The sequence below is a fragment of the Ptychodera flava genome, chromosome 10 (genome assembly GCF_041260155.1).
Source record: "Ptychodera flava strain L36383 chromosome 10, AS_Pfla_20210202, whole genome shotgun sequence".
Lineage (NCBI taxonomy): Eukaryota > Metazoa > Hemichordata > Enteropneusta > Ptychoderidae > Ptychodera > Ptychodera flava.
In genome coordinates, this window is record NC_091937.1 from 17,126,952 (window position 1) to 17,271,130 (window position 144,179).

Genomic DNA, 144,179 nt, shown 5'->3' on the forward strand with positions numbered 1-144,179 from the left:
AGTAATGCAGCGCTCACGATGTTGCCATTGCGAAGTTTAGTACGGGATTGTGCAATTGCAAATGACAGGCGAAGTGTATTAACGCATTCATGTGAAAACAACATATCAATACTATGTATTGTGCTAACACTTGGACAATGCAATGAAATGTAGCTTTCCATGTGAAATCGTCAAATACAACAGATTTTATACATGATAACTTTCATTCATATTGTACTGACCTCGTTTACGTTGATAGTTTCATCATTTTTATTCAATCTCTGAAAAAGGCAGTTTTGTATAACAAACTGAGAATATGTTAAATGTATAAAGAGGAACAATTATTTGTTTTTGGACATTTCCATAAATAATTATCGGATATATTTTCTGTCTTGAAGAGGCATTACTCCTGACCATGGAACTGTGTATGTATGTATGTATGTATGTATGTATGTATGTATGTATGTATGTATGTATGTATGTGTGTGTGTGTGTGTGTGTGTGTGTGTGTGTGTGTGTGTGTGTGTGTGTGTATGTATGTATGTATGTATGTATTTATGTACGTATGTACGTACGTATGTACGTATGTATGTATGCATTTATCTATGTATCTATTTATGGATGTATCTATGTATATATGTATTTTGATCACAGAGTTTCTCATCCCCTTCTATCACCACGTGCTGCTCCAAGCTTAGTTCTTATGGTGTCAAACTGAATATTTCAAATAGACCTACCACGTTTTTTCGTCTGTTTTGCTGTTAAATCTTATTTGAGCAGGTGCATTATGTGTACTTCATAATATCAAGGAATATCAATTCAACTACTTCGCCATTCTTCACCATAATATCTGAACGTAGTAATGTCTTACCATTTTCAATTCTGCTGCAATTAACATTGCCATTTGATTGACCTGGACGGGGTTATCGATTTTCTTTAGACCATCCATCAATTGTGTTGCACTCGCAATTGCAGAGTCCGACGGTAATACCTAAAATTTGTTTGATAAACGTATGACTGTTGAAACGATATTATTATGCAGTAGAGTGTGGTCTCCCACTAAAAGACAGCCACTCTTATTGGTCAATTAGGGCGAAGTGGCTGGCAATGAATATAGGACGTTTTGTTTTGAAGCCCATGAAATTCTAGTGATGAAACATATTATTTGCAAGGATGACCTAAAGCATCAGTTGAAGTTATGTGGGTCACATTAAATCGTGTTTTGTTATGAAAGTACCCCACCAGGTGAGCAGCAGAGATAAACCATAGTAACTCCATAATCGAGCTAACAATATCCACTTATTCCTTTTGCGTCTACAAGGGGGGATCTCCTGAGATGTTCTTGTATACTTTAGTGTTGCTTGTCCGTGTCTATAGCAAGCCAGTTTCTCGCATACAAAAAAGTTTAGAACAAATAAGAACTGAATTTTATGTTTATGAATTAACAATTTGATATTTATTGATCGACTCAAGAAAGAGGAAAGCCAAAGCATCGTGCTCGGCTCTATCTGGCGCTCCCGTTCATCTTGGCTTTTATCTTGCCCTTATTCTTGAATAAACGTAAATCGTCAGCGCATCGCATTTTATCCTTCATTATCATCGAAATTTAATCAATGTGCTAAAACTTTGCCCGTTCGACCACAATTGTCGGGATTCTAATAATAACATAAATACGAAGTGTTGATAGCATCAATGTGAACAGGATGAATCAGGTAGTTTAATAATACTCATTGTCTTCCACTGATCTAATTGACTACCATTTCCAGGCAATACTTTTTGTTTAAGTCGGGTATTAATGGAGTTTAAATTATGTTGTCGATAAGTCTGTTGATGTACCAACGTTTAGAAAATTGGCAGATTTCAAAGTTTTACTCTCAGTCTCCCGGTAGTGTGATTGTTCATAAATAGCTACATTTCCATATTCTTAGATACGCATTTTCAAAGTTTCCCCCCTAAAATTTTAATATAAAAATTCTGATTTGCATGTATATATTGGTATGCTGTCTTTGCCTTCTTGTACCCCATTAGAAAGCAAACTGTAATTGTCAATTACTTTACAAAACCAACCTTATCTACATAAATTCTACACCACACAGTCGAAGTCTTGATCTGATGTGTAAAAACAGTAAAATTATTTTCAAAATGTATAGAATGACGTAAACAACAAACTGATATCTAAACATTCCTCAAGGTCAGTATTGAATTTGTTCTGCGTATATCGTCATTCTACAAAACATTGCATTTGCTAAATTAAATTCATTATAGACAAAATGATAAAAATGTGCTTACCGTGACATTCAGTATCATTCTGCTGTATTCTTTGTACCTGTTTTGTATCAGCACATCTAGTTCCCAGACATAATATGTTGAAGCAGGTCCCTCTGGGAGTTTCATCGGTGGCGTCAGTGGGTCAGGTGCAAAGTAAAAGTCGCTTCCATATATATCCCCTCCACTTGTCAACTGTATGCGGAGTGAGAGCCCCTCTCGCATAGAGCTACTTGTATCTGAAGTATAATGTTCTTCACCAGTTTCCCAATCTTCACAAACCACGTAAAAGTCTGTTTTACTGGCGTATCCTGTTTGAAGGACAATATATATATATATATATATATATATATATATATATATATATATATATATATATATATATATATATATATATATATATATATATTTATATATGTATATGTATATATATAATGTGAGAAATGGAAAACATGACTGTTCATATTGCCCCCTGGCATGTTTGTCGTTACGTAGTAGTAGTAGTAGTAGTAGTAGTAGTAGTAGTAGTAGTAGTAGTAGTACTAGTAGTAGTAGTAGTACTAGTACTAGTACTAGTAGCAGCAGTAGTACTAGTACTAGTAGTTTTTAGTTTTTCAAAAATCTTTATCTTAAAGACGTCCCTATTTAAAAAAGATTTTTTACCATGTCAGGAACAATGAAAAATGTAAGTTAAACAAAAACTAAATTAAAATCACTACAAAATGATGGTCGGCATTAAACAGAAAACTTCATGAATAACATGGTAATAATAATCATAAACCGATCACTTGATAGTTCAAAAAGGTGCCACAAACTACCAGTGAACAAAAGCAGGGCAGTTTCCTATTTATGAAAATTGAGTTAACCATCATGAGTGTCACAAAGTATGCCATGAAAACCCAAATAATATTAAAATAATATTAAAAGCATGTCAACTTTCACTTTCAACTTTTCAACTTTTCACTTTCATTTTGCCAAGGTAAAACTAAACGAATCGTTTTAGTAGAAATAACATGTAGAAGCGGTTAATTGTTTGGACATTCAAGGAAAGTATGTAAAAGTGAATCATTATCATCAGAGCGAGAACAGTTGGCATCTGATAGAAAACCAGCACGGAACAAAAATGAACTAGTTTGATGGGCTCCGTGCCTAACTGTGCCGTTGTAAATCCCCCTCTTTGTTTACAGTGGTATCACAACGACATGCAGCAAAGTTTGAAATGATTGAATGCGAAATGTTCAACTGTCCCTCCACATTTGTGTCAAATCTGTCCGGTAAACATGTAAAATAATAAACCATTATCAAGTACTTGTAAATCGAACTTTTCTTTGTTTTGCACAGAAAAACATTATTTGCAGATGAAACAATAAATATTATCGCGCGCATTGTTTAGATGCTTTTTAAAAAATGGACAGGAACTAGCCTTGTACATATATAGTTAAGACAAATAAATAATACGCTGTATATGAATCACAACGTTATCACACGAATCTGAAGAAGTTAATAAACGATTGCCCACTGAATTGAAAAGGTCACATGGATTGGTAACTTACGCATTGACAAAGGCTGGTACAGAAAAAAGGAGACTTATGAATGGGATGCAAAATGAGTGGGTTTTCAAAGAAAGGCTCTTTTAAAATATCAAGAACACAAGGAGGGATTCCTTTACGAAGTTTGTCAACACTATTCCGACAAGAATTATGTAACAAATCAAGAAAAGCGGGAATAAAAGCATCAAGAAAGTCAATGAAAGTTGTTCGAAGTAACTGTTTGTCACAATGGTGACCACCAACTCTTCTTAAATAAAAATATGTGAAATGATACGACGGGTGATTAACATCATGATACAATTACCTTTGAATATAACTAAGATGTAAAGAAATGCGATGCTTGTTCGGATTGATAAGGCATTGACCACCTTCAATATCTCGTAATTACAGTGTTTCCGATGGAAGACAATGATGTTTTTGAAAAATCTGAGAAACAAGGTTTAAAGGTAAGAAATTATTTGTTCATCGGGAGTTGCACAAGTCAATCTGTCAAGTAATCATGATGCACTCAGCTGATTAATGACCAAAACACGACCTGTGCAAGACATACCAGGTGCAAATGCCGACCTATGCTTCACTTTGTTTTCAGTGATGTTCAATGATTCACACCAATTTTCTGAAGCTAATCATTCGCATTACCAACATACAACCAAGCAGTTTTAACCCTGTTGAGTTCCATTTGGTATTGAATGGAGTGGCGATACGATTTCGCCAACGACCAAAATCATCATATCTGGTAATGAAAACGTCAACATCATCCGCATACACAGAAAGGCAGGCACTACGACGAGGTACTTCTGGTGTGATGAATCCCCTTATGTTACTTTTATTCCTATTCTTATCTAGAAAGCATTTAAAATTCTGTCCTGTAAGAAATGCACATTACAAAAAAATGTTGCGATTTGGCCAATGTACATACATTATTTTGAAAGAACATTACGTAGACGAATTGAGACAGCTTTCATGACAATTTTCTAATCACTACATAACAAGCTAATGGGTCTTTAGTTCCAGACTAATGTGTTGTCTCCGGCATTCGGATGACGACTCAGCACTGCTCTCCGACAAGAAACAGCAAGCTGATCATTACGGTAACACTTATGAAAACTTTATGAAGGTCTTGACCAATAACAGACCAGAATGTTTTGTAGATTTATTAGGAAAACCATCCATTCCGGGAGACTGTCAGTTGAAAGTTGTTCAACAGCGAAGGTAAGTTCATCATGTTTCACCATCAAGATAATCACGGTGTTCCTGGTTTAATTGCACCAAATTGTCGAGAATTGCCGATTAGGCATCAATGTAAACAACTCCAGCAGAACAAAGATCCTTCTAGAGACTGTAAAAAACATATTGAATTTCATCAGGATTTCCCGTTATTGAGTCCTCAGCACGTTTCATATGAATAATGGGCATTTACTAACCCCTCTCTCCTTCAAGAGAAAAGATGAAACTTTGAAAGATCACTAAACGTAATTGATTGCAAGATCGTACATCTGCACCTCTACTTTCCAGGTCTACCAATTGAGCTAGAGAACATTTCTTTTGTTGGTATTTATCAAAGAGACGTTTATCTTCATGTAAACGTTTCTCAAGTTCTCGAATTTCCTTTTCTAAATGCCATTTATCCCATTTCAGGTTGTACTGGTTCGAAGCCCAATACTGCTGGGGTAAAGTCTGATTTTCCATTTTCCAATCTCCCACCATATCCATAAATCACAATATTCAATTTGTTGCTGTCTCGAGTTTAACCAAACATGCGTAATGATTTCTTTTTACAGATCATGCTTTAAGATGCTTGTCTTGAGACACCATATTGGGTTACGATGGTACTCTTAACTGTACCAATGAATGGTCAGAAAACGTGAGCGCAGAATGATGTATTGAAGCCAACGTGATGCGTGATTTCGTCCACTTGTTGATGTAAATCCTGTCAAGACGAGCCTTTTTGTCATATCTGTGCCACGTGTAATTACGACTGCCCCAACCCAACCCAGCAGAGATTGAGCCACGTTCTACAACGGACAGTATTGCGAATGACAATGCAACCCCTTGGTTACACTTGGAACCAAGAAAACCAAAATTTGTTATTATATATCACTGCATAAAAACAAAGAACTATGTGCGGGTGACCATTTGCCCGACGTAAGAAGCGAAGTACATAGTCCTTTGTTCGGGCTGTAATATTTTTGTAACATGCCGATCGTGTATTGTTTTATTTCGAAGGCTTTGGGTTAAAATGCCAAAAACTCAATATCTTAACTTCACTAAAATCAATTGCATTTTGCATCATTTTCATAAAATATTCATTTTGTTGTCTATGTATGTATGTATGTATGTATGTATGTATGTATGTATGTATGTATGTATGTATGTATGTATGTATGCATGCATGTATGTATGTATGTATTTATACGACTAGTTTTCAATCGGGTTCGAACCCACAACATACTGCATCAGTCGCCTAGCGGAGAGGCCACAGAAAGAACCGCTCTGCTAAATCTCCACTCCCAAAAAAGAGTGGTTCAATAGCCGGCAAAGTTGTTACATTTTTTTGACTGAGACCGCTCCACACGTTGTAGAGTTCGTGAAGCACTCATGCACGCATGCTTACTATCACACATGGCACATAGAAAACTTTATCGAAGCGAAGAAACGAATTCATCGCTTTAACTGGGTGAACGATAACCTTGGGGACAATTCTGTCCACCAGCAGAGCTACCAACCCAGGTTAGAAAATACGGCTAGTTTTCAATCGGGTTCGAACCCACAACATACGGCATCAGTCGCCTAGCGGAGAGGCCAAAGAGAGAACCGCTCGGCTAAATCTCCACTCCCCAAAAAGAGTGGTTCAATAGCAGGCTAAGTTGTTACATTTTTCTGACTGAGACCGCTCCACACGTTGTAAAGTTCGTGAAGCACTCACGCACGCATGCTCACTGTCATATGTATGTATGTATGTATGTATGTATGTATGTATGTATGTATGTATGTATGTATGTATGTATGTATGTATGTATGTATGTATGTATGTATGTATGTATGTATGTATGTATGTATGTATGTATGTATGTATGTATGTATGTATCTATCTATCTATCTATCTATCTATCTATCTATCTATCTGCTGACATACACTCCGAAATAAACGCAATATTGTGTATGAAGGCGCATCGTTCATTGTAGATGGCATCGTGATTGGTCATATCAGTCAAAAACTATGCAATTTTGCTCACAAAATGTAAAACTGGTAGAAAGTAAAACAACGTAAGATGCACTGGAGCAATTGCTTTCGTATTTAAAACACATATTCTTAACATTTCCTTATCTAACTTTGGTGTCCGACCGGGATTATGATGGTATTGTCGATCACTCTGTAGTGTGTCGGGGCCGACAAGGCTGGTATTCGGTGATAACGGGGTGTAAGGAAGACTAGGTAGCGAATACTATAAGTCCCAAATGCTACTTTATGCAACTAGACACTACACTACAGTAATAATGACTAGCTGAAGACTAGCTGAAAACCGAACATTTGCATATGTATGACTTTATATTAGGGACTGGACACAAATTACAGGGGGGGTGGGCCGGTGTTTTTTGGGGGTGGGTCGCCATTTTTCGCGCAAGCATTTTTGAAGGGTCATAAAATTTTGTGCAAGCCTATGGGGGAGGGTCACCTTTTTTCATGCATCAAAGCTGAAATTGCATGTGCACGTTATGGAATACTGAAAAAAGAAAAAATACCTCCTGGCACTTTCATTTTCTGCCATTACCATTTTCGGCGCGCCCTTCGGGTGCAACTTTCAGGTATAATAAACAATGTATTGATGATCCAAGCAGCCACATTGATTTAAGTTGTCATGATTTCTACTTATTCAACACTATTGTGCATAACTGTCCCCTATAATGACTCTTTCAATAACAATTTGGAGATTACTTATTTGACATCATTCTCTCATTGACAATACATTGGGTATAGGTCGGTGTCAAACGTTTATGTCACTGTATGTACATTTTTTTAATTTTTTGAGGACATTGACAGAATACAAACTGTTCAGAATAGTGCATAGTGTGATCAATAACAACTGGAAGCTTCAGGTCGAACAACTTTTGAATAACAATTTAGGATCAGATAACCTATGAGTTATTTGTAGTTTCCTCATAGCCTACAATGTATAGTGAATCAACATTCTGGTGAAATTCCAAAATCAAATTTCTTGCACAACCATTGACTTGAAACCACTCTAGTCTAATCATGAATATTAATACTAATAATTAGGTGTACATAAATGTACAGGTTTACCAAGTTTTGTATTGGAAAAAAAATTATTCATAGTTTCAACATAGACTGCCATGTATAGTGAATGGACATTTCAGTGAAATTCCAAAATCAAATTTCTTGCACACCCATTGACTTGAAACTACTCTAGTCTAATCATGAACATTAATACCAATAATCAAGTGTACATAAATGCACAGATTTTCCTATTTTTGTATTGGAAAAAAATTATTCATAGTTTCATCATAGACTGCCATGTATAGTAATCGACATTTAAGTGATATGCCAAATCAAATTTCTTGCACAACCATTGACTTGAAACCACTCTAGTCTAATCATGAATATTAATACTAATAATTAGGTGTACATAAATGCACAGGTTTACCAAGTTTTGTATTGGAAAAAAATTATTCATAGTTTCATCATAGACTGCCATGTATAGTGAATGGACATTTCAGTGAAATTCCAAAATCAAATTTCTTGCACACCCATTGTCTTGAAACTACTCTAGTCTAATCATGAACATTAATACCAATAATCAAGTGTACATAAATGCACAGATTTTCCTATTTTTGTATTAGAAAAAACTTATTCACAGTTTCATCATAGACTGCCATGTATAGTAAATCGACATTTAAGTGATATGCCAAAATCAAATTTCTTGCACAACCATTGACTTGAAACCACTCTAGTCTAATCATGAACATTAGTACCAATAATTGAGTGTACATAGATGCACAGATTTACCTATTTTTGCATTGGAAAAAAATTATTTATAGGGTTTCACCATAGACTGCCATGTATAGTGAATCCACATTTTGGTGAAATTCCAAAATCAAATTTCTTGCACACACATGGACTTGTAACCACTCTAGTCTAATCAAGAACATAAATATCAATAATCAAGCATACATAAATACACAGATTTGCCAAGTTTTGTATTTAAAAAAATTATTCATAGTTTCTTCATAGACTACAATGTATAATGGATCCACATTTCACTGAGCGAAATTCCAAAAACAAAGTTATTGTACACAGATGCATGTGTTACCACTCTCTTCTAATCAAGCAAATTATGTCAATTATTCAGGGTCATATATACACAAATAGTGCATATTTTTAATTCTGAAAATTTTTTTTTACAGTTTTGTCATAGACTCCCATGTATAGTGGATCAACATTTTATGCGAAATTCCAAAAACAAAGTTATTGTACACAGATGCACATTTTACCACCCTCTTCTAATCAAGTACAATTATGTCAATTATTCAGGGTCCATATATGCACAAATAGTGCAAATTTTTAATTCTTAAAATCTTTCGACAGTTTTGTCATAGACTCCCATGTATAGTTTTGTCATAGACTCCCATGTATAGTGAATCAACATTTTGACAGAAATTCCAAAATCAAATATCTTGTTCACATGTGCACTTGTAAACAACCCATGCTAATCAAGTATATCTATATCAGTTATTAAACATCTGTATATGAACAGATATAGCTAGTTTTATACTGGAAAATACACGTTCGTAGTTTTCTTGTAGTCGACTACATGTATAGTGAATCAACATTATCGATAAAATCTAAAAATTACATTTTTTGTACAGGCATGCACTTTTTACCTGCCACTTCAAGCAATTTAGTACATTTACATGAATAACACACATATGATTTGATATTTCTTGGACAACGCGTTATATCGGCCACATTTTGTCTTCCTTTCGGGAGGGCGACTTAAAAAGCATAGCAAGTCAGAAGGGGGTCTTTAACACATTGCGGGTTTTTTGGGGGGGTATTGAGTAACAGGGGAGGGTCACTTATTTTCATGCACGGATAAGGGGGAGGGTCACTAATTTTTGTGCATGAACTTTTGAAGGGTCACTATTTTTTACGCAGCGGTTTTTCGAAAAACACCGGCCCAACCCCCCCCCCCCCCTGTAATTTATGTCCAGTCCCTTATGTAGTCTATAATTTATAGTTGTACCTTGTTCTGGTATGATCTCACATGTACCACCATATGGGGAATGAGCTGTAATGAATCTGTGAGTGGCATTAAAATCTTCAGAAGAATTTTTGCCCCTCACGAATGCCTTTAGCTGATATGCCGACCCCTTTCTGAGTGAACCTCCTTTGATCACAAGTGATGTACCACGATTTCCTGTAGGGAATAATAGACTATTGATATCAAAACAAAGCCCAGATTCATGCTGTGTCATTCGTCATCACATCGAAGATCACAATCATTACAGGTTTAGAAAGCAGACAGCAGGTAAATGGTTTCACAGAAATGCACACAAACATGCAACATACAAGAACGCAGTTACGATTTGGAATGAATTATGGAAGGCCCTGATGGGTCTATTTAGATCAAGTGATCTCAGGATTTTGGCACAGCTATCCCTTTGCAAGTATGCCTCTTCGCATTTGCATCCTTAAATTTATCCGTTAATGTGTTGATGAAGTCGAGGAAGTAAAATGCGGCCTGAATTAACGACAAAAAGTATCGGCCAACAGTCATGTGAATGACGCAGGTTTCCAATTTTTCCCTTTTCCATGATTTTCAATTGATAATTTGCTGGACACTAAGTCATCAACATTTGACTTTGCACAATGGCTCTCGAATATAATCTACGTTTGTCTTTGTCGCAGTCTTACTGACAATCAAGTCCTTGAGAGACTTTGCACCTCCTTATTTGACCGAAAGGTTTTTTATCGAAATTGGGAATTTGATTTTCTAAACGATCAATAATTGCAGTCAATGTAATTTGTATCTTCGAGAAAGTTCAACACTGCCGAGGTCAAAGCCCCCTTTCTTTCTAGTTTACTGGTGTTTTGAATGAAATTCCCGCATCGATTAGAAAATGTTCAGATTTGCGTCTTTCAAAGTAAAATTATATGCTTATATTTTGGTGCAATGAACAAATGGTAGTTCAGATTTAGATTTATTCCATTATTTTGTGTTACGTAATCCAGATGTTAGTTTTAGTTTTCTTGTACTGACGCCCTTAAATTAGTTGTTTCTACGTACTTTGTCCCATTTCAAAGAGAACTCTTTGCAACTTAATTTACAACTCAGACCAACCTCTTTACACCACGTCTATGAATAATTAACAATGGCAATACATTTCTCAAGATTGGCCCGTTGGCAGCATTTACTGACAATGTATAATAGGTTTGTATATGACATATAAAACATTTGAGCGTCCAATGTCCCAGTGCCCGATAAAATTGATTTCAATCATAAATCCTGCAAAAATGCCGATAAATTGCTACGGCCCAAAGGCGCCCCATTTTGTACGGTATATAGCGTCCCGAATTTTCGCCACACATACGTGGAGTGTGCGTTCAGAGAGTCAATTTCACCTCCCGCGTCATGTTGAAAATTTCGCCGTATTTCCTTGCTGCACATCTAAATGTTAATGAAAGAGCAACAGGTCATATTTCCCGTATATGCTGCCCATAGAATTATAATGTTTTGGGAAGAATTTCACAAGGGAATTCCAAAAATACGTAAGCGATAAGAGACATGTGCAAAATCAAGTAAAAACACATTCAACAGCAAAACGATCTTTAACTCGTCATTTCATAAAAATAAGAGGAAAACTAAAAAACAAAACCATAGAGTTTTAGTTACCCTTCATGATATGTGTAATACCAAATATTATATGAAAATAACAGCGAAATGAAAAAGTTAAACCAACGGTTTTTTCAGATGTATTTTTCATTTTACGATGTGTCTAATCTGCTCGATTTCCCATAGAAAACAATGGCGTTTAATGTACTGAACAGACCGTACAACTTTCGCTCGTTCAAATTTCTCATTTCTGAACCAATTATAGTGAAAAGTGGCACGGTGTTTCCTTGATATATATACAAAATTGCTGTCGTTTTAGTTTTTTGAATTTCTCGACAAAACTTGTTTTAGTTGCATTTTATTTTTCCGATCGCTAAAGTTTTGCTCTTGCCCTCAATAAAATGGCGATCTTACGGCGTTTGCATATGCAGAATCAGGGTCTTATATTGACCCATTTTCAGCATTTTAATCGGTTAGCGTCTCATAAATTGTACAGACCAAATACCAGTCAGGTTGTTGTAATTTATACCAAATTTTGGCGAATATAAACTATGAAAATTCCAATAAACTGCAAAACTAACACAGAACAGAGGCGAACGGGCGTAGAGTCTCCACTGTAATCGTGCAGTGAACGTTATCGATCGATATCCTTTTGTCCGAAATTGATACATTGTTGTCTCGCTCACTCGCGTGTAGTCCCCCGTTCACAATGGCGCCAAACTAGGCCGAGGTGCGCCAAAATGTGCTGAAACGTACGTAAAAGTATCACCAAAACTGTAAAAATTGTCGTCGATTTAATTTCAGTACAGGAAACCAACGGATACCTTGATGTTAAAGTGTATAAGTCAATATATGGGTTATTGTGGAGATGTTTATGACGTGACCTCAACACACGAGCGCCCGGCACAAGCGGCGCCCAAGCAGATTTTCGATCGATAATTTATTGAAAATAAATTGATACAATGTTCGCCGTTGTCAATAGCGACCGGCTGAGAGCGCTGTTCGATAGTAATTATGCTTCGCGGAATACCGTACACTGAGGCAGCTGTGTTAGTTAATCGTCTATGTTGTGATGTTGTGATATTCCAAGCTCTTCTAAAACCGAACCGAGAAACCAAGCTGTTCTAAAGAGTCTGCAGTTGGCATTTAAAGATGCAAATTCGTGCTTTTTTAACTTGTAAGAATACCCTATCAAAGTAGACTTGATCGATGCTAATTGCACTGATTAACATATTCCTACATGGACAGCATATCACACTAAATTCCGCAGCACATGCATAAACTGTGCATTGATTTGTTCTTGTTTATGTGATTTGCTAAGAATTTCAAGTGCCTTCATCAATTATAACGCACATATCATGTAGAACAGTTAAGCACATCACACTATAAGAAACATGAAAAGAGTTTACCCAGAAATATGAAGTCTGAAAAGTTAGCAACGGGATGGTAACTTTCTGTGCTGATGTTCAATTCATCTAAACTCCAATCGTATGACACGTCCGTGTCTATTTCATCAAATGTTTCAGCTTCAGCTTCAACCTGCATAGATGTTGTGTAGGATGCACCTACTCTGGCACCACAATTGAGTACACACCTTTAAATTCAGCAAAATAACAAATGCATGTAAAATCAAATAAAAAAATTATACAACGTTACAAAATTTCAAACACAAGACGCATTGAACAAATGCTAAAGGAAGACAGAAATGCATTTTGATTTGCAACATGTCGTCAAAACAAAGTCACTAATCAAAACCATAAAAGTTAATGCGTGACCAGACCGTTTAGAATAATATATCAAAAATATATTTAAAATGGAATGTAGAACCATCTTGACCAACGACTTTGGTTAATTTTATATCCCAATGACTATATCTTAAATGATGCACCTTATAACGAAGGTGACACCACTTTTATGGAGGTACAGTGGGTAGAAAGAAAGTGTACTCGAAGACGTGTAATATTTTGCCATCGCTAGTGTACTTGCAATGCAAAAATGCATGCACAGCGTATCAACTATCTTTCTTTTAATCTAGTTCACGAACTTTCAGCAAATTCGTCCTCTTTTGGATCGAAATTTGGTAAAAATTTGTAAACCAGAATAAGGCAACACTGAAAAATATCCCAACTAATAGTCCAACAAATACATAAAAAATGCTTCAGCATCATGTTTCACGAAATATATAGAAACGTCTCTGAGATAGTATATATATATATATATATATATATATATATATATATATATATATATATATATATATATATATATATATATATATATATATATATATATATATGAACCAGCTGCCCCTGTAATCCCCCGTTAGTCATCATCTGCAGCAGGGAAATTTCCGAGAAAAAGCCAAAGAAAAACCCATGGGTTATCATGCACGATATTCTGGTTTACAAATTTTTACCAAATTCCGATCCAATAGGGGACGAATTTGCTGAAAGTTCGTGAACTAGGGGCAGCTGGTTCATAAAAAAAAAAAAAAAAAAATATATATATATATATATATATATATATATATATATATATATATATATATATATATATATATATATATATTCATTCTAATCAGGGAACCCAAATGTAACATTTCTTTAACAGAGTAACATTTCTGTCAATATCGAATCGATAGATATGAAATACATTTACTTCAATTAGATGGTTGCAGTAAGCCTCAAAATTAATGGCCCAGAATCGTCTTTTATGACTCCAATTCCTGTTCTCTTCTGTAACCACATTCTGTTTTTACAAATAAACCTGACATTATTCTTTGCCCTTTCTACTTTTTCCTAAAATTACCAGAGTAAAGAAAATGCGGTACCTTACTTTACAGCACCCTCATTTCATCGGTAAACAATTCACCAGGTGAAACAATCTCAACTCTAGACCTTTTGGAGTGAGTGCACCTACCTGTAAAGCCTTAACAACATGTTGTACTTCCCACGGTCTTGGTGGTTTTATCAGCATGAGAACTGAACTGTCACTATCCTTCGTTATTAATACAGACAAGTGAGATTTGCCATCCTTCGCCTCATTTCTTCGATTTCTATTGGGGTTTTCAGTACTATGAGTGCTATGTTTTGTGTCATGACAACAACATGCTTTTAAATATATCAGGAAAATTTATGCTGATTCCAAATTTCTATCTCAGAGTATTTTAGTGTTTGTTGAATTTTTCCTATGTTTGTTTACTTTTGCTTGACAGATTTTCAGCCAATTTTGGCTGAAGAATGATAGGATGAAAATGAATACTTTGAGTTCCCATGTTTGGCATCGCAAGTTCGCATGCAAAATCGATGTTAAAAATTGCGCGTCTCAGAGTAGACACTTTCCTGCTACTTATTTTGTTACATAAAGACCGTTTTCGTATACCGTGGACTGCGGATGAACGTGATGTCAAGGAAATTCTGTGGTTCATCAATATATTAAATTGGATTCAGCTGATGCCACTAGTAATTCTGTCTTGTATAAATAAATAATGCACGGCCGGGCTAGGTCTACCAGAGGGCATTCATCTACTCCCTCCCCCTCTGCTTGACAATAAAAACATTTACCTTATTTTGAATCCCAGCAATGACTTTGCCACGACATACACATTCTGTTCAAAAGTCCCACTTGTACCATCCTTCGCAAGGACTGTTACTTTGAAAGTGTATATCCCAGGCCTTAGGAAGTTGGAGTTTACGGTAACAATATTTCCTGTATAGGAACTGTTATACTCAGAAACCGGTATGTTACAGGGTGAAAGGGTAAATCCAGTACCAGTAGAATCAGGTTGACGACATGTCCAAGCAAACTTTAACATATCTTCGTCACATTCAGGGTCTCTTGATTTTGATGCATTGAGAGTTAAGTTTTCGGACATGTAATGTATCCTTGACGGACCTCCATTGATCACAGCTACAAGAGGTGCTCTACCTATTTCAACGTAGATGGAATCATTGCTAGACTCAAACTTTTCACCAATGCTAACTTCGAGTCCAATATGTACTAAACCGATCTGAAACGTCTTTGGCGGGAATGTGATAATACATCCACCAGACTGTTCAATATTCACTTCCTCTGATTTATCATTTTCATGTATCTTCTTGGCCCACCATTTGAAAACTGCCGCCGTTGCTACCTGACTTATATCGCATATTTGCGTTACCATTCCTGTAATTGTTATCGCATCTAATCTATATTCCTTTCGAGGCATGGATTTATACTTTCCAAATCCATTGATCCAAACACCGAGTTTTTGACAAACTGGATACACATAAAGGTCGTACAGCTGAGAAGACAGGCCAACCTCATTGACAGCGGTAAGTCTTAGAGTAGCGTTGCCCTCTTTACCATAGTAACGATTCCGATTTCCAGTAAAGTTTGAGAATGAGCCATTGTGGAGATAAATTTCTGAAGGAAACGTTATGTTTTCATTTTCAAAACTTAAAATTGAAATCACATCCCATTTGTTTTCAATAGCAAAGTTTATAGTGATATTAGATAATTGCTCAATTTCTAAGTATCTGCTCAGATGAATGTTCCCAACCGTAAGACTTCTGAAATCTGTTTTTTTGAACTTGGGAACTATGTGAAGATACACATCAGAAACATCGTCAGCCACATAATAATGGGTCACCATTGGAATAACAGCTTGTGGATAGTTGAACAATAACATGTACAAGAAGTGGAATCCTTTGCATTTGTAGGCCAGTGTGTAATTTCCATCAGTATAGTTAAGTTCAACTTCATGTTTTAAACTATCACTTGATAGAGAGTTTGTCATAAAAGATTTGAATTGAACTTCAGCAGCAGGCTGTACTCTCCATTGTAAAAGCGATGGCTGGTCATATAAAACACTGAAAGGGGAGATAGGGATATCAGTAACATTTTGCCGAACACATCGCTTGAATGGTAACTTGAAGACACCATAATCATTGCTGCACTCCAATGTACCATAGAAAAGACCTCGGCTGGTATAAACATGCTCGAACACTAGACCCTGGGGCTGATCTACAGACTTGGTACTTGGCTCCCCATCATCATACGTCATCACGCAAGTTGCATCGTTGTCCTCTGCAAACTTTGATGTAAATAGAGTTGGAATGCCGACTATTGCAAGCTGATCTACGCTTGAACATGAGCTCATCATTTTGACATCAACACTTCTTGAGCTATTTCGGTGTTCAGGTGCAGTTGAAGCTAACCCGGGGCGCCTTAGGTTTGATTGTACCTCGATGGAAAATTGAGTTTCAACTTCTAAGATAGGATTACTAATTCTGATTTTAACTTTTTGTGTACCACTGGAATTATATAAGACTGAGACTGTGTAATCTGCATTTGTCTGTAAGACATCATTCAGTCGATGTTCAGTGTTAAGAAAGTCGACTTGTACACGCAATTTCATATCAAAATTACCCGAGAAATTCACATATATGTTACAAATAATTAAATCAAATTGACGGAAGATCGAAGGTTTGCGTGTGAATAATTCAGTATTTGGATCCGAAAATGACTGACACAGGACTGTAATATCGTTATCAGTAATACCGGCGTTCTTCATTTCCTTCACAACGTTGCTAGAATCGAACCAACTGATCGCGTTTTCTGAAGTATTATATTCTTTCAACGAACCCTCGCTGGAATACCTAAGAAACACACGACAACATCCTGAGCGCTGGCTTGTGTCACTGAGGTCATTTCTGCAAAAACAATAACCTTTGTTTGAAAGCCCAGAAAGCACAAATCCTTTATCTGCACAAGTTGCCCTACAATCCCATGAGTTGTTGGTTGTCAATGGCGTCAAATGACTATCTTTGACATCTTCAGTACATCCAATATATGATGGGTCTGTGTTGCAGAAACAAAAACATGGGTGAATCGACTTCTCTAAAATAGCGTACAAAGCTCTGCGATATCTCCAATTGTATTATCAAAAGAACTTGCCCGTTTCGACTTTGACGTTAAGCCAACAGGTCGTATTGGCAAATTATCTCTATTCTCTATCTAATTGGCAACACAGACATTTAAGGTCCCAGTAAGAATATTTTTGAATTTTCCACTTTGTCTCTAAACTGTTATCCGATCCAATAGTAAATGTACGTGTCAATAGGTTATGTAAGCTGAACTTGAAATTAGCAAATTGACACGGTCAATTTAATGACATGATCGAATTTCCTATAAAAGCTTAAAACACACAGAAAGTACTTACCACTATACAACTGAATTTCGCTTATTTTCAAATAATCCATATCACGTTGATCATCAGGCTTCCTGACAATGGCGAAGCTACCCAAAATGCTTCTGCCGCAATGTTGTGTGAAAACACTGTGTGATTCAACATGAAAATGTTCACCACATGGTTTTTCTGTCTTGATGCTTGTACCGACAAATATCTCAAGTGATTGTGGTATCTCTGAAAGAAGAATATGCATGTTGACTTTGAGTAAAAGTTCGCCTTGTATCAAACTCTTCTAACAAACGTATCTAGAAATATTTGTCACATGAAAATGGCAAAACTACACTGTAAAAATAGCGGACGCCAGACGCGTCTTTACGCGTTCAAAATGTAGATGTCGGTGTTCAAACGGATAGTGTTCATATTGTTAACACTAGTGTTCATATTATTAACAATGATGTTCTAAACCTGAACACGTAGTGTTAACAACCATCTCCTTCAAGTGTTCAAAAACTCAGCATTACAGAAATTTTGCAATACTGTAAAACAATTAACAATCTTTAGTGGTTTTTACTTAACTATGGCTATATTAAATTTACTACCGCATCGCTGTTAGGCAAAAGTACACGGATTTTTATGTAACGAATTTCCCACTATGTGAAAAATATCTCCGGTCTAACATTACTGAAATCATGTTTTTTTCTAAAAAAGAAAGTATACAAAATAATTTTACACGTTTATTACGGGTTGAAATTTTGAAATTTGGAAAAGAAAATCAGAAAACCACCAACGTTTTAATTTTAACATAGGCGTGCAAGAGGCGTTCTTCTCCTTAGTGTCAAGTTTGGTGCCTCTTCTTATCGCGTCATGCATCAAAACGGAAGTTGCGACATTTTCTTGTAAGACCAGAAAGGGTAAGTTTTCTCTCCAAAATAGTAAAAGGTGTTGAATTTTGACGCATCTGTATTATTATCCTTCGAAATTATTTGTGTAGTACTTTGGAATAGCTAAAATACGTGAAGAAACCTTTTTTCTTTCAGTGGCTGGTATACCATACACTAGATGTGAATACGCAGCGGTGTTTTTGGCCATGGCGTATCGATCGCACTCGGGTCAAGGGTCATCACCGCAAAACTGTGGCGATGACCCTTGACCGGAGCGCGATCGATATGCCACGCACCGCTGCATAATCACAGCTAACACATGTCTTTTAGTAATCACAAAACATTAGTTAAACATCGCAGAGTGTACACTATATTGTTTCAGCATATGAGAGTTGGCCTTTCTTTTACTTTTCATCAGTTGATGACAAGAAGAAGCCAATACTTTGTAACAGTATCGAAAAGAGGCACTGTATACCAAAGTCACCCCCTTTCCTTAACCTAATAAGGCCACTTTGTCTTTCATTTAAAGTCTCATGTCGCCATATTACCTAATGTTGCATTATTTTCAGGATGTGAGAAGTTGGATTTACCTGGTAATCGAAGAGTTATTACAGAAACTGATGGGACAGAAATTGAAGAAGATGAGTGTACAAGTAGCTGCCTGGAAACAAGCTTGAAAACCTCAGTTCATCTCTAATGTAGATTTAAACGTCCGAGGGTCAGTAACTGAATTTTGATAAGTTTCTGTATTTTTGTTCTGAATTTATCTAAGCTTTGGTAGAACACTGTGGTCAACTAAATGTTACTGGAGAATAAGTTTTCAAATACATGTAGTCTTCCTTATCATATGCAATGGTGGAATGAAGAATTAGAGCAGAAAGCGACAGAAAATTCAGAGTGAAAATGTACACTCTGAATTTCTGAATTTTCTGAAATTTTCACTCTGAATTTTCTGTCGCTTTCTGCTTCAATTCTTCATTGCACCAGAGGTGACCCTTGCATCTGATGAAGGACACGTCACGTCTTTGAAGGCTTATGCTCCAGTAATATTTATTTGACCATAGTCTGCTACCAAATCTTAGATTATTTTGTATTGTAGATCAACACATCTTATGTTCTAGCTCGATTTTGTTACTGTTTTTAGCTTTGCTTTTAGCGACGCAGAGCTTATCTAATAGGTGAATGTGAGGCATCGTCCTCAAATTTTTACAACCCAAGCTTTTCAAGTTTTCTTCAAAACGGCTTGTACGATTCCTTTAATATTTGGAGTACAGGTTCCCAGAGATTATCCTAATCATATATGTTCAAGTTACGATGAAATACGCAAATTTGTATTTTTGAGGCGAATTTTGCTATGTTTTGGCAAAAATATTCTTCTCTCTTACTGGTCGTTCGACGTCTTCAATATCTGGTAAACATGTCCCTAAGAATGACCTTCGTAAAATTTGTGCTAGTTGTGATGAAATATTCAAATTTTTATTTTTCCTGGCAATTTTTTTCCTTTTTGGTCAAAAAATCTTTAAAAATCTTCTTCAAAACTACTTAATGAACAGCTTTGATATTTTTGACATGTCTCTGCGGATGGCTTTTTCAGATTGTTCAAATGATGCAGAAATATGCAAATTTGTATTTTTGAGACATAAAAGACATTTCAGACATTTTTAAGACAGGGAATTATCAGAATGTGATATATTCGAGTTATTATGAAATCTGCAAGTTTTTATTTTGGGGTCAATTTTTACCATTTTTGGTCAAAAAATTTGTATCTTGAAAATTACCCGTCTGATAGCTTTGATATTTGCTACACCTGTTTTTTGGGACGATCTCAATTTGATATGTCCAAATCATGGTGAAATCTTCAATTGTGTATTTTTTGCAGCCATTTTCCCATTCTTTGGTGAGGCCATCCCGAAGTGAGCTGTCAGAGATCCTTTACATAACACTGCGAGCTCATTCGACGTCTAAGTCGCTTGTTGTATTGCTATATTGGTGTTGAAAAAACCAACATTTCATACGAATACGTGTTTTCAACACAATAAGTAAGCCAAATTTTGAGCTTTTTCAAAACAGATATTTTTGTACGTTTTTACAAGTATGAACATATAACGTAATCCATAATATTGAAGTTAAACCTGTTTTGTCATTACTTTGTTCATATATTTTGAAAACGATCGACAGTGTTTATAAAGATTTTCTTTTGTTTATGTTTTGATAGGAAAGTGTTGACACCATTGGTGTTTTCCTCTGACAAACTTTACAAAGTGGCCGTGTTTATTTTCCCATTTTACACTAAATAATTGTATTTTACTCAACTATTTTTGTGTATTTTAGAATAAAATAATTTTACTGAATATCAGTGGTCCGTTATGTTATTTCCAGGCTTGAATACCCCCTGAACGCCAAAAGTTAATGTGTTCAACAAGTGCATATCATGTGTTCAATCCTTTAACACACCTATCGTTGAACGGCGTCCATGCGTTCAAAAAAGTGTTACAGCCCTTTGAACGCGTAAATGCGTTCAATTTTTTGAACACATTTAATGTGCAACGTGTGTTCAGATATGGAACACCATGTGTTCAATATAATGTCTAGATCTGATGAACACATAGTGTTCAAAATCTGCACACGTGTGTTCAAAACTTGAACGTTGGTTGAAAACGTAGTGTTAAATTTCTGAACGTCTAGACGCGTTCAAAAAGTGTTACGAAAAGGTGTTTAATTGGTGTTCTATCCTTGAACACTTAACTTTACAGTGTAGTACTGTCGGCCATTGTAACTTGGCACTTGGCTAACAATTGCTCTACATAATCAGTAGTACACTAACACCTGCAGTAACAGCACTGATGAAGGAAGCAGTAGTGACAACAGGGATGGACAGTAACATGTCGTCTTTAACCTTTTACAGCAACTAGCATACTGTTAACAAAACTTACATGCCAAGGTCAATGATATCATATTTGCAAAACCAATAATAGACGGTGCCACACTAAGCAACAAATGTGTACTGCTATATGCATGTACGTATCTTATTTAGCCAAAAACATAGCCCCTCCAAAGTTATGCGCTTCAAACACAAAACATTTAAAAGTAAGGAAACAGGCAAATACTGCCATTGAAGATATCCAGTGACATTTGCCGTAAAAGTATTTAACCAAGCCTCATACGAACCACTTAATTCTAGCATTCCGGGCTAGGGAATATAAAACCAAATTGCTAATTACACAGTATTCGAACACAGCAGTTATCAGCTACATATCAGATTGAAAAGGTGCATACATATACCAGTTCAAGCTTTTAAGAATTTTCTGCCAGGCCAGGCAGTACACTATTTCAATGATGCAATACAAACTTGGGTTGCTGCGATGATAAACTACAATGCAAGAGCGCCGACTATCGTAAAAATGAAAATGTCGACACTGTAGTAATCACATGGTTAAACCAAAACCGATTATTATGTAGAAGAGTACAAAGCATCATTTGGAAACCATGAACTCATTTCGCCTTTTGAAAAATAACCGAAAGAATAGGCAATCCGAAAAGCATTCAAAAGACAGTACTTAAATGAAACCATGGTCCAATGCAAAAAATATATGTCTGCTGTAAAATGCTTTGTGTTATTTTGCGACATGTTAGTTTAAAGTGTCCACAGAAGAGCCCTCACTTGTATATTTAAACATTTCATCTGTAGTACATGAGCAAACTAAAGAATATGGGACTACCCGTGGCCGGGATTCTTGCTAAGAAGGGTGTTCTAAAGCTAATGCATTACTACAAACAAAAGTGATACGTCTTCTGTCACGATTGGGGTCATTTGCAGTTTCGCTGTGGATGGCTTTACTTTCAACTTTTTAAAAGTGTCGACCATATAAAACTCAGTGTGAAAATGGATTTATGGCGACAACTGTGTGGTGTAAGTTACCTCACTTTTAGGATTAAATTTGATGAGTCATAACAGGAGGACAACTGATTTTTCCCAGAGAAATATCATTGATACCATTCTTCGGGCGCCCTTTTGTTCCAACAAAAAATCTCTTAATGTACATTGAACACTTTTCCAATCCTCCTTCCTCGTAGAATTAGCAAGGTCGAGAGGGAACAGCATCGTTTCGATCGAGGCAGATGAAATGCAAGCAAAGATGCTATGGAAGTAGCTACTTTCTGTGACGATACGTTACTTTTGTATGTCAGTCGTTATCAGAATGTGATGTGGCTCAAATGTGTACATGATGAAAATGATGATGATAACATCATTAACCTTTGTCTACATCAAAGAAATTGCCCGCAGTCACATTTTGGGAACCCTCTGGGAAAATCACATTTCCCAGATGTCTTCAAATATACATTGTAAGGTTTAATATTCTAACAGTTCAATGGCCGCAAAATGTACCGCATGTACGGCAAATTCAAAAATGTTAAAATAATGGAGTTTGTTTTGCCAAAAAGAAGCATATAACGATCAAGAGAATTCGCTTATTGCCAAAATACCGAAATGTTAATAAACATAAGTATTTAAACTAGATATATCTTTTGGCAAGGATTCAACTTGATCACAATTTAAATGCAATTAAAAAATTAAGATGAAGTGGTGAATTATTCGAAATTCAAAAATTACTTTTCTTGTCACTTTGACATTAGCTTAGTAACAATTCTAACAGTTACTGAATACATTACAGCTTCGCCGATGCTAACTAGCCATGTATGCAACCCCGAAATTTCGGGGTAAGTTAGTATGCTAAGCCGGTCGGAAGGTGTGAATCACGTACACATCGATAATACCAAAATCAAAACGACAGCATTTGCATACAAGGCAGTGTGTGGAAACCGCAACTATTTCTCCTGTAAAGTTTGATTGAATATTATTTTCGTCACAGTCCCTCTACAAGGGACTGTGGTTTCGTGGTATTTTCGAATTCTGACACCATGTGGCAATTGCGATGCATGCAACATCGGTACAAAAGAACGGAAAAGACGCTTCATTGTACCAACATCTAGCACAAAAGCTGAAAATGGTCGAACGACGTAAGCACGGTCACTCCACAAGCGAGTGGAATGACCGTGGCGTGCAGACTTCGCTCGACTTCTATAGCTTGTAAACTTGACTGCTACTAAAGTTCATATTTTACAAGTATAACTCCTACTTTCTTTCGGTCCGTACTTATGACGACATAGCGGCAGCTGTATACCTTACCTCATCCCACCTCACAAGAAAAAACAGAGACATTGTCTATGTATTCGACTCGAGTGCATTGCATCCTGATGTAGCCTCGCCAGTCACAATCGTATTATCAAACGTTTTGAATCAGACAAGGACTTCCGTCAGAAGAAAATCGTAATGAAAATTTGTACCATTCTTGAGGTTGCTAATTCAGCAAACAACACAGGCGATAATTGCGATTGTCTCACAGTCTTCAAACACTCCCAGCAGAACATTTACATCAAGCAGTGGAGAACGAATTCAATTTTTAAATAGCCAAGTGTAGGTAAAGCTACATCCGAATCAAAAAATATAAAAATACAAAATTGAGAGTCCCTTGATGACGCCGATTTTTTTATGCCAGTGATAATGAGGGGGCCGCGGGCCTCGAACGGAATGATGTTAAGAATTCAGTCGTAGATAAAGGTTTTCGGTTCGGACTTTGATTTACTTGTTTTTGTGGTGATTCGGACTCAGTATTTGCTGCATCAAAGGGTGTAAAGTGTAAGATGAACGCTCATGACTACGATATTTACGAGCTGGTCATTAAACCACGGTGACTTCACCATAATTTTGAATCCTATCTGCGGACGGCAGTGGATCACGTGGTCCATGCTGCTTATCTCTCGCCAAATGCCCTTGGCGAAAGGTTAGATCATGTTTTGTCTAAATAATGCATCAAAATATTGCAAAATTTGTTGAAACAACATTTGATAGACATTCATGATGGATTCGTGGAGCATGAAAAGGTGTCGAAATTATTCCTCTGGTAGTGATTCGCATGCTTTTTACAGAACTCGCTTTTACGTTGTTAGCCTTTTGTATTCAAATTAGATAAACATAATTATGCCAGCATAAACCGCATAAACGCTAGAAGCGAGGACTGCGTTCCTTTTTGAACAGAGCTATACAAACTGCAATTACCGGTGGTACATGTTATGTCTGAAAAGTCCCCTAAGATAAAAACACAGTGAGAGTGACAGTCACTGAAGGAAGACAATTTTCACGAAAACAAGGATATCTCTCACTGCGAGTTGTCGTTGAAAGGCAACCAACGCCAATATCATAATCCCCATCCTATGTTACTGCACTTTAAAATCTTATCATTTAATGGCCAAAACAGTGACCATGAAATTTAAATTTCCATTTCCACATAAATGTTGGTATTTTAGTCCTGTTTGTGTAGCGTAGCCTCCGTCGATTTTAAATTTCACTGAACGAACGCGGCGAACAATGATTGCTTCCTTTCTCCCTGTTTCTCTTCGTCTCTTTGTCCATCTACATGTATCTTCTCTGTCTTATCTTCATACACAGTCGCTGTCACAAAGAGAATCTATCTATCCACCCACATGATCTATCTATCTAGCTATTTGTCTGTCTGTTTTTTATTTATGCTGATGGAAAATACTGGTCGAGAAGTTTTATAGCTTGTTCCTTTGTGAAAAAACACTTCGAATGACAATCACTGGAAGAAACTGGATTGCGAAATGAATTGCCCGGTCAACTTCCGTTGTCGGACAAAGACGATCTCGTTTGTGTGAAACAGAGGACAAGGCGACATTTCACTTTTATATGATATCCGATATTTACGGCTACTAGACTATACAATATCGAAATTAGATTGGCTTAGCCAGATCTATAAAGGGCTGAAATCTCCGATATATATCGGATATTTACGCGCGATTTCACTGAATCTAGTAACGTCTAGTATCGAAGCTAGAGTCAGTCCTTGGAAGTCGGGTTTGACCAGAACTGTAAGGTGGTGAAATCTCCGATATATATCGGATATTTACTTGCGATTTGACTGAATCTAGTATCGTCTAGTATCGAAGCTAGAGTCAGTCCTTGGAAGTCGGGTTTGACCAGAACTCTGAGGTGGTGCAATCTCCGATATATATCGGATATTTACGCGCCATTTTACTGAATCTAGTATCGTCTAGTATCGAAGCTAGAGTCAGTCCTTGGAAGTCGGGTTTGGCCAGAACTGTGAGGTGGTGAAATCTCCGATATATCGGATATTTACGCGTGATTTGACTGAATCTAGTATCGTCTAGTATCGATATTAGAGTCCCGAAATCGCCGATAAATATCGTGTAAATATCGGAGATTTCACAGATCCGGCGTGCTAAGACACAAGGCAAGTAGTTCTAGTGTCTTCTAGTATCGATATTAGAGTCACCAAATCGCCGATAAATATCGGGTACATATCAGAGATTTCACAGATCCGGCGTGCCGAGGCACAAGGCAAGTCATTCTAGTATCGTCTGGTATCGATGTTAGAGTCCCCAAATCGCCGAGAAATATCGGGTAAATATCGGAGATTTCACAGATCCGGCGTGCCGAGGCACAAGGCAAGTCATGCAAGTATCATCTAGTATCGATATTAGAGTCCCCAAATCGCCGATAAATATCGGGTAAATATCGGAGATTTCACAGATCCAGCGTGCCGAGGCACAGGGCAAGTAATTCTAGTATCTTCTAGAATCGATATTAGAGTTCCCAAATCGGGTATCCTAAATATCGTCGATTTCACAGACGCGGCTTCCCATGAAACAACCGCAGTTCATTCTAGTATCGATACTTGTCCCGAAATCGTCAAACTTCGATACTAGATAGTAAATATCCGATATTTAAAAATTGTGCAAAGTCGCGCCTTCATGGTGAAACACTGCCGCTCTAAAGATACCCAACGTTTTATTCAGATCAGAAGGCATCCATGACCCACTGGGTTTAATCTCCGCTCCTGCTAAACAATAGCATCTCGTTGGCGTGTACACATGTTAAAAATAATCGATCTTTATTTCTAAGTTTCTCGAAAGAAGTTCAGCATTGTAATAAAGTGAAAGTTTGAATATGACACACTAAATTAATATCAAGAGATCGTTCGGAAAACGGGTAATGATTGGATGAGGTGATCATAGCCTGGTAGTTCCAGAAAATTATCTGATTACATCCACTCTCTCCCATGGAAATTTGAAAAATTGAAATAATCTGCCTCGTAGTCGTTTTCGGGGCAAGGATATGGTGAACAGTAGGACGCTCGTTAGCTTCATTGCTTGTCAACAAGCAGAGGGTATGCAGGATCAAAATGTAAGAAAATAAAATCTTCCGGGGATGTTACTTTACTACATTGCAAGTTATTGATGCTATGCTCGGACATAGACCCTCGAGGGTCTATGGCTCGGAGAAGTGTTTTAGCATTCACAGAAGGTCGATCGACACTCTTTAGCAACAGTAAAATTGCGCACATGCACACGTCACTGATATGAAAACCTAGCTTTAACTAATGTTTTACGGCTGAGAAGTGAGCCTTCACGATAAGTGCAGGTATAATGTGATTTCAAAAAAATGGAAAAAAGTCCATGGAAATTTGCGGTGTAAATTTTCTTCTGTAGTACTGTTTGATGCGGACCATCGCTGGTGCAGTCAGCCAAAAATAAAGTCGTAGTCTTACACCATGGAGCTAGAAACGGATCTGGCTCCATGCTTACACCGATACGTTGTACCGCTGTATAAACCACTGGTAATTTATACACGTCTAGGTACACACATGGAGGTAGTAGGAGCTACTACCTCCATGGTACACATAATCAGGTGCCAATGTACTCTTGCATTGCACGGCCAAAACCGGTATCGATTTATCAACGCGTGACAGTCCCTCCTCCAAGCAAGAGACGTCCTTTTCAAGCTCCCTGGGTCAACCCATGGAGGTAAGGGTCAGCCATAGTCCGTATCATGTTGAGGACTTGAGGGTGAGCATATCAAGGTCCGCATTGCCATAATGCTGGCCAGAAAATTCATCGTCAATAATCCCCTCATTAACTAATACTGTGAGCAAACTAACTTCATTTACACTTCGCCGCGAAATGCATACAGGTGGCGCTTTTCGCATCTGATTAACAGGCGTTAATAGGTGTCAAGTTAGCATCGGGGAAGTTGTAATGAACAGTTTGTTCAAATCAAGGTTATAGAATGTCTGATATCCAAATGAGCAAAAGTTATCAAAATTGCCAACTTAAAAGTGCTGGCCATGGGGCCTTAAATTTCGGAAAGTGTATTTTTATGTTGATGCAAATATAAATGTGTGCAAACAAAGTTTATAAAATTACCATTTTGCACATAAGCCAAGATAAATCTTTTAAAAAAGGTAAAACAATTATATCAAAATGTTTGATTCCTGTAACGCAAATGGAAGTGATCCTCTAGTGACGCTTTAATAGATGCATGTTTGTTCAATCAAATTGAATAAATGAGAGGTACTAAAAAAGCAAAAAAATATGCAAAATGGTTACAAATTCTCAACTCACATTTACTGGCCCTTGGAATTTGAAAGTTGGCAAATACATTATGTTGTAGTGCAAACATGTAGATCACGTATGTAGATCAAATTGATCAGATTAATAATATGCTAGGTAACAGCAAAGTAAATCATAGAAAGAGCCAAGTGGAAAAATTTTACACCAATACAGTACTCAATCCTTAAACTACCTATGGCGCCGGATATTTCCGGCGCCATATTGAATTACCATATACCTTGAGTGCCGGAAATATCCGGCACAGTTAAATAGGCGTATTTGCTTCGTTTTTGTCGCTAAAAATCCCGTAATTTCGGCACCGGCACGCAGCGCAACTTAGATTGATGTATTCCGATCTGGCCAGAATGTGATTGCGCCCCCGTACGTCCGAGTATGGCCAAAATCCGGAAGCAAATGTCGTGACCCATGACCTCGACCCTGAAAGGTCAGTCTGATCACTGAAGCGTTGCGCTGATTGTTTACAGTTTTCAGAAGTACAGACGATCGCGAAGATATTTATGGGGGTTTTTTTAATGATATGAAATGTTTATTTATTGAAAACAAATGATTTATATGTAAGTATGTTCTATTAACAGCAATATTTGTGAATGAAACTAGAGGAAATACTGTTTTTTACTATAAGCCAGTGAAATTTTATAGCAGCCATATTATCAATATGACTGGTCACATGACTGGTCATGTGTTAAGTCATGTGATATGTTGTTCCCTAAAATGTATTTTTAAATATTGTGAAATATTTTTTGATAAATCATAACCATTTTAGATGCATGTTTCTGCAAGGAAGACATAAAGCAGGTGCTTACAAATATAAAATGTGTTGATTTTCAAATACAGAATCATGTCAGATGCTGATGTTTGTGGTTCATTTACTCTGCCTTTTGTGAGAAAAATCTTAAATAGGAACATCTATAAATAAAGTAAAGGGTAGTTATTATTACATATATGTAAAGACAATGCCATGAAAATTGCAACTGTATTCAAATTTGCATTATTTATGGATTCAAAACACGTCCTGATGCTTCAAATATTCATATTCTTTGCCAACTCTGGTCACATGACGTGTCATGTGATCAGTCACGTGACCTGGAAATACAAAATTTATGTATGAAAAAGTGGGAAATTTCATGCTGATTCAGAAAATATACGGTTTATTGGTACTTACTTAATTTTTACTCTAAGCATGTTCATGCAATGACCACACCCCAGATTTTATCAATATTTACATAAGGGGCCTGGTATATAGGAATACATTGGCCTTGGTAGTCAAGGGGTGTACATTATTTGATTAAGATGTACGAACAATCTAAGTTTGTTTGAAAAATTGATAGGATGACTGATATAAAACATAAATTTATTAGTGGCCTTACTTCTATGCACGTCAGAATATTCTGACTGCAAAGCTTTGTAAGTTTTATAAAAAAAGTGATAACTGTGTAATATTTTCACACATTGTTCAATTGTAGGCACACTTCTGGTAATGACTGTAGTTCATTACATTTGTTTATTTTAACCTCAAAGCCAAACAGATCATCGATCACCTGGATTAAAAATCAAAAGTCATATTTAACCACGATGTTAAATCATACTTCCCTTAATTGATATTTACTAACTTAATAAGCACACATCGGAAAATTGACAAACACAGGAAATACTCACAGGGCAAAAGTCATGGTCAAATCCATGACAGGGATATGGACTTTCTATATTAAGAATTGATGTCAATAGTGTTTCGAAAATACCACGTACAATTTGGAAATAACTCCAAAAGATCTTTTTAGATATTATACCTGACTGCCAAAAAAGCCTGTCGATGTAATTTCTTTACTTAGAGGCGCAGGATGATCTATTTATGAAAACATTTACTGTGACAGAAATGTACCAAGGCAATCATTAACCATATGAAGTTAACCAAAGGTATCAAAACTGAACTCTATACAAGAAATTCAATAAGATATAAATGTTAAATACGTATGAAAAATATATTTACCTGCAGTGACGATAACAGCATGAGATACAGATCGGAGCTCTCCAAATTGTATCTCAAGTTTTTTGTTATAAGTTCGTATGTCAATAGTCACGTGTGTGTACAGCAAACCATCTACTGCATTATTTGTGGTCACACGTTCTTCTGCGATCAGAGTGTTGCCTTTAACAGTGGTATATTTTCCGAATCCAATATTGATTGGTTCTGAAAAATAAACGATGAAAGTGTAGCGATATTAGCAATTGGAAAGGAAACCTCAAATAGGGCTGTGAGAGGACATTTAAAACAATCAAAGGAAAACGTGGATGAGATATCGAATCAATGGCGAGATTAATCTTGGTGGTTGGAAAGGCTAGAGCGTCAGTTATAAATTTCAACAAAACTATTAAAATATAAAAGTAGTCAACATTCTCTGTGGAATAAAAAAACAAGACATTTGGGCACAAAGGCATTGCAGAGTTATAGCCTGTTAAAACTTCTGAAAAACTGACCAAATAAGAAGAAGTTGGAGAGTCCTTAGTGTATTAACTATGGTAGAGGTCCCCTAGCTTTTAATAAAATGTTTGAAAAGGGAAAGTCATTATTTGCTGTTTTTCAGGAAAGTTTGACAAGGCAGTGCTGGCATTCAGAGTGAGTGACTGCTATTGTAAACGCATTTCTAGATTCTTTGAGTGTCAAAGAGGTGTCAAAAGTGAGATTAACCAAAAAAACTGCTCTATGACTTCAAAAGAGGGGTGCAAATATGGCTTGTTTTCAACATTTTTGACAGAATAACAGTTTCCTACATAAATTGTATACCAATTTAATCCAACTTTGAAATGAGATATGGACATGGAATTTTTACAGCCTATTAACAAGATTACAGATAAGATTTGTATGGCACAATTTCCTGTATTTGAAGTACTTTTTGAAAAATCACATTTTGAAATTTGAAAGAATTTTTAATAATTTTTTGATATATAAACCCATGTAAAATCATAAAAACAAATTTTATTTACAAATCCTGCCGTTCAAATCTTACAATAAATAGTGTCAACATATTTATAACTAATTTGGTAATATTAATACTATCCAATTATTATTAAATTCAAATATGTAAAAAAAAATATGAAAAATTACATTTTAATATTTACTGGTGTCATATTTCAAAATCATGGCTGCAAATATACAATTTTTATATTCTTTGGAGAAAATATTAACTAAGGGAGTTATCCTGAAAATTTGAACTAAATATCTTGATTCTAACACTTGAAACTTGACATTAACTCTGAGAAAAGAATTGGTGCAAAAATAGCCTTTCAACCACCTTAATCTTGGAGAGTTTGTGATAAATACCTGTGATGAGTGATGTTTCTAGATTTCATCGACTATTTTGCATCATTTTTTTGCAAATTGGTACGTAAGTTGCAGTACGTTTGCACACGTACTTCGGACAATAATTGTTTGCTCTGAATACCATACAGTTCAAATTTGCTACCCTAACATATTTACAAATAAAGATCAGTCACAACATCTGCCCACTATTTTTGTTTTTCCTTGCCAACAGCCTAGCCGTGTCTAATTAGAGGATTTACTCTAATGGAGGTTAAACATTTCCTGTATAATAGCGAACATTATTTATTATTATAAGAACTACATTTGTAAGTTCTTGGTTTCTAAATAAGGAATAGTCACAACATCTGATCTCAAGATAAAAAATGACGCTAGTAATTTAAAGTTAAAGCCAATGATATAGTCACGTCTCGTTACAATAGCTGTAAAAACATAGGTGGATATTGTTTAAGAAATATTAATAACATGAAAGCAGTCTATGTAAATTGGACACTATCTCCGTGTTTTTGTTTTCATTTATACAGAGAGAGGATATTTTAAATGCGAGAGAACTAAAAATAAGCAATTATAAAGTATATTCATTTCTGATTTGACATTTAGACGAATATCTATAAGATACCTTAAAGGTTTTTTTTGTTATCAGGTGTATGACACTCAACAACTTAACAAGAGATTAAATGGATAGTCGACCAAAATATTAACCTGCATTTAAAAGTTGAAGACGATTATTTGTGTAACATTTATGATGAAAAGCTGAGAAACGTGCTGCTTATTCTCCGAAAAATTATTTTTTATAAAACGTTTTGTATGACACCATTTTTGCGGTGTTGAAGCGCCACGTATCGGAATTCCACAAAGATGCATCAGCTTTTATGGTAAACGTATCATGTTTGTTTTTAGGAAGTTAGGGGATATTGCTAGGGGGTTTGTCTTTAGCTAATGCGCTATGGATACACCCAGCCTTCAACCTTACAACCACAATTCAGCGATTCCCGAACTCGAGGATTTATAACCTGGCGTTTCGGACGAATACATGAAGTAAAATTAGGGAACATTGCTCCACCAGTACTAGTTACTGTAGGAAGCAGTACAGGTTACAACTGGATGCTAAGTTTTTCTTCGAAATATGGATAAATTCTGGTGTCGTGAATCTAGTTGCGTTGATGTTGTGAAACATGACCGCGCAAAAATAAAACGTTCTGATCACGCAAACTTTATTATGTTAATTTGCAATACCAATGCAATGTCATTCAAATAACAAGAATAATAAGTTAATTTTTTGTAAGAAAGGTGATCACAACAAACTGTCAGCGGTTCAGAAAAATTATAAATATTCCTATCTATAAACCTATGTTCTGTTAGGGAGACTCTTTCGTCCTTGATGTCCTCTTTTTCGCCGATGCATTCGTTTTTCAACAGTTTTGTGGCACAGCATCATTTTGAAGTCTTTTCCTAACCCGTATTTGATTATGGACCGTCAAACTGACGAAGAAGACCTTCCATTGGAAATGGTCTTCGCACACGCAAAAACTTGCACGTGACTGTAATTATAGTCTTGAAAATAGGCAGGCATGTCTATATCTAAGTTGTTGACATGACTCCCTAGATCGGACCTCCTGGCAAATGCACCACAACCCGAAAATGTTACGTCCTCATTCGGGCATTTCTCTCTCTCTGCTTTGCGGAGGTAGACAATAGCTTACCTTGAGCTTAGATTACAGCATCTTTTAACCACACAGGTAGGTTAAAAAAGCTCGATATTGCCTGATTTTTAACATTCATTTTCTTGTATAACTTATAACTTCATTGAGTTGCACTTTTTGTGCAAAAGTAATGATAAACGCTTTTTTGACAGTAACAAACTTGTATACAGTTGATGCAATTTGGATGGACTATCCTTGTAAGTCTCATTCGTAGTATATTATAGAGCTTTAACATTTTTTTCGTACATAAATCTCTAACAAATGAAAATTTTTGGTCAATTTATGGGATCCTATTTAAAAACACGACATTTTATTCCAGGTATGACAGTTACTGAGAAATTATTGCTTAAGCATATAATGTCGAGCATTGTAAGCATCTGTAAGCAAATGAAAGTTTTTTTGTCAATTTATGGGTTTCTATTGAAAAACACATTTTATTCTAGGTATAACTGTTACCTCCACAAATGTAATAATCTCCACAAATGTAATATCAACCACAATTGTAATAAAATCAACCGCACGTGTAATAAAACAGTCAACCATTAATGTAACAACCCGCAACCTCAAATGTAATAATCAAATTAACCATGAATGTAATAAACTTGAACTTGCATATGTGATCATTTGTTTATCAATGCCCTGAGTAAATAATAACTTTAATAAGACTAGTGTAATGTTATTGCATACTTTCCTGAAACTAGGTTTCCTTTCCGAAACACAGAATAGAATACTTTGAGAACGCTATCAGAAAACGGCGAGGTACTGATCAAACCGTTAGATAATGGAAGTGGAACAGCAGTTCCAGACACTGATAATTACATAATAAGGAAGCGTCAAAATAACTCGTCAACCAGTGATACCACACAAAGTTTATGACAGATGACTCAGAACAAATAACAGAGAAATATAAAACCTTATAACAGAAACTTACGACACAAAACATGTTGACGAGAACATATATTTCAATCTAGTAAAAAACAATACGAACACTACCTTGAACACAGTAGAACAAAATTAGACATCCTGGCATCCCTAGTGAAGGAACAAACTTCAAATGGGATAACATGGGAATACAGACAATCTATCGATTATTCCACACAATTTATCCACTGAAGACGAATTTGAGAAGATTGATTACGAAAGTACGGCAATTTTCGAAAAAACGGCGTTAAAGGATCGTAGTGTTATACAGTCTTCCCCACTCTGGAGTAGAGACTGCACTGACACTCAGATTACAGCTGTGTCTAGCCATGGCCAGTCAGTTCTGTACACAAAACAGGGAAACGTAAAATACACTTTCAAATATGCAAAACACACTAAACGCAAACAATTAAGAAATGAATAATGTGTAGAGTTGCTTTCCTTATTACAAAGATCAATATTTAAGGGCTAATTCCTCAATTGCAATGACAAAATAGATTTATTACATTTATGGTTGACAAGTATTACATTTATGGGTGATTTTTTATTACATTTATGGTTACCATTTATTACATTTGTGGTTGGTGTTTTTATTACATTTATGGTTGATTTTTATTACATTTATGGGCGATATTACATTTATGGGTGCATTTTATTACAATTGTGGTTGATATTACATTTGTGGAGATTATTACATTTGTGGAGGTTACAGGTATAACAGTTACCGAAAATTATTGCTAAAGCATACGATGTCCAACATTGTAAGCATCTGTAAAGAGCTGAGAACATGAACTTTTGATTCCTGCAGAAAACTAAGTATGACAGGTAGATTTTGCCCTAGATAAAAAATATATACTAACCTTGTGATGTTGCTTCCATTTCTAAATAGTGTAGCTCATCCAGGTAAATTTCCATCGTCTCGTTACAACGCATCTGTTTTCTACTCCCAAGCGTAAGTCTATACTCTGAACCCAAATCAAATGAAGTCCTGCTCTTTCCAACAGTATCCGATGCAACTAGTTGACCATCAACAAAAACTCGGAGACCTCTATTTGCTTCACAGGAAAATGTCAACTGAGACCAACGTTCGTAGTTTCCATACATATTAACTCTCCAGAACAGATTTCGGTGTCTAAGAGTTACTTGAAAATGACCCAGAACATATTCAAAGGTGATTCCGCCATGTGACCAATCACTTCCAATTTCTAAAATGGGTTGATCACATTCAAGTTTACCGGTTTTCAGCCAAAATGACAATGTAAACAATTTGGGTCCGCACGTTTCAAAGTCTTCAATACAGCTTCTCGGTAAACTACCAAGATCCACCCAGTCATGTCCAGTTTTAAGTGAAATGGCTTCAGAGTTATCAACCTCTTCAAACTGTGCATTTCCGTGAAGGACACTTTCCATGGTCTTTTTCACATTTGAAGGTGAAGTAACACCCATTGGCCAGTAAACGTCATACGTGGGAGGATCTAAAGCCAACAAGGACAAAATTACGTAGTACTTAACAATTACGTAGTACTTAGACATAGTTCTGTTTCCTAAATTATGTATTAATCACCAGACTTACAAAATGAATAGGTATTGCTGTTCGTATCTACAAACTGTCAATGTCTGCAAAATACCCTGACTCGCAGCAACGACGTCTAACGTTCTTTTTGCAAGGGGTTTGCAAGTAATAAAGTGTATATGCATCTTATCATATTCAAACATACCTTCGCAAGCCACGCCAGCTGCCATGTTAGATGTACAAGAGAAGGTGTAATCATAACCACAGTGCATGAGGTTATTCTCACTACCAGTACATGTAACATTTGTCATCCATATGTTTGCCGACGCGTCCGGGTCTAGATTATGCAATGCTATTGCACTTGTTTCTTTACCTGCAACGGAAGCATACAAAACGTCTGTTTGCAGAATAGTGTCAGTCACTAGGATCAGCAATTCTACGAAAACGCAACAGCCAATTCTAAATTAGTTAGACATGATAAAAGTAGACTATTTTAGATTAGTTTATAAACAGGTACTAAATTGTAAGAGGAGGTAGTGGTATGTATAACAAAATCTAGGCTGGTGTCTTAGTTGGTTTATGTCTAGATATAAAATCTCAATATGCAATGTGCTTATTTACAAAATCATTTTGCAAACTTGCGAAACGCGTTCTTTATTTTACATATATTTTTATCGATATATAATTGCCAAAGTGAAAGAGATGTTATGTATTCTCCTATAAAGGTTCTTTTTACTATGATTTTTTTCTTTTCACAATGTAAAAATTTCACGTGTCTTTCCTTCATGGGCGTACCATTTTTTTCTTTTGTATGTTTGCTTTTTTGTATATTTCTGTCGTGTGTTACTTGATCGTTGAAGTATTCTTTTAGTGAATAATGATTTAAGATCATGAACAGTAAAAGATTATTAGTTTACAAATAAGGCACTTATTTGCAAGCGAAGGAACAATTAATAACACTTCGATATGATTATAGAACTCAGGTACAGAAGAAGAATAATATGACAGAACCCGATGACCTGTGAATGCAAGCGCGCCGTACTAGCGGTATTTGCACGAGTGCTGCGGTGTATTCGGCGGCAGCCCTTTCAGGGAATGTCCGGTGAGAAAACTACTGGCAAAAATGTCTCTGAAAATTTTAACTGTTTAATTGGCTCCGCTGCGCCCACAGTTACGTGTGTTTTGATGCATGATGGCCACCGTGGCACAGCGCCCACCGTGTATCGAACCACACGTAACTGTGGCAGCGCCGACGTCGCCCGTTGCCAATGGTTTTGCTTCGCTGACGGCAAACTGCTCTTCCGGATAATAAAAGTCATCCTCACACTACGATAAGTACATGCAGTTTTCTTTATCGTGGTTTTTTTATCGGTATGTCATCCATTTTACGATAACTAGCGTCGAACCAAAGTGAAATTAAATCTTGTAGACAATTTTTGTGTTTACAAACAAAAATAGTTCCGGGTCAAAATTGGTAAATACTCATTAACATAAAGATGTGGCTTAATGTTTTTGGTATTGCACTGCAGTGAAAATACCGGTAGTACGCTCGCATTTCGATGCAAGTAAACTGTGGTACATATATAATAATGGACAGGAGATTTGATAAAAAAAATATGAGTGAGAAAATAGCCGCTTCGTACTAGACATTATTTCACAAAGTGGTTTATATCAATCTGAACAAAGAACCACAGACCGTGTAACTCTGAGGAGATTAAGCCTTAACCATTCCTTTACAGAAAGTCGCGAATAAAAATTATTCTCTTACCCAGTGTTTTGCATGCTACAAGTGCATCTTGTTTGTGCCAGTTCTCATCACAAATGAAACGCCATTCTCCAAGAAAGTAGAATTTCAGCAATCCAGTAACCTCACTCTTAAATGGAGCTGAATGAGAAAGTACAATATATTCACCATGAGAAAAAAGAATAACAGATACTTTTAGCCGGCTTAATATCAAGTTTTCTAAATATTTTAGTGCTAGTAGGATTTATGACACGGGTTTTATCACGTAACTTCATTGGTTCTACTTGAGTAAGAATGGGGTGTACATGCTAGAGTCATTTTATGAATTATATAATATACTGTATACCTGGCTGGTTTAACCCTGGCCATATTCCTTTACAATCCCAAGTTCTACCATTTAGGCTGGCAGTTGAAATACATAAGATCATATCTTGAATTCACAGTTTTCCTTCAACTTAGATTACAGCCTCTTTTAACCTGAATCGTACTCATCAAATGCGAAAGTCCTCTAATAATATTCATAATAATTCTTTCAACCGACGACACTCATTTCGTTCATAATGGATATGTTCCTCTTGTTTGGCAGTAAGAACTACGGTTAGATAGTCAAAACAGAAACCAAAATTTATAAAGCTCTGTTAGTTATCATTTACAATGTAAATTGTAGTGAACGTTGTCGAGTTGCTGAAGATAAGTAAGCTTATTACCGTGACATGAGATAAGCATTGCTAGTGACATTATTTATGAACTATTTTCACGTCACTGTCATCTATATCCACAGACACATGCACAATGCAACAGTTTACTGTAACTAAGATGAGTACTCCTGCAATTTTGTTCTACCCCTGACACAGTACAATGTATTTCAATGCGTGATTACACAACGACTGAAAGGAAAAGAGTAATGAATGGTAAAGAGGCTCTATAATTTTATTTTGAAATGACGCTTGCCGCAGTTGAACCCTTAAATTTGAAATAAAATATGCACAAATCGTACAATGAATGTATGTTACTGGAAAATGACTGGAGAAACTGAACATAATGATTTATCTTCGGCCAAAATATATACAGAGTGTTTTCTTTTGTAATCTGTCGTCTTATTGATCTAGTCGTCGGGAAGAAATTAAAATCACTATAACAGTCAAACGTCGTGTGAAGAATCCTTTACTCTGTTATTGGTAGCACAACATTGTTGAAAACCACTAAGAAGATTTGGTAAAGAAGCAAGCGAATACTGATTGTGACGAAGCTATATAAATTGAATTGGTTGAGACAGGTCCTCACAAGTACTAGGTCGAAGATGGCAAAGGCTGTTGCAAGAGATGAGAAGCAGCTTACTGATATAGAAGAACTGGATGGGACTACAGTAGACGAGTCAGAACGGCTTGAAAAGCTGAAACAAGGCAAAGCCATGGCGAAGTCAGCTTTCACCTGAGTAAGACACCAGTTGCTTTAGTTGTTAGAATTAGAATTGCCGAACCATCATCAAGTAAGGTATGCTTGCCTTAATTTAAATATAGCCCAAGAAAAGGCGATGAAATTAATGACTATGTCGTCAAACGAGTACTTTTAATTACAAGATAGGAAGAATGAACAAAAACTTTCAAGATATGGATATACTGGGATATACTGGAAGAAAAATTTTCCAATTTTCAGGACAGAGCCCAGGACTATTTTGATGCAAGAAAAGCTGAACCTTCGACTGTACTGGGTGGTCTTTCCTGAAAAAGTAATTAAAAAAAAATAGGAGATTATGTAGACTGAAACTTATCAGAAAACATAAACTAGTGTTGTATAGAAGAGACAGAGGCCTGACAATATATAAAGAATTTGGGAAGAGCTAAGGAAATGACAGGAAAAAATAGCATGTCAGAAAAGTGAACTGGAAGCAGAATATTCTCCGTCAGGAAGGATATGATGAAGAACTGCATGCTGAACACGAAAGCGTTAGATTTGCGAAATAAACAAGCGACCTAGCGGCCGATATAGCTCCGCTGTGTTTATGTACAGAATAACTATTTTTGACACATGTTGATGAAGAAGGTGGAAATCTTTGATAACTCAATGCAGTGGCCAGAAAAAAGTGGCTAAAATAAGCTGCAAAAATACAAAATTGAAGATTTCATCATACTTTGAATATATCACATCCGATCATCCCTAAGAACATGTCAACCAAAGCTATCTGATGAGTAGTTTTTGAGAATAAATATTCTGACCAAAAATGGCAACAATTGCCCCCAAAAATAAAAATTGCAGATTTCATCATAATTTCAAAATATCACACTTAGTTCATATATAGAAACCTGTATACCAAATTTCAAAGCTGTTAGACCAGTACTTTTTGAGAAACGCATTTTTTGACCAAAAATGGGAAAAATTGCCCCAAAATTCAAAATTGCAGATGTCATCATTATTTCTATAAATATCATTTAGTTCATCTATGGAAACCTGTATACCAAATTTCAAAGCTATCAGATAAGTAGTTTTGGAAATACACATTTTTTGACCAAAAATGGCAAAAATTGCCCAAAAAATACAAAATTACAGATCTCATCAGAAATTCAATATATATACTAAGCTTATCTGTAGAAACCTGTATACCAAATTTCAAAGCTATCAGACCAGTACTTTTTGAGAAACACATTTTTTGACCAAAAATGGCAAAAATTGCCCCAAAACTACAAAATTGCAGATTTCATCATTATTTCAATAAATATCATTTAGTTCATCTGTAGAAACCTGTATACCAAATTTCAAAGCTATCCGATGAGTAGTTTTGGAAATACACATTTTTGACCAAAAATGGCAAAAATTGCCCCAAAAATACAAAATTACAGATTTCATCAGAAATTCAATATATATTACTTAGTTCATCTATAGAAACCTGTATACCAAATTTCAAATCTATCAGACCAGTACTTTTTGAGAAATACATTTTTTGACCAAAAATGGCAAAAATTGCCTTAAAAATGCAAATTTGCATATTTCTGCACAATTTAACAAATCTGAAATAGATCATCCCTAGGGACATATGTACCAAATATAAAAGCTATCTGACCAGTAGTTTTGAAGAAGAAGATTTTTAAAGATTTTTTACCAAAAATGACAAAAATTGCCTTAAAAATACAAATATGCAAATTTCACCATGATTTGAACAAGTCTGATTTAAGTCACCCAAAGCAAACTGCATATCAAATTTCAAAGCAATCGGACAAGCGGTTTCAGAGAAGAAGATTTTTTTACCAAAAACACCAAAAAATGCGCCAAAAATACAAATATGCAAATTTCACCATGATTTGAATAAACTGAAGTGAGGTCACCCCAAGTGAACTGCATATAAAATTTCAAAGCAATTGGACTTTTGGTTTCAGAGGAGAAGGCAATTGTTGACGGACGACGACGGACGACGGACGACGGACGACGGACGACGGACGACGACGGTAATCGACCTATTTGATAACCTCCGCGTCGCTGACAGCGGAGCTAAAAATGCTGAAACCATCAACAGATTGAAAATGAAATGGATATCAAACGTGGACTGCCTCCACATAGCCAAAGCAGGTAGCACGCACTGATCCCATTGACATTATTTGCCCACAAAAGCACGAATCGCTCTTCATCCAGCACACATTGGAAATGAACCATCGTCTTCTACTGCTATCGGGCATAATATTTGGAAACAATTACAGCGGGTATCGATTTGTGTTTTCTGGTGATAAACGTACATACGAAAGCTGGAAACGCTTTTACTGCTTGTGTTGACCAAGCCGCCGCCACTCCAGAGTAAAACTGTTACAACTGCGTCAGTGCCTTTCTGGTGTAGCATTCAAAGTCATAGAAAGCCTTTGACACTCAGCTGTTGCGTACGAAGCTGAAAGATTGAATCGAAAAATTGGAAGTAAGAGTCGCAAGATTGCACTTCAAATTGGAGAGGTTACACAATTTGGACCAATACGTTCCGGTTATCCGAGAGATGCTGAAAAATTCTTTATTTATAAGAAATTGAAGCCATCATTTTTAGGGAAGTTGCTCTGTATGATTGATAAGTCAGGGATCATTGTATGAAAATTGTAGAAGATGACAAGAACAATGCTGGCATACGTACATTGTTGGTAATTTGAAAGGGCAAGACAGAATCAGCAGCAGTTCTGAGAGAGTGGATAAATCATGAGGCAGAAATCAAAATCCTTGCATTTCAAACTGTGGGGGACTAATAGGTAGGCTGCTCTTGGTGAGTATAAACATCCAAAGAACAGTAAAAACTTCTTAAAGTATATTTTTTTAAAATGGTAATTTCCAATATTAGGCCAAAAGATGGACATAGAATCTGTAAAGTTGGCAATAATTAACTATATGGTGTCTGGAAATGTTACGAATTTACGAACTTCAAGATAGATGTCGCTGATAGAGGAGACTTTGGAAAATGACCAAGACTGTTATGGTTGTTTAGGAGATGACCATCGAGGTAGAAAGTGTCATCGAACAAGAACCTGTAGTGAGATGTCAATTCTGCCCCAAGCGAGCTGGTGTAATTGCACTACATACTGTTCCAGTTATCCTAAAGAACAGGGCAATAGAAGGAGAATAGCAAATGCACGATTAGATTATGACCATACGAAAACTTCCATAAATGCTGACATTGATGCTGAATTCGGTTTGCAAGGTAACCCAGAAAAGTACAGGTTGATGTTTTAAATGGACAAGTAGAGACTTTCAAGATGATGTCTGGAATGCGTACATTGTAGAGTTGATATGAATTTTAGAGCATTCACTGTTAAAAGTGGCAGGCAACGTACAAGTGATGGATTTGAACAAGTAAGCTGGAAGATTGAAGAATGTTAATGATATAAACTTTCAAAAGCTTGCTTCTCATCCAACAGTCGATGTTCCTATTGGTACTGACTAAACTGATCTTCACTATTTCTTTCGAGACATCAGAGGGCACCTGCCAATAGCTAGACTAACTCCTCTTGGATGGATATGAATGGGCTACACTAATTGCAGTTTACAGGTGGGAGACAACATCAGAAAAACTGCTCATACGTACTTTGTTAAGTGCACATCAGAACTTGCTGAAATTAATATCACTCTCAGGCAAGTTTGGGAGCTGGAAAACGTCAAAGATACAACTAATATGCCATGAAGACCAAATTTAAATTGTATGATGTAAAGTTCAAAGTCACGCAGATTTGTAGATACAAATGCCAAGTAGGTACATCCTTGAGGAAAGATTCCCCTAAACTGCGAAGAAAAAGACTATTTGAGAATGTTGACGTTGCAAAAGCCTACATAGGAAATATCAGCTAGTACGTGAATGAATTGTACGTTACAAAATCAAATCGTCTGAAGATAATTTGAATGAATGCAACCCCCGCGGGATTCGCAGTGGTGCATCAAGACAGAACTGCATCAAAACCTCGCATTGTACTTAAGGAGGCAATAATGCTTTCTATCAAGGTCCAAAACTATAAAACGAACTATTTGATGGTCTCCTTAATTTCCAGAGAAAACCAGCTGCACTCACAACGTACGGCACACAGTCACCTAGCGGAGAAGCCACAGACAAAACCGCTCGGCCAAATCCCCGGTCTCAAAAAAGATTGGTTCAATAACCGAGCTTAGTTGTTACAATTTTTCTGACTGCGACCCCTCCACACGTTATAGAGTTCGTGAAGCACTCACGCTATTATACTCACCATCACACATTGCATAAACACTCACGCTATTATACTCACCATTACACATTGCACAAACACTATATCGAAGTAATGAATACATCGCTTAACCTGGGGAAAGACAGCCTCTGGGACAATTCTGTCTACCTGCAGAGCTATCAAACTACGGTAGAAAGTACGTTAGTTTCATTTGGGTTCGAACTCACAACAGATAGCAAAAGAAGACCATCATGTTACTGACTCCTTTGGAAAGAGTTGGAAACAGACAACCCACCAGAGATAGATGAGTTCAAGCATGAAATATTTGAAGTGAGCTGCTTATCATTCTCAAGCAAAATTTGTTACTCAAACACATACCTTAGCTAGGGAAGAGGAGTTTCCATTTTCCTCAGAAACTGTGTTGAAATCAAAAAATATGGATGACAGTATCGACTGTTATGAACGATCAACAAGCATTGAACTTTACCAACAGTTAACTGGGCATTTTTTCAATTCAATTCAATAAACCTTATTCATTCCATACGCGAATAATGAATAAGTGGGATCAAATACAATCATTAGGCGATGAGTTTTTTTTTCACCAAAGGCAACTTCCTCAAGAAGATTACAATGCTGTTTGATCCACTTGACACGTTCGCATCTTATATAATCCATGCAAACTCCTTGTCCAAGAAATGTGGGCAGCTGGAATCGACAGGGATGACTCACCTGATAGATATTTTGATGGGAAAAGTGGCAAGTGGTTTTCTGAAATAAATGATGTTGCAAATAGAAAAGTTTCAAAATGTCTGTACTTATTTTCGGAAGAAAACGAGTCTTTGAGCCTGCATACCTTTAAAGATGCATCTCAAGATGCCTATTATGCAGTTATCTACACAAGATAATGTTATGTCCATGCTGGTCGTCATGAAAACTCAGGGTTCCCGACAAGATTTTCGGGAGATCTCCAGAAAAGGTCCAGCAATGTCGAGGAGCTCTCCTTGCTGGCCTATCTTTCCTGGCGAGCTTGACATTGATATGTAAATTAAGGTTTGCTGGATCCCCCCTGGGAAGATTAATGTTGCTTTGCAGGGTAAGTAAGTTTTCACTCTGCTTTGCAGGTTTGCTGCCGCTCTGCTGGGCAGGTTAGCTGCCGCTCTGCTAGGCGGTTAGCAGCAGCTCTACGGTACGGATTTGCGCTACTATGCTTTACCAAAATCAATCTGCCTTCTGCACTCTGAATAATAGTCAATACAACAAAATGGAACCCATCACTGCTGAGATTCGGCCATCTCCTTCACATTTATTTTTTTTAAAACAACAGAATAATAGCATTAAAGGATCGTAATGTTGACAGTCTTTCCACTCTGGAGTACAGATTGCACACTGATGCGCAGATTACAGATGTGTCTCGACGTGCCTGATAAGTTTTATACACAAAACTAAGAAACATTAAATACACTTACAAAATACACTAAATACAAAAAAATGTGAAAGCTGTCTGGAGTTGCTTTCCCTTTATTGCATCTGACTCTTACTTACTCCTGCTCTGCAGGTTTAGGTCCAAAGTTACATATACGAGAATACCTTTCTAGGCACCTATCATTACATACATAGAAGCGTTACATACACCAGCAATCAAGCTGTCTCTACAACCTTGCATTGATTAGCCAATGCACTACCATTCAGAGAAAATACAAACATCAATGTCTGCACAACATAAAACTCATCAGGAATTTGAATCAGAATCTAGGGACTCCACCACGTTCAATACTAAGAAATAGTGGAAACGAATTAAGGAACTAGCGAGGCACTTTTGGCATCGCTTAATGAAGAATGGTTACCTGAATTAAATGGAAGGGTAAGACTGGTACCATAAACACAGAGACCCAACAATAATAAAATGTAATGCTGGTTATCTCATCTGGAAACTGACGTGGACGTTGTCCGCCTTGACACTATGACAGTTTTCTTATACGTTTTTACATAATGGTTGTGCCAGCGGCTAACTGAGTACGTATGAGCAGGTTTAATATATACTAGTAATATATAAAATGAACCCGGCGAAATGCATGGGCGCCGCCATGTTTTTTGAGTACTTGTAAAGAAACAAATACGAAACGTGCAAAACCATCAATAAAACGTATCGCTGCCATTCCTAATTAAATAATATTTCCCACCTTTCCATTGATACAAGTTATCTTTACCACCACGATTAAAAAAGAAATAACACAATTGGAACTATTTTGTGATTATAAGATCTTGAGCATTTTGTTATAATCTATTTAAAAATCATCAATCTAACAGTGTTTTTGTGTGAAGGCGGGGGCAAATTTCATAAATTATTGATAATTGCACAATCATCAAATACATCTCGAACAAATTTTACATTTTTGTCTAGCTTTTCGCTCGCTTAGGAAAGGAGAACCCATTAAACGTAACTGATTTGTCAATTTTGTTTAGTTTAAGTCAAAATACAAATTCCCTTTCCAAGGTTGATTTGTAGGCATTTACTGTTCTCACCAAACGATGCATGATAAAATTTTAAATTTTCGATGGGAAAATGGCCTTCTACCTCTACCCAAATTAGTTCTGCTGTAGTGTATGTTTTTTTGGTGATCTCTCTTTCAAATGATTCGGTAGATGTTAAGAAAATGTCTTGTACATTTATTTATTTCATATACAAGGAAATGAGACCTGGTAAATTTGATTAAACTACCCTTTTCTTGTGAGTGTGCTAATTAATGTTGGAAAATTTTACAAAATCACTGAATAATTTCAGCCCTTCTATTAAAAATGAACTATTTCTGGTAGATGCAAAGAAATGTAATCAATATCATCTGTCTGTTGAAACCTTAAAATATTAATGGCAGAAACCAACAGTTTTTGTCTGGAATTTTTAGGGACTGTGCAGAGATGTCTTTGCAGCTTTTAGGGACCACTCCGAGGAGACCCTAAATCTTTTAGAGACCACACTGACTTGACCTTTAAACTTTCAGGGACCACCCAGATGAGTCCTTGAAACTTTTAGGGACCACCCAGATGTGACCCTAAATCTTTCAAGGACTATCCTGGTGTGACCTTGAAACTTTCAGGGACCACCCAGATGAGTCCTTGAAACTTTCAAGGACCACCCAGATGTGACCCTGAATCTTTCAAGGACTATCCTGGTGTGACCTTGAAACTTTCAGGGACCACCCGGATGAGTCCTTGAAACTTTCAGGGACTACCCAGATGAGACCCTGAATCTTTCAAGGACTATCCTGATGTGACCTTCGCTCATCAGCTTGTGAATTCACAAGCATTACTTGATACAGCTGACAGGCAGAGGAATCACTGGAAAGATTTGGTCCAACTTCCTGCACATAAGCGTCAATATTCTACACCTCGAAGTTAAGATTATTAACCCAGCGTCCTCATGGCTCCGATGTGTGACTGGTCGGCCGGTGCTAAAACACGTCATTGCGTATTAATCACTCGACGAGATCTACAAGGCATGTTCTCCCTGTCACAAATGTGATGAACTCGGCAGTGGCTGAACCTTCAGTTACAGTCCCTCCACCAAATAGTAGAGGGACCGTGCTTCAGTCGATTTAAACGAGCGTCTTGACGACTAATGGCAATGTACTGTTTGTTGAAGTATGCTGTCCGAGCCGACGCGACGCTGGTAAACAATTTGCATGATGGCATATTCCATTTTTATCCACAGGGACACCTAGGGTGCATCACGCAATTGTGTAAGGTCCCGGGTAAGGTACATGTTGCTCTTTTATGCCGTAAAGTTTTCCTACCGTTTAAATACTGTGGTTGTATGATACACTCTTCATGATTAATTTGGAGATGTAGTCAATGATGCTTTTCTCGTTAAGCGAGATACCGAATCGTATACCAAATAATATGGTCCTTGCTAATTAACATAATAAAGGTCACGGGTAACATTGTTGTTAGACTCTGCATTGTTTCAAGTCGATTGTGTAAACGACGCGACGTTCAAATGAATTTTCTCCACTGCACTACTTCCTTCGTCGGGAAAGGTTACTGATTCTGAATGTAGGACGTCCATTACCTCAATTATTTAATGACAGGACTACATGGAAAGCAACGGAATACCGGATATCGCCGATGAATTTGATGTATGTTACCAAGGTCCTTTGTGGAGTGACAGTGCTGTTCCCGATCTCGACAATGATGTCAGCAACTGTGATCGTAGCGTGAACATGACTACGTCTCTATGTCCTTGAATCTTTCAGGGACCAATTGAGGTGTCCCTGAATCTTTCGAGGACTATCCTAATGTGACCGTGAAACTTTCAAAGACCTCGAGTCCTTGAAGCATTCAGGGACCACCCTGATATTTCAATGGATCTTTTAGAGACCACTCTAAAGTGACCTTGAAACTTTCAAGGACCACCCGGATGAGTCCTTGAAACATTCAGGGACCACCCGGATGAGTCCTTGAAACATTCAGGGACCACCCGAATGAGTCCTTGAAACTTTCAGGGACCAACCTGAGGTGTCCCCGAATCTTTCAAGGACTATTCTAATGTGACCTTGAAACTTTCAGGGACCAACCTGAGGTGTCCCCGAATCTTTCAAGGACTATTCTAATGTGACCTTGAAACTTTGAGGGACCACCACATGAGTCCTTGAAACTTTCGGGGACCACCCTGATGTGTCCCATAATCTTTTTAAAGGACCACTTAGATATGATCCCTAAACATTGTTTGAAATAGTAAAGAACCAATCAGATATGATCCCGAAACCTTCAAATGCATCCAGGTCCTCTAAACAATACAGCAATCATCAAGTTTTGACCTTTAATCTTGACATTTTCAAGAATGTGTATCAATGAGATGAAATATCCTTAAAAAATTGTCAAAAAGGATAAATTTACAATTTTTGAAAAGCAGATTGCTTTAAATACTACAATTTTTTTATACTACTTTAACATTTAGTTCGATAATTACAGTTTTGATATTTTCACTAGAAAAATTGATAATTACTAAATGCTTTGAGTAAACCCTCTCTTAGAGAGCATATTCTGTGACTTTTACTGTTCATCTTATAATCACAAAATAGTTCCAATTGTGTTAAATGAAATTTAATCTATCCTGCATATACACGAGGACTCATGGTATGAATGCTGAGATTCCAGTCACATTTAGAAAATCGCCCTCTGTGTCAATAATTAGGTGCAAATTTCCAGTTTTCAGCAATACAGGATTTCAGCCTGCAATACTGGGCGTTGGGCAGTACAATTGCTAGAGCAAAGATAATGATGGCATAATACGTCCCTTATAAAACACAGTTGATAATTATCATGAAAAGTGCAAATTAAATGTTTTTGCCATTTATGTCGAACTTTTGAAAATTAAACAGAAACTTTATGGCTGCCCTGTTCTGACAAAGCGAACTGCGCACAGTGAGTAACCAAGTAAGTTTGGTGTTTGAATATATTTTTTACGCAATGTGTGGTGGTCTTACTAATGTATAAGGCAAGGAGTAATTAATTCCATTTTATTCTTCCTTATACTATTCATGAATCAATAGTATCATTGATCGCGTTAGCGTCGACTGTGCAGCTCCAGACGAAAATAGAATTTATAATCTTAAAACCCCTGGAGCCACGCCAAGGGCTGAACTCTACATATAATATAAGCGATAAAATAAATCGTTCATCAATCGTTACTTCCGTACTAACTCGCACTCTCGCACACTCACTCGATCGCTCACCTACTGATTTGACTGATGTAAATTAACAGATCCGTTAATCATTACCTGTACAGTTGACAAACGAAGTCTTATAGTTATCCATTTCAGTCGAATTAGTCAACTCAGTCTCACAGTCTGTAAGTCTGGCCGTACTTTCGGACAGACAAGATAAATTGAGCACTGTGCTAGAATTGGTTGAATTGAAGCTATGGGTGTATTGTGACAGGTCGTTGAGTCCTTCGTATCCTGTTTAAGTAAATAAATATTTAACTATTATTATTAAAGCCATCTAACATAGCATAAGATAACAATCGTTCTGCTTAATTGGAGGATAACAATCGTCCTTGCACTAAGTTGAGTACATATTGAGAAAACTAAGAAAACTTATTTCTTGATGCTAGACATATTGAAGTATTAATTGTGGTCCGTAAAGAGGGTTAGGCATAATATGTATTAAAATATCACAAAAGTTTTAACTTTGACCTTTTAATTTTTTGTCCTAATCAACGGCGACATCTTTTTGTACACTTAAAAGGAAATGATATCGTAGTGTCTCAGTCTATAAATGTCAGTGCCGATTAGGGACATGACTCTATTTCTATGAGTGTACATAAGTAGGTACATATTTACGTTAACTTTTGTGCTCTGTTAAGAGGGTATAAAAAAGTGTTTTATCGATAGACAAGCATATGGATAATTTTTCAATGCCATATTAGGCCTAAATGGAAAGAAAATTCAACTGCGTTTGTATTTTCCTGGCTTCACAATAGAATTTTCATGAAATCTCGATACTAAGCTAGCATTGTTTTCATCTCTCTTCGTAAGGAAATTTTAAACTCTGAGTTCTAAATCTAATTTACATAAAATGTTGATAAAAAACAATCGATCTGAAATATTTTGAGCACTAGAAAATCCTCCTACCGAGTTCTTTGCATACCATAAGACCATAATTGGTATCTGCTGAGTAAAATTTAGGGATAATGCGTCCGTAGTCAATATAGAATCTAACCCAACCTGCATAAAAGGCGTCTCCATCTGTTAGACTGACATCAGCTGTAAATAATAAAGCACAAGAGTAAAGCTTACTGTTTAGATTGACGTAAAATTATGATGGAAATGAAAATAAGTATTTCGTTTCGTATATGCAGAATACATGCATAATGTAATCATTATCAAAGAATATAATATGACCGTCAATTCACAAGTAAAACTAACAATGAAGATTCGTGTTTTGTTTATGAATAAGCCATAAAAAGAATCGTCTATTACAATTTTATGAATGACTTGAATCTTTCTTGCATGTCGGCCTGCAGTTGTGGTGAAAGACAAAACCAACATACTTTACTGGGTTTTCATGAAGCACTGACAAGTCCACAAGTCTCGGCCAAGAATATTCATGAGGTTTCAGGCTCAACCTCTTTTAGGGTAGTTTTGATATTTGCCCTTAATCTTACAGATATCTTCCCCCTCAAGAAGACTCTTGAGACAGTCAAATATGTGCCAATTTACAAACAGAAGCCTACTAAAAAGTCAGTAGGCTTAAGGTGAAGTACTACGAATTATGTCAAAATTAGGTTGTGGTGTCATTTTCTTGAAATTTTGCACAAATATTCTTTGAGGTTGTGCAAGTGCAAAAATGAAATAAAAAATGGGGGTCACCACGCTCGTTTCCATGGAAACGGACGTTAAAATGGCGTCGTTAGAAATAGATAAAATGATATAATTCACTTAAACTAAAGAAAGCAATTATAAACGCTTAGCAAATGAGTTAATTTTTATAAATACCAAGACTTAAGATCCATATCTATCGAATGTATAGTTTTAATGATGTTTGTAAAGAAATTTTAACATAAATATCGATTACAAAATGACGATATCGAAATCATATCACTACATAATTTTCAAATTTTCTTCCTGTCGCTTTGAATGGTGTCATTTTGACCAAAATTGGCGAATAAAATCCTGACATAATACCATTTAGTATACACTTTTAATAAAAGGGTGTCACCACGCTACTTTTTACAATATCTCCAGGTGAATGGGTGATATGCACCATATAAATGGGAGAGAAATGTTAATTTTCGCTCATATTGAATAAAAACCAGCTTCCTAAGGAGTCAAAATATGACAAGGTTATAGGTCACATGTATTTCTAAGAGACTGGGTCAAAAAATTAGGTAAAAGCGCAATTTCAACAATGACAGGTGATGTTAATACATGCACTACAAAATAACCAATTTGCGGCAGGCCTGAGTTAAATCTGCGCAGAAACGTTCTAAAGCGTGTGCGCGTCCGAATTCGGCGCCCTTTACCTTAATGTCTTTCTCACGATTTTGCCAACTGATAACTTGTACAGCTGGACAGATGTGTTTAAATTTTATATAAATGAATAAAGTAATATAAATGACAGTTCTCTCTCAGAATTCCGTGTTTGAATATCTTGAGTATTTGAACAGTACAATTTCTTGTCCAGGTAAACTGACTGCAATTAATTGGATTTGACAATTGAGGCAAATTTACTCACAGTTACTGACCAAAATTCCCATGCCAAGTAGACCACAAAACATAGTCTACTTTAGAACTTTGCATGAAAATGTGCGTAGTGTTTATTGTGATGCTAGCTAAATCGCAAAAATTCACAGGCGATATGGATTGTGAAAATACATGTAACTGTCTATTAAAATGTTTCGTATCCATCTATGATGAAATTTTTATAAAGTCGCAATCATATTCGATTTGGCGTGTTGGTAAGATGTTACACAGGTAACGAATCAATTATTCATTCAAATAACCATTGACATTGCGCAGTAATTGGCTAACAGAATATTAATATGCATTTTCATTAGTCAACAGGGATTTACCCAGATGTACTGCCTATGCCCTCTTATATTTTACATATAAAAAACCGCGCGGAGCTTTAACATTGTCTTTGAATCTGATCTTTCATTATTTAGTACTATGTAAGAAAACAAAGACAGAAACCAACACCAGCTACGGTATTGATGTCAAGAACGACTTTTTTCATTTTATGTAGATCAGAGAGACAACAGATTACGATACTTGAATTAAGCAGTATAATCAAGAGTTACATACACGCAATTTTGGTGAGTGCGCACGGAAACACATTTGAGAAATGCGTCATACATATATACTGGAAATCTTACGTTTGCAAATGACGTATGCATGTCCATAGAGACCGCAGTCCGGTTTTCCAAATGGACAATCCATGACCGAGAGAGATGGTGGACAATCGGACTGAGATGTCCATGCTTCGCCATTTGCAGCATTAGAGAAAACTGTAGACACATCACGAAAGCCTGTGATATGAAACACAAATTGATGTTAGGATGACCAAGGATTAAGTATTTTTTTTGAAGAAAATCATAGCTTTCATATTACGTCGGTCCAATTCATTAAAAACACTTTTTTAACAGGCAGATGAACAACAACTGTTCATGCATGGAAAATTCCAAGTTTCACCCTGATTCTTATTTACATAACTTGCTTTCACGTGTTGCATTTTAAACATCAATATAAGGACTCTCCTTTAATTTTGATTATCACATGCACAAGCCAAGTTTGTCGTCTCCGAACAAAAAATACGGGATTTATTCTCTGGTCGTTCTACGTCACGACAACCCGCGTCTATGTCATCAATTTTGGTGCGTCGGACCTTTTTTTTTGTCGATCTTCGGTGTGCTCGTAAATATGTAAACAAACAACATGGCGGCCGATGTTTCTCCCACTATCAAAAGTCATGTAATGAAATCGATATTTTCACAGACTACGACATTAATAATCCGAACAATGTAAACACAAGAGTGTACCGCCTGAATATTCCGAAGGAATTACGTGAATAATTTGCGGAAACAACGAACTCGAAGCTGGTCGCGTATACCGTGGGTTCCGTACGCATTGCAAACAGGGTCAGGCGCGACGTTTACAGTGTTCGCGCCGTCGAGATTCAGTCGATATTTGTTCCCGAAAAATAGCGTATCTTCGTCTGTGATAAATTTCTAGGACTATGCTATCTTTGAAATACAGTATAACTTTGCGGAAGGTAGCCTACGTGTAGATTTGCTCCACACACTAACGAACGTGAGCGCTAACGCACACGACGGACGACTGGAAATGATTGACAACTTGTGCACGGCGTACTGATATTATTCCTAAAGTAGTTCAAAAGTTTAAACGCGGAATCGTCATGGAAAACTTATTTTATTTTGCAAAAAATAACGAATTCTTGGCTTGTGCATGTGATAAGTATATTATTCCCTAAAATTTTTCTTCGTTCAGCTCGGAAAATACTCGTGACGTAATGACCGTGTCACCACTCGTCTTCGACTCGTGGTGACACGGTCATTACGTCACTCGTATTTTCCTTCGCTGAACGAAGAAAAATATTAGGGAATAATATCTAATTATTTCAATTAAAAAGTAGCACGCTATTGGCAGTAAGAATTTGAATACGATTTTGAAATTAATTCTAAACTAATCTAAATGTTATAACAAAGATGTGCAAATCAATAATCAACTCATCTCAGTTTAAATTGCAAATTTCATATTTTGACCAAAAACACCCAAAAGGACTCGGAAACATACTAAAATTTTAGTTTCGTTTTATTTAGCCACAACATAACGAGACTTTGTCCTCAGTAGACCTACGTGGATTTATCTGCTGTGATATTCAGCTTGGATTGGTTGTTTTGTTTGTTTGTATTCCTATTCAACATACATTACATACATACATACATACATACATACATACATACATACATACATACATACATACATACATACATACATACATACATACATACATACATACATACATACATACATACATACAATACATACATACATACATACATTACATACATTACATACATACATTACATGTCACGTGAATTTACAGGGACATTTCACATTTCCGATATCTTCTAACAAACCGGAGCCCTTCCTACCTAGTTCTTTGCAGACTGTTTCACCATCTTTCAAATCAAATCGGTTGGCACAAACTCCTTTCCAAGCATTGTTCTGATAAACTCGTACATATCCATCTTTGTAGGTACCATTTGTTAGGGAAACCCGTTCTGTGCAAATGAAAGAAATGTAAAATTACATATCATTTTCAATCTTTATATGCATTTAAACTTTACTGAAAATTGAAAACCTTTCAACTATCTGAAAATACAGTTTCAGGAGTCTCATTTTATTAGTTTGAATTCCTCCTCAAAACTGTGTGCGCTTACACTTTTCACATTTTTCCTTAGCTCGTAAATGCTTTTCAGAGGATAAACACGCATTATTACTGGATTCGTCATTTTTTCCTCACTGTAGCGAACATATAATTTTGTTTTGACTTACTCGTTTCCCGTAAGTCCACAATATCAACAAAGTACAGTCATCGATGATCGATTAATTCGGCTAATGACATTACAAATCGACAATATACATAGGAACATCGAAAAACAGGGATATTTCTGCCATTCCCGTATTTGTTAGTTGAATTGTATTTCATATTGCAAAGTAAGTTGACAACAGTGTTTAACATATTTTCGTGATGTGACTATAGTCTTGCTCGAATATATCGACCCTCCTTGTCTTGCCGATATAGATACAAACGAAGTCAGAAGTTTGCTAAATACAAAGCTCTATTGTTGTTTTTTACAGAAGGTTTTATTGGTAATAGTGACATAAGGTTACAATGCTTGTTATCAGTTATTGCTGGTAGTAGTTCATCTATTTGCAAAAATTCTCGCTATCTTATCGGGTTCCATTGCTATTTCGCATTCTAGAGAGTAGTTACGTTTGACTTGTAGCAAATGCAAAGCAAATGACGATTTCGCGTTTTTCGTTTCGTAGCGTAGATAAATAATTTTTGTCATAATACAAATAACAGGAGTACTGTCTACTAATTTAGTTTATCATAAATGCTTGGTTCAGCTCGAAGCATGAGAGGCTCTTCTTACCAAATGTTGAGATTGCAATTTTAAATTTCAAGTTTAAGAAGGTAGTTTATAATGGATTCCATTCAACACAAAAGTTAATATTGACATTTGAAAGGTTCAATGAGATATCTTATAACGCTGCAGACATGTTCGTGTGTTTGGCGAAACCATTCAGCTACATTTACCAGAAAAATTAAATTATGTATGGCTGCTAACAATTATGAAATGAGATATAATGGAACGGACATGCATCACAGTATATAATGCTTGATATACAACAATATATACACATATACTGGTTCTGTACATGTGTCAAATACTTTAAGCAAACACGTACGTAAGCTAATAAAATGAACAATTACAGTGTACACTTGCTTTGCAACGATCTGCATTACTATACTCATCATCTGCATAGATATACGCTACGCATATCAACGTATTGTAATGTTCCATATACAAAGATATACGTTACTTATGCAATTAATATTATGTTCCATATACGTCAATATACGTAGATATACTGAACGTATATCAAGCATTTTGTCCAGTGCATGCGTCAAATACGTCAGGATGGTGTTATAGCAAAATTATAAATTATCAAGTGACCTTGACAACATGACTGTGTAAACGTTGATGATAACAGACTCCTTAGCAATATCGATCTTAGTTTGCATAGCGATCCTGAGGAAATGTCATGTGCCCACAAACTATCACATATTAAGTGGGTACACGGTAATGACCACTATAAGATATTTCGCAAACAATTATTAGGTCGTATTTGGAGTCATGGTTTAAGGTAGAACGCACCTCGGGATAGACATTCGGACTCTCAAACTTTTACAGTTCTCTTCTAATATACCACATGTGGGGGTCATTTTAAAGCTCTTGGTGAAAGAAAACTTTTCACCGGCTTAGTTTTTCGAAATTCGAAATTTTTTATTTTCGCCAAAGAGTTAACACAGGGATGGCGGCCATTTTGAATTTCTAATATCGGTAAATCTTGGGTAATTTGTTTCTCTAGTACCAAAATTTGCACGGTGACCCCCTATTTTTATTCTTGATTTTGAAAGAGAATGATTGAAAGATTCTTTGAGGAAAGTTAGAGCAAAAGTTTAAGTCTTTCACTTTCGGGCTGCATATTACCTTAATAATGACATGATTTACAATATAAAAGATATTTCATTGGATTCCAAACACTTTTTCTTACCTTTGCATCGGAGATAAACACGATTACCGCTGGTATTTACTCTAGGGTAGCTGTCATGTACATAACTTTTATGTGTTACATATCCGGGGAAACCTATGACACAATGTTGAGCAATGATCAGGCCCAAAATACACAAATAATTTTACACGTAATATGATTAGATGAAATGAAAACCAATCACCCTGTGCGAACCTCTGACAACTGGAGCGATCCAGTCCATGAGTCCATGCTTTGGTGCTGTTCAGATAATGCATTGCAATAGCAACGACTTGAAAATTGAAAGGCCTGCATGTGCATAATCCGTATTATCCGCATGCTGTAGGCTCGAAGCAACTCTAGTTGCCGTTGTACAAAGAGAAGTGCTTGTCTCAAATACATATCGATGATTTTATTTGGCCTACCAAATAATACATCAATAAGGTGAGCAACAGGTAAGGTGCCATAGATGCCTTCAGTATTTCAAAATTGTACAAGGTTGCCTGAACATCAGGAAAACTGCAGAAGGTAGATTCAACTCATTTCTGCTAAGAGAGCATCGGTTCATTGTACATCAGAAAAAGGTGCCAGTAGTATATGTTGTGTTTGCAGATACTGAGGGCATCACTGTCAGTGCTGGTTAACATAAACCTATATTAATAGTTTGCATAATTGTCCTGAAGGGGCAAAAAGGACCTATCGCTGATAAACCAAAATATTCACAGGTTTGGAATGCGTCGACGTGTTCCTGGAATTATAAAAACTACTTCCAGATGCTATAAAAAGAAACTGTGGCCATGTATGTGGACACAGCTACATACATACATACATACATACATACATACATACATACATACATACATACATACATACATACATACATACATACATGCATACACGCAAACGTACAAGCATGCATAGATAGATAGATAGATAGATAGATAGATAGATAGATAGATAGATAGATCAAAAATTACCTAACTCCCGACAGACCAAGACCGGTTCCTCTACCACAGGATAATATTCCCAAGATCCGTTGATGAACCTTCTAAGTATGCCACTGGATTTATTACCATTTACCAGTGAGTAACGTTCTGATTGAAAAATCAAACGCAGTGTTCTTTTATGATTATTTGACTTTGTAATTAGTACCAAAAATCAAGGATAACACAATGAATGATCATTTCATGTGAGATTTTAAATGACAAATATATTCCCAAATGTTACATGTCTTCAATCTTTCCCCCCCTCTCTCCCTCTCCCCTCTCTCTCTCTCTCTCTCTCTCTCTCTCTCTCTCTCTCTCTCTCTCACACACACACACACACACACACACACACACACATATATATATATATATATATATATATATATATGTGTGTGTGTGTGTGTGTGTGTGTGTGTGTGTGTGTGTGTATATATATATATATTAACACTACAACAATGTCTTGTACTCAGGGAATGAGGGGATTGACATGGTAACCATTAAACATACGTTCACAATAGACCGCCACATCACACTTGGTATCAGTAGCTGAATTTCTTATGCGGTGCACAGAAGGACAGAGGGCGATACTTTGTTCATGTCCATGACAGTCAACCTCGTCTAGTACGATCTTGCCGTTTCCAGAACCATAGAGGCCCTTGGGCAGCACATGAATTGTGTTTGTCGGATATCCTATATACACACAAAGAAGGAGGCGCAGTTACTTCGTGACAAAATATAGCACACAGCGTTACCGATACACAACATACACAATAAATTATTACAGGCACTAGTAATATAAAAATTCAAAATTTATGTAAAGATTTTCGACAAATGTGATAGTTGTGGTCGAACATGTTTTGCATACTAACACTGCATAAAAACCCAATAATACTACTATATTTGCATGGTTTATTGCCTGTATATAAGCTGAAGAGTGCATATACAGATGATTACACTTAATAATATATTGCTTGTATTCAGCAATCTGTATTCATGTTGATTCATGTGAATTCACGTGTATCATTTTATAATTCAGTCAACTTATTAGTGTGTATTTATCTGTATTATTGCATTTTGATGCAGTGTAATATTTTACATCATGTCTCGAGTAACTTTATTATCTTGTATTCCTGTTTATAATGCATTTTGAGATAGAAGATTTTGCATTCTATTTAACATTTGACACTTTTAATGATTTGCCTATCTATGATCGTGGTGTAGATTACAATCGTAGAGTGTGAATTCTTTACTGTAAGTCCGCAAATGTCAAAAATCCCTGTGAATCAATATGCAAAAACGAAATACTGCGCTGAAACTGGCCTCCTAACCTCGAAATTAAAATTCTCAGAATAATTTGCGCCTTTCATAATGTGGGTGATATGGGTTTCCTCTACAATTTAAAAGAATCAGCAGTTTTGATTTCAAGCCATTCTATAGCCTTCCCATTTACACATTCATTTTTACCTAATATTTTCATTAATTATAATGACGTAAGGGTTTAGCTAATTATTGGGCCCTTCTTAATAAATAATTTTCTTTCAATTTAAAAAATTAGCTCGTGGACCATTTAAAAAAGATATTTTCAGAAAGCGTAGATATTGGCTAATGCCATAATTTGTATCATAAATATTTACATTAAGATTGCATTTCAGCAAATATCAATAACCTCTAAAAGCCAGTTTTCATCACTTGTTCAAACGCTACGCTGTTTCCAGCGAAACTTGGCATCAATGATTGAGAGCAAAATGAACCGTTAAGGAGTGTCTCAGATTTCTTATATCGGTCGGAGTGTTTTTGTTATGGGCTCTGAAAGGTGTTTGACAATGAGTAAATCAAACAAAATCGCAGTGATACCTTTTGATTGCCCGAGTTTTATCCGCAAACACTACAGCGTTAGTACTTAGGAATATAAGGTAATTTACGTTATACGAATTTCATGTCATCTTATCTCCAATATCGAGACCTTCAGAAAATATGTCTTTGATGGAATTAAAAGCTGTAGTTTTTGCAGATAATCTATTGTTAGCAAGGGCCCAGCATTTGTCTGCAACCTCCATACGCAATTTCAAGGGAAGCCTTATACATAACACCATCACGTGCATGCGAGAAAGGTCTTGCTAACTATCAAACAATTAATTATTAGGGGAACACTCTTACTTTTTATTATATTACCATGCCCTGTCCATCGCGTTTTAATTGGTCGAGCTGAACGACGAGCCTGCCCACAAATACACCGTAATGGTTTGTTTACATGCCCGTGAATATGAATAATATCGTAAACATAGTAACTTTACAGCTAAAACGAAAATTGTGATTGTACAAAGATCATAATCGACCACCAAATAAAATGGAGCATTTGTGTGCTAAGATTAGACACTTTTTTCAAAAAATCTCCGGATCTGCAAAATTTTTGCAGCGCGCGCACTACTCACTGGCAGGTTCTGGGACCCCGTTGTCGTTCGCACGGGAAATTTTCGTAAATTTTGACAGTTTTTCGGGGTTTGTTGATAATATAATGGAAATAACAGACTCAGCGCTGACCATTAACGTTTATTCATGGGCGCGGGCGAGAGGAAAACCAAATTAACGGGTTGCGCCCGTTAATTTTTGGCTTTCCTCTCACCCTTGCCCGTAAATAAACGTTAATGGCCAGCGAGTCGTCCGTTATTTCTATAATATCAAAACTCACCTAGCAGACTGCACACTGACTTCACATTTTCAATTTTCCACGAACGTGAGCAGACTCTCCCCCATGTGCCATTTACTTGTACCTCGAGCCTACCCCAATTTTTTGACTCGTCGCCAATGAGTCTCAGTTCGGGCACTGAAATATCAAGCAGTCAAGTGAAAAAGTGTATCATTATATAAATGATAGTTAAACTGAAAATTATACATCATTTACACATGCAACTTTAGCTATATAATTATCTATATCTGGCAGCTAGGCAGCCAAGAATATCATATAAGCAAAAAAAACTCAGGGCTGGAGTAACTATTTACCATGCTTTTTTACACGTTATCATTCTTAAAGGATAAAGGTAAACATGAGAGCTAAATCAACGTTATCGACTCCGCCTTTCCCATTGATCGTACTCTTCTCCTGTTTTTGCTCATCAATAAACGTTGGAAGACAGCAGGTCGCCCTTTGTTCATTCATAATGTCAATAGGCATTCGGCAATTTGACCGAAACGTCTTGCATTACTGACTAATATAAAAATAAAATTGTTGGTAACTGGTATCATTGATATCGCCTTAAGTCCAAACTACAAACCAGCACATGTGGCGTTTTGCATCCTTCCAACTTCAGTTCTGTCGCTACAGTTCCTGATACTTGGCTCCATACCCGTACATTGCAAAGCATGCGTGGTAGGGGACGACAAGTTACAATCGCTGTAGAGATCAACTTGAGCTCCAGTTAAGAATCCTAAAAACACACAATTCGAACACATTAATCTCCAATTTGCATAACGCTGACCCGAGTAATCGTAATGTCAGACTCTAGTTATGGTGTGAATCAAAGAAATTTAGTGATAATTGAGTTATTAAGCTGTAGAGAAATTAATTATATGCACATTATGGATGGATGGATGGATGATAAGAGGATGGATTGTTAGGTACCTAGGAAGTTGTACCGGTTGGTATACAAGCAAGTTCGTCGTGTGTTATATAACATAACGAAGTGGCTGTATTTCGAAAATAGTAATTTTCACAATTGCATTGACCAAAGCGGATAGAACATCGTGTCCAGTAGTTTTGGATACAATTTGAAAGATGGTTACCAAATACGGTGTAATATTTAACAGATTACTTAAATTCTTGAGAAATAGTGTCCAACCGTGTTACTTATCAATGGTACCCCTTCTTCATGGTGCGACATAACGTCTAGTGTACCACAAGGATCCATCTTACGTCCTCTTTTGTTCGTTTTATATGTCAACGATTTATCTTTTACTCTATATAGCAATTTTTATATAACTTTGGTCAATAGCAGAGCGCCACCAAGTGTTAACAAGAAAAATTGGACATCCAAAAAAATCTTTGAACATTTAACTTGGTTCTATGAACACAAAAATGACCTTTCATAAAGGCTTCATGAATAGAAACAAAACCCATAAACACAAATATAAAATCTGTGAAGATAACAATATATTATGAAAAAACATCGAATCAATAAAAATAATAATGGCTTTTTTGCATTTAGCCAGTGTAATGCACAAACACAATTTTTAAACATAAACATAAACGTTATGAAAATAAACATAAAAATTGTTGCAAATAGCATGGGCCGTCTTTAGGAACATAAACATACAATTTTAGAACACAAACATGAAATTTTAGAATACAAATATCAAATTTAAACCATAATTTTTTTTGATCTTGCAACTCTTGGCTTGCCATACCCTTATTTGTATCCATAGATGGTATAAGTTTCTTACCAAGTTCCCTACAGAGAACTTCAGCATCAGCCTGTGCCCAATATTCCACTGAAACATTTTGCCAACCAGAACTGCCGTATTTCTGAACATATCCTTCAACCATTGAATTAGTTGACATAATTGGTTGTAGCTTTACTGCACCTGTTGACAGAAAAAAACACTTTAAAAGGATATATACATAGGATACAGTTTTCAATCTTCCGGCAGTAACGACCTCGTCTATGTCTCATAGGAATTGACTTTCGTTTTTGGCAACTGATATACAATCGAAGGTATAGTTGACAAAACTTTAACAGACTTGAGTTTTAATTAGAAACTTGGGTTTATAACCCACATACATGTACTGGCTTTTGATCAAATGAATTCCTCTAACGTTCAAATGAATTCCTCTAATTAACAATTTTAAAAAGCTAATGTCACTCATTTATCTGATTTTCCCTTGTGTAAGATATGTCGTCCATTCAGAAATGCCAGTTGGTAATCAACAAAACCGAAGCACAAAAGATTTCATACCTTCAGTTATAATCGCAATGACTGTGTATTCCTATAAATTGGCTCGATTGAAACCAATTTGTCACGTTCATAAAATTGATTGATAATAAACTAATAATGAAAAACATTTTGTCATATCTGTACAAACAGTATTTTGCAGAAAGTAACTTTAACAGATACATACGAGAACAGATTATTCCAAGATCATCGGCGTGGATATGGATACCCGAGGAAGAATCCGTAGTATAATCACAGCTGAAGATACTCCTCTCATTTCCTTGACAGTGAACATTTGTCATGCTCATTTGCCCAGAGCCATGGCCAAAGTACGATGCTGGTAAAACCTGTACGTCGTCCGTTAGGAATCCTATTATTAACATAAACAAATAGATATTATAAAAGTTAGTGTTAGTTGTCCCTGAAAAGGTCGATGTCAGTTTTAATGTCAAGTTGATGGAATATTAAGGAATTTTTTTTCTTTAGCACCAGATTGTGCACGGACGGTGACCCCTGGTTTGTACTCTTTATTTTGAAATGGAATGGTTTAAACTTTTCGAAGAAAGTTTTAGCTAAATTCTCAAGTATTTCAATTGTCGAGGCGCCTATCACCTTAAGAGAATTTTCATACAATCTGTAAAATGAGTCAAGGATATTCATTTTTGGTAACATCATAGTATTAAAACATGCAGTTGTTTCACTCGTCTTTCCTAGTAAGTATATCAGTAATACATACCCATTTCCCGACAAACAACTTTGGCGTTTTCTTTTGTGAAAGAATACCTGGAAACAGAACCCCATGTGTTGTTCATGAGAACTTCCAGTCTCCCCTCATATGGAGTATTGCCACCAACAAGACGCAATGATTCGACTGCAATAGTTATAGGAAAGAAAATTCAATTCATCTGTAGTCATCGAAGCTAAGACGCTGTTATGATTAAAGTTGAACCGTAATTAAAGCTGTGCCATCAATTCAAACAAAACTTTTCTGGGTTTTGAACTATAGTGCAAATTGATATATACTTTGCTCCTTCACAGATGAAAATATGTGAACAGGACATGACATATTTACTTCGAAAAATTCAATCAATACATCACCAAAAACCACAAGAATTTGTCTTACACCCTTATTGTCGCTAACTTTAAGCTTAAATAAATTAAAGAGAGTAGTAAGTTTCCGTATATGACTAGAAATAAAAGAGGTCAAGTATGGTAATTCGAAGCATCACGTAAAATTTGTTGAAACTTCTCGTATTTTCAATTTGTAGGCAAAATAACACAAGCTAATGAATGTCAACCAGGCCAAATGATGTTAGGTATGATCCCTGCTATTTAACCCCAACAGTAAATTTCATATTAATAAAGCAAACAACAATTTCGCACCTTCGCAAGTGACAACTGTTACGTTGCTACAGGAAGTATATTTGAATGGTGTTTTTGATTTGCAATGAAATATGCTTGATTCTTGTCCATTACAGTGAACTTCAGACATCCAGCTGTCGTATCCTCTGTCGCTGCCTGTTGATCCACTTGCATTTTTGGCGCCACTGGTGAACCCTTGAATGAAAAGAACAAGGATGTGCTTGTCATGGTACCTAAGCTCAAATGAAATGCGAAATCAATACGCGCAACAGAAAAGACTTTATTGTTCCAGGACAAGTATTCGACCCATTCAAGCATTGCATTGTCTGGAAAAAATTACCAGGTAACGACATTAACGTATATATTTTCTGAAAGCTTTAAATATTGGTAACTATTGTAATTTGTGTTCTGTATTGATTGTGTATATAAGGATCACATTGATTAAATTTTACTAATCTTTCAGAAATCTGGTTTTCCTTTCCCTGTACAAATCATTATGTTGCCAGTCGTTATGTAAATAGAGGTTGCAAATTGCAAATCACGGCAATTGAAAACTCGCGGGGCTTTTTTGCAGAGAAACGTTGTTTCCAATGGTCTAATAGTTGCGTGGTACTCAATAAAAGAAATATTAATCTTAATTGAATTTTTCTCGGTGTTTTTCACATTAAAGCCTTCTACATAATCTACGTTTGTGTAAACAATCGAAGACAAAATACTGATGATAACCTGAATACCTGTGTCTTTGTGTGACCGATTCGATTGTTAGAAAGTCAGTTCAAGTAATCAGACTGGACTATAGTGTATCTCTGAGAATTTTTTGACAGTCAAAGGCAAGCATAATTAGGACAAAATGGTAATAATATCTTGGAAAATACACTTTGGCCATTTTATGGAGTTGCTGGATAAGTTGATAACTCCATAGAGTGTAATAAAACTGACATCTGTATTGGCACGAGCTTGATTTTGTTTGACGTATTAAAAGGAAACAATTTCCCGATAAACGTTTTGGAAGAAATACTTACATGCAGAAATTTATAAATATCTGTAAATATACTGAATTCTTTGTAATGTGTCTTTCTTATTATTACACGCCGAGGCTATATTATCCTAAACATAGCAGGAGCGCCGTAAATTTTAGTATTCTCGGTCACGTGCATGGTTTAAAATCATGGTGGTTATTACGTTCGCGTTTTCGTACATGCCGTCTATCTGCGACTGAAACTGATCGAAGCTATTCTATAAAAATATGACTTGTAATATGCAAATTGTTGCTATTTCTAGACACAATTGCTGACAAATCTTGCGAAACACACTTGAAGTAAATAAAAATATTCAAACTTGCCTATTTCTCTGCAGACCACATTTGCCTCGGATAGATCCCAGTTCGAATCATGGCATACTTTCCCCCATCTTCCTCTGTAAAAGACTTCTACTATTCCTTCGCTGACATCTGACAGTCTGACGTGACCTTTCAATACAAATATTGAGAATCCATTTCGTAAACATGTACTTTGAAGTAATTGGCAAGCAATACAATTTTTGCCATCAATATGAATGCTGTATAAGCATGAGGTACTCATTATCTTTCTAACATCCCTCTGAATATGTTCTTGATACTTATTAAACACACCTGTGTACACGTGTGCATAATGAAGAAGCTTGAAAGACACTTCATATATGTTATATTTCGCCCTTAAAACAACACACGCCTAAGACAATAATAATGTTCAATCTTCGACATGTGGATAGTCTTCTGCGAATTACACACATAGGTACTATCCTAAAAACTGTCCTTAAAAATTACCTTGGCATACCACGCCAGCTGTGTTTTCAATTTTACAGTCATTTATTCCAAAGTCCCGTGTTGTCCTACAATCGGCTAGGTTTCGTTCACTTCCATTGCAGCTTAGTCCTGACAACCATATAGGACCAACTGCATTTCTCCCAAAGTATGCATTCTTTTTTACTTCTGACGCACCGAGAGGGAAACCTGGTGATCAAAATACACAAGAATAAAGCACTCTTATTAAAGGTATACTGTCACTTGTAATCTATATACGCCCATATATGGTCAAAGGGGCGTTCCTTGGTATTCAAAATAAAATATGAGGGCGCTGTTTTAAAAAGCGGCCACCCGCTTAAAATCTGTGATTGGTTAGATTTTCATTTTCTATAGTAATTGTAGAAGATTTGGAACAGGTGACGGAAAACCTTTAATATCCACTGAATGTTTTCCATTAATATTCACTGTGCGTTTTGCTATCTTACAAACATTCTACTGTCTACGACCTAGAACCAGTGTCGCCAATGCAGCTGTATTAAGTTAACTTTTCAAAAATGTGTCCATAATATTCATGATGATTTGATTCACATTGTGGTAGTGTCAATTGTCGAAATGATCATGGAGCAGCAGGTTCGCCTTTAGGTTATTAATTGCTCATGCCAAGATTCTGCAGGCTCGAAATCATTTCCATATGAAAAGATACCATACTTCGGGTGTGAACTGACAGTCAATTGGTGATTGCTCTACAAATATCACTGTTTGCTCTTGACTTAATTTTGGGTTCCATGCGTATTTGCAAATGGGAGGAGAAGCTTCAGTCCTCCGACTTCATGCGTGAAATGGTAAAGCGACCCCTGACAAGTCAATGTCTTACGAGAATTCATTGCCCGGAAGTTGGGCACAAAAGGCTTTTAAAAATGCTTGACTCATTTTAGATTTAGATTGATTCCATTAATAGTTTTGGTCAAGAAACTGATATTATATATTTGTTTAAAATATCCTCCACCATCACCACGGTACGAAGAAATAAGCTACGGCTAGCCAGCAGCTGGTCTCAGAGCTCAACCCTCCGGTGCGTTTGTCCGTTCGAGACATGACATTTCACAGCTCCGAATGTCAACTCGAAAACACTACAAATAAAAATTTCTCTTCTGAAATAAAAAAAATGTGAAAACCACAGGTGTGACTGGCCGTTTTTAGAAGCAGTAATTGACAACCTGTAACATTTGACAAGTTCCTCCACAGTCTAGCCAGAAACGTGCATGCCCGTAGTGGCGTACCGGTCTTTTGGTAGTAGCTCCTTGGCGTGGGTGACCAATAACAGCCTCTTTCGATTGAATATTTATAATGTACATTTATGTTCAAGATTTCGGATTCAAGTACTGCTTACATCTGCTACATCTCCTTATAAACATATTTAGTACTAGCTATTGTAAAATAAAATCTTATATTTCTTTTCCTTTCGTAAATATTGAATAAATGCTTCTCGCTTTGGTTGAACGAGCCTGAATATGTTCACCGTGCATGACGAACGCTGGCCCGTCTGGTCGGGACTATTCGTCAGATCATGGTCCCTCCACAAAATGGACCGTGGTCAGATTGGCAGTCACATCCGTTGGTACATGGTCGGTACATGCAGCTACGTCAAAGCGTACACTCTGATTCAGCGGCAGCGGTAATTCCCGTCGTAGGAATGGAACACAGATCACCCGAAGAAATGCATTCCCGCAATACAGTACGAGTGGTGCGACCGTGTAGCTTGTGTCGTCGCGTATAAAAGCCCGTAGATTTGAGAAGCTTCCCACTTCTGGTTGTTTGTTAAGAACAACTGCATGTCCAGCCAAAAGCAAACATTTAGAGCGGAGCACATAGTAAAAATAAGTGATACAATAACGGAGACGTAGTACAAATAATTATTTTACTAGTTTTTAGTGAGACCTAAAACGCCAAGCGGCTAGTGAAATAGTGACATATATTCATCAGGCATTATTAAGGTGTCAATCATGTCTTTGACACGCGACTTGAACTGTAAGTCATGTCAGAGACGTCGGATGGTGTCATTTTCACAAACATTGTGATCTTTTGTTCTACTTGATCGGTATTTTATTTACTGGGGGGGTCATAAGCCATTAATTCGGTAACTACGAGTTGATGAATACAGAAGATCGATGCAGATTGCTTCAGTTCTGTATAATGACTTGAACGAATCCATTGTCGATCACACAAGTATAAATCTGTCAAATAACATCTGCTACCACTGAGTTCTCAAAGATTCGTGCCAATGTTGCCGTTAAGATCGTCTTGTCAACTTCATCTCCATTGGACTAAATGCCCTGCATGTCACGCTTTCAAAATTTACCTCAATTTACCTTTTAACATGAGCATACTTATTACACTTATTACTTCAAGTACAAAGTGATTATCTCCGTCATGACAACTTTCCCCGTAAACAACAAAGTAAACTCATGAATTTTAATAGACGTGGTGGGTATGGCCGATTTCGGCAAAATAGGCCATAACCACCATGTCTAAATCTGTGGGGGGAAATGTTGTCATGCCAAAGAACTTAACTCCACTCTGGCTGGGTCAAAATTTCTGAAGTTTTCACACTATGTTCTTTAAATGCTATATAAAAAAACGATGCATTTTAATTTTTCTGATCATGATTTTTATCACATTTTGAGTGTCAGTCTTTCAAACCTCGCCATTTTAGCATTTATATATAATGCATACTCTTCTTTCAAGTGATATATTACATTTCAGAAAATGGCGTCAAGTTTTGACTTAAATTAATTTTTATCGTTGATACCAACATTGACGTTATACAAATATATTGACAGCGTACAAGTTAGACGATCTTAAATAACAACATCTAATTGAAATAATCAACCGCTAAATATTTGTGATACAAATTTGAAAATAGAAACATCATGCAAACACAGAGAGGGTGCTGTACTTTTAATCACAAACCATCTTATTCATTCACACTCATTCGAATCAATAGTTCCCTATAAAAGTCGTTTGCCAACATAGGGTTGAAAACGTAGCAATAAAACACCCCTTTGTAACGGCTACTGAATGGCGACGACAAATGTATCACAAAAGATAGGTTTTATCGTTTCCAGGAAGCTGTACCACGACATACTTTTTTGAATAAGTAAGAGTGAAATCTGAGAAAACATTCCCCAATTTTAAGTTGTGTAACCACTGTAAATGACATTTTTAAAGCTTATCTCAACATTTATTTATTTAGTTCTGCCTCCTTCTTTTGGCGTGTGCTGCAGAATGCGTGCTTTTGCTTGTTTTCCAGTAATGTAGTTTTTATTTATGTGTTTGTTTTGATTGTGATGGGACTTTTTATCTGTATTTGCTTTTTATAATTTTTCTTTAATGCGTTTGTCTTTTATCTTTTCCTGTGGTGCATATAAATTGGCTTTATACCCGTTGGTTTACCTGAATAAATAAATAATTAAAAACATAACTTATAATAAATAAATAAAAAAAATGACAGTGACCGACAAATGGTAAGAAAGGAAACATTTCCAACTGCACTATTCTGAAATAGGTTTATTAAATATTGAAGAAGATACCCTATGACGTTCATAATAAAATTTCCATAGAGTTGATTTATGTACTTTCCTTTTATCGACGGATAATAGATAAACAAAGCTAATGTGAATATAAGCGATACATGGTACTTTCAAACCATTAGGTTGCATGGGCATTCTATGTCTCAACTAAACCAAAAATGTCACTGTTATTTACACCAGCAAGGGTCGTTACATTAACATATTTTGACTCAGAGTCACTTGAAGTAATTTTGGTACTGTGTACAGTACTTGTGGGGGTATATATTGACCACAGCATTAGAGTCTTGTTATAATGAGAGACTTTGCTTTACATGACTGATACATGGGAGGTCCTTAAACCGACAACTCTCGTATAAAAGGGCGAGACCTCACAAAATTTTGCATAATGGTGGCAAATTTAAACTGTGAAGAAGGGGGATGTGGAGCGCCGCTATTGCGGAATAAAAAACAACATTTTAAAATCGTAAAAATTTTCACAACATACAAATGATTCAGCTTATATAACGGACCTTAAAGGCAGTTCAAATATGAATATGATTGACAGTTCATGCAAATTACAGTAGAATGCGGCGAATGATAAGAGCTACATTGGTATACTTAGTTCCCATTCATAAAAATTAGGAGTGTGTAAGCGAAGAAAGGTTTACAGGTAAAGCAAACTAATTCCGATTCGATGTAAAGTCATCACGACTATTTTTTTAAATCTAGTTTACTAATCACGATTATAGTGACGTTGTCGCTGAGAATTCCATCGAAACTTACTTGTCGCGTTCACCCCTCGAATTTGCGATGCTGAGAAAGCAGCGTACAATCCTGTTTCGGTCATCTTGGTCAAATCATTTCACACAATAAGAAACACTTATATATAATAACTATATCAAATCACTTTATTTTACACAAACTCGCCTTTGATCAGACAATATTTTCATTCAGGACTTTGTTTTCTCTATTTCGAGAGACATAATATTCCGTTTGGCATTGATATATGACTTTCGCAGTGCTCTGAGTAGACACATAAATATTACAGATAGTTGCTGGCCGCCGCACATGTACCTGTTGGATAAAAAGGCGAATCGATATGTCATGAATACTCGGTCTAAGTTCAATATGAGTTAGTACTCCAAGGCTTTTGTACACTTGACCTACTTAAATTTGTGACCATGTACGGAACATCGGGTAGGGTTGGATACATTCCGCGAACTGGTTTCACTCACGACACAGTCAAGCATGATTTCTTTTTGAGTGCGCTCAGTAGTGTAGTCTATTTCCTTTCTTTGTAAAAATTTACTTTTTCTTGTCTAAATATTGCGAAAAACGCAAACCGTGTTTGTCACTGAGTACCTCCAAATATCTCTTGTACATCTTCTTTCTAACAAGATTATTTCCTGTGCGTGGTTTCTGCCCATGCCCGAGCCAGCTCTACCGAAAGGTTGTCACACATGGTGAGCAAAAACAAAACTCGCAGGCTTCGTCGTCACTCTCCTTCGTACCAGTGCTCTCTAAACTCTCTTTGACGCCATCGTTTTACATCACACAACGATCACTCGTTTCCACAGATTCGATGGCAGAAAGGGCACTCTCATCGGAGACGGTGTTTTGAGTTGTTTGCGACCGTAAACTTGGCAAGGGGCCCTGCTCCACTATCTCAATATTGTTCAACTGAAAAAATGTTTTCAGTGCTTTCTTCTCCTCTTGGTATTTTAAAGTATGATTTTGCAACAGGTCATGACATACTCGGGAAAACTTCACCGAAAACACTGGAAGCGTCGGTCGGAATTTACTCACTCCACGCGGTCTGACAAGACGTGAATGACATCTCTCGACCTAGTTGAGTGCCAAATAGTGTTGCATTTATGACAGAAGGTCAAACCATTTTTATGATCATGAAAGGGTGATATGTAGGATAATAATGGACTAAAATATTATAAATATCTTTCATATCTTCCTGGTGACCTCTTCCACAAACATGTATAAATTTTGGCGAATACTGAATTGGCTAGACCACTTTAGACAAAAATATAGTTATCCCGATTAAAGATTTTCTGCTGGGTAGTTTTGTGTGCCACGACTCCAAGGCATTGAACAAGGCTATTTTACTGCAAAGGACATACAGCCTACTTTTGTTTAAGTAATTTACGGATCTATGTTGCAACCGTTTGTACCGATCGCACCATCTATATGGACTAAGTTCGGACAAGTTTGATATCTGAGCTACAACTTGTGTCGTGCTAAATCTCTTCTTCTCTATAGTCTTATTGTGGTTCCTAATCGTAACTGAGGAGGAAACTTGTCATAGAAGAAAATCAGCAACAGCAATGTACTGACAGTTCTGCAAGAGAGACTCAACGTCGGACTTAGCCCTCAGATAGTGCCGAGCGCATGAGAGAAAGGAACTTGAAATGGAAATTTCAAAACACACAAAAATAACGCGGTAAGTAACTTTTACTAGCTCAGTAAAAAAGCTTCGTGCTTTTCCGATTACTATATATGTGTGTACTGTGTGTGTGTACTGTGTCTGTGTGTCGTCTGCTCTACGCATACCGTGTTGTTCGGTCGCGCACAGAATTGAAACATCTAAGTCGGTTACTGTGACCAACTCTTTTGGGTTGGAAGCAGTGGCCGACTGGTTTTGTGTGAGGCCTAGCAGTTAGGCGATGTTGCCGTGAGTGTGTGGGGGTTCGAATCCCGTTTGGGTTATAGTATAATTTATATTACTAAAACGACGAAGAAGAAATGCGTGCTCTTTTCAACAAGGTGGGCAGAATAAAAAGTAACCTCGATCGAATGGGAACAATGTTGATCATCGAAGCATTTGATACCGTCTTTATTTTTTCATAACGCATAACGGTGATTTTGAAAATACAATATGTCACGTCGTCAACCATCTTCAAGTTCAATGACATCGGACTTTCATTCCCGCACTAGATGATTGCTTTTAAATTGGAAGGTGACATGTTCATCTGCACAACTAAGTCACTACAACAACACCTAGATACCGTCATTGAACACTAGAGTGATTGCCACTCTTCTAAAATGATAATAGCAGAAGTTTGTAAAGTCGGTCATGTTTTGACATCAACATTGGCGTGTTCAAAGGAATTTCCTTGAAAACGTTGGAAATCTTCCCAGTACACGGAAGAAGCACAGTTTTTAGTAAATGTAGGAGTAGCACACGGTTACTTTTCATCAGGACAGTTATACTCAAAATTCTGCTAAGAATCTTCTATCGGAACAATAGGAGAGAAATCATTATATGAATTACAAAATCATACGTTAAAATAGTCAGTGCGCTGTGAAATGAATCACAGGAGACATAATTTTTTGAAGAAACGGCTGCAACTAAATTTATTTCATGGGAAACTGGAGGACTGCAGGACATATTCCAAATTCTGACTAATGCTCGCCATTGCTGGCGAAAGAACGTAATATTTTCGGATGTGGTTTGCATGTTCTTTCGTACACACAGAGTTATTCGTGTTGAAACTGTAAACATTAACAACAAGGAGGACTCGTGCGGCCAAAGGTATGACTTATTAGGCGTGACGCAGATACACAATTATCTTGAAGAGAAAGAGTGTGCATTGAAAAGTCATGTACATGATAACAATGAGAGTGTTCCAAAATACGTGAAGCAAGAACATCCAAATACAACAATAGTTAAGACTCTGGCATGTAACCAAAGAAATTGCAAGAGAAGCGAAAAAAGTGCGTCTGGACTTATATATAGTGAGGGCAAAACCTGGGACGCGGAGGTGGCAGACAAAGCAGCGTCGATAAAACCTCATATATACTGGGCAATGAAAGCACTTGACGGCAATGCAGAAACTCTAAGAAAGAGAATCACAAACATAACCCCACGTTACAAAGGAAACCACGACCACTGTCATTTAATTCGCCCTGAGAACAGATGCAAACAATCACCAAAGTAAGATAAATATCCTACTGCTGGGAAAATTCTACTAGCATTCCTTCATAGACGTCCCGTTAGTAAAGATGTAGAGAGTTACTGCTGTTGTCATGACACACACTAGAGTCTGTCAGCAGCAATGCTTTACTTCAATACCATGATAACGAATAGTGTGTGGCAGAGAATTGTATCAAATGAGAACGAATCTTGTCGTACTTGAAATCGATTGGAACGAAAGCGTCGATCGCCGTGCAATGTCGTTCCGATCGAAAGTCGATGTCAGTAATCCAAGGCGACGGTCAAACTTTCCTGTTCGAGTTCGCAAAACCTCCAGATTCAAATCTAACCTTTGGAGAAATTGGCTGCAGGTTCTTTACGAGAAATAGACAGCAAAAATCAGCACAAGTCTAGAATAGCGTGGATGATCGATCGTTCATGCGGCTAAAGTTCATTCTGTCTATTTATATAAAACACGTGCTCCTGATACAATGTGCCCTTAGCTTCAGGTAGTTTTTAAAACAGTGTTGCACCAAATCGTGCCAGTTTTTCGGTTAAGCCCCGCCCACTTTTCTCGATAAAGTGCTACTGAGAGTAACCGGTTTAATTACTTGTAAGTTAACATTTAATTCTAGACCCTTTAAAGACATTGCCCTTAGAAAACCTACCAAGCTGTCTGCATGCTACAGTTGCATCATGAATATCCCAACCATCGTCGCACACTGAACCCCACACTCCATCATGGTAAACTTCTACCCTGCCTTCATAAGGTGTTGAACCGCCGACAAGTCGGGCTCCACCTGTGAAATTAAAATTAAAATGACAGAACAAATGTCAGTTTTGTCTATAAAACCTTTTCAATATGACATCAAATCAACTCAAGCAATCGTTATCATTCAAGGTAAGTCAATCACCAGGTACAAGAAACAAACAAACAAACAAACAAAACTACAACAACAAAACACAGATAAAAAATAGTCCAATCTCGATAAATGAGTGCAAACGCGCAGTCTTGAAAATGGAAAAAAGGATAAAACGCCTGGATTAGATTGTCTACCGTCTGAATTTTACCAAACTTTTTAGGAGTCTATTGGGGATTTTGTCTTCCTGTCAATCAACGCATGTCTTGACAAAGGAATGCTTGGTCAAAGCTAACGCACTCTTGTTCTGAGACTTTTGTATAAAAAGAATTAAAGAACAAATCTCGATAACTTGCGTCCAATCAGCCTGTTGAATACAGACTATAAAATTCTTGCTTTCACCCTCGTTTATAGAATGAAGAAAGTACTTCGTAAATCCTTCACCCTGGTCAAACTGCGTATATTCCTGGAAGGTATGTAGGACAAAATAGACGATTGGTGTACGACATCATTTATTATACTGACATTGATGATTTTCCGGGTGTCATTTTGTTTCTGGACTTTAGAAGAGCTTGTGATACAGTAGAACATGCCTTTTTGTTCAAAGCACTTGAGAAATTTAATTTTGGTGATAATTTTATCAGTCATGTTAAGACCATAATCTATCTGCAGTGATTAACATGGGTATGGTGGTCGAGCTTCTTGCCATTGCAATCCGTAATATTGATAATGTTAATGACATTTAAAAAATCTCATGGTATAACGTCGCTGGCTGTAGTTCATGGATTAAGGTAATATAATGTCCCTCGACAGAAAAAGACTTATCTGCTAAAACTTTCCACAATCAAACTCCATAATCTTACCAAATCAAGATTAAAAACCAGATATGAACTGAATATGCTCACGTGTTTCACAACAGGTTCATTAATAGTAGTACGCTTCACAGAACAATAAGATATATGTTATCACTATATGAAGCAGGTTTTTTCAACATTGCACAGTACTCTCAGATTTTAATCACTAATTACAAAACTTTATTTATATGCAAATGAGCTGTTTTTTCAACATTGCACAGTACTCTCAGATTTAATCACTAATTACAAAACTTTATTTAATATGCAAATGAGCTGTTAATGAACTTGACACTGCTCAATGCTTCATGGGACAATTAGATATCCATCAGATCAACATTTGTAGCACGTTTCATTTAATTAATGCTGTAATTTAGAGTAATGTCACTAATTACAAAGTTCATTAAATATGCAAATAATCCCTAAATTAACTTGACGCTATTCAATGATTCATAGCACAATTAAATATTTATCAAATCAATATCTGTAGCACGTTTCACAAAATTTGGTGCCGTAATTTCAGAGTTATATACCTAATTACAAAGTTTATTAAATATGCAAATGAACCCTTAATTAACTTTACACTACGAAATGCTTTACAACACAGTTAGATATCTGTCAGATCAGTATATGCAGCAGTTTTCATCACATTTGATGCAGTTATTTCGGAGTTATATGACTAATTATAAAACTTCATGAAATATGCAAATGAGCTAATTATTAACTTTACACTGTTCAATGCTTCTCAGTACAATTGGATATTTATAAGATCAATATCTGTAGCAAGTTTCATCAAATTTAACGCTGTAATTTTGGAATAATATCACTAATTACAAAGTTCATTAAATATGCAAATAAACCGTTAATTAACTTCACACAAGTAAATGCTCTACACCACAATTAGATATCTGTCTGATCAGTATCTGCAGCAGATTTCATCACATTTGGTGCAGTTGTTTGGAGTTATATCACTAATTACAAAACTTCATAAAATATGCAAATGGCCTATTTGTTAACTTGACACTGCCAAATGCTTCTCTGTACAATTAGATATTTATCAAAACAATATCTGTACCAAATTTCAAAGACTTGGGTGCCGTAATTTCAGAGTTATATACCTAATTACAAATTTCATTAAATATGCAAATGAACCCTTAATTAATTGTACACTAATTAATGCTTTACACTACAGTTAGATATCAGTCGGATCAGTATCTGCAGCAGATTTCATCACATTTGGTGCAGTTATTTTGGAGTTATATCACTAATTACAAAACTTCATAAAATATGCAAATGACCTATTTGTTAACTTGACACTGCCAAATGCTTCTCTGTACAATTAGATATTTATCAAAGCAATATCTGTACCCAATTTCAAAGACTTGGGTGCCGTAATTTCAGAGTTATATACCTAATTACAAATTTCATTAAATATGCAAATGAACCCTTAATTAATTTTACACTACTTAATGCTTTACACTACAGTTAGATATCAGTCGGATCAGTATCTGCAGCAGAGTTCATTACATTTAATCAAGTTATATTGGAGTTATATCACTAATTACAAAACTTCATAAAATATGCAAATGACCAATTTATTAACTTGACATTGCCCAATGCTTCAAAGCATAATTAGATATATATCAGATCAATATTTGTTGCAAGTATCATCAAGTTTGGTGCAGGAATTTCAGAGTTATGACACTTATAACAAAAGTTCATTAAATATGCAAATGAGAAGGTAATCAACATGACACTCACAGTACCATCATAATGTTTTGAGATTGTCATCTGTGAAAAGTTTCATGAAATTTTGTGCAGTATTTCTTGATATATGTCTACACTGTCAATACCGTCTCCATAGGGAAACCATTGTACGGAAAAAAACGATATTGCATAACTTCATTAATATGCAAGCCACACTAACCAAAATCTAATCAGTTCTCGCAAGTAGCATATGGTACCTGTGTACCAAATCTGACTTGAATCCGTTCAGGCGTTTTTGAGTTATCGTGTAAACAGACAGACAGACACACACACACACACACACACACACACACGGACAGACAGACAGACATCGCTATGACAATAGCCCACGTGTTTACACACGTGAGCTAATCAGGGGTCACACTGCAAAAGTCAGTACTAGTGAGACAAATTACCTAAGGTTTTCCGATATTTGAAATTCAAAATTGCTGCAATCCCAGTGTTAACGCTATGGAAAAACTACAAACTTTTGACTTTCGAAAACCCAAGTCGGTAAAACATTTCTTTCATCAAGAGCTGTAAAATGAACGTACACTTGTAGTTGATCAGGAGAGAATTGATAGAATTTGAAAGCCCAAATTACTGTTCCCCAAGTGTGTTTTACCTTTAATACAGCACTGAGTGTTACATACAAAATATTTGGACATTATATGTCAGTATAACTATAGATGTGTTAGTACACTTGAATTTACGTATATGTATGCTAGTGTGCAAAATATTTATAAATCAGTATTTATTAGCGAATGTACGTACACAGACACACAGACACACACAAACACGCACAGGAACATGGTCGTTCCTTTTGCAACCACTGCTTTATCGATGTGGCGTAAATAATATACGCAAACGATACTCACTTTGGCACAGAATAGATACATCCTGTCTAGGACTGTTGACTTGAGATGATTTACTGTTTGTACAATCAGTTATTTTGTTGCATGACGAATCCATTGTTGAAATTAGCCCCTCGCCATTTCCATAAAATGCCATAGGAAATATTACTGCCGCACCAAGAGGATAACCTGGAGAAAAATTGCAATATTACGATTCAGTTGCAGTTACTGATACCATTGTTAACTTAAGGTATGTTCATGTTGACCAAACACTATTCTATCAAGCTCGGTAAAATCAGTAACTCTAGACAATAGCGCTAGCGCTTGCATTGGGCGCTTTGTAATTGAAGGTTTTGCCACATTCACTGCACCACTACATAATCAGTTGCTCTTCCAATGACCGTTTCATTGAGAGCAGAGCTACAGCTAATCCCTTGCAATAAAAATCTTGAATACGACATATGCGCAAGCCTGAAGGACCAAAGGTTGATATACCAGCTGTACTGTTCGTATTGTTCTTCGGAAACTGGGTTAAGCAAATTGTTGAATGCATTTATCAAAGGATGCCTGTGTCGTTTCCTTCCTTACAAAGAAAATATTCCTTGACATTGAAGTAGCAAATCTCGATTAACAATTTGAAAAAATATATAACTTTCTCTTCAAAGTCGAGTTACTATAGACACTACTCCTTTCAGTCTGACAAGAATGCATGTACAAGGTACATTGGCGGCTGGAACGGGTCGCTAGTTCGACTACAGTGTCCCACTTATTAGGGGACTGGCACGTTTCTTCAGCCTGGGGGCCGGTGGATCCGCGAGGGGGTCACCATGCGTTTGAAATACTCAATACGGCGGACAGTGTGTTTTTTAATTACAAAATGGAGTCATATATGCCTAAAGTACATCGTGCCAGCAACGAATCTCGTCATTCAGTTTTCGGCTCACACTTCGGGCGCGTAACTTGAATGCATCAGATACATATTTTCGGCAAGCCCTTCGGGCGCGTAGCTTTAATGTATCGGAGATATATCAGAGACATCTGGATGTTTGCATATTGAAAGTTTGTTTGCAAAGCATCATACCAGCCACAAACTGCATCACTCAGTAGCATTAAACTTTAATATATGTGACATATATATCCGAGATATCCAGATGTTTGCAAATTTAAAGTCTCTCTTGCAAAGTGTACCAATTATTAGAAAATCTGCAGTTCAAATGAAAAGCATGACAAATTCCTGATTCTTTTCTGTTTTCTCCATGAGAGTGCAGTACAAGAAAGCAATGTGCACTAATATTTTGCAATACATTCAAGACAGTGACGTATTTTAGAAAGGGAAAAATGACAAGATATTTGTGCTCAATTTGATGCAACTATTTTCATTTTTGTCACAGGTGATCAGTACATTGGTAGTTTTTGATGACTAAAATGATAGTGAACAAAAGCTTTTTGTCATTATTAGCTGTGCCTTTTAGGTTTCAATGTTAAAAGAAAATGTCCTTTCAGACACTGCACACAACGGATATGGCTATAACCTATCAATGGATGGCTGGCAAGTATAAGCACCCGTGAAAGTTTTTGATTTACTGTTGTTCTCTCTTTGGTATTAATGATTGACATCATTTATGAACAACAGTTCTGGACATCTGGTTATGCATAGATAGTGTGTAAAATGTTCACAGTTCCTTCACAATAATGTATTCAAAACTGAAACGTAAAAATTCCATATTCTTATAGCTAAATACTTTGTACTGCACCGGATTATTTCTCTACAACTACCCCTACGCCTGGACTACTTGTTAACGCAAAGTCATAGATAGCATCGTTGCCAGTGCCATTGAGGTTACTGCTTTCTTTTGGCGGTAAGTAAAACTCTCAGCAGAGAGGACGCTGCAATATGTTCTTCGAGGTCCCTTATCAACTTCGTCATCGGAACTGAAGTAGGCGATTACGTGATTTGCTATGCAGGCGCTTACAAAAGACGTTCTAACGATCCATTCCTCTAAGGTCCGAGTTCGATGAACATCAAGCTGCCTGACAAGATACCTTGGCAAGCAAATATGCAACTAGAATTTTTATCCAAAATAATGAAAGCAGAACTAAGGCGTCAAGTTTTGCTCAAGAGAACTGAAAAACAACAGAAACTAGATCGACCACAAGATTTGTAAATTATGTATACATTTGAGTGTTACCTGATTTTCAAAAATATGTAATCTTCTATCGCTTACTTATTGAATTTGAAATCCGTCATTAAAGTTTTAATTCCTTTTAAGTTATATATTTTTAAGTAAACTTAACCTATCTCCTTGCAAGCAGTATCTGCAAGAGAACGACTCCAGTCCCCTGTATAGAATGTCCTGTACTCCTCAAAGTTTCCATCTTCATCGAAGTACAATCTTTCTAGTCTGCCTCCATGAGGCAGCAATCCATCTGAAAGCCTTAGTGGCCCTGGAAATAGATAGGAATGAACTATAAATGTGACAGAGCATGATTGATTTTCACTTATCGTTAATGTCGACACCACGGACGAACTGCACTGAGCAAAAAGCATAAATAATACAGACTACATACTCATTACAAGTACATATATGCAGAGAATTTAATGCTTGTTTTCGCTCATTCTACGATTACTATAAGACCAAGGTTTATTTGTCAATATGCAGTATCCTCACCTTTGACAGTCACTGTGAATGTGCATTGTCCAAAGTTTCCCGTAGTATCTTCAGCTGTGTATGTAACTAGGGTTTCACCAAGATAAAAAAGAGATCCAGGGCTGTAGACACTTGTTGCTGTCAGATTATGATCAGCATTGTCAATGACTCTGATTTCTTCATAGGACCAGGATACTTCTACGGAGGGCCAATGGTCCACTTCTGCCTTTCGGCCCGCTGGGCATATTACAGTGGGAGACTCAGAGTCTGCAGTTTAGAGAAAGACATGAAGGTTTCCGATTTCTACAACAATACGCTGTTTCCAAAAGATTAGCATAATTTGAAAAAGTAAATAGCGTTTTAGAAAGTTTAAATATCGTACGTCATAATTAACTTCAAGATTTACATTAACGGCAATATATAATCCAAAGTGCCATACCGACTGGTGCATGTTGATCTAGTTTCAAACCTGAAAAAACATTGTCAAACAATTGCTTTAGTTAATTTTATATTTTGCCCTGATAGAGGTTACCAGTATTCGATTTTACACAGGAACAGTACCAATCCGTGGCAAAACGTGTCGAACAGTTTTTCTTTAAACTCACATTTATATGTAAAATGGGATAAGGACACTTTTTCATGTTTTTCCTTAAAACGTTATTAAGTATATGAGCCCATTTTCATCACATAGCTACTCATTCGGAAAAAGTTTTAACAAAACAGGGGTACCCCTTTTACCAAACGGCAGGTCTAACTGCATTCATTCGTTTCATGGTGACTGCCTATATATTCCTTAAAGCACAAACACGTGGCACTTTGCCACGAATCAGAACCAGTACCAAAGACGATGCGATTGTTTATTCTCGAAACAGAGAACACAGAGACTATAATAGTTTCAGTCTGAACAATTAGTAATTTTTTCCATCTCGTTGTCTGGTGACTATAATCTGCAATATTGCCTAATTTTGGGTTTTGCTTCTGCAGAAAAGATACGGGATATGAAAATTTTGCAATTTTTAATTAAAGCAATAGTGTCACTGACGTGATTCGTTTTGATAGAACTTACTCAGCCACTAAAATTCATAAAATTGAATTTCTGTGTGTGATGACAGCACATGATATTATACATTCATTATAACAGTCTCAATATTGGCGGTGCCACCGTATTTTACTGTTCTTTGAGCGATGCAATGGACAGAATTGCATGATGACAATTTGAGAATGCCAATAGACATAACATTTGCTGGTCACAATAATTTCTCTCAAATGCTAGTGTTGTGGTTTCATTTGATTTGAAATCCTCATATGCTACTCTATTGGTCCACGACTAAGGTCCTTTGAAGTAAGCTTTTAGCAGGAGCTGTGCAAACCTACTTGACCTAGACAGAGTCTTTACAGCTAAAAAAGATTCCCGAACAGATTATGCAAGACATAGAACAGCGACACATGCTGATGAACATTTAAGCCTGAAATGGACGCGCACCACCATCAAGGTTTATTGCCGTTTGGATCTATAGGGGACTCGTATTGATGCCAAAATGATCTTAATTGCACCAAACATTCTACTAAAGAAGTCGGTTGGTCATGGAACGGCTCTTTTTGAGTGGTCACTTCAAAATGTTTATGTGTTACTTTAATTACAGTAAGTAGAATTTCCGTCGGCTATGGACCTCCTGTATAGGCAACAAAATATGAGCAAAAAAGCAATAGGATTTTGAAAGCGTGACTTGTGATTCATCGAGTGTACGGATATAAGCAAAGACTTTGTAACCCTCAGAAAAAAAATTTTTATCAATGAAGGTGTGGTAGTCTACCGTTGTCGTGCAAAACATATGGTTCACAACCCAGCAGAGCCGCACAATATGACATCAAATCAATTCCAGCAATTGTTATCATTAAAGGCAAGTAAATCACTACGTCACAGAAACAACAAATAAAACAACAACAACAACGACAACAACATAAAAATCAATTGTGCAATCTCGAACCAGTAGTTAAGTGGTGGTACCAGGTGTTCCAAATGGGAAAGCGTACCCTGCTCGCATGCTAAACCGTTCAAGACTGAACTAAAGTGACAAAGTAGTTGTACGGTAATGCAACTAGTTGCCAAGTTACTGTTGTCAGTCAAAACCAGGAATACTGACTCTCATCATCTGATTGACAGATTTGTTATATTTTGATATAAGATCTCCATATCTACCATAGAACTTTTTAAATGATCAAGTCAACCGACTTTGTGAAAATCATTGTCACATTGGCTTATATGTGCTGTGCTCACTTGAAAGCCTTCATATGAATCGCAGACTCTACAGTATCTAAGAAGTTGTGAAATGTATCCGCTAGAATTGAACATTACTGGTTAAGTAGCAAATGTAAAAGTTCAGATTTTAAGTTAAAACCATCCTTTTTGCCATATAGCTTAGTGTGCAATATATTGTCTAATTTCAAAAGAGATCAAGGTATGATGCTGATCTCACACTAAGTCTTTCTATTTTTTTCTTTAATTTCTAATTTATCTGGATAGATACGACGGAGGTGATTGGAAATAAAATGATTGTTCAAACTAATCAGATCATCGATATATCTATACGTGTCTTTAAACATTTTGTAGCTCACTGGAGACCTGAAACCTTTTGATCCTGGATAACGGAATGATCTCACTGTAAGTCAAGAAAATAAAATTGTACAAGGTGTGTTTCCACTGATGCGAAAATACCATAACAGCGGACTCCCATTACCATTGACTAATACTATATAGCTGCTCAAGGGAACGGGACTGTTGCTACAGGCACCACCATGAAAACTCTAGGATTACCAGATGAAATCAGTTGATCTGCAGACAAGACACCTCCTTCATGCCGATTGCATTCATCAAGAATGCTGGCTACAAGAGGTAAATGTAATGAGCACTATTGTTAACGTATGAAGAAATGATGGGGTCTAGACAATGCGACCAGGAAGAGTAATGGCAAGTGGACCAGTGCTCTTCAGATTCCACGAGTGAAATCTCCACTTGTTGCTATTGTCTATGACAAGAATTCCAGAAGGTTGATTTGACAGATCAGCAGATCTCATAGACAAATGGCGTGAAATCCAGCAGGTGTTGACACTGATGTACTATCTTTTATAACAAACTTAAGGCATTTCCTCAATGCCTACCATAACATGGCCACCATCATCAACTTTGGTGTAAGTTGGCATTACGGGCATCAAATGGTGTTAAGAGCTCAAGTGGTCAAGAACTCATGAGGAATTTCTTTTCAAGGCATCCAGCAAGGGAGCAAAAGGGGCAGGCACATGCAAGAAGGGAACATCCTTAGACAATTCAGGTTGGGTTGGCCATCAGTTAGGGCATTATCCCGAAGGAGGCCGTTGATTTTTGATGTGAAGACATGCATATCAAGTATCCAGACACGGAGTTCCTCCTAATCGTACACACGAATCAATCTTTCGGTTTAAAGTTGCAAAAATAAGGCAAGTATGCTGGATTGAACATAAAGTATACAGTGCAGACTGTTGCCAGGATTGTTTATCAGGAACACTATCATTTTTTACATATCTACGTATATAGGAGATTTTTTTTAATGTGAATGAGTGTATAGCTGAGTGCACAGGTGAGCAAGAAAGTACGATTGTATGAGTTGTATACACATGTGTGTATATAACTGATGAGAAAAAATTAGTCTGACACGTGTGGTCAAAGGTGTTCCTGGCCTCCACCATGTCCAGGGGCTAATTTTGCGGTAAAAATAGCAGGGTGGCTTGATTGATTGGTTTCATCAATGTTTTCGCTGCATCATAGTACAGACCAAATGCGACAGAAGAGAACAACACCATCCCCTATTGCATTTCAACTGGGCAATAGTGCGACCTTGCAAAGACACATTGATAACCTAACCGAGATCATTAGACTGTTTGACAAGATCTCCTTCCAAACATAGGCAAACAGACAGAGTCTACCGAGATCTGGCAAGACTGTGGAAGATTGCCTTTAGCGCTGAAAAGAGTTTTGTAACCCTGCTTGCTTTCAAAAAGAAGATTGTGGACAAAAGCAGAGGGAGCAACTGGAGGGTGGATTTTGTCAATGTCGAGGAGTATGCGATTCACTGCGTTGTGACCGACAGGGCCACATATATGCAGTGAGCCAGACCTCCACTGTAGGGCTGATGGCATTGTCTGCACCTCTCTGCAAGATTATCTGTAAAGTTTTCCCTGAAGGACACCAAAGACGTCTGCGAAACAGTGGTTTACAACATCATCATCCCCCTCACAATGTCCCTCAAATAGAAAAGCGCTAAAGAACATGGTTGAAGGTCAGCCAGAAACAAGTGAAAGACTGGCTAGTGCAGCAGCTGACTTACACCCTCTACTGGCCAGCCAGGCAAAGCGCCTTCTCCTGAAAAGTGTTTCTGATCAGAAAAGATGAGCAGAGGCAGGCTGACCTTGTAGAGATGTGGGAGTAAACCCCGCACAATGGAGGGTACCACTACATGCTCAGGCGTGCTCAGTACGATTGCATGGGCTGCGCCTATCAAAACAGGTGAAGACACTTTTTTGGTGCTCAAAACAATTATCAGCGTGCAGTCGGGTCTGGCCTTGAATTCGCGAACAGAAAGATTCAAGACTGGCTTGTGGCCGAAGACATTAACAGGTTCCAAACATATGGCAACAAGGAGGCAAGAATCGTGGAGTGCTTCAATCACACTTGAAAGGGCTTATGTGAAAATACTTCACCCACAAACACACACACACACACACCACTCAGCCTATGTTTTGCCTAAGCTGGTCACGAATTACAATGGCACCAAGTATCACAGCATCCTTCTGAAGCCACGTAAAGGTTGTGTCGGCTGCAAATGATTAAATAGCCTTCCAAGCTCTGTATAAGTAAGAGTTTGCAGCCAGAGGGGCAAAGATCAAGTTCCATATGAGAGGGAAAGGGCACCTTTGAAAGCACAAGGGCGTCTTCACCTAAAGGCACCTGCTGAACTGGACAGAGGAGATCTTCACCAACTCCAGGGTGCTTCTCCACTCGAGTCCCCCTGTTTACAAAATTGCAGACCAGCAGGGCGAAGAGGTCCTTAGCATGTTTTATGAGTATAAGCCGCAGAAGGTGACAGTTCACAACAACGATTCTAAAATGGTTGTAAAAATGCTCAATAGGAAGAAAGTGAAGAGCAAAATGTTCTTCCTGATCAAGTAGAAGGGCTACCCGGACAGCCTCATGCCATTGAGATCATTGGCAGACTAAAATCTCAAATCATTACATCTTGATGAGAATGTTTTTGAGAATGTTGAAGAATGAGACTGCTTGTAGGGTAGCCAGCATTGAGCCTACTCATGAGGTCGACAGACTGACATCACAGTTAGTAGATCTTGAAAAACAGGCAGTAGACATTAACTTCCAGCAAAGGGGCATCAAACCTGCAGATATAAAACTCTTGAGGTTCAATGCAATGGTTAGACCTGGAGAGCTGTACTACAAGGGCTTAAAGTTGACATATGACAGAGAAAGGAGATAATACACATATTTGGCATGGAAGAGAGAAAGGGGCAGGACAGAATTCATAAGAAATGCCATGGGTCAGGCTAAAGCTGCACGCGATGATGAATTATTTGAGTTGTCCCCAAAAGGCAACTTTTCAATCTTGAAATAGAAGGCAATAGACAAGCCCCTTGGGATGTTGGTCAATTCCAACATTACCTTATTAAGCCGAGAGACGAAACGAGCGGCAATGCACAAAAGATACCGACAATGGAGGACAGGATTGCCAAATGGAATGACCTCAATCCTGAATATGTAGTTGACAAAGACGAGCTAGCCCTTACAAACAAACTCTAGCTGAGCTGTACGCTGAGAGAGACAACATACTAAGCCAGCGCCGATGGTAAAGATAGCAAAAATGTCCCTTTAAGCTTACCACATATTTGGTCATAACTGTAACATTCCAGTTGCAGATATTACTTATACTTGTAATGCCATCTTGGTTTTCTACAAAAAAGTAGTTTGACTGTGATAAAAAGTGAATTTGAGATTAGGGTTTCTGATATTGCAATTCAGTTAACAACAATTTATCGTAACATGGATCTGTATATGAATCAAACATCATCAATAAAGCACTCCATTTAGTAGGTTATAGTCAAATATTCTAGAGGTCTGGTTTTCTAGCATTTTCATGTTGCACTTTAGGCTTTAGAAAGAGAAACCTTGTTCTCTAAAACTTCACAACTATCTGAAGGTAAAAACCTGCAGGAAACACTATGAAACTCTATGTAGACTATGCATGAATGTGAAAGAAGGAATTAATCTTCATGCCATATATTGCTGTGCACCAATTAAAGCTTTTCTCTCAGTGGCTTGCATAGAGGTACGAAACCATAAAACGTGTTCTACCTATGCTATTTATTTATCGCGATATTATTTTCAATCAAAAATTGAAGTGCCTTGCTGTTATTTGGGATCGACTTAAAATTGTCCATATTTCTCATGTTTTACCTTAATGACACCAAGTTGTCTTTTGTTAATAAGCATTCATACCTTGGAGTAATTTTGAATTGCATGGGTAATGATATCAATGACATGAAGCGTCAAATGAGGTCTTTTTATATTAATGCCAATTCTCTTGTCCACCAATTTTGGAACTGTTCTCATTTAGATGTTCCAAACATATTTCACTATGTATTATTCGCATTTACAGCGTCTCTTCACGAAAAGTTCATTAATGTTCATCACTGACATTGTCTTGCAATATGTTGCCGACAAATTGGATGATAGGTACCCAGGCGAAATGTCAACTGTGGTGTACCATGGTCAACAAGGCATTTGATGGTTTTGATATTTGACCATGAAGTACCATGGTTGGCCATGATATGAGACCACAGTAGGCATTCCAATACTATGGTCTACCACAGTTAACCATGGTCTATCATGGCTGACCTGTTTATGGATATTGGCTACCATGGTTGACCATGGTATTTGACGATGGTTGTATTTATGACCGTGGTTACCAATGGTCAACTATGGTTGACCATGATATTTGATGACTCATGGTAGTTTAATTTTGATGCCCAATTTTCTTGATGATCACATCGATAATAGGCTGTATGTATATACACGCTTATATTTACATAGTTGAGTCTCTTGACATCATTCACAGTTGTTAGAGAGAATAATGTCATTGCCAGGGAAGCTTCGACCAATTTGCTGTATTCTTGTTCATGTTGAAGACTGTGGATAAATATCGAGCTGAATTTCTTGGAATTATTGACATGGAGGGCATGAAAACACTGCTGCAATGGAAGGAAGTTAAGACTATCTCAGTCTCACTCAATGTTTGCCTCGAAACATGATATCAACATAGGCAAGGTCATAGGTCCATTGTCATTGGACCTTGACCCTTTACCATGATGTCACATGTCATAAAGCAATGCATTTGATTGGCTCATTTGAAGCAGCCATCTTAAAAATTCACTTCAAACGGATTGTCTGTTCAGTGAACAACTGGAAAAGTAGCTGTGTTTTTAACATCGATTTTGGGAGAAATTTTGGATATTTTTGCTCATCGAACATTCAGGGAAACACTCAGAAGATGTTGGAGGATGATCTTTGATAGAATCTGAAGGGCTTGGCTGTTATTGCAGTGGACACTATAATGGAGGCTAAGTTTGCTGATCCTTAAGCGAGTCTGTCATGTTATAATGACACCAGTCAGGGATCACTGGTGTTTTGCAGAGTTTTGGTGAGGTTTATACCAAGATTTTTTCCATTCTGACAATTTTCAACCCAAGGTTTTGATTCAAAAACCAATCAAATACCATTGGTTAACAACATGGTCAACCATGTTTGATGCCCATGGTCAACCATGGTTAACCATGGTTAACTACTTTGGTTTACCGTGGTTGACCATGGTTGGTTACCATGGACAAACCATGGTAATTTGTGCCATTTAACAAACATGGTCGACCATGAACTACCAAGGTTGAACATGGTCATATGACCATGAACTAACATGGTAGTCCATGTTAGACCACCACACTTTTGCCGGGGTAGGAGCTTCTAGCCACCATTAAATGCAGAAATGCCCAGTGTAGGGGTGCACTCACCCTGCGGATTTTAGAAATATCTCAGAAATTGACCACTTAAGTTTATAAGTTTGAGTCAGATAACTTATCTTGGATTCATTTTCTCTTTTTCCTTGTCTTTCTAGTTCGAGGAGTCATTGGTCATGGGGATCACGTGGCAGTGTCCTCTGTAGCTGTTTGTGCTTTAAAATATATTATGGCACACCTTTCGTGTCGGTAACAACCACGCCAGTGCCAAAGTCAGCTAGTTTTATTGTTTAATTTATTGTTTTATTGTCTTGATTGCCGTGAGTTTTTTTCTGTAGCACTGTCAATCAATTACCTCTATTTCAATGGCATTTAAAATCCCTCAAGTTTTCTGCCTTCGTTAACACTGCGGCGACGGCTTCCTTTCTCCTAAGGTTTGCATGGACCTCGCTCAGCCGTCGGTTCATCCGAACATCTGGTTTATATCAATAACCAGACGATCTGTTCTCTCAAGAACGATCCATGAATTATTGGGCAAAGTGAGAAAATGCCTCAATGTGTAGCAACCTGGGGTGTTCGTTATTTACATATGAAAGAAAAAATACATTTCATGAATTTATTATCTGAATAGAATCATGAAATACATATGAAATATGCAGTGCGAGTGAATGTTATTTGTCATTGGCGGTGTTTACTGTTTCTCTGCCTGGGAAACATGCGTCCGTTCGTGTGACCTCAAAGTGTTTACACTGTATGCAAACATTAGAAATTTTAGATGGCACATCTATTGCCACTGACGTCAAACATGGGTTTGTAAAGCTCATCTCTTTCTCTCGCTTGTATATTACAGGCAGTGAGAAACCACGATGCAACAAGAAATAGAGCGTAGACAGGAATACTACGAAACAAGTATTGCCGATGGTACCGTGAACAGACCATTCACAGACCTATGAACTGCTAATTTTGATCTTTTACCAGAGTTAATCTGTCCAGAGCTCGGACCTATAAACCTGCTGCCAGACGATGCTACAGAGGTAGAATGGCTTTTGCAAATATTCGACGAGGATCTGATAAGATTCATTACCCGATGCACAAATTGTTACGCTAGACAGAGGAGAAGGGCAAATGCGAGGGAACGTCAAAGATCGGCCTGGACACTGACGACAGTTGTCGAAATGAGAGCATTCATTGGAGTGATGGTGCTATTTGGAATTTACTGGCAGCCTGAAAGCCAGCTGTATTGGTCGGACCATGTTTGCTTCTGTCATAATTTTGTCAAGAGAACTTTTTCCCGTGATCGCTTCAAGCTACTGATGCGATATTTATACTACAGCACACAGACGTACTGTGCTCGTAACACAGCTATGTATACAGCCCAAAAAATAAGTGAGAAACGGGGTAGCATGTTGAAAGTACAAAATGTCATTGATCCAGTGAATGCAAACAGCAGAATGCACTGAAGCCTGATGTGCAAACTGGCAATCAACGAAGGAGTCATCCTCTACCGGGGCCGCACAAAGAATTTTCTCTATAATCCAGCAAAACCGCACAAATATGGAATGACAGTTTACACTCTCAGTGAATCCGCCACGGGTTAAGTTTTCAACGACAAAGTCCATCAAGCTGTCACTGATAACTGTCATCACCGGCTTGATTCCAATGCTTCAGGCAACCCCCGAGTTTTCTGGGGAAACAAACCTGGGCAAGTTGTTTCCCTGCTGATTCGACCTTACTATGAGTTAGGACATCATGTCATTATGGACTCATATTACACTTCTGCCCCGTTGTTTGACCATCTCTACGTGCATAATATTGCTGCCACGGGAACCTGCAGGATGTACACCTTAGGTTTACCGGATGAAATAAAAAATGCCGCAAACTATGATCAACAAGTCGTACTGCCTGATGCTGACGCCGAAGAGCGATGGTCAGTGCTAGTGAGGCGTCGATGTAAAGATAAAAGAACCGTGCTTTTGAATGAATTGAAGTAATATGCCCGAACGTTGCTGTAATGTACAGTCATTACTTCAGAGGTGTGAACTTGACTGATCAACAGCTGGCTTACTACACGCCTGGTCGATCATCGCAACAGTGGCGTAGAGCTGTGTTTTGCCACAAGCTAAACAAGGCACTCATGAATGCTTTCCACAACATGGCATCTGTTCATGGATAGGGCCAAAGAGGATCGAGATACAGACATCAGCTCATGTTTTGCACCCAAGTAGCAAAACAGCTGATCGGTAATTTCTCATCACGGCGATGTCCCCTAAGAGCAACTAGTCTGACAGCACCACGTCTCATTCCTACAAATGTTAAAATAGTTGGTGTCCTAAATGGGTCACAATCCGGACGGAAGACGTAGTTGCGTGATGTGTCGACGTGCAGGACGGATAGTAGGCCATGGAACTCGCCCCAATTCGTGTTCATGAGACAATCAACTGTTGCCTCACTTGCCAGTTACCAGTGTGTCATCCACGGTACAGTCAAGCATGCTTGTGAGAGCACAATGTGTGAATGCCATTTGCAGAGGACCGCAGAACTTGACTATGCACGGACTGAACATTAGTCGGTATTACAACCCTATGGTTGTGTGAAGTGAACAATTGAGTCTAACACATTTGCGTTTTGGGTAATGATCGATTGCATCAGACGATCGCTAGACAAGGTCACAGCCAGAGCAGTTCCTGTTTTGGCAGAGAGTGAGTCGGTGTGCGATGAAAAATGCATCTGAGTAGCTAACAGTCGATTTCCCCGGTCTGTCATCTCTCAAATATGTAATAAAGTGGAATCTGTGTTTTATCACAGATGTGTTTTGTGATTACACCTAGCTATCTGCCTTCCGTACATCTTCACTGTCGTCCCCATAGCCAATCGGCTCTTCTACCCATGACTGTTATCAATCCTCCTTCCCAGCCAATCAGCCACGTTTGCACACGACACTAAATACCAACCTTTGTCTCATCGCTTCCATTCATTCATTCATTCATTCATTCAGCCGCTGGGTTCATGCCATACCAGCTCAGCCTATTACTCTACGTCCGGAATCGTTTACGATCCCTTCCTTCGAACAACCATGCCAGCCAAAGGACGTCCAAAGACAGCCAAGAAATCTCAGTGTCCGAATGCTCAGCCTGCCTCGAGACCCCGCGCTCAGCCCTACACAAGGCCGGCATTGATCCATGTCCGCTCCGCTGCAACTGCACGTTGGATATTCTAGCTGCGAATACGGAGCACGTCCGCGGGACTAACGTAGTATTACTCACAATCCTTCTGATCGGCCTCAGGTCCTGGCATTCAAACCGAGTTCGGAACCAGGTCTCCTTCTGAAGTTCCGTTGTCTGCAATGGTTCCTTTTGCCAGCATTTCGGCGGGCAGCGTCCCCAGCCCACATTACTAAGAAGATAGTTATGTAACAACTGCCATGTTTACGCAGCTGCAGACTTGGTCAACACGCTATTCAATATCCTGCATCAGCAACTTCGACCAGCGGCCACTAAGTCACCTATGAACTGTCTGACGTCACTTCCCGAAGTTCCCTTCCAGAACGTAAACAACACGATCCAAGATGGCAGCGCCCTATGTTCTATCAACGTCGATGTCATCCCCTCCTAGATCCTCATCGTAATCCACATCCACAGACGTGGGACTTCGGCACATCTTCAAGTTCAACCATAAGGCATCGGACTCTTAAATTTGCTCTGCCTAATTTCCGACAATTTCTAGCACGTCTGTACGTTGGACAAGTTGCAGGCTGACTACGAGTAACCATGCAGCTACCTCCATGGAGTAACTGACTTTGCTTGGCCATAAACCGCTAGATCATTTTCCTGGCCTATGTTGTCCGACCGCTCAATCCGACCCATCGTACCCATCCAGCGCCAGCCCCGCAAGAACTTCATAAGCATTATTTACATGACTGCGAATCAACAGGACACAACAGCCAGACGCCGTAAAAGAAAGCGAACGTAACGACGGTCATAGTGACCACATTGACTCCACTGCTCGGTCGACCTGCCTGTTTTGGTGGCGGGCCCAGAAACCTCATCAAACCTGATGTCATCAGTTCCTATCATGTACATCGTATCACGCTACACCAATGTTCAGCAAGAATCGACAAGAGGATCAGTTGACTGACCGACGACTGTATCAGTTTCCGATTCAGAACAGTAATTAGTCGTGCGTAGCCCGTCATAGGACAGCTAGCTGCACAGGGAAAACAATGGACCTTGACCCTGTGACGTCAAAACAAACTCGTTCTTAGGACCAAAGATGGCGGCGCCCATGGTGTCAAGTGGCCACAGCGTCACTCAACTTTTATGTCGAACAAAGATCACAGGCGACCATTTAAGTAACATCTGCATGATTTCAAGCATGTAACCAACGAGTCCTTCGACCAGCAGTTCAAACGATCTACACACGGCCTCATTTCCTGTTTGACTGAGTGAAAGCGAAACAAGGTACAGTTCGAGTCAAGACTCTGTTTACGCGGTCAACCAACAATGACTAGCAATTTCTCCGAGCATGTAAATATGCGGCAGCTCAAGGCTACCCCTACGTGATGAACTTTCAGACTGTGAAGCGAAGAGTTAGATGCGTATCAACATGACACTCCTGCGTTTGCGGACAATCAAGTCAGACAAGCAAATAAATTCAGAGCATACATATGCGGAAGCTGAAGGCTAACTCGCTGTAAAGCATCCTATCGGCGGCCTACTTAACAGTTGTCTCACCAATCGGACGTAACCAGCTCCCAGCTGCCTATTGAATGTTACAGACCAGTTACACCTGTCAGTTAATGTGTCACCAAGCGCAGCTGCTGGATGTCACCCGATGATCTCTCCTTACTTCAACCGTGGATTACGCTGCGGTGCCACAAGAAAGAACCAACAAACTACAGCTGGAGATCGAGAACGACCGGTCGTCCTATATCGCCTCTCAGACCGATGTTCGCCATCATCATGACGTTGGCATGTTCTGTCTGCTAGGGTTGACTTGGCAATGAATCTTGCCTTCTCCTTTTTTGTTTTCATGCTACGATAAGGCCATGACTTACCTTTTGCGTTGAAATTACTACTTTTTAGGAGTTCAGTTTTGCTAGCATTCGCCTACTTGTCACTCATTTATTTACCCGTTTGCAGCTCATGTTACCTGGCTCTCTTCGTTTTGCATGCATTATCGTGCCCCCCCTTTTTTAGCATGTTGTTTTGGCCATCCTGCACAAGCGTTTTACAGCTTTGCATGTATTGCGCAGTCTGGCCTTAAATGCGGCCCCACGCAATTTGCTCTTCATACAGCTTAGCGATGTCTTTCACATTTCTTTTCCTTCCATTTAGATGCACTGTTTCAAACTACTGTGCCACTCCCAGGAAGCCGAATCCTGCAGCTGCACTTGTCGGCAATCTCACAAGCATCCCTGCGAAAACATACGAAAACAAAAACATTTGCTAGCGTCTGTAACCCATCGGGCATTTTGTACCAGGGCCCCTGCAATAAGCCAGTGCCTGAACTGTATCATGGAGTCTGTTTAGCCCGACGTCTACGTATTAGCAACTCTCTGTCCATAAACATTTCGGTCAGCAGACCCATGGATACCTTACCACGAACCGCATCATGGCATTACATCAGCACGTTGACTTTGTGGATTGTACAGTTCACATCAGTGTGACTGGAGGAACATGCTTTCTCTCAGAACACTTTCATTTTCAAAGCAAAGGACCACACATCAGTTTCCTCATATCATGCCTTTTATTGCTGTTTGAAAGAACTGACATTTAACACTGTCATGGACTGCACACTTCGTTCGACCAGCAACAGGCCATTGAAGAGGCTTGCTTTGCATACTCAGACATTTTTCCTAGTTAACAGCGACGTTCCACTTTGCCTGATCCGTTCATTGCTGCTCCACATGGAAATCCCAGACCACCTTTTAGGTAGATGGTCTAGCAACTGCTAACGACTTACATGTACATCAGAACATCAAAATTTGCGTCACGCTTTTCAACGGCTAGCCTCCTTACTGTGTGAACACTCAAACACTTATCTACTGCGGTCTATGTCGTCACTTCAAGTCGGCCTTATTTCACCGCATCAACAGACTCACACATTTACGTCTTGTTGTGTTTCATGTCTGCGTTTTGCCATCTGGACTCACTGGGTGCACACTCAAACACTTTTTAACAGCTGCCTATACGTCATTGCAAGTCAGTCTCATTCCATTGCATTATGACTCACACGTTACATGTCTCGTCGTGTTTCACGTCTGTGTTCAGTCACCTAACGTTCCTACATGTACGTTGTTTCCACCTGGGCTCGCACAGTTTACCTGTCCCCAGGACCCCCTCCCCCCAAGCCGTATCATCACCACGGTGATCCCTTGGGTGCGAGAACCTTGTCTTCGTTCCATGTTTCCACCCGGGCTCGCACAGTTTACCTGTCCCCGGGACCCCCTCCCCCAAGCCATATCATCACCACGGTGATCCCTTGGGCGCGAGAACCTCGTCTTCGTTCCATGTTTCCACCCGGGCTCGCACAGTTTACCTGTCCCCCGGGACCCCCTCCCCCCAAGCCGTATCATCACCGCGGTGATCCCTGGGTGCGAGAACCCTGTCTAAATGTTCCATCCACATTTCCACCTGGGCTCGTACAGTCTACCCTGTCCCCCAGGACCCCCTCCCCCAAGCCGTATCATCACCACGGTGATCCCTTGGGCGCGAGACCTCGTCTTCATTCCATGTTTCCACCCGGGCTCGCACAGTTTACCTGTCCCCCGGGACCCCCTCCCCCAAGCCGTATCACCACCGCGGTGATCCCTTGGGTGCGAGAACCCCGTCTCCGTTTCATCATGTTTCCCCCTGGGCTCGTACAGTTTACCTGTCCCCCAGGACCCCTCAGTTTCATGTCTGCGTTTTGCCATCTGGACTCACGGGTGCACACCCAAACACATTTTAACACCTGCCTATATGTCATTGCAAGTCAGTCTCATTCCATTGCATTATGACTCACACGTTACATGTCTCGTCGTGTTTCACGTTTGTGTTCTGTCACCTAACATTCCTACATGTACGTTGTTTCCACCTGGGCTCGCACAGTTTACCTGTCCCCCAGGACCCCCTCCCCCAAGCCGTATCACCACCGCGGTGATCCCTTGGGTGCGAGAACCTTGTCTTGTTCCATCCACATTTCCACATTCATTCCATGTTTCCACCCGGGCTCGCACAGTTTACCTGTCCCCCGGGACCCCCTCCTCCCCAAGCCGTATCACCACCGCGGTGATCCCTTGGGTGTGAGAACCTCGTCTCCATTTCATCATGTTTCCACCTGGGCTCGTACAGTTTACCTGTCCCCCAGGACCCCCTCCCCCAGGCCGTATCACCACCGCGGTGTTCCCCTGGGTGCGAGAACCCCTTTACTAACATCATTCTCAATTTCTTCCCTCCTTTTGGGGGTCACTTCAGTCATACTTCCTTCGTTTGGGCTTTGGATTCCATCCTGACCCCCATTTCTCGGGAATTCCACTCCTTTCCCACATTGCGGCCTCTCAGGATGGATTCATCATCAAGGTCATTCAGACCTTGACCCCAAGGTCACCAATGACCGTTGCTCGGTTGCTTGACTGAAGGGGCCCTCTCCCATATATTTTGCTTATATTTTATTATAGGTTAGTTTGCTACTTCTATTTTGACTGTTTTGTATTGTAAGTTTGATAGTACTTAGTTTGAGATCTGCGAGGGCACTAGTTCTATGCCCTTTACTGCTTTATATTTGCCGTTTCATCTTGTGCTTTATTCTATACTTTGTTGGCATTTACGTTCTCCTTTTTGCAATAAACCCTCCTGTCTTTCCTCAACTTAGCGGTGGTGTGTTCACAAAAATATTTTTTATTATGCAAATAGTATTCGACATTTACATACGGCTCCCTAGGCTGTACGAACCTCGAATACATCAACACAGTAAAGATCACATGTCAGCTCAGGGTAGTTCAGACCACTACTGCTCAAACTGACAGCTTCCGACCGTCAAATATGGAAAAGTATTGATCGGCCTTGTGGAAACCCGTCGCCTCAGTGTTAAATGGTGTGTCAAAGCTTAAATCTTTGCTGTAGCTACATATCTCACAAGAAAGCGAAACAACGAAGTATAGATTGAAGGTAAGATTAATATGCAATGGAAAAGGAACTTACCAACAACTATTACAGTGAAGCTACACTTATATGCGTTTCCAAATTGATCCGTGGCGGTATATGTAATTACTGTTATTCCCACTGGAAACGAACTGCCAGGTTCGTGGCTACTATTCAACTTTACGACGCCACCCGAATTATCTGAAGCTGTTGGAATTGACCAATTGGCGTCTGATGTTGTCTTGCCTTGGTCTGCAGACCTGACAATATTCCCTGGACAAGTCATGTTAGGTTTTTCGTCATCTTTATAAAGAAAGTATCAAGGAAAAATGTTTGAACTCGCAAATCAAAATCACAAAATTGCACATTTGACAATATTTAAACAAAGTTCTTCCTGAAACCCTGGCCATTAAATGAGAGCATGTCATTACGAATTAATCATCAATCTGTAGGAGATAGTCATCTAAAGAATAATGATAATAATATGTGCATCTCCATTACAAAACAATTAAACTGAAAATATCAACGCGCTTGATCTAAAAAAATTAGCAGTGCAAATCCTAATGGCGTTCAAACTTGCGACCCATGGCACAATATTAGTTAGCACATCAGATGGACATAAAACATTTCCAGAATAGGGATGCAACCACTAGGTGTGCTGCAAAAGTTTAGTTTATTATCCCTTCATATACACAAATTCACTTATAAACATGATGACCATTGTGTTCACACATTTCTTGAAAACTGGTCTTTGGATGACCAAAGGCAAATGCACTCCTTGCAGCTAGGCATGTCTCCTTACAGCTAAGCATGACAGTGTTTACATGAATTTGTTGGATTATTAAAGAAAAGTTTACAACCATGAAAAATATAAATATATTAAAGCAGTCTTACCTATCACTGTAATGTTAAATTTACATGTATCTTTGTTTCCGTAAGGATCTCTCGCAACAAAAACAACAACAGCTGTCCCGATAGGAAACCTACTTCCTGGGATGCGACTGCCATTCAAAGTTACATTTCCTGAGTTATCAGTAGCATTTGGTAATGAGAAATCTACTGATCCTGTTGGCTCCCCATGGTCAGTTGATTCTTCTATATCATTTGGACAGCTTAGGATCGGATTTTCGTTATCTGTGAGTGTGGAAACACAGATGACACAAATGAGCAACATAGATGGGGTACATATCAAAAAATCATGGATTTCCAATCAAATAAGTGTAAAATAACCAGTCACTTGAGTACTATGTCTCGATTATATAAGGTTATTCAAATATACCCGGATGACGATTATATAAGGTTATTCAAATATACCGGGATTTATGTCCGAATACATCGTGCAGTGGAGGCTACATCTCGGACAATAGCAAAGCGAACTTTGACATAGCCCGACGATTGCTTAGAATTTTACTCTTGAATTTAATTGTGACGACTGAAAATGAATGACCAACAGTAACTCCCAGGCCGTCTGCCATCCGTGTCGCAAAAACCAAAGACGAACTTGTCAACAGTAAGAGCGATGTTATTGTCCACCCTAGACCCCTTTAGTGCTAAATCAGCCAGCTAAGAAGATATGACTGTGGCTGCTGTACAACCGCCCACGGTCGAAAATAAAATGCAATATCAATATCAGAGACATTAATGAAGAAAATGGAAACGATGATAGACGAACAGATGGAGAAATTGAATGCCCCAATGGAGAAGAATTCTGATTCTGCTGACAAATGTGCCCAAGCTTACTGCACGACCAATCAAGAAAGACACTCCCAAAGAAGTAGAGGTGCACCAGGCAGATACCAGCAAACTGTTGATGGGTTGCCAATTTATAATATATGTCACAATGTTAGACAAATGCAGCGTCATTGTCCTGAACGCCAACATATGCGACAACAGCCGCAAATGTCCCAGGAAATGCAGCCGACCAGTGGACATCCATGTATTCAGCCACAGCAGCCTAGCAGCAAGCAAGTCAATTTCAACCAAGACAACAGCAGAATTCGTATAACTAGAAACTGCCATCAGTTGATGGGATAGCCGGATGGCAGACGTTAACTTTGATGTTGCCAGCTTAATAGATACAAAGGGAATAAAAACTGATGATGATAATGAAGATGAAATACGGACTTATATTATTTGAACAATTAATGATGGCTGTAGTATTGACGGGAAAATTGGTTATGATGATGTAAAGATGTTGACAGACACTAGATCCAGAACTACGATAGTAAGTGAAAAATTATGTCAAACTTTGCCTAGTCTGAGGAATAAACCACTGTTGCAGATATCTGATATTTGTGTAAAGACATTGGAGGGAAACAAACTCAACATCGTGGGAAGAATAGATGTCGACTTCAAGATTTCCAGTGAGAAATTTTCCTATCCTGCTGATATTATCGCAAATTCCATGTATGACTGTTTGATCGAAGCTGATATAATGAATGATATCGGACTTGACATCATATTTACTAAATGATAGGCCACGGTAGAGGGATGTGATACCCCACTGGAAGTTAATGGTGGCTGTAGTAAAATGAGTGTCAATGACTGTTTGGTAGTCGCCTTAGAAATTTAGTAATTCCTGCCCATTTGCAGAAGACGCTCATGGCAGCCTTAGATAAAGACAGTAGGAACTGTGGCCTTGTGGAAGCGCGCCCACGTGATCATGTTAAGTTGGGCATTGGCTTTGCAAGGGCCCTCGTGACTGTAAATAATGGGCGTGTCCCTGTTCTAGTGGTAAACCCAAGAGATAAGCCTGTGAAGATAGACAGACGTACACATCTTGGTGTGTTTGAAGTTTCTAATGACAATGATGTTCTTGTATGTATATCAAATATGGGTGCTGAAATTGATGACGCGTGTAATAATGATGATCACCTAGTGAATGCCAGTTCTAGGCAGACATGGTTTGATGAAACTCGTGGAAATTGCGACCAAGGCAAATGACTGGCAACTGGCCTGGATGAGGTGTTGCTTGAGAATGGTAATTCGAGGAGCTGCGTGAATCTGTGTTAGATGACAGATTTGTCTGCCAAGCATACAAGACAGCAGGACGAGCTATTAATGGAATATGACGACATATTTGTGAAACATGACAACGATTTGGGAAAAACAAATATTGTGCAATATCGTATGATACGTGAAAGAATCTGACGATTAAGGAACGCCCATATCACGTTCCCGCCAGCTAACGACCTGTTGTACGAGAACACTTTCAGTATATGTTGGACAATGACATAATCCGTTCTTCGACGAGCCCATTTTTAGCGCTAATTGTCCTTGTTTGTAAAAGAGACGGGAACAAACGTTTTTGCATAGATTATCGCAAGATTAATCAGATTACGAAGAAGAATGTTTACCAGCTGCTGCGCATCGATGATAGTCTGGATGCCCTCAGCGTTACTTTTCAACAATAGACTTAGCATCAGGATATTGGCAAATTGGAGTCGCACAGAAAGATAGAGAAAAGACCGCCTTTGTTTTATACAATGGACTCTATGAACTTAACGTTCTGCCTTTTGGTTTTTAATGTGCCAAGCACCTTTCAATGCTTAATGGAATTATTACTTGCCTGACTTTGATGGGAAATATGCCTGAGTTAGAGAATTGCAACAATATGATTTGATATTGCAACTGCTTATATAGTATTTGATCGATGATGAACTTCCCACCAATACATAGACAGCACAGAAAGTTGTTTTACAAACTGATCAGTATGTTATTGAAGACGGTGTACTGTATCATCACTGGGTGCCCGCACCAAGAAGATAGTGAAGAGACGAGCGTAAACAACTTGTCATTCATCGTGCCCTGCAGGGAAAAGTGATGACATCATGCCATGATGAAATCACATCAGGTCACATAGGGCTCCACAAAACGTACATTAATATACAAGAACGATTCTCTTGTTGGGAATGTATAGAGATATCGAACATTGCTGTGAATCATTTGTTGGCTGTTTTACGAAAAAGACTCCAAAGAATCAACCAGTCACCCCATTGCAGCCTATATATGTTGACAGTTCCATTGATCCCGTAGCTGTTGACGTATTAAGACCGCTTCCACTACGGCCCAAAAGTGTGCCTCAGTGTACGGTATTCCGCGAAGCATAATTTCTATCGAACAGCGCTTTCTGACAACGGCGAACATTGTATCAATTTATTTTCAATAGATTATCGATCGAAAATCTGTTTGGGTGCCGCTCGTGCCGGGCGCTCGTGTGTTGAGGTCACGTCATAAACATTTCCACAGCTACCCGTATATTGACTTATACACTTTAACATCAAGGTATCCGTTGGTTTCCTGTACTGAAAGTATATCGACGACACTTTTTTAGTTTTGGTGATAGTTTTACGTACGTTTCAGCACATTTTGGCGCACTTCGGCGTAGTTTGGCGCCATTGTGAACGGGGGAACTACACGCGAGTGAGTGAGACAACAATGTAACAATTTCGGACAAAAGAAATCGATCGATAACGTTCACTGCACGATTACAGTGGAGACTCTACGCCGTTCGCCTCTGTTCTGTGTTATTTTTGCAGTTTACTGGAATTTTCATGGTTGATATTCGCCAAAATTTGGTGTAAATTACAACAATCTGACAGGTATTTGGTCTGTACAATTTAAGAGACGCTAACCGATTAAAATGCGTCAATATAAGACCCTGATTCTGCATATGCAACGCCGTAAGATCGCCATTTTATTGAGGGCAAGAGCAAAAATTCAGCGATCGAAAAAATAAAATGCAACTAAAACATGTTTCGTCGAGAAATTCAAAAAACTAAAACGACAGGAATTTTGTATATAAATCAAAGAAACACTGTGCCATTTTTCACTAACATTGGTTCAGAATGAGAAATTTGAACGAGCGAGAGTTGTACGGTCTGTTCAGTACATTAAACGCCATTGTTTTCTATGGGAAATCGAGCTGATAAGACACATCGCAAAATGAAAAATACATCTGAAAAAACCGTTGGTTTAACTTTTTCATTTCGCTGTTATTTTTTATAATATTTGGTATGACAGATATCATGAAGGGTAACTAAAACTCTATGGTTTTATTTTTTGAGTTTCCCTCTTATATTCATGAAATGAAGAGTTGAAAATCGTTTTGCCGTTGACTGTGTTTTTACGTAATTTTGCATATGGCTGTTATCGCTTACGTATTTTGGAATTCCCATGTGAAATTCTTCCAAAAATGTTATAATTGTAAGGGCAGCATATACGGGTAATAGGACCTGTTACTCTTTCATTAATATTTAGCTGTGCAGCAAGGAAATACGGCGAAATTTTCAACATGACGCGGGAGGTGAAATTTACTCTGTGAACGCGCACTCCACGTATGTGTGGCGAAAATTCGGGACGCTAATACCGTACAAAATGGGGGCGCCTTTGGGCCGTAGTGTTCCAACTACAGAATGAGGTAATTGCATTATTATTTTGTTTCTCATTATCTTGCATGTTTGCCTTGTGCCTTCGCCGTTGAAAAGACAAGTGCGGATGTTGTTGCTCGACTGTCTCAATTCATCGTTGATGTCGGAAATACAGGCCTAAAGTGAAAGTTAGGCTCACAATAAATATTTTTGCTATTTTACTGTCAAAATTTCAATATTACTTACAGGAAAAAAATATTTTCGACCAGAACATACAAGTGAAACTGACAAACTTTCCATGCTATGATATACTGATTTGTCCACTTCCGTGATATTCTATTTCATGTCAAAGTGGCAAAATTTACGTACACACAACAGCAGATGGCTGGCTTTTATAACGAAACACAGAACCAATCAATATTGATAATGCGAGTTGCCCGTGATAATTTCACTAATACTTAGCCTGCACTAAGCGGTATTCAATAATGGAGACTCAATTTGAGCGATCGCCATATCCAAATTTGGCCATATTAGTATATAACAAGGAACCATAGGCAGGCCCGCATTGCGTCGCACACAACCATTATCCATGGTCACACAACTATCGTCATATTAAAACATTAGCGTCGATGGAAAAAGATGAAAATCAATATACCTCCTTGGAATTTCCCGAAATACACTTCAAGTCGCAATGCTGGCTGAAGTAATAATGTTAATTTTCGCAACAACCAAACAGAAATCACTTTACCAATGACAAACCAAGATGGCGGTGATCACCTCAGACTAATCCCCAATGCTTACGCACATGCGCAGTGCACATAATTAAAATAATTATAATATTAACCCTAAAAATTCCCCAAAATAGCACTGGCAATGATTCAATCAAGGAAATAAAAAAACATACAGATGATACTTGCAAGATTATATTTCTGCCAAATTTTCAAAAATAGTTGCTGCAGCAATTCGAACAGCAGCTGTTTACGGGTTAAAAAACTAAAAATATCAAACTAAAAATAGCACTTGCAATGATTCAATCCAACAATCAAATAGCATGCGGGAGGCATAGACCAAAGTGTTCATCTTGCCAAATTTAAGCAAAAGTTATTGAAGCGTTTTCAAACAGTGGGTGTCTCACGGCATACGCCATACGCCATACACAATACGCCATACGGCATACCGCATACGGCACATACAGGCTACAGCTCGACAGCTTGTCTTCACTACAGATGTACGTAGCACTGCAGGTTTGATTCCGATTGAGATGTGTCATAAAGGAAATTTATCGTTGTTTGTCGAATGACTTTATGCTTGTGCCTTCTATGTCACTTTGCTGAAGATGATATGGTACTCATTTATTAAATTAAACTTATATTGAGGCGTATCTTTCGGGTTAATTGCCAACCGGGATTGCCTGGTATGACGCGTCGCGCTTCGCTTGCTGATCACCAAGTATGACGCCATTGAGCCTTACTACTTGACTGAAGCCGCAACGTTACTGAGCCATTACTGTAAAACGATCGACGGTATCCTCATTCAATTCTTGGGAATAGATGCTTTAGCGACTCGTAATTTCTTTGGACATGCCTTCTATATATGTTTCCATGTCTGGATTTATCGGATCACTTTTTCTGAAAAGTCCCATGAGAAAACAGCATCGATCACGACAAATCGGTCTGTGTCACGACGTGCATGTATGATCGGTGCCATTGGAGGAAAGAACCGGTTGATGTAGTACAATAGGGCTAATGTGGATTTCTTATCTTTGCTGGTTTTCGTCACATAGGTGGTGATATGGACCAGTTCATGTGATATATATATTTATCACATGAACTGGCCCGTATCTCCACCTGTGTGACGTACACCAGCACAGATAAGAAATCCATATTACCCCTGTTGTACGTCATCAACCGGAACTTTTTCCTGAAACACAGAATTTTGACAAAAAGGTGACCCGGCGCGATAAATCCAGATATGGAAACATAGAAGGCATGTCCAACGAAATTCCAAGTCGCTAAAGCTTTAGCTATTCCCAAGAATCTGGACGAATATACCTAACAGCAAGAATCGAATGAGGATATCATCGATCATTTGGCTCAGTAACGTCACTGCTCCAGTCGTAAGGCTCAATGTGGACGTCGTCGTACCTGGCGATCGCCAAGCGACGTCGTACCTGGCGATCCCGGTTGGCGATAAACCCTAAAGATACACCTCAACGAAAGTTCAACTTAATAAATGAGTACCGTATAATCTTCGGGAAAGCGACATAGAAGGCACAAGCATAAAGTCATTCGACGAACAACGATAAATTTCCTTCATCACACAAATTATTCCATCGTTTCTCGATCGAGATCAAACCTGCAGCGGAAGGCTGTAGTGAAGACATATACACTCTGCAGTGCAGCGCTGTAGAATCCGATTTATTTTGAAAGTTGACTCGGACAACACTCACTGTACAACAGAACAGAGTTCCCATCAAGTAACAAAATTGAGAAGCACCTACGGGCGATACGTGTCACAGCAAACATCAAAGTCCATGAAACGAAAACATTGATTGACGACTGAGATGGCCACCGGCGAGGCGGAGACCGGTGACGTATACGGCAGTGCCAACAACAACAAGCGTACACTCTGTGTGTCATCGATCTGAATCTTTCGGGCTCGCTATAAGGTCGTAAACTTGTGATATTTTAAAAGCCACAGCATATCTAAGTATGATAACTACTGTTTCGATAGTGCCATTGTATTAACTTCATAAATGTAATTGTAAATATTCTAAATAACTCAAAAACTATGCCTATCCGTCGGTAGCACGGTACGGTGAAAGCTATGATGGCAGACTTGCATTGGCATCACTCCAGCGCGAGACAATGATTGACACGCGCACGTGACCGAATCCGGATGTCTGATTGGTGGAGATACCTTTCGCTGTAGCGAAATTTCAGCTTAATCGGATTTATGAATGAAAGTATACCTGTAAACATTTGCACATCTCCTGGGTGACGGGCCGCTTTACTCATTAAATGAAAGTAATCCGCGTAAATAAAACACAAAATCGCGATAAAAATCATGCAATTTGTTACAATAATTTGATCCATCCACATCAAAGAAAAATAAGAAGACTGTTCATGTGATAAATATATAATCCCATGGAATTTTTCTCTGTTTGACGTCATCGTATACTCGGTGTTTTTCGCGGAGCCGCACAACTTCTCGTCTTCGGCTCGAAGTTGTACGGCTCCGCGAAAAACACTCGTATACGATGATTTCAAACAGAGAAAAATACCATGGGATTATATATATATATATATATATATATATATATATATATATATATATATATATATATATATATATATATATATATATATATATATATGAGACAGTCTCTATTTAATCCCAAGAGAGAAAGCCAGGGGACTTATATATTGGGTTCTTTTAGTCCGTCCGTCCGTCAATGTAGATATTTAAGACATACCAGGGAAAACATTTCTTTCAAACTTGGCAAAAGAATAGTACATCAAACCATACATACGCATGTTTTGTGATACTATCCGATATGGCTATTCATACATACGTACATACATACATACATACATATATTCATACATACGTACATACATACATACATACATACATACATACATACATACATACATACATACATACATACAGAGACAGAAAGACAGAAAGACAGACAGATATATCGTTGCACATTTGTATAATGTTCAAGACTCAAAATATCAATCTGTACTTGCCTCTGACATTTACATCGAAGGAACAGGAGTCTAAGTTGCCCGAAGAATCCGTTGCCGTGTAAATAACTTGTGTTGTCCCTATAGTAAATTTTGTTCCTGGAGTATGACTACCAGTGACGTCAACCTCTCCGGAATTATCAGATGCATTAGGGAAAGACCATGTTGCAACAGCTGTTGGCTTTCCTGGGTCAGTGGTTTTATCAATATTACCGGAGCAGGATATCTGCGGCTTCTCGTTATCTGAAAAAGTAATTGTGCCAAAAAGTATTTTCCAAGTAGGTCTCCAAATGTAGTCATGGAAATGCATATTGCCTGTTAAACTACTTATATCCATAGCATTTATAATACTACCATGTAATAAAAAACGCTCTATCAATAATTCAAGGATAACACAACATAAAACGGAGTCATGTGTCTTTACAGTTGTATTATATCTTCACGTTCTTTTATGATTGTTCTATCTAGAGTTTTTCTGTTTGGTCCTTGTATCTCCAAGAATGTAATGTGACACTAAGTGCTTGCGTTCATTTCTCGATTTGTTTCTGTTTACCTATTCTAATTGTTTACAGATAAAATACCTTGAAATTGCGAAAAGGCACACCATATATATATAATTATATATATATATATATATATATATATATATATATATATATATATATATATATATATATATATATATTTGAAGATAGAGCACTTCTGATCGCAGACCAATACCTTGGTGCCACCTATAAGACTAGTTTTTTCACTGATTAAGTGAAAAAAATGTTACTCTTTACAGAACCTACTAAACAATGGGATTCGTTGATCAGACTAACTCCTTTTTACAAATATAGTTCGATATCGTATTGAAAATTATCGTTTCAGATCACAGCAGAACTCAAGTTTTCAATGAGTGACGTCATCCTGAAACACGTGCAACTAGTATGACAATTAACAAACGTCGAACTATTGGTTGCCACCAACGGCAGTAATTGTTCTATTAAATGGGTTCGTTTTATGATGTGCCGCCATCAAACACGTAGCTGCTCCTCTGCAGTGCGTGGAATATGACAATGTCTGAGAAAGCAGTCGGGAGACGGTGTCTTCTAATACTATAGATGACTTCTTTTTTACTTAATAACAAAAGACAGTGGCTACGTATAGTGAAGCATTACACTTGGGTGAGAGACCATGTATAGAACTCAGTAATGTATGGTATCCCTGATTTGTCTCTGATTTTGGAAGGAAAAGTCTGCGAATAAGGAGAAATGTACATGGATGATTACACAAATCGTCTTTGCAGATTTAATCACTTGTCGGTAAAATAAACACTGATACGAAGCGGTGCCTCAAAGTTTAAATCTTGGAAGGAATCTTGTATACAGTAAGACATTGTACAAATAGTGGCGTCATACAAGAACATATCCCTAAACACTGTTCGTTCAACTACATCAATCACCTCGGCAATTCAACAAAAACCGCTTTAGAGTGTTTTGGTCCATATTGCCTAGATGCAAAATACCAAATGAATGTCATCTCTATTTTGGATATATGTAAATTTCTTAATTAGCTTGTGTTAAAATGCTAAATAACTTGAAGAAATGTTGTTATGTAATATCTCCAATATACGTAGCACACTTCGTTAACTTTGGTCAACTCAATCTACTAACATTAATAAAAATACATTTATTTTAACTAGAAATGCATTATCTCCGTTCCCATATATTTTTCAACAGTGTAAACACTGTTTTTATCAGTTTATATATTAATGCATTGTAACACAGGGTAAAGCCATGACACTCATCAGTACAGTTTGTGTCATGGCAATGGACAGGTAGAAGTTCGCTGAAGTGCAACGCTTGTTGAACTTGAACTTCAAAATGAACAATACACTTGAGATAGCTAAGGTACAGAGGGCTTTCCTAATGTCCACATTTGTTGACCTTGAACTTCAAAGTGAATTATACAGTTGAGATAGGTAAGGTACAGTAAGCTCTCTAAATCTCAATGTTTGTTTAATTGCCAGCCAATAGGAACGCCAAAGTGGTTTTAAAATGCAGAAAATAGAGGAGTCTCTTTATTTAACATCCATCTCTAACAAAATATACAAACAGTGGTAGTCAAGAGAATAGGAGGATTTTTCTTTGAAAATTTGTAAACAATCTAGAGCAATTTGATGCTTGTAAAATTTCTCTGCACAAATTTAAGTACCAGCGTGTTGTATCATTATAAGACCAGAGAAAAAAATTGTTCATCGGAATAGCCGCTTCTACTTTGCTCGATTTGGATTTTTTTCCATTTCGGCAAATTCATACTTTTGCTTTGCAAATACTTTCTTACCGCCGCTGGCGGCGCCCCACACTTCGTCGGGTTTTCGCTGGCATGTGAGATTCTGAATGATACTTCCGACGTGTCTGCACTGAGCTTTGTTAACACGTTGTTGCGATCTCTGAAATATAGTGTTGAATTCAATAACCAGTATCAGCGTATCTTGTCTGAGATATTTCTACTTAGCCTAAAAGCTGAAAAGATTATTTGACTCTGCATCCTGGCAATGGACCATGGTTACCTTCGGCCTAAAAAATCGCTCGCCGCTCCGGTCCAAAAACCGATGAACAAGACTTTTTTTTCTCTGGCCTAAATTTTATTTTTGGGGGAAACAAGTGAGGTCAGTTGGTATCAAAATGTGTAAATTGCTGGGTCAGATATTTTTTCTTCAATTTCACGCCATTAAAAACAGGTACATTTATATGTAAATCACCAAATTGAATTTTTTTCTTATAAAATGGAAAATTTCCCTGTTTGCTTTAATATAGAAATATCGTCAAATGAAAATAAAAATCAAAGTTACAACAAAATCAGGATAAAATTATCCAAAAGAAGCAATGAAATGTTGCCACTCTTCTTTTCTTGGAGAAAATTAGGAAAACCCTGACTTTTTCGTCAAGTCGGAACTCTTTGTCGTTCTGTTCTAAATATAAATCCCTAGTAAGCAAAGTTCATTCAATATGCAAATGAGATTCATTCTGCAAATATCTCATTCATAAAAACAATAATGCAGATTAGTACTGGCTGTACAAGCCACATTATTATTACTTTATTATTACCAAATCGAGTCGATAACGATTGTGACTTGGTGTTGTTAAACAAATATACGCACACAATCCCACTATACAGCACACAATATACTAAAAACACCACATTTGCATTAAAAAATAGATAGAAACAAATTACTACCAATAAAACTACTACGGAATGATGCCCCCAAAACTGTATACTAAAACACCACAATAAAAATTACTGGGCCAACAATGTTTAACCGCCCTTGGATAAAGACAGTTTTTAAAACGGTTTGTTCTTGATTTAAAATACCTGAAGCACCTCCCAGATGAAAGAAGCTGGAAAAGACAGTGAGCTGGACGGGTCTTATCAGCGATGATTTTGTCTGATTTGCGAGCAAGGCGAATAACGTAAAAATTTACCCAGACTTTCTTAGGTAATCAGGTCGTTATTTAGTGAAAATAAACAAAATAGCGTTGCTTTCATTCACTTTCACTTGCGCGTATTAGCGCAGTGGCCCCAAGCTGAAGGCACGGAAACCGGAAGTGACGTATCAAACTTGCTAGTCACAGCGGGTTCAAAGCGAGGTCACTTATAACAAAGCTCTTCTACGCCAAGTGGAGTACGCGTATGCGCGTACGCGGTACGCAAACCTTAGCGCTCGACTGAAAATCATAATGGCGGTAATAACTTCAAACCTGAACGAGTAATCGATGATCCAAGACTGACATCGTCAGAAAGTTACAGCGACTCGAGTTCGGAAAGTGACTATTCTAGCTCCGATGACGAAGTTCAAATTACTCTCGGCGATCAATCATGCCTGTCATTGTCACGTCAACCCGATCGCTGTGAAATCATGCCGACACCGAAGTAATGCCAATGCTCTAAAGAGACCGACATTAATTCTAAAAATGCAAGGAGTTTAGTGTGTTACAGAACACCCTGATGTAGCTATGATTAGTCTAGAACCAGCGGTCCTGTCTACAGCGTTCCGTTTCTAGTGCCTGAGCGTACGCACAGTCCCATTAGTATGTACAAGCAAAGCACTTGGGGCTAAATATGCCCGGGCAGTTTTCTTTTAGGCTTGTAGTTCAGTAGTTGGATTTGCAACTTTCGCTAAAAGCAGCCCTTCTCAAAGTTGTATTCGCAGAAAACTTTATTTCTGCTAGACACCGACACCGAGTGCTTGGCCCCTATATTCTGTAGCCATTCTATACACTACAGTTGCACACGTCGACTGCTTCAATGACCAAGTTTACGACGTCACTTCCGGTATTTTCGTACACCGCTGTTCGTTAGCCAGTAAGTGAAAGGGAATAAAATTTACTCGAAAGCTTTCCATGACCATATAAGTTTAATATTCCAAAATTAATTTTCAGGGTAAATTTCCCCTTTAAGGTAAATAGATTCGACAGACGGTAACTCGCAACCGACGAGTTTTGAAGCGGTCTTAACTACTTTTTGAAGGCTTTTTTTAACTTGTTAAGTTACCATACAAAACAGTAATTGAAAACGTAAGAACACTCTCAAAGTGTGTCAAAGCTTTCAGACTCAGTCAAAATTTCTTGAGTTGTCTCAAAAAAACATCCGTTGTTGTGGTTTTTTTTCACTATGGAAGTTGTGTTCATGTCCCAACTTAACGAATTTGTGATAGTTGAGCCAAGAAAAGTGAAGAAATCAACCTGTTCTACAATTTGATCGTTGATAGCAAGAGGTACCATGGTAGTTTTCTTCCTGCGAAAATCAACAACCATTTCTTTGGTCTTTGTGATATTCAACTCGAGATTATTATTTGTACTAATCAACCAACCGTGCAACCTCGTCTCGGTACTCGCTTTCATCGGCGTTTGAAATTAACCCGCCAACAGTGGTGTCGTCAGCAAACTTACATTGACAAAAACTAATCAGTTTTTGCCAACTCCAAACAGAATATATCTACCAGACCTGACTCCAATACGATCATACATTCTTGAGATATCGCATCAACAGACAGACAAACTGAGAGACAGTCAGACAGAGGTATGAGATTACGTGCCCAGGGCGGTTGAATATGGTCAATGGAATTATGGAATTACGGAATTGGCGTTTGGAATGTTTTTGGGGCGTGTAAACTTCCATTACAGATTTATTATCATGAAATTCATTCAGACTGGTCACTGGGAAATATTTTACAAGTTTGCCCACATATAAACAACGTAAAGGTCAAAGGTTTCACCTTCCGACTTCCTGCTTTACGGACGTCCTCACGCCATGAACTGCACGCAAGGCACTGGCAGGGTTTGCACTGTTCGCGACCATTTAAACGTCTAAAATTAGAGTAGCTGGCTCCTCGGCCATCGAAATACATTGGCTGCAGTAAATTTTGGATTAATGGTCATGACTGGCCGGAATTTAGTAATCGGTTGTGTTTACTAATTAATTACGAGATGTGTATATAAGAGATAAACGTCCTTGTAATGGGGTGTAAAATGAATAAAGAGTCAAGAGGCTAGTTTAGGTTATAAAATCACTTATTTTATTTTCTCCGATCAGTCAGAGCATGAAGAAAGGGAGAGGAACTAGTAGAGAAAAGAGAGAGAAAAACTCAATACGTCTGGACCACCTGTGATCACAGTTAGCATATATGTGGGTAAAGGTCTTTCATCCTGTTAACACGAGGATCAGTCATAACTTACCTCTGACTGTCAAATTGAATGCACATGATTTCGTATTTCCGGATAGATCACTGGCATTACAGATGACCAATGTCGTTCCAATATCAAATCCATGTCCTGATTCTTTGCTGCATGACACATTAACTGTATCTGAAGTATCGGTTACATTGGGAAGTAACAAAGTCACCACGGCTGTTGGTTTCCCGGGATCAGTTTCAGTTTCTATGTCCTGGGGGCAATCGATGATGAAGTCAGGGTATTTATCTGCAGTGGATGGAATCATAAAAACCGCTACTTTAGTATACTGGCTCATAATGTATTTGAACGGAGAAAGACATAATGGTCTTACACATTAGGAGAGATCCACCTTCTGTCAACTTCAAAAGAGTGGACGATAACGAGGCCTTGCAAACGTTCACATTGGAGACTATAAACGACGAACGAACAAAATAAATAACGATGTCAACATCGACATTTACAATGACACTGGTCAAGATGCATTTTTGCGATGTAAACGTTAAAAGGGACGCGCTGTAGAGATATATTACACCATACAAATTCACGCATTTTCGTAGAACATGGTGTAAGTGCCTCGTATACGTACAAGAGTGACGTAATTCTATCACACATGACTCAGATATAGAACTACATTTTTAAAAAGTCACAATGCTCAATTCTTTTATATTTGTTCATCGAAGAAATGAAGTGCTCAGAACATATTGGTTTTGTCACGAGAGAAGCAGCTAGCAATCAAATGTTCTATCCCCACTCTTAAAAGGGTACATAAAAATGTGTATCTCATTTGTAAATATCATTACATCCAAGTTAGAAGGGAAACGTTAGTATCCCAATCGTAAAGAGACAATTTGCGTAAAACAATACAGTCACTTTGTTAAGTCTTAAAACCCAATCATGTGAAACTCATGACGTGCTACGAAGAAAGCGATTTTTAGCTCACGTGTGTAAACACGTGGGCTATTGTCATAGCGATGTCTGTCTGTCTGTCCGTGTGTGTGTGTGTGTGTGTGTGTGTGTGTCTGTCTGTCTGTCTGTCTGTCTGTCTGTCTGTCTGTTTACACGATAACTCAAAAACGCCTGAACGGATTCAAGTCAGATTTGGTACACATGTACCATATGCTACTTGCAAGAACTGATTAGATTTTGGTTAGTGTGGCTTGCATATTAATGAAGTTATGCAATATCGTTTTTTTCCGTACAATGGTTTCCCTATGGAGACGGTAATGACAGTGTAGACATATATCAAGAAATACTACACAAAATTTCATGAAACTTTTCACAGATGACAGTCTCAGAACATTATGATGATACTGTGAGTGTCATGTCAATTATCTTCTCATTTGCATATTTAATGAACTTTTGTTATTAGTGAGATAACTCTGAAATTCCTGCACCAAACTTGATGATACTTGCAACAAATATTGATCTGATATATATCTAATTATAGTTCGAAGCATTAGGCAGTGTCAAGTTAATAAATAGCTCATTTGCATATTTTATGAAGGTTTGTAATTAGTCATATAACTCCGATATAACTTCACCAAATGTGATGAAATCTGCTGCAGATACTGATCCGACTGATATCTAACTGTAGTGTAAAGCATTTAGTAGTGTTAAATTAATTAAGGGTTCATTTACATATTTAATGAACTTTGTAATTAGGTATATAACTCTGAAATTACGGCACCCAAGTCAGTGAAATTGGGTACAGATATTGTTTCGATAAATATCTAATAGTACTGAGAAGCATTTGGCAGTGTCAAGTTAACAAATAGGTCATTTGCATATTTTATGAAGTTTAGTAATTAGTGATATAACTCCAAAATAACTGCACCAAATGTGATGAAATCTGCTGCAGATACTGATCCGACAGATATCTAATTGTGGTGTAGAGCATTTAGTTGTGTGAAGTTAATTAAGGGTTCATTTGCATATTTAATGAACTTTGTAATTAGTGATATTACTCCAAAATTAAAGCATTAAATTTGATGAAACTTGCTACAGATGTTGATCTGATAAATATCCAATTGTACTGAGAAGCATTGAGCAGTGTCAAGTTAATAATTAGCTCATTTGCATATTCCATGAAGTCTTATAATTAGTCATATAACTCCGAAATAACTGCATCAAATGTGATGAAACTGCTGCACATACTGATACGACAGATATCTAACTGTGTTGTAAAGCATATAGTAGTATAAAGTTAATTAAGGGTTCATTTGCATATTTATTAAACTTTGTAATTAGGTTTATATCTCTGAAATTTCGGCTCTAAAATTTTGTGAAACGTGCTACAGATATTGATTTGATAAATATTTAATTGTGCTATGAATCATTGAACAGTGTCAAGTCAATGTAGGGTTTATTTGCATATTTAATGAACTTTGTAATAAGTGACAATACTCTAAAATTACAGCATTTGAATTAAATAAAACGTGCTACCAATGTTGATCTGATGGATATCTAATTGTCCCATATTGTCCCATAAAGCATTGAGCAGTGTCAAGTTAATTGACAGCTCATTCGCATATTAAATAAAGTTTTTGTAATTAGTGATTAAACTCTGAGAGTACTGTGCAAAGTTTTAAAAAAACCTGCTACATACAGTGATAACATATATCTCATTGTTCTGTGAAGCGCACTACTATTAATGAACCTGTTGTAAAACACGTGAGCATATTCAGTTCATATCTGGTTTCAGTGAATGCTACCGTGGTTGAAAACGACAATACTCCACACTGTTTGAAAGTACTCCGCACTGTTTGCAATTTCTGTCTATTGTTTGAAATTTCTCTCCACTGTTTAAGGTTTCTCTCCTGTTTAATATTTCTCTCTACTTTTTAAAATTTCTCTACTGTTTGAACTTCCTGTCTACTGTTTGAAATTTCTTTCTACTGTTTAAAATTTCTCTACTGTTTAAAATTTATATATAGGAAATGGAGGCTACTTTGCACATAGGAACATCTTTGTTAGTGATTACAATATACTGAGTGAGTCGATCAGCGAGGTCGCATATAACGGGAAACATGGCGAGACACCGCGGAATCTATAGTGCTTTTACCCTGGCCATGTGGTCTGGGTTCCCGATAAAATCAGTTTTGTGACAGAGTGACTCATCTCAACGGTGTTACGAAACCAAAGTGGGGTCTCTTCATCAGCAGCTCGAATGGTTTTGTTTTCCCACACGTTTAGTTTGATTGATGGTCGCTACTGTTCATCAACTTAGAAAAAGAGACGCCAGAATCGTTACGATGTGGTCTGACTGTTGTGTGGTGTGTTACTTAGATCGTCTGCGTTCATTTGTTCCCTCGTGTTTGATTTTTTGAACGAGGATGTCTTTTATGTTGTCATTCCTTTTATATGCTATGATCGGTTTTTCTGGAAAAAACTGTGGCGAGTGTTTAATCGCCCTCTATTATTTTCCAGTTACCTTATAAGCATTGTTTGATTAGCGTTTTAATATACGGGCTGAAGATCGTTTTATACAAAGTTTTGTGCTGTCGTTATTCCTCTTATCTTTGTCGATAAGGTATTCTAAACGATTGGTTTATAAAATAGTCTAGAATCTCCGAGATTTGGTTTGTAGGGCATGAGCAGCCACAAGTAATCGGGCCTCAGATAAAAATATAACTTCCGGAATTTCAACCATCTCAACTTTATCTGCTTGAAGATAGTTTTCCAGTTTGGGGTTATCCAAGTTATAATGAAAATAACATTTTTAACAGTTGAGAATTTTTAACAGTGGAGCGAAATTGCAAAAAGTTGAGAGAAATTTCAAACAGTAGAGAAAAATCAAACAGTAGAGAATTTTCCAACAGTAGAGAGAGATTTCAAAAAAAAGAAATTTTAAACAGAAGAGATAAATTTCTAACAGTAGAGAAATTTCAGACATGAGAGAAATTTCAAACAGAAGCGAGAAATTTTAAACAGTAGAGAGAAATTTTAACAGTAGAGAGAAATTTTCGTCCACGGTAGAATACCTTGTAGATATTCAGGAAATTTTTCAGGATAACGATTATTGTATTACATAATAAACTACTTCATCGTCATTTCAATTTTATTGAAAGGTCAGACTTTAAAAATTCCCACAACAATTTTAGCTCTTTCACGTTTGTTTGTTTGTTTTGTTTTTCGTCAAGTTCACAGAAGTGTCGAGCAGCAAAATCGGTTAAAATAGGAGAAAACAGGCGTGCAAATCATCCTATATTAGTATAGTGATTGAACTTTTCTACATTGAAGGCTTAAAGTGAGTGATCAACAAAGTGTAGGAGTAGTGAAGACCCTCGAACGCTATCAAGCAACAAGGACATTCTTTAAAAAATGAAACAAAGTGGGAATAGAAAAGTAAAAGTGTTGTCATATTTTGTTATTTGACAAGAATGTCTCTACACACTTTAGCAACCCCATCGGTTCCGCTTATTTCAAGTCATCTTCCGGAACCGTTACAGAGTTAAAAAAGCTCAGTAACCTCTAGGGATATAGAACATCACGTTCCCTGGAGAGCTTGTTTGAATAATTTCTCAGTTGAAAACGTCAAAAGCTGGAGCCAACTGTTGCTGTCGGGAAGATGTCCCCCTTGGTCAAATAGACGTATTACAAATTGTGGCAGTGACGACACATAGAGGCTGGTGAAAGGTCGTTGAAAAATACATCTTTTTGTAATGTCTAAGAGATGCATCTGTGATTCGGCTTGATATGTAACAAGGCTTTGTTTATTTATCCCAGACCACGCCGCATAGGCCTTTAGGTGATGGTTCTGTATTGATATTTTGAAAAACCGTTGAAACACAGCGTCCTAGCATCGTTCTTTGCGTGTCCGGCGCACTCGCAGTCTCGAAATAGAGTTCTGCCATTATTATATGTTTTAGAACTTGAAACACACACTAAGAACGATGACAGGACGCTACGTATCGTCGTCAGAAATTTAGCTGAAAAATATGTATCAATTTCATTTTTTTGTATTCAGGATTGATGTTGATGTACCATGATGGCCACTTAATTATCAGTGGCCAATTACGCCATACGTCCGGTTTTGATTTGGTTTTGTGGTTTTACTTGTTTGCGGGTCAAAGGCTAGTGTACATTCGGAGCAGTTCTCTCTCAAGTTTTCCATTGCAGTTATGGCGGGAAAGAACAATGCAAAACAAACTTGATAAAACTGTGGTTAATATGTAATAGTAAATTACCTTTACAAAATTACGGCACTAAGGGACTACGAAAATAATCTGCAGGGTCAGAATGTCTTTTTCATCTGCATAGAACCCATAAGTCAGTATCAACCAATACCAATACTAATAATTATACCGTAATTATACCATAATTGCTGTGAATAATCCGGAGTGCTGAGAGCTGACTAAGCTCTTCGAATGATAATTCACAGTAATGCAAATGTTTATTGACAGTAACGGGCAGTGATGTCGCTGAGGGCGACAACCATGAACAAAAGAATAAAGACATAAAATTGAAATATTTTGCAAATTACATTTCAAGGTTTCCAAACCGGATTATGTATAATGCTGGCGCATGAATGACACGTAAGTAGAGACACTTTTCGAATTCTAACACCACGTGTATCATATCTTGACGGTATGTGGATAAAGTTACTACCTTTGATATATTTGTTTTATAAAACAGACCATATGGACCAGATACCATATTAATCGAGGCAACTACTGGAAAAACGCTACAAGGTAGCAATGTTATATCATTATCATAATATTATATAGGGCTCAGCCCTTGGTGTCGCGCCAGGGGTTATTAAAGATTGGCAATGTTATTTGTATTGATTCATGATAAACTGTAATTGTTACTTCATAAACGTTTATATGACAACTATGCCCAGTTTCCCTCTGATGAAAGCAGTTCACGTACGTACACGACGTCAAACCCTGCAGCAGGGCAGGTATAGATTTTCTGTAGCGTGTAAAAATTTTGGACAAAAATTGGCAATTTTTACAATGATAACAGCCTATTGCGATAAACAAGGGACGTATTATGCAATCATTATCATTGCAATGGTAACCGCACCTGCCCACCTTCTACTTGCAAGCTGAAAACTTTAGTGTTCCGTCTAAAAACTGGCAATTTTTGAATCTAATTATTGACACAGGGGGTGCTCTTCTATAATTCAATCCCAGCATACATTGCGTATGCCCCCGTTCATATGCACGACAGTTTTCTCCCTTTATCTATATTAACGATATTTTGTATCAGCGACAAGGTGCATAATAACATTTACTGGCTAATAAAAGAGGTATATTTTATAAAAGGCATGTTATATAATAGTAATTTGTTTCGTTTTGTTTGTTTACGAGTACTCAAAAAAAAAAACATGGCGGCGCCCATGAAAGAAGGTACACTTCCGGTTACTCGCATAGTATATTATGAATAAGCGCATGCGTAGTCAGTAAGCCGCTGGCGCGACTATAACTACATTAACGTGCCTGTGTAAAGCTACGGGAGCAAGCGCCCTCAGATCCGTGCATGATTTTTTTACGTACCACCTCCCGGCCCGGTGGCCAAATATGGGCAATCGCGTGCATTTCTGAACTATCTCGTTTCTGGTTACTACGCGCGTTGCTATGATCCGCAAACGTTCCATTCGTACACAAAGCCAGCGCGAGATTAGGAAAACGTCTTCTCGCTCAGATCGTAATTGCGCGTGGCGACAGTGGAGCCGCGCAGGTGACATGGGCTTTTATTTCTAAATTCTAGTGAAATCCTTTGTATACTAAGTGTGCGTGCCTGTTCAGTATAAATTGCAAGAAACTGACATCACGCTTTTGTCCTTCTTACACCTCGATTTCAGCCTTGATCACGTAATAGTACGGATGTTGCTTTGCGCATTCTAGAATTCTGCACGTAAACAAATGACGTCATTATGTCTGTCAATCCACGACGGGATGCGGCCATCGTATTTATGAAAAAATGACACAATCGGCGATGAATTTTTGATATCGCACACATTTTTATCTCCTAAACAATGTGAATATTATGTAAACTACATATTTATCATTCCATAAGGTATATTATCATATACCTAGATTCACGTACCCGTGTAAACCTATGGGAAAAGGCGCTGTTACAGCACTCTCGAACCAGAGTTCTTATCGCGCGTACGCTAATAAGTATCTCTGGCACAGGCAGATTAATATTCATGTGACCTCGAGGTCATTGGAACGTCAATGAACTACTTTTTACCTGTCGCGCACTGTATCTATGGTATTGCCACAGTAACGCGCGGCAGTTGGAATTCGTTCCAAGAGTAGTGTGTAATAAGTTGCCGTGTCACGCCCAGGCACACTTTGCCCAAATAAGGTAGTGTGCGCGCTTTTTCGAACTTTTTCGTTGTCGTGTTGCTACGCGCGTTGCTAACCACGTACATTCCATTCGAAAGCACGTCAGCGCGAGATTCGAACCCGTTTCTATGCGCTTCGCTCGTAGTTTTGAAGCAAATTGTAGACAGTTCGAATCTTATTCCGATCAAATTCGTTTAAAAGAAGTGCTTGATAGTCTCCTCTCAATGTTTTGCTGAGAAAGTGTATTTTAACGAGCAGGATCAACTACTCATCTGTGCTCATTCTGTAGTGACATTGGCGTTCGCATAGAACAAGCTGGTGACGCGTTCCACAACAGAACAAATGACAACATCGTACATATTAATCCGCAAAGTTGCGTGGCTCATGGTTTTTTTTAATTTACGCCCATAACTTTAACAAAATTTTATTGATAAATACTGAAACATATCACAACCGTTCAATAAGGTATATGATAAAACCTTTACGGCCCAGATACGGGTTTTGCGGACCTCGGTCGTACGGCGTACGGGCCCTCGCACGCTCGGGCCCTTCCGCCGTACAACCTCGGTCCGCAAAACCCGTATCAGGGCCGTAAAGATTATTATTATACATCTACCATCGAGAACAATAGAATAGCGCTGATCGCAAAAGACGTCACTGTTCTCTCTCATTAATATGCATCAATAAATACTTGTCTGCATTTTCCGCAAAAACGACGAAAAATAAAACCTGCGAGTGTTAGCATGGTTATGTAGCGTCACACTTATTCGTATGAATTGATGACTGAGACTACAAGCTGCAACAACAGCTGCGCATACAACGACAAAATTTGTCCGAATTTCAGCATATTTGTCAGAAAGTTGCACGCGTACAGCTATATTTAGTAACAAACACGAAATCGCGATCAACGCTATTTAGCGTGCGCTAAAATAGCCGTACGGAACGCGCGCCCGTTCCGTAACACCTGGGACTAGTATACCTAAGTTATGAAACAAAAAATCTTCAGACTAGTTTGCGAAATAAAAAAATAAATAAAATAAATGCATAAAAATTGTAAATCTGACACAAATAGCACATCATAACTCTCCTGGGAAAAAAATTATAATTGTAAAAAAATATTCCCATTCTGATTTTCGCGTCGTCCGATACGCTGCGCCAATGCCCTCGTGCATCCTTTGCGGTATTTTCGTAATAACCTCACATGATAAAACCTTTACGGCCCTGATACGGCTTTTGCGGTCCGAGGTCGTACGGCGGAAGGGCTCGAGTGTGCGAGGGCCCGTACGCCGTATACGACCAAGGGCCGCAAAAGCCGTATCAGGGCCGTAAAGATTAGAAACATCCCCGACATGATACTCATCAGACACCCTTACGATGAATTAATTCTGATCGTGATCTATAAATGCTATTTTATTTTTGAGAATATTTAAAGGTCCAGGAAAAGCCACAGTGTCATTTTATGACTATTTTACTGCGGATCAATCTCGAAAGTCGAATTCTACATCTTAAAGTATGTTACAACTACTACTTAGCTTGCTAACACGGCGTCTATGCGTTTAAAGTACACTGTTAGTGTTCACATTCTACTCCGGTCCAGAATTAATACTATGTTGGCAACCTGTTTTTCTCAATGTGGTCTGGGGAGTATAAGACGAAACTGTGGCTGAAATAAAAAGAAACATATTCGAACTTCCATGAAAAGTAATCTAATGAGATCAAGACATCTTTAACAAACGACACATAGATTGTTGTGAAATTATTAAGGTGGGGCAGCGGGATCTTCTTGTGTGGTTGCTATGGGTCATTTTCTGATCTTGCCCTTAATTTTTTAGGAAAACACTCGGCACACCTCGATCAAATTCAGAGACAGGTCGAAAACATGTCGCTATGAGCGCACGCCCTGTGACGACATTGATATGCAAATTAAGTAGCCCGAAAGTTCAAAACCCTATGGCTATATAAAGAAGAATACTTGCTGGGTGTTTTAACTATTGAAAAGGAAAGGCTTGACGCATTCTGAGTTATTAAGAGGGAGGTGACCAAAATGATGTTTGTTTTTCACTTCGAGCATTACACTCCTGAAGAAATCACTGATTTGAGCGTTTCGGGACGTAAATTTTATATATATTCCTCATTGGAGAAAGGCTATTTCAAAAACAAACGGTGCTTCATCGTGGAGATACATTGACCACTTTTACTGGTAGTACCCATGAATGAAAGCTTAATAAGTGCAGAACTCTGAAGGCAAAACAACAACTTCAGTCAACTCCGTAAAGATGTAAAATTTGGAAAGTTAATGAAAAACTTTGCGTGTCATATGATCACCCCTCGTTCTAATAGTGTAAACGGTGCATACCTACTTTCACTAATTATATTTAATTTCCTCTGCGTATTATTAAACAAAATGTTTGCTTTTTATGACATGTTTGTGATGTATGAATTGAGTTTTCTCACATGAAATTAATTCATATCTGTATTACTTTCTTTTTCCATGAAATTAATTCATACTTGTATTACTTCCTTTTCAATAGGCTACAGCGCTTTCAGGCAACCAGAACATGATAAATGTAAAACCCGATAAAACATAAATAACATAAGACATCAAAGAAAAGTAACACAGATAACAAAAGACAATATGGATTAAAATGACATCTGTAAAGTAAAAGGAGAAAAATTTGGAAAATGAATTCTAGAATCCTAAAATATGTCAATGTTAATGCTGTGCAAATTTAATAGACTTGAACTGTGTCGAGTTAAAGGTATACTGTCACCTGTTCCAATTTTTCCACAGTTACCATGGAAAGAGAAAATCTAACCAATCAAAGATTTTAGGCGGGTGGCCGCTTTTTAAAAACAGCGCCCTCACATGGGCATTTTGAATACCAAGGAAGGCCCCTTTGACCATATATGGGCATATTTAGATTACATGTGACTGTATACCTTTAATCTCCCTACGAAGCTTCCGGATGGTTTAGCGTCGTATGAATTCGTAGTCTTACATAAGATAAGTGGATACCACAGACAAGGCACTACCTGATTAGAAATGCACAATCGAAACAGTCCCCGTCTACATGCGACGTGATATGTAACTTTGCTGAGAATCAACGATTGATGCATGAAAAAATCTTAGAAAACGTCAAATATATTGAAGTGTTATTTCAAAACAGTTTCTATAATCCTGAATCGGAGTAATGAAACTCGCAGTAATGACATACATAACGTTCTCCATAACGTTGCAAGCGTTGATCACATTCTAGCCTGTACTTGACCTTGAAAAAGAGAGTGTAACAAAGAAGACCCGTAATTTCACACCCTATGCTAAAAAAGCGTTTACCTGATGACATTGGACATACAGCAATTTCTTCAAAAGTTTCAAAATTCAATGGAAGATAATACTACAAAGTTGCTCATAGGGCAACTACGCATTGAGTAATATATATTCGACATCAAACGTGCTTAGGATGTAAATTTGTCCAAACCACTCCTGGAAAAGAATGCATGTCTCAACTATTCACCGAATTCCAATAGAAATGAGACTTCTGGAGACAGAGAATCAAACACTCAATGCCTATAAATATCTTCACGTCTAAACAGCATGATCAGTTTTTCAATGTTGCCTAGAAGAGGCAACGCATAAACGTGTTTATCAGGTCCCGACATGTCATTTCTTCTTCATTTGTCCTCAGCTATTTGCGAAAAGAATCAGGAATACTCTGCCAGTCGCAATCTCCACGATTGCCAAAGTGCTTCTCGATATAAAATTGACAAAACTATTACAACAGATTGACTTCTTTATTTACAAGCAGCTGTGCCAGTTCCAAAACAAAAGTTCTAGGTAAGAAGAATATAACGTTTAAGGCAGCGTTCACTTGGAAGGACGACAACACTAACAGAACCTGTCGCTGGCTGAGGGGAAATTATTGCAGGGCGCAACCATGTAACTCCCAGATTGTAATTAAAAGTTTTTAATAAGAATAAAATACAGTAACATTTTAACCAAGTGTTCTAGGAAAGTTTTCTGTGCCTTAAACCCTATCAAAATTATTAAATCTCCGAACCCAATCAAACATATGTTGATATTCCCGGTTGAGAGTGTCATGGATACAAATGTCATGTCTCTGGAGCCCTATGCCATTGAAAAAGGATATTCTGATGTTTCAATATTCCCTTCTTTATCATAAAGCTTTTGACATCTTTTTCAGTGTTTCAAAGTTTCATGTATCAAATTTATTTTTCATGATTCATTTCCTCCAGCATTTCGAAATATTCTTGGGTTTGTTAATGTAGTATGCGCTTCGACAGTGAAAGACTTTAACTTTGCTAAAACACCCCTCACGCAAACTTTCGCCCATTCTCTTACCAAGTCAAGCATAAAAATCAGGGTTCACAATGCAAAATTTGGTACCACAGAAACAAATTAAGTAAGATTTCTCCATATTTGAAATTCAAAATTACTGCCAGCCTCTGTTAACTCCAAGGGGAAATTATAATTTTCTATTTATTTGAAAAAATAAGACGGTAAATACTTTATTCACACAAAGAACTTGCAAAATGCACGCCACAAGCAGTATATCAGATTTGAATTGATAAAATTTTAAAGTCCGAGTATCTGTCACCTAGGCGTGATCTACCTTAGTGGGACATGTAACCGTCTAACATTGATTCCCATTGTTGGCAAATGAATTTAAGTTTCCACACTCGATCTTGACTATCAAAGATTCCCATGCAAGACGCAGATAAACAGTGATTGTCGACAAGCTGAGTTCTGGTTACTTTAATACACGTGGGATATGCAAAGAACACCTGTCAATTATTTCACTTACCGGGTCTTCATTACAAACGTGTTACACCGAGCAGTACTTTGTCATCAATGTCATAATTATATGTTTGTGTAAATCTACAATGGTATTAATTCAGTCTTAACAATATCATGACCTCTACAAGTAAATAAATGTTTACAGTTTCTTTTGACAAGACTCATATGTCTTACATTATAAAGATCCATTTGTCAGTCAGCCTTTGCCACATAGCTAATTTGTTCTCAAATATTTTTATCACACCACATTTTATATCAAAACAGTGATGTCTGAAATAGGTCCCTGTCTCAGGCCTCTCAGCTAGGCGACTGATGCCGTATGTTGTGGGTTCGAATCCGATTGAAAACTATCCGTATTTTCTATCCTGGGTCAGTAACACTGCTGGTGGACAGAATTGTCCCCGAGGTTATCGTTCGCCCAGTTAAAGCGATGAAATTCGTTTCTTCGCTTCGATAAAGTGTGTATGTGCGATGTATGATAGTGAGCATGCGTGTGTGAGTGCTTCACGAACTCTACAACGTGTTGAGCGGTCTCAGTCAGAAAAATGTAACAACTTAGCCGGCTATTGAACCACTCTTTTTTGGGAGTGGAGATTTAGCCGACTGGTTCTGTCTCAGGCCTCTCAGCTAGGCGACTGATGCCGTATGTTGTGGGTTCGAATCCGATTGAAAACTATCCGTATTTTCTATCCTGGGTCGGTAACACTGCTGGTGGATAGAATTGTCCCGAGGTTATCGTTCGCCCAGTTAAAGCGATGAAATTCGTTTCTTCGCTTCTTCGCTTCGATAAAGTGTGTATGTGCGATGTATGATAGTGAGCATGCGTGCGTGAGTGCTTCACGAACTCTACAACGTGTTGAGAGGTCTCAGTCAGAAAAATGTAACAACTTAGCCGGCTATTGAACCACTCTTTTTTGGGAGTGGAGATTTAGCCGACTGGTTCTGTCTCAGGCCTCTCAGCTAGGCGACTGATGCCGTATGTTGTGGGTTCGAATCCGATTGAAAACTATCCGTATTTAAAACACGGCCAGAATGAAGCAAACAAAATTTGTGTGTAAGGTGTAAATTTTTTGTGACTAGCAGCCCATATATTAGGAGAAGAATAAGCCATATATTATAGATATAATCTCGTAAAAAATTTTCATTGCAAGGTTGTTAAATTGTTTATTCAAATTGCCTGGAAATAAAATTTTTAATTTCAATGCGGTGAGCATCTCAAACATTTAATCTTCTTAATGAGTTCACGATATTCTTTTATTTATTTCATGCATGGTAGTACAAACACCATACCTGTGCAAATGTTAGTACAACTTTAATTATCCGCTGTTATCTCAAAACACTATTAACTATCTGCGTGTGACAACATTATCATTAACAGCGTTATATGTCGATACAATAATAATACTTTGCTCAAGAACAATGTAAAATGAGATGAACTGTCTTCACTTAAACCTAACGGAGAAAGCGAGCTGAGAATGAACAATGGAATTGATCTAAATGATATCACACTTTGAGAACTTGTTTCTGAATTTGCCGTATTAGTGGCATTTATTTGAAGACAGTGGGGGAGCTTGAACGTTTTTTGGGAGTGAAAAGCGGGCAGATCATAGATGCTGAAGGGCAATGGAATTCAGTCAGATGGCATGTTTTTCGCATATGCTTGTGAGAGGGCAGTTACGAACAGCTTCATTTTCCCCAACAAATTATAAGGTCGAGATCAAAATATGTAAAATCAATATATCTGCTTAGGAAACGTGTTTTGTGATGATATTGCAAATTTGACAGAATTTACCAGTTAGCTGCACCTGAAAATTCAGTGATACGACTAACATGTCGGGTAAGACTGATTAGGGTTAAGCACAACGCGTTGTGTTGTTCACTTGGCCGATGCCTTATTGTGACTGAAGCTACTTTGGCTGTGTCACATAGTGGTAACATGAAGATCTCAATATCACTTATCCAACTTTGTCGAGAACTGAAAATACGTGGCCATAGACACTCAGACGGCTAAGCCAGCCACCACCATACACTTTTGTAAACCATGTTGTTGCAAAGTTTACAATTAATTGTAATACAGAAGTCATTCGACAATGATCTGAGCGTCTAGAACCTGCATGGAGTACCTAGCTTTGCGGCCAATTGCTGCCGATAGCTAGCAGCAGCAAAACCGTAGCTCCACTCTCCCTCTCTTTCCCCTTTTGGGCAGCTGGCATTTCTTTGATGTCGTTTCGGCCCGGTCTCTACTCTTTCGGGTACAAGCTCCAAGATAACTACAAAACTTGTACCAGTAACGTTTGGTAGGTACAGGCCATATCACGTTTTTCTACTCGGACTTTGCAATAAAATAGCTGGATACCATTTATCTGTTGTCTAGGACTGACTCGAGATCAACATGAGACTTTCATGAAACACAGTATTTAGAGCGGAGGACCAGACTTCAGCAAGGTAAATCTAGTCTGTTTTATGGAAGCCCCACAATTGATCCGTCAGTCGTTTTTTGTTTACTTGTTTACTTTTTGTTTCGTTACTTGTTTGCTTTTTATTCTATATATTTTTTCTCTTTTGGCCGTTTTTTTTCTATTCTGTTATTTTTCTACTTTTTATTTACTTGTTTACTTGTTATTCAGTCAGAGTTTCCTGTGCTCCAGCTTACACACCATTCACAGGTGTTCGACTCGTAGCTAAATCCAAGGCTCTGATATATTGTTGATTTATGTAAACATATAAATAAGAATTAATTCTCCATGGAAACTAAAGGAATAGAAGAGCTTGGTTAGTGCGCTGGTCCTTCAGCTGCTTGCCTAGATATATAACTCATAATACACGATAGATTGCTAAATCCACGGTTCTAATACATTTACACCCAATAAGGGATGGACCATTAGACCTTGGGAGGGGGGATGGTCACAATGAAATTGTGAAAATTTTTTTTTTACTATTGTAACTTTCTGAAATTTTTTTTTCCAATTGAGATTAGCTGTGCAAATTTTTTTTTTCAGAGTAAATTTTCAGATTTATAATTTTTTTTTAGTTCGTCGCTGTCTGAAGATAAAGAGGGCAAAGATGTGGTTCGAGCACCACAAGCGGCCACGCAAGCGGTCACGGGGGGGTCAGGAGAGGGGTGTCCCCCTGCTGCTGTTGGAGCTTTTGAAAAATAGAGATTAAAATGGTGTTATTTAGTGGCACTTGGGGAGTATTTTTGCGGGGGGAGATCAGGAGGGGGTGTCCCCCTCCTGCCGTTGGAGCTTTTGAAAAATAGAGATTAAAATGGTGTTATTTGGTGGCACTTTGGGAGCATTTTTTTCGGATTACACATCTTCCTCTGAAACATGGTCTTCTTGCTCCTCAGTAGCTTCCTATAGTTTTGAAAATTGACTATTTTGGTTTCCTGGCTTCCCTTTCTACTGCGTTGTGAAATGCCTACATTCACCCCACCAAACATCATGCATATCTCATGATTTACAATTGATTTTGACAAGCTGAGAAGCTAAAATAAGCTAAATAATATTGTTAAATTTGCATATTTGTGTTTTTAGAGCAATTGTTGCCCTTTTTTGATCAAAACATCTATTTCTCTGTAGCAGCATGTCCAAATTGATTGGATGTGTATAGATGTGTTGAAATTTCAATATTTGTCTTTTTAATTTTAGTGCAATTTATGCCATTCATGGCCAAAAAATCTGTATTCTCTGAAAGGACTTGTCCAATTTCTTTGAAATTTGCTACACAAAAACGATTATTCATGCAGATTTATTCAGTATTTGCTATCGAGAAACTTTCAAAGTTCAACCCTTTTGTGTGTTTTTGTGTTGGGATTTGTTGGATAGATGGCTTTCTACGTAGTGTATTGTTGAATGTTAAAACATGTGTTGCTGTTGTTTTTTGAGGCTGTTTTTTGAGAAAAAAGAATTGAAAATGCCTTTTTAAAAGCAAAATAATACATAATGACTTGATATGTTGTTTTATCATTATTGACGTGTTTCTACTTGTTCACCCATTCTTGCATTCATCATTGCAATAAATGCTGTAAAAAAATGAAACTGATGTGGCCTGCATCTGTTTACCTTGATCTTAAAAGGCAAATACAACTTTCTGTCTTGACAACCATACCATAGTTTCAATGTTTTACCTAGTGTACCTGCTTGGGTTGTATGCAGGAAACAAGTAGAAAACAGGCTCTATAATTTCATAATGTTCAAGTGATCAGAATACAAAAGTCCTGAAAAGATAAGATAATCACAACTTCCAGTATAAGGGATACAGTCACTCTAAATGTATAAATTAAAATTAAAAATGTGCCGGGAGGATGTACTAAAAAATACAGAAAGTTGCTTTCTGTCGGTAAAATCTAAAAATTTCAAAATTTTAAAGACTTTTGCAGATTTTTTTTTTACGCCTTTGTCTTCTTAATTATTTTTTTTTTATTTTGCAAACTAGTTTGAAGATTTTTTTTTTCTAAATTCTGCTCTGAATGTTTTTTTTCTGTTTTGACCACCCCCCTCCCAAGATCTAATGGTCCGTCCCTAAACGTACAAATTGAAATAATAACGTCGGTTTGCAATGTTTGAAGGAAGAAATGGAAGGGGCAGACATACATACATAGTGAGACAACTATCCTTCTCTTCTGTAACGGGAGCGCTGCGCTACAGTAATGTTCGCTCCGACTACAGGCGCTTCCATTCTTTCACGTAACATTGCAAGGGAGCATTCGTTTTTTACAGGAAGGGGGTCGGTGGAACTTAAGAGACGAATGAAATATAAAAAGCGACCCCCTTCAAATTAAATTTTTAAAATATGACCCTCCCCAAATACAAATTCACAAATCGTAAAATGTGGACCCCTAAAAAATCATCAGATTTGCACCCTGTGACCCCGGGTGAAAAAGTGGGCCGTTCAAGAGTTTTTGCAAAAAAAAGGTGTGACCCTCCCCGATTTACGTGCACAAAATCAGCGACCCTCCCCAAAATGTCACAGTTCATATATTTAATAACTTAATTGAGTTATAATTTCCCATTTGACCTTTGAACTTTCCAAGAGTCATTTGAACTTTACAAATAATCACTTGCAATGGGTGAAATCCCAATATCATATTTGTTTTTTCAGATCTTCTCTTTCAAACATAATATTTTTATCATGTACGTTTTTAATCTTTACAGCCCTGATACGGCTTTTGCGGCCCGAGGTCGTACGGCGAAAGGGCCCGAGCGTGCGAGGGCCCGTACGCCGTACGACCAAGGGCCGCAAAAGCCGTATCAGGGCCGTAAAGGTTTTATCATATACCTTATGGAACGTTCATATATGCTTTAAATTAATATTATACGAAACATCAAGGTATTTTTGAACGTACAAAATATTAAATATGCGTTATTAAACAGCTGGGACAGAATCGGTGATACCTTGACAGGTTGGCGATCGCAAAGCCTCATCACTCTTGTCCTTGCGGACTAATATATGACGTCACTTTTTGTTTACACTTTGCTGCTCACGAGCTACGTTGCAACGCAAGCGCTGCTCCGCCTATAAATTAGCTCGACGTCCTCCGTTCCAGGACGATCGATCGAGGCGGGACTCATGTTGACATGTTATAAAAGCATTCGAAAGATGAAATTATCAATATGGTTACACTGAAATACCATCTGAACTCGGCGGTCGCCAAATAAACTTTGGGAATTCTCGGCCCTTCAGCTTCCGCAATCTGCATCGCCGACTACTTGCGGGGTTAGCTAGCTTACTGTACACATACACACGTCAGACACATACATCGATACGGACCAAGAACAAAGTTTAACCGTTTAAAAACCAATCAGTTATTTAATGTACATGTATTACTCGCTGTCGGAGTCGTACATCACCATAGGTTGTTTTCTCGAAGTTGATGGCATGCCCAGGTTGATTGTGCAGTTGTTGAAGACAGTTGCTGGTGACGGGTGAGAACACGGTGGTTGGTAGGGTCGATCGGCTGTCTTTTTTTCCTCGGTACCGTCGGTAGATCGACTTAATATGGCTGAAATACGCCGGTGATCTTCTACGGAACGGTATCGTAGTGTTGCAAACTCGAGACGTTTTTGTGTCCGGTTATTTTTATGATTTGTCGTGGCGGAATTCCTGCTTTCGTCAACGTTTGCACAGTACTCTTCCGAACAGAATGATACGTTTTCCGTCCACCAAAATTCATAGAAGCAGCTGCTCGCGGTATGAATGAAGTGATCTTGTTTTCCCCATTGGACGGGGGAAATACCAAACGAGAGAGTTGATATCGGCAACGGGTACCGGTTTCAGATAGAAAGGACTATCTGGAGCACATTTTTCTATTGGACGGTGTTGTACGTGCTCTCTATAAATTCTGATCGGATTTCTGGACGTATCGGCAACTGCGAAAACGCGAGGTGGTACAGCACGATGATCGGAATACGTTCCATCGCGAGTCTTTGTATCACGTTCATTAAATTCCAAACACTTAAGACCTGAGCTGTCCCGCAGTAGAGTGACGTCTCCGAAACAGAGTTTTCTGTGCTCGTCCCTACCGCAAAGTCCGAAGTGCTTCGTGAACAAGTACCACAGAGTGAAATTGAGGGTGTCACCGTCCGCGGTGCCGAGTTTACCCTCTTTCCACGAGGATTCTTCCACTTCCGGGGATATTGCTTCACTGGCATGACTACCTGCGCCAAGGCCAGATTTTTTCAGATGCATACGCTTGGCTTTTATCGCGTCGTTTGTCAGCGAGAAGAACTTGTCATTCAGTGATACTCCGTAGTTGTTTTGCGAGAGATACCGTTCCAAGCTGTACTTCACCGCTGAAACTGAGCCTGGTTCATAGTCCGTACCGTCATTTTTCTTGAGATGGACAAAGAATGTTGCCAAATATTCGTTCAACGTCTTGGGTGGAATGTCCACTAAGTCGCGAATGTCGCCGTATCGGTGCTCGATGAAATGACGCACTTTTGTGACGTCCCGTTCAGTCGTACGAACTGTACTTGGTTTTCTCTGCGCTTTGATGAATTCGTCTACTGTCGCCAAATCATCTTTTCCAACTGTTGTCTCGTCTGTAGTGTTTTCTCTGGAAAGTTACATCTAATTCCTCTTTCGGAAGCGCAGCCATCCACTGAATGATGTCGTCCGCCGCCATCGTAGTTTGGTGCAGACGATAATTTTTGAATCTCGCGCACTGTTGTTGTTTACAGTAAAACTTTCTACAAACAAAAGTAGATCCGGAAATAGATGCGTTCAACCAAATATGGGCAATGGGCCGGGGCGTGATACGTAAAAAAATGCACGGATCTGAGGGCGCTTCCTCCCATAGGTTTACACAGGCACGTGGATGTAGGTATATGATAATATCAATTCCCAAACGTTTATAAAAGCATAGATTCCGCTAGTCTAATATTATAAAAAACTATATTCATAGTTTCCTCAGAGACCAACATTGTTGGTGAAATTCCAAAATCCAATTTCTTGCACACACAAGAACTTATAATTACCCTAGTCTAATCAAGTACACTAATATCAGTAATCAAGATTCTGTTAATACACAGATTAAGCTAGTTTTATATTGAAAAAATATTCAGTTTTTATAGACCAGAATGTATAGTGAATCAACATTTCGGTGAAATCCCAAAATCCAATTTCTTGCTCACACATGCACCTGTAACCACCGTAGTCTAACAAGTACAGAAATATCAATAATGAAGAGTCTATGAACACACAGATATAGCTAGTTATGTATTTAAAAATATTCATAGTTTCATCATAGACTACAATGTATGGTGAATCAAGCAACAATTCGGTGAAATTCCAAGGTCAATTTTTCCCCATAACTTCATACAAACCTTCGTAAAAGTTTACCCCTTCAATCAATTGAATTCAGAGGTTTCTATACGGCTAATTTTTTGTGTCCATGACAGCATTCCTTGCTTTGACCACAGAGAAACATAGACAGAGTCGCAACGGGTATTGTTTAAGGCGTGAAGCGGTTACGTAACCCATCCATGTTCGCCTCGCCTCAGGTTGCTCTCGCCTCTCTTTTCCGAAGAGTGCCGACCATGCATCCTTCGGTAATTTTCGGATTTTCGCCAATTGTTAAGCGAAAGTATGTTCGGCAAAGTTTGTGTTATTGTTGTCGTGTGGTGCTGAGCGGAATTGACGTGCTAGCAAAAACGGGAGGGTTTTGAGCTTCAGGAAAGTGAGTTTTACCGTTTTAAAAATTCTCTCATATTTTTATGAATACATAATGAGTTTGTTTGAACCAAATTTGAAAGTCTTTTATCGATACTGTCTGGTTTTACTCAATGGTTTACGGTCAGTCATACCGTCTTTTACACGTGCGTCAAGGAAGGACATGTTTATGAAACTGCTGGCGTGTTATGTTTTGATTGGCATGAAGCAGTGTTTCTGGCCTGAGAGCTCACAAAGTAACTATGGTTGCTACGCGACTGGCAGTACGATGCCATCTCGTCCTATTTTTCGCATAATCTCGTGTAATTATCAACCACATGCAAGCGTTGCGACTCTATCTATGATGTTTCTCTGTGCTTTGACTCACAACAGTAATTTAGCAACTAGCGTCATTATCGTACAACTACTTTGTCAATCTTGACAATCTTTGTCAAGTTCAATCTTGACGGGTGTAGCATGCTAGCAGGGTCCGCTTACCCATTCCAGACACCAGGTACCACCACTTAGCCAGTGGTTCGAGATTACACTATTGATGTTGTCCGGTTTTTTGTTGTTGTTGTTGTTTTTGTTTGTTTATTTGTTTGCGTGTTTGTTGGACCTGGTGAGTGACTTGCCGTGAATGATAACAATTACTGGAATTGATTTGATGTCATATAATGACAAAATCGATGAACGCATTACCAATATTTTCACGTGGCATAGTGGAACACAAATCTGAAGCTATACAGGAATATCCACGCCGCGATCATCCTCAACAATGCCTCCCCTCATATAAATATCTGCTTATCCACGTAAAGATTTCGCGGATACGCTGTAAATGTGACATCATAAAGAAAAGCGGCAATTATTACATGTAAGAATGCAAGAATGAGGTATCTACTTGATAAGTTTAACCACATTCCCTCCGCACGCGTGTGTGGCCTAGCTAATAGCAAATAGCTCTTATGCAGTTTGTAATTTCAAGCTGCAAACATTATTTGGTGCGCTAACGCGGGTCCACTTGATCCTTTAGAAAGACGCGTATTTTCTATAGCTGGAATTTATTCAGTGCTAGTAGTTCTTACACAAAAATTGGGAATTGATTTGAAAGCCATCGTAATAGGAATTCTTTTTGTCGACCGATACACATGTTTTGTAAGAGATTTTAACGTTCTAGGCTGCCGCCTTATTCCTTACGGTGTATGTTTTGAATTTTAATGTACGTGAAAAGGAAAATAAAATGATTGTCCCTCATACAATTTAATCCTGGCTTTCATCTTAACAGTGTAGATAAAAATCTACTGTTGTAAGTTAGCTCGCATTTCTTTGCCCTCATAAAACTTGTCAATATACAAATGGTCAACACGTAGCTAACGTAATTAGGGATATTAATTTTGTTTTCTCATTGCATTTTATAGTAGTTTGAAAATAAAAAGACTGCGTGATATGATAAAAACTTAATGATCGAAAATTTGAAAACCGATTTGTAAGAATTTAATCTATATAATTTTCTCAGTTGATTTGCTTATTCATTAAAGTACACGCATTGCTTCTTATGCAAAGATTAGCATAAGTTCACTGCAAATTATTTTAACTTATAAAACTCCAACGTCCTACAGGCACTACCACAGTCATCAACAGAACATTCGTTAACTGATGCGCATGCGCCGTTACAGCTATGCAGATTTCCTGTGTTTAAACCATGAAGCTTACCCATAAGGGAAGAAAAAAAAACTTTCAGTGAGCTGTTCATGGTTTTATAAATACTTAATATGATGGTTGGCAACAGTCTAATTACCCACAGACGTTTTTTATTTACTGTTATTCTCACTTTGATATTAGGCCGCGTTCAAAAATAATGGTGAGGGGGATGGAGGAATCGCGATCGAAATCTTTTTTTTTTCAGATCCCCCTCAATACTCTCGAAAATGTTCAAGTCCCCCCTTAATACCCTCAAAAATTTTCAAGTCTCCCCCATCAAACAATTACCATATTGCCGAATATTTATAGGGAATGCACGCAGAGTAAAAATAAACATGTAATGTGTCGTTCTGCATGCAGATGTTCAACACTACCTCTTATCAAGACGCTGTAGAGCCATATACTTAGGGCAAGTTCTTAAATTGATTCATTTTTTAATGCGTCAGTGGACTTTTTGGATTTCTCAGTCTAAGCCGACTTAAGTTTATCCAACTCTGGCTTTTTTTAAAAGCACAAGACATATATACAACTTAGATGCCACTTATAAATGTCTTACAAAGTTGACAATACTGGAAGGTTAAAATATTTCATGAAATTAATGTTTAAATCTCAGAAATTTTGGGTGTAATAATGGCAAATTTGATAAAATATAAACGGTTCCATTTCGTCCACATTTTTTCTTTACTGTTCAAAGTTTTACTTTTGTGTTTTTGTGCGATGAGATGTGAAAATTTCATTCACTGCATGAACTTGAAATGAATGGTTTTATAGTGATTTTAGAAAAACTGACTTTTCATCGTACAGTTGTTTAAGATCAATTATGGTGACCCCATCTTTTTTCTCCAATATTGATTGTTCTCATATGCCAGAATTAAAAAATCCATGGTAACTGTTAGTCCCCTAACCTTCTATGTGTTGCTCTCTGGCTGGATCTTGTGTACAAGTAGATGTATGTTTCACTGTCAATTGAGTGTCCTATGACCGAAACGTTTCTTAAAATACATCAGAGGCAGAGCTACATGTATCACTATCACTGCCAGTATGTAGTAGCGGGGCAGTAGTTGTGATAACTTTTTATTTTGACAATATTTTTGTTCAGTTTATACAATTGCGTTCTTGTTCTACTCCCTACCAGCATGTTGAGCTGTCCAGTATTCAACTTGCAAACACAGCCTACGTGTACCTTGCATTTGAATCATTGAATTATCACCAATATTTAGGCAAATGGGCTTTGTTGACAAACTGAATATTGTGTTTTTTAGCAGGAAACTGTTGTAGAGAGACACCAAGAAACTGTGTTTGATACATTGCATAGAAATATTGAAAAATTATCAACAGTTGCAGCTCCTGCCCCATTACAAGGCCAACTTGTTTTACGAAAATTTAATGGCATTCATACATTTTTAGATTTTTTCGAGATCAAAGACATAAAATGCGACACAACGGTTCTAGATTTTGTTTAATTATTACTAACATTAGAACCATTGGACGACATCAAAATGTTGGTAGTCAAAATATTTTCAGGTCCCCCCATAGGCAGAGCAAAACTTTCAAGTCCCCCCTCCACTACCCCACAAATTTTCGAATCCCCCCTGAATTCCTCCAGCCCTCCCCCCCACCATTTTTTTGAAAGCGGCCTTAATGGTTGACAAGAGCTCTGAACTTCTGACTATGCAGAGAATGTGTGAAATACTGTCACAGAATATTCAAAATACTATATTCACACTTTAAAATTTAATATTTGAATTTACCATACTACAGCTTACATGTCAACAATATTATATTATATATGTATAGGATAAAGCCCGAGTACGAGGGCTCTTCTGGTATATAAAGTCCAATCCAATGATAAAATGTCGAGGCCGCAGGCCGAGACATTTTATCGTAGGGTTGGACTTTATATACCAGAAGAGCCCGAGTACGAGGGTTTTATCCGACTTAAAAACTATCGCCCCTAACTGATATATTTTCGTTTTCAATGTGTTTACGTCAACCGTCCCCTTTGTCAATGTAACATGTTTAGGATATGAATTAAAATTTTTATTTGTGAAATAGCCTTCCAATGTAATGGAACATACTATAAATGCCCTAGGGAACCTTATATAAATGCCCTAGGGTACAGAAGATTTTGTGTTGCAGCTGGTTTCCGCTGTGTTACCAAATTTGAATATTAAAACGTACCAGATGTCTACAGAATATGATATGTTCACTTTTGATTGGACAGTACTTTACTACGGTGCTGTCATTCGTTTCTGGAATTTGGTGACCAAGGCTTTACGAGTAAATAAAACACCCTGAATTGAGCACTCTGATTGGTCAATCAACAGTAGATAGTTTTTAAATATATATATATATATATATATATATATATATATATATATATATATATATATATATATATATATATATATATATATATATATATATATATATATATATATATATATATATATATATAATATATATATATATATATATATATGGGATAAATCTACTGATCTGGTTGTATATTTTCTGTTTTTTCTTTTGGTAATTTTGGGAGTTATCTGTACAACTCAAGTTTACTTATATATAAGCACAGTTGCTAAGCTCGCTCCTGCAATTTAGTATATTTTCTCGATTATTTTGCGTCTACAACGTTGCTATTTAAAGATTGCAGTTACTCTGTGCCAGGGTGACTGGGATTTGTTTGCGTCATGCAACAGAAAGCGATTTCATGCTGATCGAGCGTGGAGGACGAAGCGTCAGTTAACAATGGCGGTGCCGACATGTGTTACGACCCGTTGTTATCTAGTTGGATGACCAGGTAAATGCTCGGAAAAAGAGAACACAGTGGTCATACACCAGCTGCACGACAAAAGAAACGTGTATTCGTGAGTAGACTGAGACCAGACACAAATCCTGAAAATTTCGTCAGATATTTTAAAGATACCATGCATGTCGATGTTGCAATTGTCTGATAGTGAGACTTCCGACGAAATATAACTCATACGCGGTTGATTCAGCTACGTTTGCGTCATTGATGTCTTCCGATGTTTGGCCGGAAGGCGTGTTGATACGTAAGTTTTACCAACCCTTAAATTCCTAAATGGGCGGCATTCGTATTGCTTCGTATAACTGTCGGTCAGTAAAAAAGCGGCTAAATACTGTTAGAGATCTGTGTGAATCGCACGATATCTGTTTTGTTACAAAAACATTGGTTAACCATCGATAATATCTGTTTTTTATCCACCATTCACACCGATTTTGATTTTTACAGTGAGTCACCTATTAATGCTAATGTAAAAATATTGATTAGCCGGCCATTATGGGGGTTTGTTGCTATTCTATGGCGTAGGTCCGTTGGTCACACTGTCATAGTAAGATCTTTTCGCGACAGTAGAATCATTGGCATTGATAGTTAGATTAAACTGTTATATAGAGTAAACTAGGATGAATATAATGATTGCTTAGCGAAAATTCACTCAATTGTTCAAGCACAGAGAAACATAGGCAGAGTGGCAACGCTTGCATGCCTTTTGTTCCATGGTCGTCTCGGTAGACTATTGGCTTTTCATATTAAAATGAGCTTCAAAGGTGTTAAACTTTTTGGAGGCTTTGTTTGTGGTTGATAATTACACGAGATTATGCGAAACCTACGACGAGATGGCATCTACTGCCAGTCGCGTAGCAACCATAATTACTTTGTGAGCTCTCAGGCCAGAAACACTGCTTCACGCCAATCAAAACATAACACGCCAGCAGTTTCATAAACATGTCCTTCCTTGACGCACGTGTAAAAGACGGTATGACTGACCGTAAACCAGTGAGTAAAACCAAACAGTATCGATAAAAGACTTTCAAATTTGGTTCAAACACACTCATTATATATTCATACAAATATGAGAGGAATTTTTAAAACGGTAAAACTCACTTTCCTGAAGTTCAAAACCCTCCCGTTTTCGCCAGGCATGTCAATTCCGCTCAGCACCACACGACAACAACAATACAAACTTTGTCGAACATACTTTCGCTTAACAATTGGCGAAAATCCGAAAATTACCCAAGGATGCATGGTCGGCACTCTTCGGAAAAGAGAGGCGAGAGCAACCTGAGGCGAGGCGAACATGAATGGGTTATGTAACCGCTTCATGCCTTAAACAATGCCTGTTGCGACTCTCTCCATGTTCCTCTGTGGTTCAAACTAGTAATTGTTACTGTAGTATGATTATTGGCGATTGGAATTCAGATCACAAGTCCTTATTTGGTTCGTCATTTACAAAATTTTTGTAATCACTATTATTACTGTATTTCCGACAAGCTCTTTTGCCAGATAATTCCTTTACATACGTTAGTGATATGCATGGCTCCACGTCATGGTTAGATCATTGTATATCTACCTATAGCAGTCACCATAAGTCTATGGAAATTTTTTATAACATGATCTTATCGACGATAACGATATTGAGCAACAGGTGAGATTTTTTATATATCAGCTAATATGCTTAAATTTTCTCGATTGACTTTGAAATTTAGTATGTTATGTTTTCAAGATATATTGTTATCAATTGTATGGCGGTCCAATGCGGATGACATTCACTTAATATCTTGAGGAAACTGAATGTTGCTTATAATAATGCTGCTCGTCTTTTTTGGGAATGTGAAAAAAGTAGTATTGCGAGCTCTATGTTTGTATGTAACAGAATCAAAAACTTTATGCCTTGCTAAGAAGCCAAATTTATGTTTTAAATCAAAGACTTCTGAGAAGCAGTAATGATACTGTACAATGTGCGTATGACTCATTATATGTAAAGTCTGAAGCGATAAAGTTATGGAATAAGCTTCTTTTTGTATAAGTTAACCAAACTGGATATATTTATAACCAGAATTTGATGCAGAAAATTATCCATCGCCACTCCCACCCCAGACCGAAAAAACTGACCAGTCCCTTATGACGATAAGCATGGATGCATTACTAATATTTTCACATGGCATAGTGGAACACAAATCTGAAGCTATACAGGAATATCAACGCCGCCATCATCCTCAACAATTCCTCTCCTTCTTTTAAATATCTGATTATTCACGTAAAAGTTTCTCGGAGACGCTGTTAATGTGACATCATAACGAAAGCGGAGATTATTACGAATGCAGGAATGAGGTATCTACTTGATGGGCCTAAATAATATCAAATAGTTGTTAAAGCCTATTTAATGAGATGAAACACATGCAGTTTGTAATTTCAAGCTGCCAATATTATTATTATTATTATTATTATTATTATTACTATTATTAAAAATTCTTGAAAAAAACGCACTACACATACGTCACAGTGCGCTGTACAGAACACACAAAAGAATAAGCGATATTACAAAATACAAGTGTCAGGGATAAAACGCACCACACGAGCAGTCCTGCGGTGAAGAAAATGTACCGCAAAGCACTGATAATACAGATTAAAAAGATAGGTTTTCAAACCGCGTTTAAAAGACTCAACATTTCTTGCAGTACGAATCTCTTCAGGCAACATATTCCAAAAGATGGCGCACACACTGAAAAGGCTCTCTGGCCGTATGCTTTACTGAATTTTCCGCGAGGTGGAATCAGACGTAACTTGTCTGCAGAACGGAGATCTCTGGTAGGAACATATTGCTCTATCAGCTCTGTCAAATACATAGGTGCAAAGCCTCTAATCAATTTAAAAGTAATTAACATAATCTTGAACTTAATACGTGCTTCAACAGGCAGCCAATGTAAATCAACTAGTACAGGTGTAATATGATCAAATTTGCCAACATACGTTATTTATAATTGACGAAGGACCCATGTATGTTATTTTGAAGCGCCCACGCGTGTGTGTTTGGTCGTTCAAGAAGAAGATTATTTTCTATTGCTGGAATTTATTTAGTGCTGACAGTTCTTACACAAAGATTGGGAATTTATCGGCAAGCCATCGACATAGAAAGTGATGTGAAGTATATCCTTTTATAGACCGATAAACATGTTTTGTAAAATATTTCAACGTACTGACTGCCGCCTTATGCTTTACTATACTTGCTTTGATTTTAAATCCAAATAAAAAAACAAAAAGTAATGTTTCTCGATTGTACATTGCAATTCCATTTTTCATCTGAACGTTGTTGGATAACTATCTACAGTTGTAAGGTAGCTGGCCTTTCTTTTCCCTCATAAAACGTGTCAATATACAAATGGTCAACACAAAGCTAATGTAATTAGGGGTATTAATTTTGTTTTCTCATTGCATTTTATAGTACTGTAAAAATGAAACAAACACCTTTTGTGCTAAAAACTTAATGATATAAAATGTGAACACCAATTTGTAAGAATTTAATCAATTTAATGTTCTCAGATCATTTGCTTACTCATTGAAGTATACCCATTGATTCTCATGCAAAGATTAGCATAACTTCACTGCAAATTGTTTTAACTTTTAAAACTCCAACGTCCTACATACGTTACTACAGTCATCAACAGAACTCTCGTTAACTGATGCGCATGCGCTGTTACATCTGTACATCTCTCCTCTCCTTAACCATTAAGCCTTACTGAAAAATGAGGAAAAACAAATTTCAGTGATCCAAGCATGGTTTTATAACATTTAACATAATGGTTTGCAACAGTCTAATTACCCAATGAAGTTTTTAATTTACTGGTGTTCTGAATTGACATTAGTGATTAACTTCCACTTATGTACAACAGTTAAATACAGCTTGTTATGCACAGAAAGTGTCAAATAAATTCACTGCTTGTTCAAATTACTGCACTCAAACCTTAAAATTGAAAATTTGAATTTACCCGACTTAAACTGACATGTCAATACACCAAAACAGAAGGAATGAATGTTTGAAATGGCTATAACTGTGTTACAGTGCATAAGTAAGTTTATGATAACAACGTTAACAGTGTTAACACTGATGAAAAATATATGACAGGAGAGATAATGCATTTCTAGTTAAAACCAGATGTGAACTGAATGTGCTCACGTGTTTTACAACAGGTTCATTAATAGTAGTACGCTTCAATGAATGTTGGATATCCAGTAAACAGACTAGAAAATTTTAGCATTTACTCAACAGAACAACTTTCCCTGCTAATGTGACCCCTGAATGGAAGGAATGACGTGTTATATGAAAATGACTTGTACAGATTTGGGAGTTTGACAAAATTACAAACTTAGTTATTAAGCATTGAAATTGACTGCTGATGACTCGACATGTATTGATATTTTTCAGACAATACTGGACGCATGACATGATACATGAGATGTTACGCAACATTTTAAGGTCTCAGGATAATCACTATACAAAGCACAAGACCAAAGACAGACATTGGATATTCTGACAGCAGTTCAATTGAGCACACGACGCGGAGTGGAAAACAGACTACTGATAAAACAAAACGTGTATGTGGTCTACTGCCAGGGTAACTATCTCTCACAAGGACTTATTGTATTATGTTTTTCAATAATTCTTGTCAATAAATCCAATTCATACAAATATAATCGACGCCCGTGTGAGGCGTGTAACAAATACAATCAGATATCTGTTATATCATTATATGTAGCAGGTTTCATCAACTTTCGCACAGTACTCTCAGAGTTAAATCACTAATTACAAAACTTTATTTAATATGTAAATGAGCTAATTATTAACTTGACACGCCCAATGCTTCTCAGTACAATTAGATATCTACCAGATCAACATCTGTAGCACGTTTCCTCAAATTTAATGCTATAATTTTGGAGTAATATCACTAATTACACAGTTCAATAAATATGCAAGTGAACCTTTAATTAACTTGAAACTGCTCAATGTTTCGTAGCACAATTAGATATGTGTCAGGTCAATATCTGTAGCAGGTTTCACCTAATTGGGTGCCGTTATTTAAGAGTTACATACCTAATTACAAAGATCATTAAATATGTAAATGAACCCTTAATTAACTTCACACTACTAGATGCTTTACACCATAGTTAGATATCTGTTGGATCAGTATCTGCAGCAGATTTCATCAAATTTGGTGCAATTATTTCAGAGTTATATGACTTATTACAAAACTTCATTAAATATGCAAATGAGCTATTTATTAACTTGACACTGCCCAATGCTTCTCAGTACAATTAGATATATATCAGATCAATATTTGTTGCAGGTATCATCAAATTTGGTGTAGGAATTTCAGAGTTATATCACTAATTACAAAACTTCATTAAATATGCAAATGAGCATATACATGATAATTGACATGACAATCACAGTACCATCATAATGTTCTGAGATTGTAGTCTGTGAAATGTTTCATGAAGTTTTATGCAGTATTTCTTGATATATGTCGACACTGTCATTACTGTTTCCAAAGGGAAAACAATTTTATGAAAGAATGTTATTGCATAACTTCATTAATATGCAAGCCACACTAACCAAACTCTAATCAGTTCTTGCAAGTAGCATATGGTACCTGTCTACAAAATTTGACTTGAATCTGTTTAGGCGTTTTTGAGTTATCGTGTAAACAGACAGACAGACACACACACACACGGACAGACAGACAGAAATCGCTATAACATTAGCCCACGTGTGAACACGTGAGCTAATAAATGTATTTTTATTAATTTTAGTAGATTGACTTGACCAAAGTTATGGAAATGTGCCACGTGTATTGGAGATACCACATTACAACACTTCTGCAAGGTATTTAACATTTTTAAATAAGCTAATTGTAATTTCAAGCTGCCAACATTCGTTATTTTGAAGTGCCCACGCGTATGTTTTGGTCGTTTAGAAAGAAGCTAATTTACAATGCTGTAATTTATTCAGTGCTGATATTGCTTCACAAAGATTGGGAATTTATTTGAAAGCCATCGACGTAGAAATTAAATGATCTTACGCTTATCCTATTATAAACAGATATGCATGTTTTGTAAGACATCTTAAGGTACTAAACTGCCGCCTTATGCCTTACAGTACTTGCTTTGATTTTAAATATAAGTGAACGAACACAAGAGATGTTTGTCCTTCATGCAATACTCTCAATTCTAGTTTTCATCTGAACAGTGTTCGATAACTATCTACTACTGTAACGTAACTGGCCTTCCTTTGCCCTCATAAAACTTATAAATGAGCAAACATATATCCAATGTTTGCTCATTTATAAGAGGTATCATATATGCTTTCGTATTGAATTTTACAATAGTCTAAAATAAAACCTTTGTCAACAATGACAACTATTAAACTTAATGATCTGAAATATTGATTTGAAAGAGTTCAATCTATTTAATATTCTCGGTTTAATTTGCTTCTAAAAAAAGATTACAATTACTTCACTGTAAATTGCTTTAGCTTATAAAACTTCAACGTCCTACGTGCACAACCACAATCATCATCATCTGTGCTCCCATTAACTGGTGCGCATGCGCCGTTACATCCGTACAGCTTTCCTGTGTGTTAACCTTTGCAGATACCTGCCAACATTTACATCTTATAATAGTCTACAGAAGTGCAATATAGTTAAATGAATTGTCCAGCTTTGGCCTTGAAATAAAGCTAGATATTCGATAATTCAGGTACCAGAGGCTGATGCTAAAACACTTCTTCCTCAGAAGCTTAAGGTTACAGCCAGGGCACTGAATCCCAACTTAAAAATTAACAAGACGTCTAATTTGAAGCACCGATGAAAAAAGTTGTGATTAATAAGAGTCCAGTACTTAAGCTGCTGGGAATATATTTTGCCAAAATGTCTTCTTGCCCAAAATGTAGAAAACAAGCAAAGTTTAAGTGACTTCTATGTTAGTTGTGGTTTGTTTCAGTTTCCCTTTTTTCTGAAGCAAACTCTGTATGTAATTAAAGCTAAGTTGTTATGCGAGAATAATGGTACGTGAAGTGAACTTTTATATTTAAGAAGAGGTTACTAATATAAAACACATTTCTTTTACAAGTACCTATTTTGTCCTTCATTGCTTTTCTTCGGTTGTCAAGTTAAGTCAATATTCAGATTCAGTCTAAATATCTTTCCCAAAATTTCAGCATTGACAGCTCTTCAGCCCTGTTTTCCTTCCCTCAGTGTGAACCAATTTGTTAATTTATCTCGATTAATCATATATCAGCTCTCATCGTGTCACATCTTCTCTGCGTGAAATCGGTTCATTCAGTTTATCTACACATAATAATGCGTTCCGAATGTAGCGACTAAGTAGTTGGCCCACAATAAACAGCTTCTCATTGTATTGGAAGGTATACCTTGTTTTCCACTTCGCCAATTACTTATGGAGACCCGTGCACGTTACCCAAATGAGTTTTTCTATCTGCAGCATGGCTATTCATTCTAAGTTCAGGCATACCAGAAGACTGGTTTACAAACTCACATCTCTTATAGCTATGCATTTACTTTTGCTACTACACCCCTGTTATTAGATGAAAACAACGTCTAGTATGCATGTCTGGAATTTCAGCGCAAATGCCCGGTTGAAAGAAAACTTTCCTTCACTTCAAGTGTACTGATTTCTTTAACATATTTATTGAGTCTACAGCGTTTGTCCTACCAGCATTACCCACCAGTCCTACATTCCACAAGAAGGTCTGTCAGTATGCGTGTGCTCTCGCATAAGAGTCTTTTCTGCCTCTATTTCGCTTACCCTTTGCCAAGTGATGGAGAGGAGGCGAAGGAAGAGGCACAGGATGAGTCTGAACGTCCAACAGCCCAAAGCCAAACCTTCGGTGTCTTTGATTTTGTTTTACTTTTTCTTAGCTCATGGGGCCAAGAATCCTGACTGAACATAATGTCAGGAGTTTTGCATTTCTTGCCATAACATTAAGATCAATTTTATCGTTCATTCTAAGATGGCGTTCAACTATAACTGATTCCTCACTTGTTCTAATATCATATTGGATGTATCCACAAGATGTAACGTAGATCAAGTGGGGTTCAAGTTTATGTTCAATCGAGTTCTATGATATACTTCGAATTTCTCATTCTTGTCACAGTCTCATACATCTCCATGATAGTCGAGGGTCAACACTGCACTGTCGCCTATTAGTAAAGACTCTCAAGTATTTATTATTTGAAGCTCTTTATAATCCTTTTGCTGTTTAAGAAATAAAGTTGTAGTCTTTATTCAATTTTACAGACCTAAAGAACAAGAGCTCCAACTTATCAAAGCATGTTAAGAGGGAACGCGCCGTTGGGACAGATTTTTTGAGGCGCGTACTGCCTGAAAGGTACGTCTTCCATGTGAAGCGTCATTGCATTTTCTTTAACTGATTTACTTGCTCAATTGGATGAAATATTGCTACCTGCTAAATAATCAAATTTACACATAATAACAGAAAAGAGAGTTTGTGGCAACGAAACAATCCGCACCGGTCTCGTTTACGCTGGCATTATCCTATCAGAACATATATGCTGCACTTTGAGCAGAATTCAGGGTCCGTGGTGACAGGAATGCCATTAAAATCGGATGAAACCTGTTAAAATTATCTACAAACTGTATTACTCGCAGAGAAAGTCGCCGGGTAGGTTCACATTTAACAGCAGGTACACTTCCAGAAAAACCCCACTTCAAATTGATACCTTTAAATGAAAACATTCCGCTTTTTTCTCTTTCTTTCACAGAGGTCCTCACGTTTGCGTATCTGCACTTCCTGTCCTGAGCTTTAAAACTAATGAAATGATAACGATAAAAACGAAACACTCGAAAACTGGAATTTCGCTCAAAGTGGGGGTAATTTTGTTCAATCACAAGGTTATGCAACGCAATTAATGACATAAGATGTCACTGTTTTTGCGTCAAGAAAG

At 37.7% G+C, this 144,179-nt stretch overlaps 1 protein-coding gene and 3 long non-coding RNA genes across 4 annotated transcripts; all 4 read right to left on the reverse strand.

Annotated features, from left to right (window-relative positions):
• Nucleotides 1–2,278: 2,278 nt before the first annotated feature.
• Nucleotides 2,279–13,231, reverse strand: LOC139142129 (uncharacterized). Its single transcript, XR_011554304.1, has 3 exons — nt 13,057–13,231; nt 10,058–10,231; nt 2,279–2,555 (listed from the first exon to the last, which is right to left on the reverse strand). It is a non-coding gene; the product is annotated as an uncharacterized lncRNA (long non-coding RNA).
• A 4,032-nt stretch (nt 13,232–17,263) lies between these two features.
• LOC139141525 (uncharacterized) lies at nt 17,264–59,706 on the reverse strand. Its single transcript, XM_070711118.1, has 14 exons — nt 59,582–59,706; nt 57,400–57,582; nt 56,884–57,000; nt 55,931–56,023; nt 53,737–53,865; nt 51,937–52,089; nt 49,694–49,825; nt 48,839–49,018; nt 37,432–37,548; nt 35,869–36,036; nt 35,011–35,625; nt 30,198–30,398; nt 17,850–18,053; nt 17,264–17,340 (listed from the first exon to the last, which is right to left on the reverse strand). The coding sequence occupies exons 6-14, from the start codon at nt 51,998–52,000 to the stop codon at nt 17,264–17,266; spliced, it is 1,758 nt and encodes a 585-aa protein (XP_070567219.1). The 5' UTR covers nt 52,001–52,089; nt 53,737–53,865; nt 55,931–56,023; nt 56,884–57,000; nt 57,400–57,582; nt 59,582–59,706.
• A 1,656-nt stretch (nt 59,707–61,362) lies between these two features.
• Nucleotides 61,363–63,576, reverse strand: LOC139141432 (uncharacterized). Its single transcript, XR_011554168.1, has 4 exons — nt 63,202–63,576; nt 62,555–62,689; nt 62,006–62,188; nt 61,363–61,470 (listed from the first exon to the last, which is right to left on the reverse strand). It is a non-coding gene; the product is annotated as an uncharacterized lncRNA (long non-coding RNA).
• A 13,265-nt stretch (nt 63,577–76,841) lies between these two features.
• Nucleotides 76,842–79,666, reverse strand: LOC139141433 (uncharacterized). The gene is made up of 3 exons (XR_011554169.1): nt 79,438–79,666; nt 79,064–79,213; nt 76,842–76,957 (listed from the first exon to the last, which is right to left on the reverse strand). It is a non-coding gene; the product is annotated as an uncharacterized lncRNA (long non-coding RNA).
• Between the last annotated feature and the right edge of the window lie 64,513 nt (nt 79,667–144,179).

Bases quoted from the DNA above. Each gene is read 5' to 3' on its own strand.
- LOC139141525 (XM_070711118.1), bottom strand. From the start codon at position 52,000: ATGGATTGTCCATTTGGAAAACCGGACTGCGGTCTCTATGGACATGCA. The intron at 49,019-49,693 runs GTAGGAGGATTT...TTACTTAAACAG, and splicing joins TATGGTATGCAAAGAACTCG to GATACGAAGGACTCAACGAC. The intron at 37,549-48,838 runs GTAATGATTAAC...TTTCTCATTCAG, and splicing joins TTCGTTTGTCAACTGTACAG to CTCCATTTAAGAGTGAGGTT.